The sequence below is a fragment of the Myxocyprinus asiaticus genome, chromosome 30 (genome assembly GCF_019703515.2).
Source record: "Myxocyprinus asiaticus isolate MX2 ecotype Aquarium Trade chromosome 30, UBuf_Myxa_2, whole genome shotgun sequence".
Classification (NCBI taxonomy): Eukaryota; Metazoa; Chordata; class Actinopteri; order Cypriniformes; family Catostomidae; genus Myxocyprinus; species Myxocyprinus asiaticus.
Window position 1 is genome coordinate 34,225,099 of NC_059373.1, and position 144,179 is coordinate 34,369,277.

General features: G+C 38.4%; 2 protein-coding genes across 2 annotated transcripts; both read left to right on the forward strand.

The window, feature by feature from the left end:
- The first annotated feature begins 53,913 nt into the window (after window positions 1–53,913).
- Window positions 53,914–114,133, forward strand: LOC127420947 (partitioning defective 6 homolog gamma-like). The gene is made up of 3 exons (XM_051663600.1): window positions 53,914–54,208; window positions 69,726–69,948; window positions 111,070–114,133. The coding sequence occupies exons 1-3, from the start codon at window positions 54,134–54,136 to the stop codon at window positions 112,077–112,079; spliced, it is 1,308 nt and encodes a 435-aa protein (XP_051519560.1). The 5' UTR covers window positions 53,914–54,133; the 3' UTR covers window positions 112,080–114,133.
- A 10,780-nt stretch (window positions 114,134–124,913) lies between these two features.
- On the forward strand, window positions 124,914–133,843 carry LOC127420949 (biogenesis of lysosome-related organelles complex 1 subunit 4-like). The gene is made up of 5 exons (XM_051663602.1): window positions 124,914–125,280; window positions 125,539–125,610; window positions 132,593–132,694; window positions 132,776–132,910; window positions 133,019–133,843. The coding sequence occupies exons 1-5, from the start codon at window positions 124,975–124,977 to the stop codon at window positions 133,112–133,114; spliced, it is 711 nt and encodes a 236-aa protein (XP_051519562.1). The 5' UTR covers window positions 124,914–124,974; the 3' UTR covers window positions 133,115–133,843.
- Window positions 133,844–144,179: the final 10,336 nt, after the last annotated feature.

The following is a 144,179-nucleotide window of genomic DNA, read 5'->3' on the forward strand; positions in this document are numbered from 1 at the left end:
CTCTGCGATCTTCGTAAAGATGCAAGGAGACAGGGACAGGCTGAAAGGGAGGACTTTGTACTGATACGCCTGACCCTCGAACGCGAAACGCAGGAAGGGTCTGTGTCGAGGAAGGATTGAGGTGTGGAAGTATGCATCCTTCAGGTCTACCGCCGCGAACCAATCTTGATGCCGGACGCTCGCCAGAATGCGTCTTTGCGTCAGCATCTTGAACGGGAGTCTGTGTAAAGCCCGGTTCAGTACTCGCAGGTCCAAGATTGGCCAAAATCCACCGCCTTTTTCGGTACGATGAAGTAGGGGCTGTAAAACCCTTTCTTCATCTTGGCTGGAGGGACAGGTTCTATCACGTCCTTCCGTAGGAGGGTAGCGATCTCCACACGCAGGGTGGCGGCGTTTTCACCCTTGACCAAGGTGAAGTGAATACCGCTGAACCTGGGCGGGTACCTGGCAAACTGAATCGTGTAGCCGAGTCGGACGGACCGCGACGGATTGGAAAGCGCGAGCCATGCGTCCAAATTCCACGCGTGGGGGACCAAGGGGTCCAAGGGGACAACATCATCGGACGTACTGGCAGGTGGGGCCTCGCGGTGGGGTGGAGCGTGAGGTGCCACAGCACGTCGTGGCTGTGCTGAGTCTAGGGACATCGAAGCACTTACCTGGCTCCTTGTGACCACCCACGGAACAGCCTGGGATGGGGGAGGAAGAGGCCTGTCCTCGTAACCCGTGGAAGCTGCCACATCGGGGGCGGCTGTGTGGAAAGGGCACCGCTGGAGTGCCAATCCTGCAAGAAAAAGCCCGGGGACGGTAGTCGTGGTGACGACCGTATGCACCGGGTATGTGACCCAGGGAGGAAGGAAGCTGCTCTTTTGCTGAACTGTTGGGTACCGCAGCCACTTGGGTATGTGGCGAAATCAAACAAAAGGCAACAAAAGATTTTCCACCCGGCCCTCCACCGGGGGATGGAGTAGCCTTCCTACCAGCTCCACGTGAGTGGGTTCCCTCGTCCCTGGGTTTCCCGTCTCAGGGGCGCTTCGAGGACCTCTGTGGGTTCTTCGGCGCCGGCTGTGAGATGGGTGGCGTCGGCTTTCTGCGGTGGGCTCCATGCCGGGGCTGGGCCGAAGGGGCGGGCTGCGGCGGAGCCGGTGCAGTCACCCCAGGGGGACGCCCTTGGTGACGAGCAGACGGGGTGCAGGATCTTGAGCCGTGCCGGGGCAGGATGTGCCGGATTGCCTCCGTCTGCTGCTTCACCATCGAGAACTGCTGGGCAAAGTCCTCAACGGTGTCACCGAATAGGCCCGCCTGGGAAATGGGGGCAGCAAGGAATCGTGTCTTGTCGGCCTCGCCCATCTCAACCAGGTTGAGCCAAAGGTGCCGCTCCTGGACCACTAGTGTGGCCATCGTCCGCCCGAGAGACCGCGCCATGACCTTCGTCGCCCGGAGGGCGAGGTCGGTCGCTGAGCGCAGTTTCTGCATCAAATCTGGAGCGGAACTACCCTCGTGCAGTTCTTTCAGTGCCTTGGCTTGGTGGACCTGCAGGAGAGCCATGGCGTGCAGGGCAGAGGCGGCCTGTCCAGCAGCACTGTAGGCTTTAGCCATCAGGGACGACGTGAGCCTACAGGGCTTGGACGGGAGCTTAGGGTGTCCACGCCAGGTGGTGGCGCTCTGCGGGCATAGGTGCACCACGAGCGCCTTATCCACCAGGAGAATCGCCGTATAGCCCTTGGCCATTGAGGGTAGTGAGAGCGGGGGAACTGCGGAGTCGGGGCCGGGCAGTGAAAGGTGCCTCCCACGACTTCGTCAGCTCCTCATGCACTTCCGGGAAGAATGGCACTGGAGCGGGGCGTGGCTGCTTTGACCGCTCGCACCGCGAGCCCAGAAACCAATCATCAAGCTGCGAGGGTTCAGGGGAGAGCGGAGGGTTCCACTCTAACCCGACGCTCGCGGCCGCCCGGGAAAGCATGTCCGTCATTTCGGCATCGGCCTGTGACTGGGCGATCTTCCCCGAAGGGGGAAGCCCAGCTGAGGCTTCTGCGTCCGACTGGACAAGCCCGCTCTCCGATGCTGCACTCGAGAGCTCATCATCTTCACGAGCTTCCGGTGAACACATCCGGAAGCCCAATTGGGGCAGACGAGTGTGCTGGGGAATGGGAGGTCCACGGGGGGATACCCGGTGGAGACGATCCCATTGAGGTCCCCAAATCGCCCCACAGTGCTAGCCGCACTGGCCTCATACACGTAGGTAGAAGGACCGAGGCGGGGAACCACTGGGGTGGCTTGCTTTCGTAAGACCGCAACATTGCCATGGTCATGTTCTCTCAGCGAGAACATGAACCATTCACAAACGCTGCTTCCATGTGGGTCGTGCCCAGACATGAAAGACAGCGATCATGACCATCCGTAGTTGAGAGATAACGACCGCAACCAGGAATAACACACAATCGGAAGTCATCTTTGAAAAGACGCGTCTTTAAAAAGACGTTCTGTGTGTGCACTCTTTTAGAGAAATATATACTCCTTTAGAGGGGAAAAATGCTCTTTCAGAAAATATACTCTCTAGTTTTTCTGCCGAAGCACCCAGGGGCGTTCTCTGCAGTGCACCAGTGCAGAGGAGGGAGAAGCCGCTGAAATGCGCTGTCAGATCCAGCAGAGGTGAATGAACAGTGATATTCAGCTCAATGAGCATGACCGTTCGGCTCCGAAGAGAAAATCTGAATGAGTGGTTGCATACCAGCTCCTTTTCAAATCAAATCAAATCAAATCACTTTATTGTCACACAGCCATATACACAAGTGCAATGGTGTGTGAAATTCTTGGGTGCAGTTCCGATCAACATAGCAGTCGTGACAGTGATGAGACATATACCAATTTACAATAACATCAAATTAACACAACACAATTTAAACATCTGTTATACACATAATTACACTCAACAATATACAAATAATAACATACACTGTACAGTATACAATACGCTGTTTTGTTTTTGCTTTTTTACTATATAGATACACATTATTCAATAAAAATAAAAAATTAAAATATATAAAAACATATTAAAATAAAAAATAAAAAAGTATATATATATATATATATATATATATATATATAGAATGTACAGTATTGTACTGTATTGACATTCAGGCTGTCGGTTGATAGTCAGTTGTTAAGATAGAACATAATATAATAATAATAATATAATTTATAATAGTCTGGTGTGAGATATAAGAGTAAGGGTAATAAAGTGCAGTGCTGATGTATTTTGATCGTGGGAGATCAAGAGTTCAGAAGTCTGATTGCTTGGGCGAAGAAGCTATCATGGAGTCGGCTGGTGCGGGTCCTGATGCTGCGATACCGCCTACCTGATGGTAGCAGTGAGAACAGCCCATGGCTCGGGTGGCTGGAGTCTCTGATGATCCTCCGAGCTTTTTTCACACACCGCCTTGTATATATTTCCTGGAGGGAGGGAAGCTCACCTCCGATGATGTGTCTGGCAGTTCGCACCACGCTTTGCAGTGCTTTGCGGTTGTGGGCAGTGCCATTGCCGTACCAGGCGGAGATACAGCCAGTCAGGATGCTCTCCACAGTGCAGGTGTAGAACCGTGTGAGGATGTGGCGGTTCATTCCAAACTTCCTCAGCTGTCTCAGGAAGAAGAGGCGCTGATGAGCCTTCTTCACAACGACTTCAGTGTGGACGGACCATGTGAGTTCCTCAGTGATGTGGACACCCAGGAACTTGAAGCTGCTGACTCTCTCCACTGGTGCTCCATTGATGGTGATGGGACTGTGTTCTCCGTCTTTTCTTCTGAAGTCCACCACAAGCTCCTTTGTCTTACTGACGTTGAGGGAGAGGTTGTGCTCCTGACACCAGTGTGTCAGAGTGTGCACCTCCTCTCTGTAGGCTGTTTCATCATTGTCAGTGATCAGACCTACAAACTTCATGATGGCATCAGCAAACTTAATGATGGCATTGGAGCTATGTGTTGCCACACAGTCATGTGTGTACAAGGAATACAGTAGTGGGCTGAGAATACAGTAGTGGGCTTTTATACCCGTATGTCCGGGGGAGTGGCATGCAAATACCACTCGGCAATTTTCATTGGCCTTTTATCAAAGACCAGAGGTGTCTCGGGCTCCCAAGAGTGACCCCTAGTGTCACTACATCGACACAACGTCGAGTGAGCGACAGATAGGGAACCAGTAACCCTAACTATAAATGTGAACAAAACAAAACATAAACATGAATGACTTAACAAAACTTATCTTGACATGACATGACTTGACTATAGACTAGACATAAACATAACATGACTTGACATGGCATGGCATGGCATGAACTATCCAACAATGTTACAATCACAATACCTGACAAACAACAATGGAAAACATGAGGGCTTAAATACATGGACATGGGAGAACATAAACCAATGAACAAACAGAACTCTAAACAAGACAATCAAACTATGAACCAATGAAAACAAGACACATGAACATGGAGGGAAAACAGGACATCACATGACCAGGAACACATGACATGAAACAGGAACTAAACCTTTCAAAATAAAAGACATGAAATACATGAACACACACATTAAACATTACATATCCCCCCCACTAGGGGCAGCTCCCGACGCCCCAAAACATGAACAAACATATAAAACATTCCAAAGTTCTGTAGGGAGCTGGGGGGGTGGGGGGTCCTTGAGGTGTGGGGCGTGGCCTGGCGAGACAGGGCGTGGGGCATGGGACCAGGGCAGAGTCAATGGAAGGTGGGGCCCTGACAGGCTACCTCTGGGGTAACCTCCTCGTTGTCACTATAATGTGGTTCTCGCTCTCAGTGGGGCGCATGGTGAGTTGTGCGTGGATGCCATGGAGAATAGCGTGAAGCCTCCACACACGCTATGTCTCTGTGGTAACGCGCTCAACAAGCCACCTGATAAGATGCGCAGATTGACGGTGCTCTGCCACCCGTATAGAGGCGAGTCACTATGCCACCACAAGGACTTAGAGTGCATTGGGAATTGGGAATTCCAAATTGGGGAGAAAAGGGGAGAAAGAAAAAAAAAACATGAAGAATAATAATTTTGAGTCATAAATTTAACAGAATTGTCCTCAAAAGTGTCAGAGATGTTGGCTAAAAAAAGACGTGCATAAGTTACCCGGTGGTTTGCAAAAAAAATAAAATAAAATAAACGTTTAAAATAAAAACATCATAACCAACTAATTTCATCTCGTAACATGAAGTTTAGCTTCATACGCAAACTCTGTTATCGAATAATACATTTATTTTATAGTGTATAATTAAATTATAAACAAAACATTTTACTCCCAAAAATATCCTAATATTTTATTGTGCATGGTTGAATGTTGTGAATGGTGGACAAATTCTGTAGAAGAGTGTATTTTAAGCAGCTCGTCAATGCTTTGAAAATAGACAATTAATAATAAATAGGTGCTATTTATCTGTTGCTGTCTGCTTTAGCAATAATGCTTTTTTCCCCCGACTATTTAAAAAGTTATACAGTTAATTTAAGCTATTATGGACCAGCTCAAGCTGACAACACTGTGTGGACCACAAGAGACTACAGAAGCTGACATGTGTAGATACATTATGCCTAAAAAGACTTAATATCCAATATTAATACTATTTTTATGTATTTTTATTTCAATATGCTGTTTTTAGTCAATTGTGAGAGACATGATGTGGGTGACTTGACTCAGTGAAGTTCTTGATTTTATGTTTTTAACCATGATGAATCCGCAATGCGAGCACCATCTTGGCTGCACAAACGGCACACGCAATTTTACCAGTTGTCAGGTCCCGTGTCATGTGAAACTGCCTTGTTTTGTTTCTGTTACATTGGATACATACCTGTCTTTATGTTTTCTTCGTGCCAGCCACCTCGGTAGTCGATGTTATACAGTAGTCTCTGTAATAACATTCAAGCGTATTGGTTGACTGATGAGTGTGCCTGTGCACGTGCTTATGTGTGTGTGCGTGTGTTTGATTTAACAGTGAAACTACTCTGGCTACGTCTACAACTTCAGGGGCTAATACAGCTGCATGCAGACAGAGATGTTTTCATTAATTTCTTCTTTGTTATTTATTTATTTCATTGCATCACAAATGTCATGGACTCGGCTGAACACTGAAAAAAATCCCGAGTCCCAAAGGCTTGAATCCGAGTCAAGTCAGAGTAAAAATGCATCCGAGTCCGTGACAAGTCCATTAAAATTGGACTCGAGAACACCAACTCTAAAATCCACACTAAAACCAAGTAACTTTGAAGCAGTTTTTCACAGCGTTGGTGTAGCTATTGAATTTTGCTGTTGTATCCCTTTTATTTTGTTTTTCTTTACTGTATGTGTAATGCCACTGAATCTCACTAAATTAAATAAACAAGCTTGAAAGGTGTGAACTTATTGTGCAGACACCAAAAATCAATTTCCTGTATCAAATGTGTACTCTTTCATGTGAGCTCAAGTAACTGGTCTCACTGCTCTCGGACTGATTCATGCTGCCTCATAGCGGGGGTTTGGATGGACAGATGGCCTCTGTGGGAGAGAGAGGAACGAGTCTTACGAGTGGAGGAGGATCTGACTAGCTGTCCACCTCTCTCCCTCTCCCTGCCAACACTGTCAATCATGACACAAACCTCTTTGCATTCAAACACAGCCTACATTTTAAACCCTTCACAATGTCTGACACAAACATGCTGCTGCTTCTACTCCCACTGAGTGCACATGAAAGGATTAAGTTGCATTTTTATGTTCATTCTCAAGACAATTGAAAATGATAATTGAACTCATGGTGAACTTGTAGAAAATGCCCCGTTCCTTGGTTTATGAGACTCTGAGTAATACTGGCCTTGGTGTCTCATCTGAAATGGATGGAGACCATTAAATAATCATAAAACTGGCACATGGTGCCCTCTATCAGGCCACAGAAAGAGAAAACACACAATGACCCTTTATTAAGCACTCATATGTGTTTGAGTTAAAAGCAGTTTAACAGCTATGTTATCAGAGTAGGGGCTTCTCTGAAGAAAACAAACAAAAATAGAGAGCTTGCATAGTCCTGACAAGAACTGTTTATGCATTAAAAGTCCCACAGGTTTGGAACAACATTTGGATGACTAAATAAAGACAGAATTTTCATTTTTGGATTACTTTAATACCTTTTAGAATATGACTGTTTGTGGCTGTAAACTCTACTTGTGACGCGAGCTACACCTAAGCCGTTCTATATGAACAAATGATGAAGTTGAAGTAAGTATGTTTTATACCTGTGGGCAAACTGCCAGAGTTAATCTCTTTCTGCATCCCTCAACATAAGGGTACAGGGTGCATTGTGGAAATCTGTTTAAGTTGCCCTATCCGGTGAATCGGCTGTGGAGTGATCTGCGGATAACTTAATTGAATAATTCTATTGAAAACATGCCATCAGGGAGAATAGGATTTCCCTTTAAATCAGTGAACTGTAATCGGGTAAGTGGAGGCACTTCCTGTTTGGCCTGTGAGCAGTGCAGAGGCAGCGATGGCCTCTTCCTCCCTCAGGGCCAGACCCGCCTCACATTTCTAACACAGGAACACACTCCAATACAAAAACCACAAACTAATACCTCAACATCTTGCTGAAATCCAGCATTTGACGTGGATTAGGATACAAGTTGTCAACTGTATGACCATGTGTTGTTACAGTAACAACAAGTTAACAATGTCACGGTTACAGTAAGGCATTAAAGGGATAGTTTACACAAAAATTAACATTCTCTCATTATTTACTCACCCTCTTGATATCCCAGGTGTGTATGACTTTCTTTCTTCACCAGAACACATTTGAAGAAGATTATAGAAAAACATCTCAGCTCAGTAGGTCCTTAAAATGCAAGTGAATGGAGATTTCTCTTTTGAAGCTCTAAAAATCACAGACAGTCAACATAAACGTCATCGATACGATTCCAGCGGTTAAATTAATGTCTTCTGAAGTGACACAATCGCTTTTGGTGCGAAAAAGATAAATATTTAAGTACTTTTTTTTAAACTCTAAATCATGCTTCCGGTCAGAAGCGGTATGTGTGAGTGACGTAATTGCATTGGCATTTGAAACACATGAGAACTGAGCCGGAACAGCAGCGGAACAGCAGCGCTGCTTACAAGTGAGAAGGAGGAACGCTGTACAGTAGCTTAGTTGGTTTTGGTTTAGATCTGTATTTATCTGTTTCTTTACTCACAATGGTGCATTTGTGTGCTTATCCTGGATGTCTCAACAGAGTGGAGAGCTTGAGATTACGTGTGTATCATGGCAACGCGAATACATCACACAAGAACCCGCGTGATCTCCACCCTCTCGCGAACCCTACCCTCACATTGGATTATAGTTTGAAAAAAATATTTTTCTTTTTCGCACCAAAAGTGATCGTATCACTTTAGAAGACAGTAATTTAACTGGTGTCGTATGGATGACATTTATGCTGACTGTCAGTGATTGTTGGAGCATCGAAAGAGAAATCTCCATCCACTTGCATTTTAAGGACCTACTGAGCTGAGACATTGTTCTAGTTTTCTTCAAATATGTTCTGGTGAAGAAAGAAAGTCATACACACCTGGGATATACTGAGGGTGAGGTAATGATGAGAGAATTTTTATTTTGGGTGAACTATCCCTTTAACAATGGAAGTGGATGGGGCCAGTCTATAAACATTGAAATACACTGTTTCAAAAGCATAAGCTACCAGATGTAAACATAAGTGGAAATTACTACGAACAAATTGCACCCAGTAAATGTGTTGATTATTTGCACGCGCTGTCTGTGCTGATTTAGTGCCTGGTTCACTAAAGCAATTACGCAGATCAGGCAAGGGCACAAACGCACCCACATTATGGCTTCTAAAAGCAATTTGTATGTGCAATCCCGATCTTGCTGGCCAATTCCTAACACCATACCTGCCAACACTCCCGATTTTACCTGGTTTCTCCCGATTTTCCACCTCTCCTCCCGCTGTCCTCCCGATAAACTCACGATTTTGTTCATCCACACTTTGCTCATACGGGATCATCCCTTATTTAAATATGAAATGATGCATTCCGTATCGAATCAATATGGGACGTGATTTGTCCCATAAGATGGTCAGATGGCGTCACGGCGAAATTGTTCCAGATTGTTAATTTAACAATGATATAGGTTTGAAATTTTTTTATATGGTGGGTAAGGGGTCGTCTGAAAAGTCCACACATTGTGCTGAAATGTGCTAATACTGTGGAGGGTGTAAAAGAGACCATCTGAAAAGTCCACACATTGTGTTAAAAATTTTGATTTTTTTAATTGAAAAACAGAATTTCAATATAAATATTCAATAAGATGTACAAAAGTACTCAGATCCAACAATGAAAAAAATAAAAAATACATATAAACCAGCACAAATGTATACATAAATAAGATAAAGTTACATAATCGAAGAAAATATTTTTATAAATCATGGGTCAGAAAAGTTCCCAGCATTTAAGAAATGATATACACATTTTTATTATTAATAACTCAAAAAGCATTTATTGCTAAAACTGAAGGATGTTGTAAGGGACCATCTGAATGCAGGCTTGGTATTATTCATCTTCAATGTAGGATTACTAACCGGTACTGTCGCTCTCTATACGTATATTACGCAGTCTGTGTGGTTCACCTATTCCCTACAGGGGCACCATCTTACCCTGGGGGGCACCAAAAACTCCACTGGCTGCCATTCCTCGCACCACGACAATGGTAACACTATGTAACGCAATTTTTGTGGCTGGGTAGTAAGTGTTATTTCCTAATTGCTTATGCCTCAAAAGTATAGAAAATGGCTATTATTCCCCACAAACTTTGCTTTTGTGACCAGGACAGTGATATTTTGAAATTTACCTATTTCCAATAAGAAAACAGGCGAATTTGTGTCTTTCACATAAAGTCAGAAGAAAACAACATATGAATCCAAATTAACATGTATTTATACTAAACTAATACAAAAATGATTACAAAAGATTTAGAAGTGAGTAGTTTTTCGAGATTTACGATTATATTGTAAATCACTTTCACGAATCAGCCCCCAAATGTAGTCTCCCATCATGTTCGCATTATACTGTCCTTGGTAGCGGCGTTCAAAGTCCAGTATATCCTGATGGAAGTGCTCGCCTTGCTCCTCCGAGTATGCTCCCATGTTCTCCTTGAATTTATCAAGATGAGCATCAAGGATATGGACTCTGAGGGACATCCTACAGCCCATTGTGCCGTAGTTCTTCACCAGAGTCTCAACCAGCTCCACATAGTTTTCGGCCTTGTGATTGCCCAGGAAGCCCCGAACCACTGCAACAAAGCTGTTCCAAGCCACTTTCTCCTTACTATTGAGCTTCTTGGGGAATTCATTGCACTCCAGGATCTTCTTTATCTGTGGTCCGACGAAGACACCGGCTTTGACCTTTACCTCAGACAACTTAGGGAGAAAGTCTTGAAGGTACTTGAAGGCTGCTGACTCCTTATCTAGAGCTCTGACAAATTGTTTCATAAGGCCCAATTTGATGTGCAGTGGTGGCATCAGCACCTTCCGAGGGTCCACCAGTGGCTCCCACTTGACGTTGTTCCTCCCCACAGAGAACTCGGTCCGCTGTGGCCAGTCCCACCTGTGGTAGTGCGCCTTGGTGTCCCTGCTCTCCCAAAGGCAAAGATAGCAGGGAAACTTGGTAAAACCGCCTTGGAGACCCATCAGGAATGCCACCATTGTGAAGTCTCCTATGACCTCCCAGCCATACTCATCATACTTCAAGGCATCCAGCAAGGTCTTGATATGTATCCATTTAGGCAGCTGGAACTAAACTGAACCGGTGGGCTTAAGGCCCCTGTATTTATACTACTATTTATAATGCTGGAAAGTTCTAGAAAGTTCTAGAAGTTACTCCAAGTTAACTCAACACTGAATCTATCTGGAATGTTCTGGAAAATAGGTACATTTCAAAATATCACTGTCCTGGTCACAAAAGCAAAGTTTGTGGGGAATAATAGCCATTTTCTATACTTTTGAGGCATAAGCAATTAGGAAATAACACTTACTACCCAGGAACCAAAAATTTGTAACATGGTGTAATCAGTAGGCTATTTAGATTCAGAATTTAATTTTAACATGGTTGGCAGTGATTGGATGATGTTGGCCATTACATTGAATCAGAATTATTAATGGTTATTTCATTACTGGCTATCACTTGTTTGTTTGACAGTGCAAAGAGAGAGCAAATTGAGATTTTGTTGCCCAAGTAGAAAAAACATTTTATCATGAAATCAAGTCAAATCTAGTCAAATCATTTTTATTTGTATAGTTGTGTGTGTGTGTGTGTGCGCACTTTTAGCAGCTTTACAAAAAAATCAGCTGTAATGTCTCTAATGTCTCAAAATTGTGAATAACCAGAACTCCTGGAAGCATAAACAATTTGACTGAAAAAAACCTGACATTCTACTGCTTGGTATTATTTAAAATTTCACAATTTAGTGCCACTGTCCACATATGTGGACATACATTTTTAGGAAAACTATTTGCTCTAGATTTTATTTTATTTTTTTCATGTTTATTAGGGGCTAATAGTTGGAAAAATGGACAATGCACACAGCAGTCATGCTCAGGAGGTTAATGTTTAAGTCTTTTGGCTATACTTTAAAATCAGTGTTTATTTGAAAGTATATGGGCTGGCCTCATTCACTTTCACTGAAAGTACATTAATGTCACTGTGGTTTTTGCTTTTTTTATATATACAAAAAAGGGATAAGTTGAAAGACATTTTTGTGATGATCAACACAATGCCATGCCTTTTTTTTAATTGAACCTTCATTGAAGGATTTTATTATTTTATTTTTTTACTGAGCTTCTCGAAATGCCTTCTATGATTGCCCTCTTTGCAAAGAATACATGTGATGCTGCCTTAGAATTTAGCCAAAAAAAAGTGTATTAGAAGGCATCATAATCAGACTGATCTCAAGAAAAAATCAGTGACACAAGGTTGATTGTTTTGCCTGATAAAATCGGTCTATGCTTTCCGAATGTCCAAACTGCCACCAGTGGCCAATGCTAGAACTACAGTGTTACACATTTACACCTTCACAATTGCGTTCTTTTGCTTCTTTGAATGGATGTGATGTGAAAGGTACAGTGCATTTGATTTTTCGTAAACATTTAAGTAGTAATTATATTAATATACACTTAATCCTAAACCAAAACCTGACCCTAACCCCAACCTTAACAGTACTGAGACCACAATATCTGTGCCAACGCAGTATCTTGCTAGCCGGAAATCAAAAGGGACGTGACGTCCAAGTCACAGTGTGGCCGATTTTCGGTGCTGAACATTCGCCACATGGTGGTACTTGAACGGAATTCAGCAAATCGGATCCCTATTTGGGTGGGAAAATGTTTTGGAGCTAATATGCCGATTTCCTGTGATCATGTTGACAATATATGCTGAAAAACACGTGAGATGCCTCAGATGCCTTAAAATGCTGCCTATGTAGAAAACTTTGAACAAATCCAAAATGTGATCGCATGCCACGTTTAGTGATGGGTGTAAAAACACTGGTGTTCTTAAAACATGTGTCTCCTTATTGGAATGTATTGATTATTCTTGTTAACTTAATGTAAAATGAATGTAGAAGATCACTAACTTCAGTTGCAATACACTTTCTCCCAAGTGTAATGTATTTTCTGCAGGAGGAAAGCAATGACACCATGCCAATGATAAGTTAAATAAAAGTCAGAGCTTCAAAATCACCTGCTAGACTCTTTCTGCTCTACCAGCAACAGAGGTATGCAAGTAATCCATCTGATGCCACCCAGAGAGAAAATGAGGGCACATTTCAGTGCTGCTGCAAATTATTCCCTTAAAGCTGAAATGCTTAAGTTTTTCAATGTTATTTTTTTTTTTTTTTTTTTTGCTCCTATCCCAGTTGAACATTTAAACTCAATATACTGCATAAATACATTGATTTGCCCCCAAAAAAGTATAGTGGTGCAGAAATTACAGAATTCCTTCAGTCATTTGGAATAATGTTTTTGTGATATATTTGTCAGTGACATAATTGTGTTTGTCCTTGATGCACAAAAGAATGTGGATATTTAATATGTTATCTTTTTGTTGTACACAGGATGCGCTAAACACGTGCAGCACAGTGTAATTTCTAACAGTAGCACTTGTGAATAAAACAAGAGACAGAGTGCTTACAGTAATTGTGTTCTTGTGAAGATTGAGAGATTATGAGACATTAAAATGTGCTGTATTTAAGTACCCTGTGTGTATGTATGCATGAAGAGTTGATGGATCTCTCTGCCAGCTAACAGGAGCAAGCGCCCAGCAGCAGGAAATGGTGATCAGTCGCAGGCAGCCGCTCAGAGTGCATTTATTAACATCTCCCTTCAAACCAAATTAATCCAGCAGTAATGTGAATTAATGGGCCTGTGCACAAAGCCAGAGACAGATTGGGTCTCCAGTGAGTGCAGTCACTGCAGCGCCTGCGCGCATTAACTGCACACACGGCTTCCTTTGTTTCCTGTTTCTGTCGCAGTGTTTGGATCCAATTACTGTGTTTGTGTGGGGGTGAAAAGAGACAGGTGTCCTAGGAAGACAAAAGCAGAAATACTTTAGACATCTCACTTTGGAGTGGATTCATTTTGGATTACAATGTTGTGGTTTATTAGTGGTGCTTGCTAAGGGATTTAAACAAACCCTTGACCATAGTGACGCATAACTTGTCCTGCATCGTTTGTGCTACGGACATGAATGATATCTAAAATTGAGAAGCTTGTTGAGAAAGGGGTGTTATATATTTTTTAAGCCTTTGAATGATTTTTGAAATGGCAGATGATAAAAAATAGCAAAAAATAGCAAAGACGTACATTGATTGAGGGACCCTAGCCGTATCACGAGGAAAGACTTTGACAGAGACATTGCGGGTGAACACTTTTGAGAAATTTTGCACAAATTATAGTGTTTACTGCATTCATCAACCTCAACCATGTAACCCTGTAAAGTTTTTATGAGAAAACATTATATATTTGTTTCCCTTTAAAATTATGGGAAGTATGTTTATCAATAACTGATGAACTTAATGATACTAAACTGGCTGCTTCTATCAAGTAACAGATTAATTTAGTAATAATTTCCAACCCTGTTACTTGCAACCCTGATACCCTTTCTGGTATAATTTTTGTTGTTGTTTGAAAAAAGTCTATTTAATTTTTATGTTTATTTAATGTTTATTGCTAGAAAATAACAGAATTACACATACCAGTATTTTAAACCAAGCCAGTCTCTTGAGAAGTCATAATAATAGTATGAGATGGCAAAATCAATCATATGTATTGCATAAAAAGATATGGAAAGAGTAACCAAATTTGTTCACAAATGTTTCCTTTCTTACATTTACTCACCCTCATGCCATCCCAGATGTGTATAACTTTCTTTCATCTGCTGAACACAAACAAAGATTTTTAGAAGAATATTTCAGGTCCATACAATGTAAGTGAATGGGTGCAAAAATGTTGAAGCTCCTAAATCCACACAAGGGCAGCATAAAAGTAATCCAAACGACTTCAGTGGTTAAATATATATTTTCAGAAGTGATATGATATGTGTGAGTGAGAAACAGATCAATATTTAAGTCCTTTTTTACCTCCCTGCTCAGTCATTCTTCTTCTTGTGTTTTTGGTGATTCACATTCTTTGTGCATATCACCACCTACTGGGCAGGGAGAAGAATTTATGATAAATCATGACTTAAAAATGTATCTGTTTCTCACCCACACCTATCATATCATGTCTGAAGATATGGATTAAAACACTGGAGTCGTATGGATTACATTTATGTTGTCTTTATGTGGATTTTGGTGCTTCAAAAATTTGGCACTCATTCACTTGCATTGTATGGATCTACAGTGCTGAAATATTCTTCTAAAAATCTTAATTTCTGTTCTGCAGAAGAAAGAAAGTCATGCACATCTGGGATGCCAGGAGTGTGAGTAAATGATGAGAGAATTTTCATTTTTGGGTAAATTATACCTTTAAAATAAAGTGTTGGATAGGAGTCTAGCTAAAATGTCATGGCTGAATTGTATTTGTTGATTGATTGGTCTCTATGGGAATAAAAATTGTTCCTTTTTGTGCGAGATGGTGAAATCGTAAGTACGAATTATTATGCATTATAAGACAATGTTGTTTTAAACTATTAACATGTCTCATGGTAACAGGGTTGTAAAAATGGTAAACCTTAAATAAAATAAATAGAAAATAAAACAGCTATATAATATTTAGTTTAACAAGTGCAAGTTAAGCACCTCCTTTCGCTGACTATTTGTTGAAAAATAAATTACTTAATCTTTAAAGAGTTTCAGCATCTATTTTGCACACTATTCGTGGAAAGTGGCAAAAAATGTAGTTGTTTTAGAGCACTAGCTGTGTTGTCAGTTCCTAAAGGAATATAAATATATGCTACATTGCCATGGTGCCAGGGGTTTGACATCTATTTTCAAAATCTTTCTCAAGATGTGTGGCCTGCGTTCCACTCAGAGATTATGGTGCTTACTTTTTTGGATCTCTTAACAAATATTCTTCCCCACTATAGCTTTGCACATCAGTCAAGAGAGACTTTTGTGTTACACAAATATCCCGAAATGCAATGCATTTGAAGATGGTACTGTGCGGCATTGGAGTGAGAGAGTTTCTGAAGACCTACAGCAACCCTAGTAGACAGACGCATGGGTTTCTATGGGACTCGCTCATTAAATGCTCATTAATGCTGCTAAATTGTGTCTGCCAAATCCAATGAAGCTAGCACCAGGGCTGACTTGCAGGGAAATTTTATTAATCTATTAGGGATAGCTGATATAATCCCTGCTCACTTCCAAAACTGTTATCTGGCATTTTATAAAATGGGGTGAAATAATGGGACATGGATTAAAGGCTAATTGGGGTGTAATATAGAGGATGTATACCATATGCAAAAAAAAAAAAGCATTAAGTCATACATCATTAAGCTAATTAATATATGGGTTATGACCTAATAAAAAATGCGAGACCATCAATCTGTGTGCGTGTGCCCATAGGAAATTTCTATTGCGCCAAGGTTGCCCTTTCATAGCTCAGAAGACTCATTGGAGTTCTAATGGAGGGATGTTACATTTAAAAGTGTCAACTTCATCTCAGATATTTCTCCTAAAATTCCTGAGAAGAGATAAAATCATACATAAAAAGACAATTATTTACATAAAGCAATAGAAGAACTGAACTATAAAATGAATCTAATAATTTGCTCTTGTAAGTATTTGATGAGAAATATTTAAGTTGTCATTGAAATCGCTGATATTTTATTGCGGACTTTGGTATCTCAGCAAATATGAGCACAGTTTGAGATATCGTTGAGATCTCTTCTGAAACTCAAGTGAAGACACATTTGAGATTACTGGGGTCTTTTTCTCAGGACAATGAGAAGCAGGAGATTTAAGCAAAGCCTCCATTTGCTCTCAGTTTAATCGTATTGCTGTCTAGAAGAAACAACTAAGCAACGCACTCTCATTACAAAAGATCCCTATAGTGACTTTTTGCCTGCGCCACCAAATGGTCACCCTTTGTCTGTATTTTAAATATTACTCTGATGCTTATTCAACTAATTTAGGAGGAATTCAATACTTTATGTGAGGCCACATTTTAAAATGAAATTAATTGAAAATTCTGTCATCATTTACTTATTGTTTTATTTGTTTACTTATTTGCTCATTGCTTTATTTGCTCGTGTCTGAGCTGTAGCTGAATTTTTTTTTTTTTTTATATGAAAGCACAATAAAAATGATCATAAAATAATCTATGCTGTTTGTGTGCTGTCTTCCAGATCTTTCGAGGCCATGTCTGTGATGGCTTTTGTGAAGAACAGATCCAAATTTAAGTCTTTATGCAACAGTTCATCGTAACAGTCAGATCCCAAACCGACGCTCATTTAAATACATGATTTCAGAAGATTTTAAATGCAGTCATTTGGAATACTTTTATTGTGCCTTTTTGTCATTATTTGGAATAAATTATAGTGAACATACTTATATCTGCTTGTTATGTCTTTATATTGTTGGTTGGTTATGTTGTTGTTAGTATTGGTTAGGTTTAGGCATAGAGTTAGGGTTAGGTGGTCAGAAATGTCTATAATGTATTGTAAATAAGATTAATGTGACTACATTTACATGCCTGTTACATGATTAATATTGTTGATAAGTGGTTAGGTTTAGAAATGGGTTTGGGTAAGGGAATCTAAAATATTGTTATGATAGTGTAATGTAACTTAACTAATATATATATATATATATATATATATATATATATATATATATATATATATATATATATATATATATATATATATATATATATTGTATAATGAAACATATTGCGGTTAAAAATATGCAAAAAGCTCAAAGATTGCAGAGACTGCGATAGAATCCTCCGAACTGAGGTGAGAATCGAAAGACAAGGAAGTTTTAATGATGCAGGCAAAAAGTTGCTATGGTCAGTTGCTATGAAGTCTTTAAGACTGCCCAAAACTGAGATATTAAGAATCTTTGAGATATAAGATCTCATTTATGTCATTCTTTCCTTTGTGTGTGTGTAGTGCAAGAACTGTTTGTGCCCATGTTATATTTAAGCTCTTTTAAGTCTCTGCTCAGCTTCACAGTCTGAGTCTCTAATTAAAGTGATTTGTGACTCATCTGCAGTAGTGCAGGTTACAGATGGAAGACTGCCTAGATCTGCCAAAGCTTCTGTCCAGCACAGAGCTAACTACTGAATGAGGACACAGAGAGAAAGAACTAGATTTGTACAATTTCTGAAAAAAAAAAAAAAAAAAAAAAAAAAACACTTCTCTGTGCACTCTAGCACAAACAGGTCTGAATGAGTTACAGTATGAGTAGTGTTAATGGTTACTAGTGATGCTGGCTTTTGCAACAAAAAGACTAAGAAATAGAAATCTTACACTACAAAAATGGAGAAGAATTCAAAAAGTTTTTTAAAAACAGCATGTGTTTAGCCAGTTACTGCTTTCCAAATTGTTTTCTTTCCGTAACAAACCCCAATGGGTTGGCCTCTCCACACACGAGTGCACACAGCTACTCTAACCTATTACCTACACCACATACATGCACAGTCGCACTGAGGTGAAAAGAGCAGACGCGAGAGAATGGAGCTTCACGGGCAGCCACATCCTGAGGAAGAGAAGGCAACTTGCTCAACGCAGGTCATGAGAATGTCAGCCACTGGAAACTACTGGGCTCACACAAATACACGCAAACAAGAGCGACAGAGAGAGATGAGAGCAGAGCAAAGAGGTGAGGTGCAGAAGAAAGGGAGTGATAAAAATGAAAAGGTAACAAACAGAGAGGCATGCTTCAAAGACCAGAGCGGAAGGGTGCAGATCGCTGCAGGGCAGACACGTTATAGCCACCATGACCAACCCCTCTCTCTCTCTCTGTGAATGATCTTGACGTAAAATAACATACAATTACAATGAGACTTTATACTGCATTAATATACTTTCAAACCATGTTTACATTTGTTCAAGGAATCAATTAGTCTGCTTGCTCTCATTAGAACTAAAAGCATTTGTCTGATAAGCAGGCAGAAACTCAAGCAAATAATGTTCCTTTCTCAATTGGGCTATATAGCACCACTGAAAACCTTTATGTCATGAGATACAGCTAAACATTGAGCCTTATCTTTGACTGCTGTGGGAATTAGGGCTATTATTGTGTACTAAAACTAAGATGGAAAATATTGATTTAAGAACATTTTTGAAAACTGAAATAAAATAATGAATGTTAAAGTATATATATATATAACCTTCTATTCTTCTAGAAAGTTGTGCCATCTAAAATTCAAAGGTCTTGCTTATTATATATAATATATGGTAATAGTTCTGGAAACTTGACTGTTGGTTCCTAAACCATAACGCTATAACTGAAAATACAAAATAGAAATGTGTCCATGAAATAAAAACTAAACTGAAACTAACAACCAATTCCTGAAACATAAGACACACTGAAATTTAAAATACATTTAAAATTGTCCACAGCTTCTTGGATTAACGTCCACACCATAAGAATCAAGGTTATTACCATATACTAAAACAAAACTAAGTTGGACACTATTGATTTAAAACCTTTTTTTTATTATTATTGAAGTAAAATAATTAACGTAAAATATTCAAAAAACATTAAAATCTATGTCGTTCTTTTACTTTATTTTTAAGCATTTCAAAGTTTATCTAATCTTAAATTCCAAGGACTTATTTATAAATAATTCTGGAAACTCAACTATTGGTTTCCTTACTTTAATTATTAAAACTGAACCTAAAATATAAAAAAAACAAAGTAGAATTGTGCCTATTATAAAAAAATTAAACTGAAAACAATGGTACATTCCTGAAACTTGGAAAATTTACACTGAAAATCATTTGTGATTTATTCAGATGTATTTTAGTTATAATATCCATTTTGTATACATATGAAATACATTTTTTTCTCAGCCGTAGTACTCTCAGAGAATTGTTCAGGGAACTTTCTAACTTGATACATCATGAAAATATTTATTTAAAAAGTTAAAAACAACAGAGCCCAACATGCAGTTCAATTGCTATTTATTGAACTGATATTATAATCAACAAGACCAAAACTCAAGTGAACTTGAACATAAAAGTAAAAGATTGATCTTGGGATTTTAAGAATATATTGGGGTCTTTCAAATGAAGATCAAATCAATATTTTTACCCAGCTCTAATAGTTAGGGCTTTCTGTGAGTGAACCTCAGACACTGCTCTCCTGACCGACTTCTCTAGTGGACGCCTAACAGCGCAACTAATGGAAACCAGACCCTTCTCGTCCATCTTACACCACTGACACCTTGTAACACTCAAAGACTCTCTAGAGTTTTGTGTGTGTGTGTGTGTCTTTGTTTGTGTGTAGCTGCAGGGGAACTGTGGTCAGGAGGGTCGACCCATTTTCTGACTTTCTGCAGAGTCTGCATGCTGCCGCTCTTTGGAGGAAGGGTAGACAGGGCCCTCGGCCATATGGGCAGCCGATCTATTACCCACTGGACTGCCCCATAGAGTGACAGTGAGCTATGGAGGCACTCACTGTATTCCATCTGCATAGTGAATCAGGGCTTACCCTGCATCTGAATGTTGCACTTTAACACATATGTTACTCACATTTACATTTTGAATCATTAGTGGTGCTTGCTAAGTCAAGACTCTTATTATTGCTCATACAATTTGTTCTTTTGGAAATTTGTTCTAAACCCCAAAACCTATGCATTTAAACTTTAGTGCATAACTCCCCCTGCACATCCTACACAGACATGACTTGATGATCAACTTGTGTGGCTTGTTGAGGAGAGATGTGCTATTATCTATTAGAAGATTATTATTATATTATTATTATTGTCTCTTTAAGTGGTCGGACTTATGATTTTTGCCTGACAGACAATAAAACAGGCCAGAAAAATTAACCCAGGGCTCAGGCCAAAAATGCCCCCAAAATTTCAAATCTGGGGCAAATAAATGCCCCCGTAATTAATTTCACTTTATGTTTTATTTGTAACATCTGATATTTTTTTTAATTATTCTATTTTAGCCCTAGGTATGCATATTATTACAAAATACGATTTTATTATTTAAAATGAGAATTAATGTTAGTAAATTGTTTACGTTTTACTATTTTACACAAAAAGTATCGTTTTATGTATTTGTTATGTATTGTTTAGACACCTAGAAATGCTCATAAATGTAGAAAATGCCCCTGAAAATCAAATTAATTTGGGAAATATAGCCCCTTAATTTCTGACACTGATAGAGATATGGGGGTGGGCTCTTTTGACTTGGCCAGTAAGCAACAACCTAGCAACTACTCAGAACACCTTAGCAAGTGCTTAGCTAAGCCCTAACAACCACCCACAACACCCTAGTTTTATTTGGAAAATGTAAAAATGCAGTTTAAACTTGTTTTTAAGTACTTTTTAAGGAGCCACTTTAATGTGAGAACTAAGAAAGATGTGTGTGAAAACCAGAGTAAGAGAGATTGTGAGAGGAGAAGACATGTTTCTGGGGGCAGACATAAGGGCTGTGTTTACCTCTGTTCTCTCTGGGCCTCTGCTATGTGTGCTCTCTGTGGGAGCCGCAAGGATTTCGGAGAGTGGAAGAGGAAGGCGGGTGGGGGAAAATAGAATGAACAATGTTCACTCGTCCACTGCACTCTTTCAGCTGTGCTACCCCTGGCCTGTTTTGTTCGAAGGAGGCCGCTGTGAAACCCATTAAGAAACGGCAAGTCAGGCCCCAGTGAGACAACAACACAAACCCCTTACCCCCACACCAGCTCCGCGGCACCCTGAAACCCCTGGCAACAAAGACGAGGGCAGGAGGGGAGCGGAGCAAGGGAGAAAAGAGGAGGAGCGCTATAGAAGTGGAGTGCACGCTTCAGTGGCTCCAGCATTGAGGCTTCGTGGCCTCGCGCTGCATGAATGCGACCGGGTGTTTTCAGTTCCTCTGCACACTTTCACCTCAACGTGTCAGAGTGAACCATACAAATGAGCGTAGGAGAGTGACAGGGTGTGAAAGACCGGCTGAAAGAGGGAGAAAGAAAACGATGACAGAAAGAGGACGAAGTGGGAATGAACATTTGACCATGTACACACCCAGAGGAATATTGTTTGCTAAGAGGTTTCTCAGGAGACTTAAGGGTGACATCACTGAGAAATACATTAAGTATCAACTTTTTCTCAGATGTTTCTCCAAAACAAATAAAAATAAATAAATAAATAAAACAAACTAGATAGGTCAAATTTGTCATGGCAAACTTTGATGTTGGCTTGAAAAAGCCTCGTCTGAAAGTTTAAAATAGTTTCAGAAGTTTAAAGTTAAAGATAGATGGACGGACAGACAGAAGATAGACAGACAGACAGACAGACAGATGGATGGACTGATGGATGGATGGATGAATAGATAGATACCACCAAAGACATTGAAGTTTGAGACATTGCTGGTATTTTTTCTAAACTCTAAAGGCTAATTTATACTTACTGGGCGAACAGACTTCTTAGTTCGCCTAGAAAGATGACGAAATGCAGTGACATTTTTGTTCTGCCAAGTTGTTCATTTGGTGATGTTTCTCCTGTTCGTGCACATCTCTGACATTTTTGACCTAATTTTTGACCTAGGAGAACTCAGCTGCTTGAAGAGCACTGATGATTGGTTAAAACTAATCATGGGTGTGGTTTGGACATGACGCTTTTTTATTTACAATCGCGCATGCCAGCTGAGGAGTAGTTTCCTAGGTTACTGTTGTTGAAAAAGGATAATTTTGAAGCCTGTCTCTCGGAGATTGTGCAGAAGTACACCTTTTTATTTGATTCACAACACAAACTCCACAAAGGCAGCGTAGCCATGGTAATGCGTGGAGAAAGATTATGTTTTTTATGACGCCAGAAAAGATAACTTGTCGCCAAAAGTGGAAGGGGCTCCGTGACAAGTTTAATAAGGCAAAGAAGTGATGCAGCGCTGAAAACGGTGATCCACGGAAGTGAAAGATCTGCAATGCCAATAAATTCTGTCTTGAACAGTGCGTTAAAGTAATTTAAAAAATGATGCCATGTTTAGTAGAAAGGCCCCAGCACACCAAAGACCCCTGCATACTTCCAACGAAATCGAAGAACAAACGAGTGTGATGTAATTTAGAACAAAATCTGACCAAAAAGGTGTTTTTGAGTTTGTTTCGGTATTTGGAAACAGCTCGCAGGCGTGAATTTTTAGGAAAACTTCTAACCGGCTGCTAAACAACTTCTTACTGCCATTGGTCCACGTCATTGGTAGGTCTGACCTGGAGCTCCACCTACTTTGTCGACAGCTAATTCACATTCAGTCAGGAATCAAATCTACGCAAATAATCTTAAGTGCCCATTCACTCTGTTTAATATGGTACTTCACTCATGTGTCGTCTGCAGCCGAAAGCCATTCCATCTGCCCAAAGTAAAATATGCCTATAATTATTAATTTTTTGTCTGTATTCTACCCATTAACACTCTTTTATACACCCATTTTTACAGTAGTATCAGTGGCAGACAGGGTGGGATCGAATTTAAGAGTATTTGAGTCGAATTTATTCCTTGTGTAGACTAATTAATCAAAAACTCACATGGCATGTTCTTGGAAAATGTCTCTACACCATCGATCATACAGATGTAGGTAAATTTACACCAGCTCGCTAATAACTCTGCACGGATCTTAACTGACTGAACGGGAATTAACAATCTGCCTCAAAGTAGGTGGAGCTCCTGGTCACACCTACCAATGATGACCAATGGCAGTAAGGTGTTTAGCAGCTGGTAAGAAGTTTTCCTAAAAGTTCACCCATTCGAGCCGTTACGAGCCACTGAAATGAACTCAAAAACACCTTTTTGGACAGATTTTGTTCTACATGAAGTCACACCTGTTTGTTCTTCGATTTTGTAGGAGGTATGCAGGGGCCTTAAATACCTTCTTCATTCACCTAGGGTGCTTTAGTTCGTCTAGGAGAAATAAGTTCTGCTTCTTCCATAGTATAAATTAGGCTTAAAGGAGATGAATCTTTTTCTTAGGAGAAAAATCTGAGAAGCAGGATACTTAAGCCAACCCGGTTTCATGACAAGTTGTCTTAACAGTAATAGGTGATGAATTTTGGAGTTGGCTTGTACAAAGATCCTAAGATTAACCCTAAACCTAAACCTAACCATAAAGTGTGACCCCTTACTCAAACCCTAAACCTAAACATGATTTTAATAGGAAAATCACTGTTGTGTACCACGGAAGAAAGAAAACATCATGTTTGGAACGAGTGAAGTGTATTACAGGTGATTGACATACATCAAACATCTGTATTGCGTAAATATGAAATTAGTTACCAAATTCTTATATAAAGTGTTGGATAGGAGGCTGGCTAAAATGTGATTCCTTATACTGATTTGAACCTCTGTTGGTTGATTGGTTGGTCTAAAATTCATACCTTTTCATATGAGTCAAGTCAAACGATATCCTATGATTTCGCCAACTCCTACAAATTATTACGAGTTTTCATTAGACTTCGTTGCTTAGGTAGAAATCTTCATTTGCTCTCCATTTAATCTAATTGCTATCTAGGAGAAACAATTTAGATATTAAGGAGATATTTTTATTTTCTATTAGTAAGCATATGATCCCACGCATTTGCGAAAATTGAGATGAACAATAGGAGAGAATGTGAACAGACATGACATGAATGGACACATTATGACCAAATTCTTGGGAACAGATGGGAAAGGATGCATAAAAATGACTGCTTGTGAATGACCAAATGGAAATGACCACATGTGTGTCCAGGCTTAATGAAGAACACATGCGAAGAGCTACCTTAAAGAATTTCAAACAAGGGCCGTTTAGAGACAGCATGGAAATGATCAGAGCTACACACAATGTTTAGCGGTGGCCTGAGTGTGATACAGTGGCTGTATCAAAGGGTGTATAAAATTACTATAATTCTTGAGGTGGAGAGAATCAGGAGTTAAAGACTCTCCGGGAGTCTCTCTATCTCTCTCCTTCTCAAAATAGCAGGGCACTTATTTAAAGACCTGAGCTCCTGGAGACTGATGTTGTTTTGTTCTAATCAGTCTGGTGGCAGACACGCTGGGACACACACAAACACACACACACACACACACACACACACACATATGTTGGTGTGGCTATCCTTTTGAGGACTCTCCATAAACATAATGGTTTTTATACTGTATGAACTATAGAATCTATCCCCTAAACCTAACCCTCACAAAAAACGTTCTGCATTTTTACATTTTCAATAAAACATCGTTTAGTATGTTTTTTAAGCGCTTTGAATTATGGGGACACTAGAAATGTCCTCATAAACCACATTTATAACATAATACCCTTGTAATTACCAGTTTGTAACCTAAAAAAAGTCTTCGTAATCCACCCAAACCCACCCACCCACCCACACACACACACACACACACACACACACACACACACACACTACAAATACTGTTAAGATAAACACATTTCATTGGAAAGGACTCCTTCACACATAATGAAAATTACAAAAATGTAAGCAATTTTTGACTGTGCTGAGTCAAACTTTATATGTTATATATATATAGAGAGAGAGAGAGAGAGAGAGAGAGAGAGAGAGAGAGAGAGAGAGAGAGAGTGAGAGCGCTCTGGAAAAAATTTAGAGACCACAGTAAAATTATCCGTTTTTCTGGATTTACTATTTAAAGGTTTGTGTTTGAGTAAAATTAACATTTTTGTTTTATTCTATAAAGTACTGACAAGATTTTTCCCAAATTCCCAATAAAAATATTGCCATTTAGAGCATTTATTTGCAGAAAATGACAACTGGTCAAAAAAACTAAAAAGATGCAGTGTTTTCAGACCTCGAATAATGAAAAGAAAACAAGTTCATATTCATTTTTATACAACACAATACTAATGTTTTAACTTAGGAAGAGTTCAGAAATCAATATTTGGTGTAATAACCCTGATTTTCAATCACAGCTTTCATGCGTCTTGGCATGCTCTCTACCAGTCTTTCACACTGCTGTTGGGTGACTTTATACCATGTTCGTTGGGAGATGAATCTGCCAGATTCCAGCCTTGCTGAAGCACCCCCAGATCATCACCGATCCTCCACCTGGTGATCTAATGGTTAGACGGACACCTGGAGAGGCCTTTAAGCCACAGTGTCTCGTACCCACAGTGAAATTTGGCGGAGGATCGGTGATGATCTGGGGGTGCTGATTCGTCTTTGTGAAGGATGCATGAATCAAGCCACATACAAGGTTATCCTGGAAGAAAACTTGCTTCCTTCTGCTCTGACAATGTTCCCCAACTCTGAGGATTGGTTTTGCCAGCAGGACAATGCTCCATACCACACAGCCATATCAATCAAGGTGTGGATGGAGGACCACTGGATCAAGACCCTGTCATGGCCAGCCCAATCTCCAGACCTGAACCCCACTGAAAACTTCTGGAATGTGATCAAGGGAAAGATGGATGACCACAAGCCATCAAACAAAGACGAGCTGTTTGAAGTTTTGTGCCAGGAATGGCACCATTCTTTTGACATCAACATGACAAGGAAAGTGACAACACAAGTGAGTCAAGACATTACAGTAATTATATAAATACAAAGTGGCCTGTATCAAAATGACATAATCCCTCCTTTTAATCTCACTATAATAGTCTGTTTTTGCTGCATTGTGGCATAAATCATTAATTAGAATATTTTTTTTAAATAATTTAATTATGAATAAGTGTATTTATTAAGCATTTATAACAAATAAATGATATATAAAATGCCCACTATTTGGCAAGTATTGGATGAAAGTTGCCCTTTTAATGTATGCTGCTGTAACTGCATGTAAATTATTTAAAATTCATTTTTTAAATTACTTATTAGGCATTGATAAACCCCTTAATTAACTCTTAACAAAGAGAACATTCGTTTAAAATGTTGCATTTTTCTCTATCCAAATAAAAGGCACTCTATATTATCCTTTAATATCAAATGCTTCAAATTAACTATTTCATTACAATAAATAATTTTAAGAAATAAAAATCCAATGTTCAAATAATACAACAAAGGAATTATTTACGGGCATTTTTTGGGGTCATTTTTGCCCTGAGCCCTTGTTAATTTCCCTTAATTTCCAACCCTACTGCACAAACCCCAAGTGGGACTCTATGTGTGCACCATCCCTCCAAATAAATGGGTGGTAGACAGGTCACTTCCTGTCCTTTGATTGACTTTGACGATCAGCCCTGCTGGATCTGTGAGCCTCCTGTACACCATTGAGTAATTATGCTTGTGCCAGCCGCGCCCTTGTGCTGCCATGCGGGCGAGTGACTGAGTCTCTCCTGCTTACCTGCCTGACAGCAGCTCTGTCCCACTGAGAGCTCCCTCCTTCACATCTTTATTAGTCCTATAAATCTGCCCGTAGAATCTGGCCTGCTCTAGGGCCATGATTACTGGAGGTGTGTGCATGCATGTGTGTGTGTGTGTGTGCGTGTATGAGGGTTAGAATATTAGATGTAAAAAGTACATTTCTCAGTTGTTTCCAAGTCTTCACTGAATTATTGTTACATGTAATGCATTGATGCAAATTTGATGCTGCTGGGATTTTTTCTGAGAAGCAGATCTGACATTAAAATTAAATATATAATATATATATATAATTTTTATGTTTATCTAGGCCCTACTTTGTGATAATGTTTGATTTTTTTTATTTATTTTTATTACAGCTAAAGAGTCAAGAGCAAAGAGTGTGTGCTCCCCTCTGTTTTACATTAATGTTGGCTATTAAATCAGTTTAAAGTTGATTCAGGACTTTATTAGCTCCAGATAAACATGGTCTGTGCATGCACTCTCTGTGGGTACACAAAAGTTAAAATAATAATGATAATAATAATAATAATAATAATAATAATAATTCAGCCTGCATAAGGTGACATTAAGTCCAAACATGTCCACGCAGTGTGCGATTTAGGCTATTAATTGATTTTAGATGGCCAGATTTGAGATATATTTGGGGATATAGTTCATATTAACAATACATTTATTGAAAATACGTTATTTTATATAAGCTGATCAACCCCCTACAGGATAAAAAAAAATGAATCTCTTATTTTCACTTTTTGAGTAAGGCCAGAACATGTTGTATCTCTTGCCAGATCTGGCAACACAGCAACTTTCCAATAAGTAAAAGGATATAATTTGGGGTAAAAAGCCCCCCTATTGCAGGGGCTAAAGACTCATATTAAACATTAAAACATTACATTGTTTTTCTTAAGTGGGGGGAATAGATTTGATATGAAAAATATTCAAAGTGGACTTACATTGACTTATCCAATCAGAATGGAGATTAATTTGTTTATAGAATAATTAAGATGCTAATCTAGCCTGTTTCCGCTCAAAACGAACCAAATAAATTTTTTGTCCCTGATTTTAAGAAACATTTAACTGTTCATCATAGGTATTGTTCAACATTCAAGAAACACATCACTTCCACTTAACCAGTCCACAATAATGGCACTTACTATTCAATTATTTAATAATAATAATAAAAAAAAAAAAATATATATATACTTTCTTTGTCTGCCTCTTTCTTTTGTGCTAGCTCAATACTACTCTTGGAACTTAGCAGTGTGATACTGCAGATATTGATGACTTATGTATGACAAATCGTTGGTTATGTTCCTCATTTGTAAGTCGCTTTGGATAAAAGCATCTGCTAAATGACAAATGTAAATGCAAATATTTCCACAAAGTTACTGTTTAGAGAACCAGCAAAATATCATTTTTTTCATCATTTTTCTTCCAGTACTTTCATTGTGTTTATATAAAATGTGAAATCATAATACTGTAACGAAGAGGTGAGGGGTCAAACTACTTGAATTTCCTCCACATTGGGGCCAAATACTGTGACAGTTGCAAGGACAACTTTCACTCCAGCCCAGAGAGACAAAACCTATTATGACCGGCATAAATAAACATAAATAAAACAGAAGAGTTACACACTTCAGTTAACACCAGCTTTATTTTACTGAATGGCTGATGTCACCTCCAATGTGTGACGCTATTTCACATGATAGATCTTCAATTTTAAGGTCATAAGTCATAACAGGGTGGAGTTAAAGCCGCATTTAATTCAAACGCCTGTGCATGCGGTAAAATGCTCATTTCACCCTCATGAACATTGATTAGCCTGATTAGGAGCCGGGCGTACGTCATCACTGCCCAGCCCCGCCCTCCTCCTTGCCACACTACTCCCTCCTTTCCTTCAGACCAAGGAGCCCCTGGCATGACGTACATGATGGGGGGGGGTCCCGCCTTCTCGGACCTGGGAGGGAGACAAGGGGAGGGAAAAACAACCAAAAAAAAAGAGAGGGAAAGGCCAACACGGAGCGAGAGGAGAAAGAGAAAAAAAGAAACTTATTCGCCGGTTCTCTGATACGCCGTAGCCTGGTCCTCGGTCACTCCTCCACCCTCTAGTGGATGACAGCCGCTCCTCCCTGGGTGGATTAGAGGCAGTCCTCCAGCCCCTGGCGGACGGAACGTCCCGCTGCATTTTGGTGGATGGTAGGGGTCTCATCCACCCCTGGCAGTGTTTCTCTCGCTCCAGGCAGTCAGTAGTGAGCCCCTCCCTGCTTGCGGACAGCAGTCTTCCCTTTGACCCCGGTGCTTTCAAATGGCCAGGCTCCTCCATCCCCCAGTGGATGGCCGCGGCTGCTCCTTTGGGGTGGATTGTAGTGGCGAGGACTCTACTACGGCGCATCCCTCCTCCTTCCTGGGCTTCGGCACCAATGTAACAAGGTTAAGGATGGGAAAGAAGGAGGCGGGAACCGGCTGAATAGTCAAAATTATATTTAATTAAACAAAAAGACACAAACATAAACACACACGGCAGCTGCCTGTAGCTCTCTCTCTCCAGAACTGCCACCTCTGGTGGCCTTTATCTCTCTCGACGGCTTGATTAGCCTGATTAGGGGCCGGGTGTGCGTCATCATGGCCCGGCCCCGCCCTCCTCCTTGCCACATCTACACAGTAAAAAAGTAATACAAGGGAAAACTCTCCGACCTGCTCTAGGTGAAACCATAGCAAGCTCAAACCTGACAGCAAAGTCTTGCCATGAAGCTTGCCATTGTGTCCTGCTATCTACTAGGAAACCAGTAGAATACAGTCACCAAAGAGAAAATGCACACTGAGTCTGCGGAAGGAAAAATAAAATAAATATAAGAAATTTTACATTTATAAATGTATGATTTATTTTTGCAATTTTTTGCAAATAATGTGACATAAAATGTTGCTGTTCTTGTTTATTTCATTATGTAATAAATTGACTTATACTTACCAATAAACCCAACAGTTACCACAAAGTTTCAGAGAATATGACACAGTGCAAGTGGTTTTATATGCATAAACTTAACATACACAACGCAGGATTCAGGGCACATCAGACTGAACAACCCCATATATTATCACACAGCAGTCCAACATGTGAATAAGTTCAATACTCTAATAATATAATACGTATTTCTTATTTTTCAATTGTGTGTAAATACAGTATATAAAGTAACTCATGCTTTGGCAATGTAGCTTCAAAAAAGCTTCTTACTCTCATCACCAAGTCATCTAATAGTCCAGTAGAGAGTACTTGTCCTCTCAGCACCTGATCTCCAACTGATCGTATTTTACCAGTTCCTGCTATTTATAGGTATTCCTGTTGATGCAATAAGTGGCACAATTACGTCATACAAGCAGATTCAGAAAGCCAATGGAACTTGCCGCATGGAAGCCTGTTCTAATACACTTTACACATTCATAAATAAATCTTCACATAGCTTTTAAGGAAACTTACATACCGATATTTCAATCAGTTTTGTGTCTTTTCATTGTCTGTGTAATAATAAAAGTCTTAAAAATCTTTTGTTCAATCTTAAGCTAATTCTATGCCGATAGGTTTAGGGAGTACGGGAGTCAAAGCCGCATTTAATTCAAACGCCTGTGCATGCGGTAAACTGCTCATTTCACCCTCCTGAACACTGTCATTTCATTAAAGCCCATTGATTCTTGTCCACACTAATCCAGGCCATTCTCTCATTTATGGTGTCAGTTGCACTGCTGTCACACCTAATACAATTTTTCTAATGTGTGTTAATGCTGTAGTTCAGCATCCTGTCCTGTCACAGAGTAACTGCTTCCGAAAGCTAGAAAATGCTGCCTTTGGAGTCTGTATACAGAGGTAGGATGAAAATAAGGTGCCTTTCAAACTGTTCTGAGACTAACTTCATTATAAAACGCTGTTGGTAAATAACTGTTTAGGCAGCAAGGCACCAACAAGTCAGCTGCCGTACTGTCTCTTTCTTAGGGCTGCCTGTCATCTGTCTGTCTGTCTGTCTGTCTGTCGCCATCTACTGGCATGAACATGCAAGGTTTATTTTGAGTGTTTCATACTGCAGATAAGGATTTTTAAACATAATTTTATAGAGTTTGTACTCACAAAGAGCCATTTCTTGTCGAGTTAATTAGAAAAATTTACATGCACTATTAATTTTTCTAGACTTTATTATTTTCCACAAATTTCCCAGGCCTAGTAAATTACAATGTTAAAATGTACAGATATTTTCATATTTTCAGGTTTTCCATGAAAATGAGAACCATGCTTAAATTTCTGCTGATAAAAAATATAGCCTATATATATTACAGAATTTTTTCACCATAATAAAAATAACCATTAAAAAACTAAACTCAAAGTGTAATCCCTTATGGTGATGAGAGTTTTGAGGGAAATGTGCTTAACTGTCATTAAAATAATGTCAGTTCCGGTGCCTTGTCCCCAGTACAAGTTATGGTATTTACAGTATATTATGGTTATGGTTTATCTTCAACCGATTACAATTTAATAAAGCTTGTTAAAAAGTATAAATACTACTTAAAATGTTATTGTGCGGACCTAAATGTCAAATTGTAAAAAAAAAAAAATAATAATTACATTTGAAATAATTGTAATAAAAAAACTTTTATCCATACAATTAAACAACGTGCATATTCACACAGCTTGGGGTGGTGGTAAAGCATTCAACTCACATTTGTAAGGCACTGTATCCACTGAAGTTTCACTAGCTACTACATTCTTCATTATTTACAAATGTTTTGCCAGACCAGCAGCACAGCCAGGTAACTACGCCCCTTCCGCAATCTACGGCAAGCCACGTGCGCTGAGTGCATGAAGTGTCCAACACTCCAAACTCCATTTTGACGGTTGAAAAGGTGCATCATCCGGGTACTTAAAGTACACTTCTTTTTGCTGTGTTTTCAGTGTAAACATACTACTCACACTACTTACACTACAAAATGGCATAGAATAGTGCAGAAGTGTGCAGTTTGGGATGCACCTGTACATTTTTAACAAAAAATTCTAAACACGTACAATAATCAGAGTAACAAGGCCACAACGTTGTGCATGCATATTGCAAGGACAAGAATGCGACTTGCATATTGCATGTTTCAAAAACAAAACAATAGGCCTTGGTAATCCTTAAATTGAGACAATAGGAAGAGGAAGTGTAATAGGTAATATATGTAACAGTATAATAGAATAATAGTTTGGTAAGCAACATTTTCTTTCGAAAACAAAGGATAAGGAAAGCACAGGGCCCAGATGGCATTTCGCCTGCATGTCTTAGATCCTGTGCTAACCAGCTGGCTCCCATCTTCACACAGATCTTCAATAGATCACTGGAGCAGTGTGAAGTCCCATGTTGCTTCAAACGTTCCACTACCATCCCCATCCCAAAGTAACCAAAAATCACAGGACTTAATGACTACAGACCTGTCGCCCTGATGTCTGTGGTCATGAAGTCATTTGAGAGACTGGTGTTGGCCCACCTGAAGAACATCACTGGACCCTTTCTAGATCCCCTTCAATTTGCTTATCGAGCAAACAGGTCTGTGGATGATGCAGTCAACATGGGATTGTATCATATCCTGCAACATCTGGACAGACCAGGGACATATGCAAGAATCCTTTTTTGGACTTCAGTTCGGCTTTCAACACCATCATCCCAGCTATTCTCCGGACTAAATTACAAACTCTCACATCTTGTTCACATGTTCCCACATCTATCTGTCAGTGGATTACCAGCTTTCTGACAGACAGGCAGCAGCTTGTGTGACAGGGGAAATTCACTTTCAGCACCTGTACAATCAGCACTGGTGCCCCCCAGGGATGTGTGCTCTCCCCATTACTCTTCTCCCTCAACACCAACGACTGCATCACCAAGGACCCCTCTGTCAAGCTCCTGAAGTTTGCAGACGACACCACTGTCATCGGCCTCATCCGAGATGACGATGAGTCTGCATACAGGAGGGAGGTTGAACAGATGGCTGTCTGGTGCAGTCAAAACAACCTTGAGCTGAACACGCTAAAAACGGTGGAGATGATTGTGGACTTTAGGAGGAACCCCCCAACACTGTCCCCCCTCACCATTCTAAACAGTACTGTGGCAGCAGTGGAGTCATTCAGGTTCCTTGGCACTACCATCTCACAGGACCTGAAGTGGGAGACCCACATTGACTCCATTGCGTAAAAGGCCCAGCAGAGGTTGTACTTCCTTCGCCAGTTGAGGAAGTTCAACCTGCCACAGGCGCTGCTGATACAGTTCTACTCAGCAGTCATCGAGTCTGTCCTCTGCACTTCTATAACTGTCTGGTTTGGTTCAGCTACGAAATCGGATATCAGAAGACTACAAAGCACAGTTCGGACTGCTGAGAGGATTATTGGTTGCCCCCTGCCCTCCCTTCAAGAACTATACACTTCCAGAGTAAGGAAAAAGGCTGGAAAAATCACTCTGGACCCGACTCACCCTGCCCACTACCTTTTTGAACTGTTGCCTTCTGGCCAATGCTTCAGAGCTCTGAGCACTAGAACCATCAGGCACAGGAACAGTTTTTCCCCCAGGCTATCCATCTCATGAACAGTTAAAACTGCCTCTTTGAGCAATAATTCATATGCAATACACAGCCTTGTTTTTTTTATATTATCCAACACATCCTACCTCTTCTGCCATTACATTCCCTTGCACTGTATATAACCGATTTGTATTTAGATTTGCACTATGTATGTGTGTGTGTGTGTGTGTGTGTGTGTGTGTGAGTATGTATGTATGTATATATATACATATATATGTATATGTGCATATATGTATATATATATATATATATATATATATATATATGTATGTATGTATGTGTGTATGTATGTGTGTGTATACAGTTGTGCTCAAAAGTTTGCATACCCTGGCAGAAATTTTGGCATTGATTTTGAAATTATGAATGATCATGCTGAAAACTGTCTTTTTTATTTAAGGATAGTGATCATATGAAGCCATTTATTATCACATAGTTGTTTGGCTCCTTTTTAAATCATAATGATAACAGAAATCATCCAATTGGCCCTGATCAAAAGTTTACATACCCTTGAATGTTTGGCCTTGTTACAGACACAAGGTGACACACACAGGTTTAAATGGCAATTAAAGGCTAATTTCCCACACCTGTGGCTTTTTAAATTGCAATTAGTGTCTGAGTATAAATAGTCAATGAGTTTGTTAGCTCTCATGTGGATGCACTGAGCAGGCTAGATACTAAGCCATGGGGAGCAGAAAAGAACTGTCAAAAGACCTGCGTAACAAGGTAATGGAACTTTATAAAGATGGAAAAGGATATAAAAAGATATCCAAAGCCTTGAAAATGCCAGTCAGTACTGTTCACTCACTTATTAAGAAGTGGAAAATTCAGGGATCTCTTGATACCAAGCCAAGGTCAGGTAGACCAAGAAAGATTTCAGCCACAACTGCCAGAAGAATTGTTTGGGATACAAAGAAAAACCCACAGGTAACCTCAGGAGAAATACAAGCTGCTCTGGAAAAAGACGGTGTGGTTGTTTCAAGGAGCACAATATGACGATACTTGAACAAAAATGAGCTGCATGGTCGAGTTGCCAGAAAGAAGGCTTTACTGCGCCAATGCCACAAAAAAGCCCAGTTACAATATGCCTGACAACACCTTGACACGCCTCACAGCTTCTGGCACACTGTAATTTGGAGTGACAAGACCAAAATAGAGCTTTTTGGTCACAACCATAAGCGCTATGTTTTGAGAGGAGTCAACAAGGCCTATAGTGAAAAGAATACCATCCCCACTGTGAAGCATGGTGGTGGCTCACTGTGTGAGCTCTAAAGGCACGGGGAATCTTGTGAAAATGATGGCAAGATGAATGCAGCATGTTATCACAAAATACTGGCAGACAATATGCATTCTTCTGTACGAAAGCTGCACATGGGACACTCTTGGACGTTCCAGCATGACAATGACCCTAGGCACAAGGCCATGCTGACCCTCCAGTGGTTACAGCAGAAAAAGGTGAAGGTTCTGGAGTGGCCATCACAGTCTCCTGACCTTAATATCATCGAGCCACTCTGGGGAGATCTCAAACTTGCGGTTCGTGCAAGATGACCAAAGACTTTGCATGACTTGGAGGCATTATGCCAAGACAAATGGGCAGCTATACCACCTGCAAGAATTTGGGGCCTCGTAGACAACTATTACAAAAGACTGCACGCTGTCATTGATGCTAAAGGGGGCAATACACGGTATTAAGAACCAAGAGTATGCAGACTTTTGAACAGGGGTCATTTCATTTTTTCTTTGTTGCCATGTTTTGTTTTATGATTGTGCCATTCTGTTATAACCTACAGTTGAATATGAATCCCATAAGAAATAAAAGAAATGTGTTTTCCCTGCTCACTCATGTTTTCTTTAAAAATGGTACAAATATTACCAATTCTCCAAGGGTATTCAAAATTTTGAGCACAACTGTATGTATGTATATATATGTATGTGTGTGTGTATATATATATATATATATATATATACAGGTGCATCTCAATAAATTAGAATGTCGTGGAAAAGTTCATTTATTTCAGTAATTCAACTCAATTTGTGAAACTCGTGTATTAAATAAATTCAATGCACACAGACTGAACTAGTTTAAGTCTTTGGTTCTTTTAATTGTGATGATTTTGGCTCACATTTAACAAAAACCCACCAATTCACTCTCTCAAAAAATTAGAATACATCATAAGACCAATAAAAAAAACATTTTTAGTGAATTGTTGGCTTTCTGGAAAGTATGTTAATTTACTGTATATGTACTCAATACTTGGTAGGGGCTCCTTTTGCTTTAATTACTGCCTCAATTCGGCGTGGCATGGAGGTGATCAGTTTGTGGCACTGCTGAGGTGGTATGGAAGCCCAGGTTTCTTAGACAGTGGCCTTCAGCTTATCTGCATTTTTTGGTCTCTTGTTTCTCATTGTCCTCTTGACAATACCCCATAGATTCTCTATGGGGTTCAGGTCTGGTGAGTTTGCTGGCCAGTCAAGCACACCAACACCATTGGTCATTTAACCAACTTTTGGTGCTTTTGGCAGTGTGGGCAGGTGCCAAATCCTGCTGGAAAATGAAATCAGCATCTTTAAAAAGCTGGTCAGCAGAAGGAAGCATGAAGTGCTCCAAACTTTCTTGATAAACGAGTGCAGTGACTTTGGTTTTCAAAGAACACAATGGACCAACACCAGCAGATGACATTGCACCCCAAATCATCACAGATTGTGGAAACTTAACACTGGACTTCAAGCAACTTGGGCTATGAGCTTCTCCACCCTTCCTCCAGACTCTAGGACCTTGGTTTCCAAATGAAATACAAAACTTGCTCTCATCTGAAAAGAGGACTTTGGAACACTGGGCAACAGTCCAGTTCTTCTTCTCCTTAGCCCAGGTAAGACACCTCTGACGTTGTCTGTGGTTCAGGAGTGGCTTAACAAGAGGAATACGACAACTGTAGCCAAATTCCTTGACACGTCTATGTGTGGTGGCTCTTGATGCCTTGACCCCAGCCTCAGTCCATTCCTTGTGAAGTTCACCCAAATTCTTGAATCGATTTTGCTTGACAATCATAAGGCTGCGGTTCTCTCGGTTGGTTGTGCATCTTTTTCTTCCACACTTTTTCCTTCCACTCAACTTTCTGTTAACATGCTTGGATACAGCACTCTGTGAACAGCCAGCTTCTTTGGCAATGAATGTTTGTGGCTTACCCTCCTTGTGAAGGGTGTCAATGATTGTCTTCTGGACAACTGTCAGATCAGCAGTCTTCCCCATGATTGTGTAGCCTAGTGTACCAAACTGAGAGACCATTTTGAAGGTTCAGGAAACCTTTGCAGGTGTTTTGAGTAGATTAGCTGACTGGCATGTCACCATATTCTAATTTTTTGAGATAGTGAATTGGTGGGTTTTTGTTAAATGTGAGCCAAAATCATCACAATTAAAAGAACCAAAGACTTAAACTACTTCAGTCTGTGTGCATTGAATTTATTTAATACATGAGTTTCACAATTTGAGTTGAATTACTGAAATAAATGAACTTTTCCACGACATTCTAATTTATTGAGATGCACCTGTATATATATATATATATACATATATATATATATATATATATATATATATATATATATATATATATATATATATATATTGTCTATTGTGTATTCTATATATCTCTTCAATATTTATCTATATTTTATTCAATTTTAATTATTTTTTAAAAGTCTTGTTGCTGTTTTTGTACTGTTGTTTACTGGAGACCAACAATACTGCGAGAGCAACAATGCAACAATTTACTTCAAGTGTCCTCCAAAGAAGGGGGGAAGTGGTGGGAAATGTCACCAAAAAAACACAGTGTTAAAGTTTTGTTTGTATATTGCCAAAGTAAAAATGTGACGATGGCCTTCAAGTACGTAAAAAAAAGTCCATGTCCTCCAAAGAAGGGGGGAAGAGGCAGGAAATGTATAAAAAAACAAAAAAACAACAAAAAAAAACAATATTCAACAATCCTATATGTGAGACGGATAAACAACATGATAAAGTTTTGCTTGCACATTGCGAGAGCAACAACTCGACAGTTGAGGCGATTATCCTGCACTTGAAAATGCCCGCTCAGTGGGAAAATAACTTAAGCATCTCCAGCGACCACAGACAACCCCACCATCTCTACTCAACCCCACTAAGTCAGTCCCTTCCCCAGTGGCCGACGATGAGCCTGTTCTTATTCTGGCCACTTTGACCACACACTCGTCTGGGTCTCCCACTTCCTCGTCCTCGCCCTGGTCTCCCAGTTCACCCTGGTCTCATAGTCCTCTTCCAGCTCTGCCCTGGTCTCCCGGTCTTCCCTGGATCCTGGGTCCTCTGCCAGCTCCGCCTTGGTCCCCTGGCCATCCACCACATCCCCCTTGGTATCCTGGTCATCTGCTGGATCGGCATTGGTCTCGTGGTTGTCTGCCATCTCCGCTTTGGTCTCCTAGTCATCTGCCGGCATTACCCTGCTGTCCTGCTTCACTGGTGCCATCCCCCTGGTTTCCCCCGCCCTTCCCCCCTTGGTCGGCACCACCTGCCAATCTTTGGATCATTTCCTATCTTCCTGTCCCTCCCTGGTCTGTCCTGCCTGCGCCCCTTGGTCTGTCCTGCCTGCTCCCCCCAGTCTGTCCCGCAAGCGCATCCTTGGAGGATCTTGCCTAGTTTGAATGCCAGGAGGTGTCCGTCGAGGGGTTGGGGGCGGGGGGGGTTACTGTCGTGATCTTGCCTGGACTGCCCTTCCTTTTCTGTCTGTGTTTGTCAGTAGTGTGTTTGGGCACATGGCTTTGTCTTTGTTTTTCTCTGCCATGTGCTTTCTCTCCATCTGATTGTTTCTCCTTACCACACCCACTCAGGGGCAGGAAATATAAATAAAAAACAACAATATTCAACAAACCTATAGGTGAGACAGATAAACAACGTTATACAGTTTTGCTTGCACATTACGAGACCAACAACACTTCAAGTAAGTCAATAAAGTCAATATCCTCCAAAGAGGGGGAGAAGTGGTGGGAAATGTCACCAAAAAAATAAAAAATAAAATAAAATAACCAATAAGCCTGTATATGAAATAGGACAACATATTCACAAAGTTTTGCTTGCATATAGCAAGAGCAACAATGTGCCAATTGCCATTAAGTAAGTTAGTAAAGTCAATGTCCTCCAAAGAGTGGGGGTAATGGCAGGAAATGTCACCAAAAAACAACAACAATATTCAATAATCCTATATGTGAGATAGGTCAACAATTTGGCAAAGTTTTGCTTGCATATATCGAGAGCAACAATGCGACAGTTGAGTTAAAGTCAATAAAGTCAAAGTCCTCCAAAGGAGGGGGTAAGTGGCAGGAAATGTAAAAAAAAACAACAGCAATATTCAATAATCCTATATGTGAGACATAGCTAGTATGTGCCTGATAACAATGATGATGATTCAATTGCGCTTGCTCTCTGGTCCAGTTCTTAATGGCAAAACTGGTGTGAACAAGTAATCAATAAAGGAAGATGAATGATTTAAAGCTGCTATAGCAAGCAGCCCCCTCTGTTGATCGAAATAAACAGTCCACATAGTCTTCAATAGGGGCTTTCTTGGGCTTTCTTGCCATGTATTTTCACTTTGCAGACTGTTTTGTACATGCAGTAAAAATGGAGATGTTTCTGGGGACAGCTCCAGTCAGGGACAGACCGTCAAAAACCGGGACTTTCCCCGGAAAACGGGGACATCTGGTCACCCTAATCTTAATGTGCTGCTCTGCTCTGAATGCGGCAGGTTTGTTCATTTTAGGTGCTCAAATAATACAATAATATATTTTTTAATCTTTTTCTACAAATCTTGTAAAAAAATTTCTTTAAAAATCACCTTTTGAAATTGCAAAGGCACCAATTTTGTGGAATGACCCAGACAGCTTCATTGATTTTAATGGGATCTATTTACTTTCGATGCGACACAATGCTCACATCGGGTGTTGACAGGGTGTTAGTGTAAAGTGATAGAAAAGCCCATTTATTACAGTTGACAAATTTCTACTGGTTTAATGTTTCAACTGGTATATCATCCACACACTTCTGAAAATTATTGATGATTGTTGATGCTTTCCTGCGATACTAAAAAAAAAAACACCAGTTGAAGTTTTACAGTAACCAACTTACAGTGGTGTGAAAAAGTGTTTGCCCCCTTCCTGATTTCTTATTTTTTTGCATGTTTGTCACACTTAAATGTTTCAGATCATCAAACAAGTTTAAATATTAGTTAAAGATAACACAAGTAAACACAAAATGCAGTTTTTAAATGAAGGTTGTTATTATTAAGGGAAAACAAAATCCAAACCTACATGGCCCTGTGTGAAAAAGTGTTTGCCCCACCTGTTAAAACATAACTTAACTGTGGTTTATCACACCTGAGTTCAATTTCTCTAGCCACACCCAGGCCTCATTACTGCCACACCTGTTCTCAATCAAGAAATCACTTAAATAGGACCTGCCTGACAAAGTGAAGTAGACCAAAAGATCTTCAAAAGCTAGACATCATGCTGAGATCCAAAGAAATTCAGGAACAAATGAGAAAGAAAGTAATTGAGATCTATCAGTCTGGAAAAGGTTATAAAGCCATTTCTAAAGATTTGGGACTCCAGAGAACCACAGTGAGAGCCATTATCCACAAATGGCGAAAACATGGAACAGTGGTGAACCTTCCCAGGAGTGGCCGGCCGACCAAAATTACCCCAAGAGTGCAGCGACGACTCATCCAACAGGTCACAAAAGACCCCACAACAACATCCAAAGAACTGCAGGCCTCACTTGCCTCAGTTAAGGTCAGTGTTCATGACTCCACCATAAGAAAGAGACTGGGCAAAAATGGCCTGCATGGCAGAGTTCCAAGACGAAAACCAAAGCTGAGCAAAAAGAACATTAAGGCTCGTCTCATTTTTGCCAGAAAACATCTTGATGATCCCCAAGACCTTTGGGAAAATACTCTGTGGACTGACGAGACAAAAGTTGAACTTTTTGGAAGGTGTGTGTCCCATTACATCTGGCGTTAAAGTAACACCGCATTTCAGAAAAAGAACATCATACCAACAGTAAAATATGGTGGTGGTAGTGTGATGGTCTGGGGCTGCTTCAGGACTTGGAAGACTTGCTGTGATAAATGGAACCATGAATTCTGCTGTCTACCAAAAAATCCTGAAGGAGAATGTCCGGCCATCTGTTCGTGACCTCAAGCTGAAGCGAACTTGGGTTCTGCAGCAGGACAATGATCCAAAACACACCAGCAAGTCCACCTCTGAATGGCTGAAGAAAAACAAAATGAAGACTTTGGAGTGGCCTAGTCAAAGTCCTGACCTGAATCCTATTGAGATGCTGTGGCATGACCTTAAAAAGGCAGTTCATGCTCGAAAACCCTCCAATGTGGCTGAATTACAACAATTCTGCAAAGATGAGTGGGCCAAAATTCCTCCACAGCGCTGTAAAAGACTCATTGCAAGTTATCGCAAACGCTTGATTGCAGTTGTTGCTGCTAAGGGTGGCCCAACCAGTTATTAGGTTTAGGGGGCAATCACTTTTTCACACAGGGCCATGTAGGTTTGGATTTTGTTTTCCCTTAATAATAACAACCTTCATTTAAAAACTGCATTTTGTGTTTACTTGTGTTATCTTTGACTAATATTTAAACTTGTTTGATGATCTGAAACATTTAAGTGTGACAAACATGCAAAAAAATAAGAAATCAGGAAGGGGGCAAACACTTTTTCACACCACTGTAAATATGATATGTTTTGTAGAAACATTCAAGAAAAAGGAAAACACAGCAGAGCCTATTATTACCTCATCATTACATATAACCAGTCTTAACTTGTTGCTGCTGCTTTAAAAGGACTTCCATGCTTAGTGTGGTGCTTGTTTGCATCATTCACCTTGAGATGTTTGTTGCCTCTCATCTGCCGTATTGACCCGGACTAGCTCGTGGCACAGCACACATTTCCTTTGAGAACTTTGATGCTCTGTCTGAACAGTAAGATGCACTCACAAACATCGCCGACCCGGCCTTCACGAAGGCATCTGGAGACTGAAGAGGTTGCTGAGATGATAATGAAAGTGGGCCGCACTGAGCAGAAGATAATCTAGATGAGTGAGACGAAGCTCCTCTGAGAAAAAGAGAGTGGGGGTGAGAATGAGAGAGGGAGATAAGTTAAAATGAGGTAGAGAGAGTGAAAGAGTAAAAGAGAGGAACAAAATCTCGCCAGTCTGTTTGTAATTTATAGGAGTGCAATGAGAGAGCCAGATAACCCTGATTCCTGAGCATGTAACAGGCCCCCAGAGTGCAAAACAAGAGGAAATGGTCCTCTTCAGCGAATTAGACTATACTGAGTTAAGAAAGGAGGACATTTGCAGAAAGACTCCTTTACTTTTTAGAGTCATGTTGTATAGCTTTGAATGGACTAAAAAATAAAGGCTGTGTGTTTTGGTTTTGATTTTACTTTTGGTTGATTACACGGTTTCATGTTGTTTTGGTAGAAATGTAAATCATGTAAATCATTGAGGTTTTATGGTTCATCTCACTATTCGACTCATAATCTCACATAGACAGACCTGCACATTACAGCTTATTCTGGCCAAGAACTTCCTACTTAGACAGGAAGACTGCATGGAAGTAAAGCGATCAATCAGGTTTTTTTTTTTGGTTTGTTTTACATGCCAATTAGAGGCGGGTTTTTCTGAAATAGACTATATCAGTAATAGATCAGAATGGAGAAAAACTGTTTAGGCTGAAACATACTTTAAGCAAGTCTGAGAACGCAGATGCTTCTATCAAGGCAAGCTCGGTTCCATGCAGGGTTTGAAATTAACTTTTTGGCTCACTGGCCACTGTTGCTAGTAGTTTTCCAAGGTCACTAGCCACTCAGCATTTTCACTAGCCAAAATCGCCCAACTCGCAAAAAGTGATAAAGGTAACTGAAAACTGTAACTGCATGCATTTGTTTGGTCATTTCATTTAAACAAGAATTATATGAGTTCAGCAGGACACAGGCCTAATGGTTTAAGTAACCTATAAAATATCCAAAGGCAAACACTAGTTAGAACAGAAGTAGGATAGAACAGGAGAAAAAATTGTTAATAACTTTTCCATAATTCATGGAAGTTACAACCCCTTCAAATTGTAAATGCCTATGAAAGTTTACCATTGCTCTACCATTGTTTAACAGAGGCATTTCTAATGACAAGGCCATTAGGTAAGACCAAGTGTGGCTTCCCATTACTATGGTTAGGTTTAAAGAGCAATATGTAACATTGATATCAAGCGTTTAAAATGGGTACTGCAGTCCAAATTCAAAATATTGGAGAGAGTTGTCTCTCCCGCCCCCTCCTCCCCAGACTCAAAGCTCACGTGGTTTGCCAGGTTGAGGACACACAACAGGAACGAGTAAACTGACAATGGCAAACGACGAGCCTTACACTGTAAGTTGATCAGCTAATGTATACGTTTGCAATGTTTTTATTGTTTGCCAATTATAAACCATCTCATGTGGATTTTTTATAACTAAGTCAGTGTTGGCTAGATGTATTGCTGGCTTCCATGGCTGCAGCGCACTGTGTTTGGCCGCTAACTTGTTTCAAATCTGGTAACCCGGGGTGTTGAAATACTATTGGGAAATGGGCAGGCCAAAACTCAAACAGAAATTCCGGCCCGGAATGGACATCTCAAAGTAGAATATACTGGCTGTAGCATTGTTTTCGGAGAAGCTAGTTTTTTAACAGCATGTTTCCTAAATTTCTGATAACATATTATGATAATTTTATGCTTTAGTACAGTAAATATTTTACATATTGCACCTTTACTGTTGATTATCTTTTCTAAAAAATAAACTGTAGTGTTTGTTTTGAAAAAGCTAATAGCCTAAACACATTTAGAAACCTTTAACTACAACTTTCACAGTTTTACTTTAATTTCACAGTAAAATTAAAGTCTAATAGATTCCCCTTAATAGATTTAATATTAGTCTATGCAAGTTACCAGTTAGCGTTACTGCATATACAGTATATATATATATATATATATTAGGTAAGGATGATTGTGTATTTTGATGATGTATTTGTCTCCTCTTTACCTCATCAGTGCTGTTTATAATGTATGTGCTGTCTAGCAGTGTGAGAGGTTTGACTTCCTCCATATAATGCTTTATACTAGAATGTTCTCTGTAGAATTCAAATAGGCCACACAAGTTTTGTGTTTTCCACTGGCCGTCGCAATATCGAGTGAAGCCCAACTGAATCACACGAGTTTTGCTCTGCGCTGTTCTAGAGTTCATGATCTTATCTCTTGAGCACGCTGGTGTGCGCTGCGGCAGTTCACGTTCACCTCACACAAATGTGCGTGTAAGTTATGAGAGGCATATTTAGTGCTTATAAAGCACTCAATGCGAGATTAATACAATTACATTTCCTTTGGCAGCAGCTCTGAGTCACCCGACATTCCCAGAGTTTTCAGTGCAAGAAAAACCCTGAAAAACGTCACCCATTGGCTAGTAAGTGTAAAAGAGTTACCTGCCATGGCCGATTTTTACCCACATTTGGTGGGTTGGCGGGAGTTAATTTCAAACCCTGATTGCATGCATAGTTGCATTCCAAAAGGTGTCAGACAGAAATTCATAACACAAGTACATTAGTATATCCGCTATAGTCCACTTCTACGGCGAGTTTTCTCTTTCAAGTCAACTACTGTCATGGCAGAGCAACAGCTTAAAAGAATATTGCTGAACAAGTAAGGTAAAGTCAATATATTTATAGCAACTTACCTAAATAATAACACATTCATTTTAAAGGCACAGAATTTTGCAGGTAATTCTATTGCCTCTTTGAGTACAGAGGTTTGTTACCGCCACACTAATGCAAGAACGTACATTATTTATGTTCAGTTAGGACAACTCTGAGTAGTTTATTAAAGATTTTATTCATGTAAATGATGTTGGAGTATGTCTGGGTTTGGCAGACTAGATCTGCTTTACACACGCTGCTGCTGCTGCTTGACATAAGTCAATAATATGTGCTTTTATAGGATATTTTATAGGCGGCATGGTGGCTCAGTGGGTAGCACTGTCCTAGCTCAACTGGGCCTTTCTCTGTGGAGACAGCTGGGATAGGCTCCAGCACTACCCGTGACCCTACAAAAGGACAAGCGGCTTTAGAAGATGGATGGATGGATGTTAGAAAAGAGAGATTCTACTGCTTCTGCTGCTGCTGCTTGACATAAGTCCATATGCTGCTGCTGTTGGAATTTTACTGCATCTGAGATGAGAGATATGCAGCTGAACAAAATAACTGTGTTTTGACAGAAGGGTATATTTGCCTGATTGGTTTACGTAGAGGTGTGTCAGGAACTGAACCTATGTAGAGTTTCCTACTTAATAGGACATTTAAGCCAAAAGACGCATTGCCCAAGCCCTCGCATCTGCGTACGTGTATTTGTGTAAAGTATGTTTCTGGCCTTAATTCAAATAATGAACCAGAAGTCTTTGCCGATGGTTGTACAGAAAACATTGAAAATTATTTTTTGCAGAAATTGTGTATACACTCACACTGGACAAAAAATAAGAACAGAATATTTCACAGACGTAACCATGAAAATAAAGCGGAATATATAGTTCTGCTTATTGATATTTAGTTTACTTGCTTCAATATGTCTTAAAAAAAAGAAAAAAAATCACTAACCTGGCTAGGTTTGTCAAATCCAGTGTTCAGTTCTTCCTCAAAAATGCTAATTCTATCTCAGTACCTTGTAAACTTTTTCAAGGCAGGCTTAAAATAAAAACACACACACACAAAAAAAAAAAAAAAACGTGCCCTAACTCCTTAAAGTTGTACAAAGTCAAGCACTTTTGACCTTACCAGATTGAGAAAATGCATAAAGGAATAGTTTAACCAAACATTCTCTCATTATTCACTTACCCTGATGCCATCCCAGATGTGTATGACTGTCTTTCTTTAACAGAACACAAATGAAGATTTTTAGAAGAAGATAGAGCTCTGTCAGGTCCTGCAAGTAAACGGGTGCCATCACTTTGACGGTCCAAAAGTCACATTTAGGCAGCATAAAAGTAATCCATGCACCTCCATTCGATCAATGAATGTCTTCTGAAGCAAATCGATATGTTTGTGTCAAAAATAAATTGATAATTAAAACGTTATTAACTTTTAAAAAGTTCTTCCTGCCAGCAGTTGACGCATCACGTAGCTGTCTCGTGACATAAGCACGTTGGCGAGTTTGTGTGAGAATTCAGAAGCAGCGCTTATTTACAACAGAAAAACAAATATCACATGAGATTTCAGCCATTTCAAACAGAATCAGAGCACTGGACAGAAGAAAGACAGTCATACACATCAGGGATGGCATCAGGGTAAGTGAAAAATGAGAGAATTTTCATTTTTGGGTGAACTATTCCTTTAAGACTCGCTCAAGGTATCGATGCCTTGACGCTGGAGGCCTAGCAGATAGTGCATATGATCCATATACATTGGTTTTGATGCTGTGGTGCTCGTGCGGGAGATACAGGTTGGAATTCAGCCTGCATTGTACTGTGATCCCATTCCGCCCCTAGCTCTCTGTTCAATAATTTCCTGTCTCTGTCTTACTGTCTGTATCATATCTCTGAATGTAGCAAAAAGCATAAAAACAATAAATAACTTAAAAGTGTAAGAAAGAAGTTGTGGGCAAGGAGGCAGGGAGGCTGAGAATAATGAAAAAATAAGATCTATTCCAAAACCTACTGAGCTGACTTGCTGTCTGCTGCCTTCATACATAAATAGGCAGTGTGCCTTCAAGGGCAGCATGCTAACCTAAATTTAATGTCATAAGTGACTGAATTGTAACACTTACAATTCATTCAAATAGATCTGTTTAGTTTGTACTAGTGCTAAAATCTGGAAGAGAATTAGTAAACCATGGGTTTCCTCAGGAATTTTATTTATTTTTTTTTTTTTCAGAAAAGCAGTTCTCGATTTATGAGTTAAGTAAGGTCTGAGGTTAACATATTTTTCACATTTTGTTCTACAGCATTACGCAGTCATACCTCAAATGTGAATTTTGAAATTGCTGTGTGCAATAAATACGTACTTTTTAACAAGTTGCGACATAAGGACTACAAAAGTTGTCTGCACTGATTCGACAAGCATGTAGAACTCACATCCTTTTGGTAATTATTACATCCTTATAACAACTTGTTAGCAATGATTTCCAAATTAATGTTTGACTAAGTGTAATTTACATTGTAGAACAAAACAGGAAAGTTACTTTAAACAAAAAAACAAATAAAACAAAAAAAAAAAACATTTTAAATTCCAGAGGGAACCCATGGTAAACTAGCAGTTAGCCTACAAACTGACGCTGTGACTGAAAAGATATTAGCATGTTGCTAAGCTAGAGGATGTTGCAATATTCTAATAAGCATAACAAGATAGGTAAAGGGCCCTATTTTAAGAGTGCTAATGCTTAGTGTAGCACTATGCTTTAAATCATACGCGCAAAGTCAATGGGCATGGCAGCGAAGTTTTGGTATTTTCTTGCAAGCATGTGCTAAGTCTAGACACAAGTGGGTTTGGCGAAATTCAGGATTTTTTATGTAGGCTCCATTAAAAATAATAAAGAATGCAAGTATTATTAATCATATTAATCAAGTGACACACAAATTATGGGTAGTATTAACAGTGTTTGTATCGGCCTTCCAGGTTAGGCTATTTAAAATAGTGCATGCAAATTAAAAATTAAATTCATTTGTTGAAGCACGGAAAACTTAAACCAAAAATATTTCTAAATTCATATTACACAACGAAATGAAAATATATTGTATATCGTATGTAACAATCTCCCCAAATCCAAACATTGTACCCTCTCCAGCTTCTTTCACTGGCCCCTTTTGCAGTGATTTAAAAATCACTGTACCCACGGCCACTTGCGCTATGCGCTGGCACTTTGATGTTTGTCTTGAAGAGAAAAAAGGTCCTTACACACATTTGTGTGAGATTTGACAGTTCGGTTTGAAATCACGAACATTCCATGACAGAGTCTTGGCCCATCTGAACATTCTGTCAATAGAAATCAATGGGTTTTGGGGGTTTTCGCTTTGTGTTACATGAAAACCGCAAGTCTGATCAGTTAGACAAGACATAATCTCGAATCAGAACAGTCTGAAGGTCTGTGCCGAGTTTGGTGGATGTAGATTAAAATCTCTAGGCGGAGTTACAATTTATATTTTTTTGTCTTTGTTTAGGGATTTTGGAAAAAACCTAAATCAAGTCTGTAGAATAACAGTATATTAGCTTTGTTAAGCCAACATAAAAATACATATTACATACAAACATTGGGTAAATTGGGTTTAACTTTTCAGAATAATCTAAACATAATTAACTAAACAATTATATTTATAATTAACAATTCTCTCGACTTGGATGCCATCTTGGAATAATTTAATGAATACATGATTGCAGATGCTCCCTTAGAATTTGGCCAAAATGGGGATGTTAGGCAACAGACTCGCTGCCTTGCTTTTAATACAGCACTTTGTACCTTTGATCCCTCAACATTCTGTCTAGGTAGGCAGCACACTAGGCATTGGATATATGGAGAAAGACATGAAAGAGTACAGATAAGAATGTGAAAGAGAGAGGGAGACAGAGAGAGAGAGAGAGAGAGAGAGAGAGAGAGAGAGAGAGAGAGAGAGAGAGAGGAATGAAGGCAGATTTGCAGTTTTGTGAGAATGTAGTGTTGTTAATGTTTAATGCTCACTGCATAAGCACTCAAGCCCACTGCTGTGGCTTCCACACATCCTCCAGCTACAAGCATACTCATTACCATGCCTGAAATTACCCTTTGACCTCTGCTCCAGATGGCTTGTGCTTTCATTTTTTGGCAAAAAGAAGAGAGTTTTTTAACTTTATTCGTACATATCACCCCCTACTGGTTGAGTTGATCAAAGGTGGACATTTATAGTAAAAAAATAAAGGACTTAAATATTGAGTTGTTTCTCACCCACACCTATCATATTGCTTCTGAAGACATAGTTTTAACAACTGGAGCCGTATGGATTACTTTTATGCTGCCTTTATGTGTTTTTTGGAGCTTCAGAATTTTGGTCACCATTCACTTGCCATTTAAAATCTTCATTTGTGTTCTGCTAAAGAAAGACAGTCATACATATCTGGGCTGGCATGAGGGTGAGAAAATTTCCATTTTCATTTTGGGGTGAACTATCCCTTTAATGTAAAATTACAAATTAACTAAGCAATTTGTAGGTTGATTCCCCAAAAAGTGTAACAATGTGCCACTATCAGAACATAAATCTGTATACCAACCTGCAACCTTGGCTATCTGTTTTTGACCAATGGAAGATAGGGGGAATATTTAAGGAATCTATTTGAAAATCTTTATTTTTGCAGTTCTGTTTGATGACACCATCGGCGCAGAAATTACACACTTAACCTTTAATTCCAACTGGGAAAAGGAATGGGGAGTAGGAGGTGTATTTACTTTTGAAAAAGGAAAAGAGCAGTTTATGTTCTCCAGGGACCTTCTGACAATAATTTCTCACTGATGATGATCTCTCTGAATTCCAGCTCATTTTTCTCCTTTGGATATGCATTCATGTGTGGCAGCTCAGGGCAGCTGGTCACCAGTTCCTTTAAAGCGGAGAGTGTAATCTATCAATTCGTAAAGCTGGATGAATAGAGAAACAGTGTGTGAGCACATAAACACATAAAATACACCCTTCCCTTACAGCGACACATCAGCATATTGGAACTGAATACACTGACATGGACGGTTATCAAAATATGAATTATGACATCCTAATTGTTGTCTGCATTCCATAATATGGGCTTTTTCTTTTTTTTTTTCTTCTTTTTTTTTTGCATGTGTGGAGAAACTGAATATCGTAGTGGAATTTAATTGTTATGGAGTAATGTGAATTCTAAACATAGCTCATGGCGCATTGTCCATACCCTGGCATTTGAGGACTATTTTTGTCTGTTTTAATGCCAGAAACACCCAAAGGAAAATTGTATTGCACAGAGGTTGCTCTTACGATCTACTGCAGAGACCCAGCATTCAAGACGACCTTCTAACCGCAGATATCAGTAATAATGAGCTTCCTATCGTAACTCACTGAGTCCAACAAATGCCTGTTAGTGGCTGCATACAGGCATGACTGCAGGACTTGAAGCCCTTTAATTCTCTTTAATTGCCCTTTGAGGCCAATCAAAGCACAGAGGATAAACCTTCAATGCTGCAGATCCCAGATCAGCCTTGCTCTTTTAATCTGGATGTTATGTCATTAGTCACTGACAAGCATAACGGATCCTGGGACAGTTTAAAGTGACTCCATATCAGTAATGGCAATCAGAGCATTCCTCTCTGATCCCTCAGGTTATATCTCAGGTTACACTTAAAAGTACATGTAGGACTCTAGCCTGGCCTGGATTTTTAAAACACACATCTGGGGTTATAAGGGACCCTGAAAAAGAAGAGAATATAGTTCTTTCTTTTCTTAACTTTTCCTCTGTGCATCATCTGGCCCTCAATGCCATGATTTCTCTCATGTCTGAAGTACATGACAATCAGAGGTCGCATTGAAACGCATACAAAAATGTTTACGGCTTCACAGACTTTGATGGTCCCTGGTAATTTTGTGTTTAAATTTAGCGGGCTGAAACGATAGTAGTCTTAGACTTCATACTGACACCCGTCGGTGTGGATGCAGCATCACACAAAAACAAAAGTTTTCAGTTGCCAAGTTTCGTTTGTATGAATACCATATTCACATGTATATTTGTCACCCATGAGGAGTTTATTCCACAGGCAAATGTGTCCAATAATAGGGTTGTAGTGATGAGTGTTCAGCTGGACATGCGATCTCAACATGGTGGACAAGATGGTGCAACCTGCCCCATTTGGCATTAAAAAAAAAAAAAAAGATGTCTTACCTTTTGTGGTAAAACATCTTCCTTTAGGAGTAAAACTTCTTTACAATGGAAACTTAGTGCACTTTTAAAGAGAGCAATGAGACTTGTTTGAGGGGCCCAGTGACACTTGATAAGCCTTGGACTAAAAAAAACAACACCACATTACAGCCTGAACAAAACTATGTTTGGTATATTTGGCACATTGTAAGTGTTTAAGCTGAATAAAAGCAAAGTAACCATTTAGAAAAGTAGGAGAACGTTTGCAAATCACGAGTCTGTGTAGCAATCAAAATCAATGAACTTCAACAACCATTGGACATCGGAGCTTTGTTTTGTTGTGTAATGACGACATCTAGTGGTCAACGTGAGAACAACCACAACTCGAACAATAGCGGTCGACATTCGATCGGTCTCGGAATCAGAAGACACTATGGAATAAAGTCAGTTCCCGTTACAGTGCTAAAATGTCAGCAACACGCTTTCTGAATTGCCCATTTGAGATTATTCTGTCATATAATTAAAGTTGTAAATCAAAATATGTACTAAACGTGTTTATCTTGACATGATACACGTTTTATAAAGATTATGAGAGACTGTCTTGAGCAGCAGTTAACCCCCAGCAAGGATTCTAGGAAGCTGCGAGATCACATTCACATAACATTGTCCTTTTACTGGGAACTGACATGTTTGCCAAAGAAGATACTATATATTAAAAAAAAAAATAAAATAAAAAAAAAAAACATTCCTGGACGCTTTTTCCTCCACCCTTATTCTGGCAGGTCCCGCCTCCTGCGTTCGGATTGGCTACTAAGAGCTACTTACAAGCGGTCTGCGATTGGCCAGTTGAGAAGTCGTTCATATCGCCTAAAAAACAATAGTAAACAGAGGGACATCATATCGTACAAGTTGCAGAAAAATAAACAGCCACTAAGTTGGAAGTTCAGTGCGAATATTAAATGGTTAACATTAGACAAGACAAAATTATCACATGCATTTAAATAAGCCGTTTAAAGATAATGGGGACGATGTAACATCGCAGCTTCCGGTGTATGAAAGTGTGTGTTTATACTCTCTTCTGTCCTATACAACTGATAGACCTATTTACTATACAGTATATTCCATACAGCTCAATATACGATATGTAACATCATTTGTCACTTCTTTTCTATAACTTCTTATCATTAATTAATTCTGCAATTAGTTTTAATAATTTAGAACGTTTAACTATTGAGTGCTTAAACTTAAATTAATTGATCAAGATATGTAGCAAATTATCAAGACGTGTGTTTGTGTAGCAAACTTAATATCAAGACATTAAAAGTCATGTAAATTACATGTTTATTAAAAAGAATATTATTTCAAATTAACAATTAGAACAAAGGGATAGTTCACCCAAAAATGAAAATTCTCTCATTAATTACTCACCCTCATGACATCCCAGATGTGTATGAAGATTTTTAGAAGAATATTTCAGCTCTGTAGGTCTGTACAATGCAAGTGAATGGTGACTAAAACTCAGAAGGTCCAAATAGCACATAAGGGCAGCATAAAAGTAATCCATAAGACTCCAGTGGTTAAATCTATGTCTTCTGAAATGATATGATAGGTGTGGGTGAGAAAAAGATCAATATTTATGTCCTTTTTTGCTCTTTTATTCTTTTACTAAAAATAAAGTGAATGTGTAGATTTACGGTAGAAAAAGGACTAAAATATTTATTAATATTTAATTTTATATTTCTTGGCTTACATAAAAGTGAGAAATACACTGTCAACTGTGAATTAAAAATGTTGTTTTCCAACCTTGCTGTCTTATAATTATAATAATGCATCTGTCTCCATATATTATTTAATCAATTCAAGTTCTGCTTTAAATTGAATACAATTACCTTGAAATATTTTCAGTTCCAAGGGTGGCTATGTGCTTACCATCAATTCACTGTACCTACCAATATTGCAGTCAGCACTTTGACAAAAAAAAAAAAAAAAAAAAAAAAGAAAAGAAAAGAAAAGAAAAGTACATTACTGCTGCCTGGCTTCAAATTTAAGCTTCCTCCCCTATGGAATTGAACAACTGTTTAATTTCACTTTTACAAATACTTTTTTTTTTTTTTTAAAATAAAAAATAAAAATTTCCATACGGTCTTCTTTATATCTAAAACTGAATTTCTTCACATCCCATCTCTACCCAATAATGTATTTCTTTTTCACAGCATTCTCAGAAAAGTCTGAAATAGTTAATTACAAAAAATACATATTCTCTCATGGGAAATGATGGTTACCTTGATATTTTATATTCTTATTTTTGGCATACAATGAAACCATAGATGTGGGAGCCAGGCAAATGTCGCAATACACATTGAAACTAAACAGTCCACACTTTAGCACATTTTTTGGGAGGGAATTTGCGAATCCTACTATGGCCAAGGCAAAGCTCATAAGTATTAATTAGGTCATGCTACCGTTGCTAGGAAACCTTCCTGGAGCGTCCAATCACGTGACAGACATGATCATTAATTTTCATGAGCCAAGTCATATTAACAAGAGGAGCCTTCAAGGTTAGCTATAGCAACGAAATGCATAACAGAGCGGTCTCATAGTCATTCTATGGCGGTACTCTGGCGAAGAAACCAGATGCTGTTTTTTTAACTGGATGTCTATGGTGGAGATGCTTCGGCGTGCTGACTAAACTGCTTTTGTGAGGAAACAGCTCATCACATAATGAACTGACCATCTGGTCCGCTAATTTTTACATCTTCTGCTCTAAACAATCCTTCAGAATGAACTATGTGTGGGGTTTATCAAGATGAAATAGCTGTTTCACAAGTGAAGGCACTGATAATTTTGCGACAGGTAGGTGTCAGTTTTCGGCTCTCCCTATTCATTTTTTTATGGTACCCGCAAACAGTGACTTACTGTCGTAACACGCTAGTTGACCGTTACGCTCTCTCCTATGGTAAAAATAAATAAATAAATAATAAAAAAAGGTGTATAAAAGTAATAAAAGATCTCTGGCCAAGTTTTCCGCAGATTCAATTCAATGGGAAGGACAGCCCACCCGCGAGGGGAAACAATTCCCGGTTACCATAGTTACCCTTTCTTTTCAAGTGTGGGTGCAGAGGAATTTCTAACGGATTTAGCCGTTTTGAGTTAGGAAAACATTACATTTGTTGTAGTGTGTGGTTTCTCCCACGTCAGATTAAGTAAGATTCGTTAATTCGCCAGCTGATAACCGCCCACTTATAACGTCTGCTTTTCAGCCACTTAGTTACGCCCACTGGCCGCACGTCATGTTACGTAATTAATATGCATAAGCTAAGCCTTCAACATAGTGGGATTCGTAAACTTGGCTTTAGGTAAAGCAGGAGCGATGATGTCGTATGTGAAAACTCACCCCACTCCACTCCCCCAAAGTGAGACGCGCTGATTTGTCTTTCACAATTTTTTCTGCACAAGTTTAGCGAAGTGCCCGAGAGACACCGCGACCCTGAGTCGCAGGATTAACTTTTCCCGCTTCTTGAAAGTGAATATCGGACGTTTAATAACTGGACGGGTTTATAAACGGAGCCCCTCATCCTGGACGGGCTGAAAACTTTCAACCGAGCAAAATGAACCGGAGCTTTAATAGTAAATCGCAATCTTTGCGTAGCTTAAACATGAACGCGGTGGAAGTAAAAAGCAAGGTGAGTGCTTTATGAAAGCCATGCAAGAGAAGTATGCTTTCATAGTCGATGTGTGTTATATGTTTAGTTGGGGAAATGATGGATGGCTAACTCTGGTTAGCCCACGTCAAGCCAGTATTATGCCATATGAAATACCCTAGAGTACGCCTAGTTCACTTAGTTATCGTGAAATGTGTTTTTTGCTTCTCCTTTAATCTATGTTCTCCGCATTAGGTTTCATTGGCTTTTTCCTGATCATTTTTAGCTGACTCCAGTAGATTTGGTCATTGCATATAACCGTTTTGGCGCTTGAACTGTCACGTTACTGGATAATTTTTAGGTTTCTTTCCTAAGCATACATAGTTAGACTGAAGATGTCATATAAATGTTTCAGCAATGTTTAGATGCAGCACGTGGCTTTCATATGTAGATGTCTTTTCGTGCCCGTGCGCTGCGTACTAGTTTCTGTGCGTGTTTTTAATATTCACAACAGTTCAGGTAAACATTCATTACAAGCTCTGAAAAAAGTATCCAAACAGCACAACTTAGACATTATTTACACAATTCACAAGAGCAAACATGAGAGCTGATTCATTGGGCTGGGCTCTTTGATTTGTGACAGTTGGATAAATTGATACTTTTGTACTTCCTACATATAGTTCTGTCTGTCTCATTGAATCGTTCTATCCACTCTTGTATAGTTCTGTATATCATAGTAGTTCCCATGAAGAACAGAATAGGTTTCATGCAAATGGTGACGATAGATTTATTATCACTCAAAGCGGGGCAATACCGAGCTTTCAAATAATTGTTCCGTTTGCCTAAGGAAATGCCTGAATGACCAAGCTTCAACTAACCATTCACGAACAGAAATCGCTCCATATCTGTCACCGCTTGTGTTGATGGTGATGTAGACTCTGATAGATGATAATAGCTGCTGCAGCCAAGCTGAGGAAGAAGGTATCTCTGAAGCTGTCAATGTGCTGTCATTAAGATCCATTGGATCTGGTTGATTTACTACACATCTCTGCTTTTCCGTTTAGTTGGGTAAAACTTCTGTGGCATATTTATTATTATTATTATTATTATTATTATTATTATTAAAGAAAGCATTAACCAGTTCACATTTAAACTAAGGATGGAATTTATTTTTATTTATTTTTTGTCGAGTACTCTAACAAATAAAAATAATCATTTAAAAAATGATTAATCGATTACTTGATATTTAGCATTTGAGTTCAACCGTTCAGCCCTGTTTTTATCTTATTTAAAAATGTGCACTTTGCATAATCAACATCTAGATTAAAAAATGACAAAAACATTTGCACTCATACATAGAAACAAACATTCCAAGTCTTCTGAAGCGACACAATCACTTTAACATTTGTTATGCATCCTCAGCGCCAACCACTTGTAAGCGCCAACCATCTTTGCAATAACTTGCAAAGGGAAGATTTAGGTGAGAGAAGCAGTTTCATTGATGGCCGCGTCAGGCAAAGGTACAAAGGAAAATCAAATTGCAATATTCGAGTAGGATTTTTAATAGTCAAATATTTAAAGCGTAACGAGTACTTGATTAATCGATTACTTGTGCGCATCACTAATTTAAAGCCTAAATTCACCAAAGTCACCACTAAAGTCGCCAAAGATACTTTGCTGTCTATTGTGAGATTTTGGACTAGACTTGGGCCAGACAGATTCTATAATGTGGTAATGGATGTGATGGCCCTAACTGCTGGAATGTGGGCAAAGTGCCCGGATCTGGACTCTATTGCCATTGTCTGATTGTTCGCCTCTATTATTCAGCCGTGTTCTAATTCATAACAGGGGCTGAAAAGCCCCGCTTCTCTTGTCAATGAAAGCAGCCACTGTTTTTGGTCTCTAAAGACAAGAGAGCCCCGTTAAGTTTCCCCCTCTCTTGGAAGAGCCTGAAACTTCCATTTGTATGTTGGAGTGGTGCAGATCAACCTGCTTTCCCAATAGAACCTGAAAGAACCAGTAATTGTCCAAAATGGAAAACCTCCCAAGGAATGCGTCAATTGATTTGTGAAATTCAAACCTGCAAGGCAAGAATGCTAGTCTGAATGCTTACGGGTAGGTCTGAAATCAAAGTTGCACTTGTTATCTAAGATCTCCCCACTGTGATTGTTGGTACATTGTGTTTTAACCACATCTGTATCAACAACGCAAAGGATGAATTGCTCATGGGTCATGCACTGACTGACGTCACTGATCTTTCAGTACTGCACATTGTGTTGTTTTATCATGTCAAAATGGATGTCATCACCTAATTCCTATATCCCTCAATCAAGGAAGGGTTGTTCTTAGAGGAACTCTGTTGGTGATAAGAGTGAGTCAGGGGTTTCTGAAATTAACCATGTTGCCATGTTCTTTTTAGAGGAGCTGGTTTTGTCTAACACTTTATATCTAAAGAAAGCCCACTGATGTGTCTAGGGCTTTGTATGTCTTCCAGAAACCCTCCCCCGACTGCTCTTTCACTGCCAGATTCTCCACTGATGTAGCTGGATTTTAATTTGAAATATATTCAGTTGGCAAGAAAAACAATACTGACACTTGATAAGATGACGTTTTGGGTACTGTTTAATGTCAGACAAGTACGTAGTACAAAGAGCTGTTGCTCTGTATTGGCTCTAGCAGCATCTTGTTTTGACTTGCCTAAACCTGTTAAGGTCTGTGGACTTGGGAAAACTTTTCACTGTTCTCACAAGGATTTGGTGTTGGAAATTGGGCCACATTCAGCTCTGTTGAGGCCTGTGTTCTCAGTGACCCGAGGTAATGTCATTGTTTTTTGGGCATCGGTGATCACAGGTTTTGCAATACACACAGGTTGAGTTAGCACGTGGCTTACAGAAACCTTAGGCATAGATTCAGGTACAACTGAAGCTAAGTCGTATAACAATTTATACTTCAATATTTAAAGGAGTCACTGCACATTATGGTTCGACTCAACTCTGCTTGCTTTACTTTTCTGAGCTTGATTTTCCACTGCAGTTTAGTGCCGCCTCAACATGGGTGGGATTATAGGCTGATCGTCATAGTTGCGCCGCCTCTACTGCCGTGACCTCATCTTAAACGCGACACAAACATTACTGACCATAAACAGTAACTCGACCGCTAGCTGTTAGCTACTAGCTCATTGTGCTGCATAAAGCAGTTGTTGCATGGTGATTTTGCCTGGTTGTTTTAGGAGCAAGCTTTCCAGTAGCTGGTCAACTAAATAAAGTGAAGTTTTCAAGCAGAATATAGAGTTAACTTAACAAATGTACCATCCTCCATCGTGGACTCCAACAACACCAAGTCCAGGGCACTCTCCCTCCCATTGCTCGCCGGTCTATTGCCATAGATAGCGTCCATTTGATCGAACCACTTCCACTTTCTTCTGTTTGAACCACTCTTACTGTTGTGGTCCTTGATGGTTCTGTAGTCACTTTTAAGTGTTTTTTTAACTTTCCCTACACTGCTGGTAAGTCCGGTGGTAGCCGTGTGCAGCCAACAGCTGAGTCACTTCCTGAAAGACTTTTTTGTTTCACGTTGTTTTGTTCGTCGCTAACGAGAGGAACGTCTGCACCTCGTTTATTGACCACGGCGTGGTTTTGCGCACAGCCATTTCTTTTTACAATTCGAAAGTCGCGTGAACAAATGATACTGCTATCGCTGTTGTTAACTTTAAAACTAGCGGGTTGATGTTCCGTGTCACAAATCCAGTGACGCTGGTAGTGACGATTCTCTCTGAACAATCAGTGATCTGCAGGGTTTTGACGTCACATTTAGTATCGGCTCGGCTTGCTTGGAACCTCGACCGAGGTGGTACTTAAAGTATCAGGTACCAGGTACTATCCACAGTGGAAACCCCCAAAAGCGAGTAGAGTCGAGTCGACTTGAGCTGTACCGTGCAGTGGAAAAGCCCCATAAGTTTCTGAGCTGAAAAATTCCTCTCAATCCAAAATATGGCCTTCACAACTAAGCTTGAAATGTGTCCTTCTGAACTCACAACTTTCTGACGTCAGATAGAAGAATACATTAATAAATGACCACCCACATTTAAACATCAGTGATGCCTTGATGTTAAGCAATTTGTAAATTTATGTTGATGTTTCCGGATGACCCACTAGAGCAGTAGATAATAAAAATAACCGTCTTAAGACAAATGCTTTTGTGAAGCACCTAATGTGCCTAAGAAGTTTGCACAGTACTGTACCTTTTTGCTAAATTAGTTTAAGTGGCTCGTTGTACATATCGCGACACTTTCCTGGTGAATTAAACACTACAGATGCTAAAACAATGACTTTTATGCCATTATTAAAATGGCAGATTTTAAGTTTATAAATAGGGATTTTCCTGGGTCAAAAATTTTCTTCTTTGGTGGCTAAGTATACGGTCATCCAGATGCTCTAAGTTGGTTCATTACATAACTAAGTAATTAAAAGAAATAGTTCACCCAAAAATGAAAATTTGCTGATAATTTACTCACCCTCAGGCCATCCAAGATATATCTGAGTTTCTTTCTTTCATCAAAACAGAATTTAAGACTTTTAGGATTTCATTTCAGACCTCCTTCTCTAAACAATGCAAGTGAATGTCCTCCATTTTTTGATGGTCCAAAATGCATATTTAGGGTGCATCAAAATAATCCACACGACTCCAGTCGATAAATAAAGTTCTTCTGAACCCAAACGATTGATTATTTTTAGAAACAAAACAATACTTATATATTTTTTAACTACAAACGTTCGCTTCGGTACATCTCTGTGATGTGCGCTCATGAGAGGGATGATATAAGCTTGTTGGTAAGGTCACGCGTCACGTTGAGGAGTCGTCGGGAAGCGCGTCATTGTTTACAAGAGAAATATGTGCCGTTCACAAACCAAAACGGTCCAAACAATTTCAAAACAATATGAAATAAAATTAAAATAAATAATTTCTAAATAATAATAATAAAAAAATAAAAAAACAAGTGTAAACAATGACGTGCTTCCTGACGGAGTCGTGTGGGTTATTTTGATGCACCCTAAATATGCATTTTTGGACCATCAAAAAATGGAGGACATTCACTTGCATTGTTTAGAGGAGGAGGCCTGAAATGAAATCCTAAAAGTCTTAAATTCTGTTTTGATGAAGAAAGAAACTCAGATACATCTTGGATGGCCTGAGGGTGAGTAAATTATCAGCAAATTTTCATTTTTGGGTGAACTATTCCTTGAATACACAACATAACTACTTGATTGCATTCGTTGGATACAAGCTATTTTTCATCTTTTAAGCATTTGGAACCTTCTGAATTCAACACAGAATTTGTTTTTACTTTAAGGTGCTATGTGAAATCAAACTAAACCAAATTTAATTAACAACTTATTCCTATAAGACTAGTTATAACAAACCTCAGACTGAAAAAAGACTCATCAAATGGGCATTAAAATATGTAAACATGTGGGAGGGGAAAGGAGTGGTAAGTGGGAGGATGGGATGGGGTCCAGAGCTACTTCCAAAACACACTCGCAACAGAGATGGCTGAACATCAAATTATGAGTGGAGATGAAAACAAAAGCGTTTTGCAACACTTTGTTGTATATCAGTCATGGGACAAATGTGTGAAGTGAAGACAATTGGACAGATGGCAAATCTGCAAAAAACTTTTGCAAATGAAGTGAGAACGGCATTCAGAGCAGACATTACCATCAAAACCAGCACTGCTTTGAGACTACATTAATTCATATATATTTATTCTTACAAGGAGTGTTTCGGGTTTACTACAAGTTAAACTCTTAGACAGCATTTGTGGCATGTTGATCACAGAAAATAATTGCATCTATCTTTTTGTAAAGAAAGAGAAAAAAACGCATGCATGAGGCACATGAAATAAAAGTAAACGGGAAGGTAAAATTAGCGATTAGTTTTTCACACAAATGTATCGATTCACTTCAGAAGACATTACTTGATCAGCTAGAGTCGTGTGGATTACTTTGATGCTGACAAAGTGTGTTTTATGGACCGTCAAAAATTTAGAGAGAGCTTGTGTAAAAATAACTTTGTTGGATAAACCCTGATAAACACATACGTTTTTACCCTGTTCCTCACACAATGCTATCTTATGACAAAAAAACACATACTATAGCACATGACTTGTAAGGCAATACATTTTAATGTTTGCATTACATAACCAACTACATTTACAATTTGTTCAGACATGACCAAATTGCACTGTAGCTCAAATACAATGCCCAGGACTGGGGTACGAGACCTGAAGAGCATGTGAGTTGACATGCGAGCGTACTGTGTCACAGAAGAACCACAAAATTATCTGGTTGTTTCAGCAATTGTTTTTTATATCAAATTTGCTTTTTATGACACTCTGTTAGGTTTAGGTTTAAGGTTCAGGATAGGGACGTATGTTTTGTTGATTTTAAAAATAGGGCTGTGCCGATACAATCAAATATCGATATATATATATATATATATATATCATGACACTTTAACTCCCGATATAGTATTCATATTTTAGATCCCTATATTGATATTTGTGGACCAACAGTTCAATAATGAAGTAGGTTGAATACAAACTCAATAAACACAAACTCTGAGGCCAGTGATTCTCAGTGTGGTCAGAGACATTCTATGAGGCATGAAAGTGATTTAAACTGTCCAGTAGATTCACTCTTTCTTTGACAGACATGCTGCGTCTCTCACGCATTTGGCTCAATTTCAATTGCAATCAAATTATGATCTCAGTATATTTAGAATTGTGACATAGGTGGTGGTGATATGATATGTCATGACTGGAATTTAGCAAACTGAGAAAATGTAGCTCATAGCTCAAACAAAATATATTAATATAACAGAAATATTCTTCTCAGCTGGCTCAACTTTTTTGTTCTGTGTACTCTGCCATGTGGATTGGTCTTTTGTCAGTGAAATAGCAACTCTGATTGCTTGCTGGTTTTGATGATGAATAGGAATTCTTATACTGATCAGATGTATTTTTGCAAGTTCTTCACGTTTTCACATGTAGTAGTCGACTTGATCACACACCTGCCCTTCAGAGACCCTCAAAGTATATTTCTGCTGCTCGCTTTCATATTTCATGTGCTAATGATAGGTTGCCGTTGAGTAATGTAGGATTCTTATTCTAGGGGCATAATTATAGCATAAGAGCAATACAGTCCACAAATGAGTGCTGGGATGCTGTAGCCCCAACCACTATTGCGAAAGACAAAGCAAGGCCTGTGTTTTCCAGACTATATGGGGCGACCCACGCATTCAGTCAAGACTCCGATCTGCATGGCAGTCACTTGATCGGGGACATAACCTCAGCTTGACCTCTTGTGGTGCATTAGGTTCCTGTGAGATGCTTCCAATCCAGTTGGACATTCATGTCATAAAGTTTAACAATAATTTGGGGGCAGAATTTTATGTGAGTTTCTTAATGAGTTTGTTTTGTTGGGAGGAAGAAACACTTGGTTTCCATTTAAGGTGTAGCCTAGTAGGGCTGGGCGATAGAACAAGGTTATCGGGTATTGACGATATCTTACAAAGATCCCAATGGCGTTTGCGACACTCAATTGACAGACGATGATTGCAATATCAGGGAATGTCAAAACCATGGATCTGTGAAGTCAGCAAATATATTAAACAGTAGCCCAGGGTGTGAAATTAGCACCCGCCAAATGCAACAAGGCTGAATCCAGTTCACAAGCTCCTCGTCCGAATGTATTTCATGCACAAGTAATTTTGCTCATCTACCCGTTAGGGTTGCTCCAATACTAAAATGTTGGCTTTGGTACGATACCAGCCCTGGTACCTCAGTATCAATACTAAATCAATACTATTATCAACAAATAAAAAGCCTCAGATTTTTTATGAAAATACAGAAAATGACTTGATTAAAAGAACTGCATAAAGTCTGCGTTTTCCATTTAAATCTTTCTGGATTCCATGTTAACTGTTTTAACTAAATGTCATGATCAAATGGTGTTTAATCAAATTGATACATACAGCTTTAATCAAATAAAAATATAATATATATTATTTGTATAAAAAAAAAATTCTATTTTATTTTGGGTAAAATAAAATACTGCACAACAGAGCTTCACAGTATTTATGAAAACATTAATGAAAAAAAATCTGATTACTTGTGGCACAAGGCTTTTATGGCTGAATCACAACATGCTGATAAAACACTTGCATTTGTGACATTGCGTACAGATAATAATAATAAAACAACCATTTAATATTATATGATTGTTATTATAAGTATTATTGCTACTTTTTGAATATTACGTTTTTATACAGTAGTAAAATTTTTCTGTCTTCAATTTCACGCATCCATTTGAATAGAGCTTTTGTGTTAGCAGGACTTTTATTTTGACAAACCTTTGAGTTCTTCCTGTTTTTTGAGTTAGTTATATCAAGCTTCCCATTAGTGCTGGGATAGTCCTATCGCCACTCTTGAGCTGAAATCTCTTGAGTTCATTTAAGTGTTAACAGCCGTTTATACTATAAACACACTGCATGAAAATTAAGAACCAGTAGCATGTGTTGAGTTTGTGTGAGTGTGTGCACATGCGTGCGCCCGAGAGTGTGTGTGTGTGTGTGTGTGTGTGTGTGTGTGTGAAGCAGATGAACAGAGCGGCACCTCTTGTTCATTCTGTAGCGTGCAGCGCATGTGACTGTATATTATTTAATTAAATAACATCCTTCTGCTATTTAATGATCGCATTTGGCCATATCTAGAGTTTTTTTTATTTTATTTTCAATTTGTCATTGATTTCATCTCAAAACTGTTGCATCTCATATCGTTTTCCTAATGACAGCATACTATAATATGGTACCGAAATTAGCAACAAGATGATCTCGTACCATTTTAATTTTTTTGGTGTCGCAATACTGCGTTAGTACCGGTAAACCGCGCAACCCTACTACCCGCAACAGGTGGGCGAACTATAAGATGTCTCGGAGTGACACATGACAAGAAGTGCTGTTAGTCACAAATACACATGCTTGAAGAAACACACTTTATTATATTTTTAAGAACAGACATGTTTCATTCGTCTGAAAACTGTTTGTAAGAATAATGTTGTCTATGCTGCAAATGATCTCCAATCATCTTGGATGGTTCTGTGAGTTTAGTTTGCTTTATTTCCACAGAGCAGTTCGAAGTTAACATGCATTGTGAACGCAACTCTGCAGATTCAGTAATAAATATCTTTCTGTTAAAGAAACAAAGACGAAAGTGATTAAATCATAAAATAATACAAGACACGTTCACCTTGAACCTAAAATTGAGTTCTATTTTCTTTTCTTTAGGCAGCATTAACTGTATTACCAAAACGCAATACAAAACAAATTCGATAAGAACACACATTTGGCAGCATTATTTTGGGAACACAAGGGAACATTTATGTTTATAGTTGTCTTTAGTTTTTAATCTGTAGGCTATTAGTAATTTTCCACCTTTTGTCATTGGCGGATGCTTACGTGATGGCAAATGGAGACGGTAAATGTTTGGACTCGGGGAGGTGGTTATATAAGATTTTTTGATCACTTTGTTATTTTATTGCTTTTTCCGTTGGTTTAATGTGCAATTTGAATTTAGAAATGTCTTTTGTTTATGTTTTTTGTGTTTCATTAAATTAATTAAATTTTTAAAGCAAAATCAATAAAGCAAAAATATTTCCCGACCCTGGGCAGGGGGGTTGATGATATAATCATGTATCGCGATATTCTGAAGGCGATTATCGATACAATATTTTTTACATATCGCCCATCCCTATAGCCTGGTAGTTAAACATCTAGTCTGGTAACCAAAAAGGTTGTAGGTTCAAATCCTGCAATGGGTGAACTAGAGCTATCACCATTGCACCACTGAGCAAGGCACTTGAACTCGGGTAACATTTTGGAAGCAAATTCCTATAACCAAGATGATTATTAGGCTAAGCAATATCACACTCGCAATCATGCTGTTGTACTGAATTTCAGCAGGAATGCCGCTTGTCCAGTTAATTTACAGGACCGGAACTAACTGTTGTGTTTTGAGGATCTTAGTTTTTTTAAGTATTTTTCCCATTAATTTCTTAAGTTTAGTTTCCCATTTAGTTTCATACAAATCATTCCTAAAAGAGTTTTAAGCCATGAACCAAACCAACCAGCTCCGAGGTGAATCACAACATTACAAACTTTGATTTGATGCAAAATATTGGCATGGCCAATAAATCAGCCGATATTCAGAATTTTTTAATTATCGGCATCGGACGATAAATTTTCTCGTTTGGCCAATTTGTTTCTTGAGTGCTCTGAGAATCGCCTGCTTGCATGTGAAGCGACTAAGACATGTAAACGACCAGTCATGGTTTTTGTTATGTGCCATCGTTTTACTACAATTATATGTCCGCATATCAGAGCCGTGGCAGACGCGTTTGAGCTCATAATGTTAAAGTGCTCACCTGTTTCATTTTCCCTCTCTCTCCTCAATAGTTCCCTGTAACTTGTGTCTTATCTAATGAGAAAAAGGCAAATATCAATGAAACTACATATATACCGTCTGCAAATATGTGCATATCTCGTTTAAACAGGATGCTGGATCTGCTAAAGTTGTGTGAGGTTGGATTATTACATCTGTCGAATGCTCATAAATCTTCCTCTGGAGCATGTATTCTAACAGTCTCTCCTCAGTAGTTCCCTGTAACTTTTCTAATGATAAAAGGCAAATATCCATAAAACTTCTATTATATACGTCTGCAAATATGTAGATAGCTCATTTAAAAAGCTGTAATTCACGAACCTCACGAAAATCCTGCGTTTTCTTCCATTAGATCTCTCATCTAATATCTTCCTCTGAAGCACATATTCTGTCAGCCAGAATCAAAACTTCAGGATCAAAAGTTTCTTTTCACAAATCATGATGGTCTGTCCGTGAAAATCCAAGCAGGTGATCCAGGAGATTGCTGCTTGCGCTGGATCCGCACGAGCGTGTGAGAGCAACTTCAAATAAAAGCGCTTCACGTGTGCTATGAGTAAATGTCTTATTCACTATGCTCTGTATGTACAATTGGTTTGATTCGGTATTTTTTGAGAAAATGCGATTGTTAATGCGCACATGCCATCCATGGTTGCATCCATTGTGATCCTAATATATTAACAATTTCTTCATGAGCAAATAAATTATTAAAATTTGATGACTAAACAGAAATCAGAAGATCACTGCTATTTACCATTTTAAATACAATATTATTTTATATTATTCTAAGGTAAAGTTTAGTGTGAAATTGAGTAAATATAGTGCTAAATAAAAGTTTATTCATTTTCTTTTTTTTTTCAGCAATTTTATGTTTGTTATTTACTTTATTAAATTGTGTGATATATTGGCTTTGTATCGGCTCATCAGCCACGCTGCTTTCTGGATATCAGCATCGACCATTAAAAACCCAATATCGGTCGATCACTAAAAATAATTATTTGAAAATCAGACAAAACTTAATGTTAATACTTTAAACTTAATACTTAATGTCTTTCATGAGGTAATGAACTACAATGCCATAAAGCATGGCAAATGATGTAACTGAATTAAAAACTGTAGAACAATATAGTATAAAACTGTTGAGTTAATGTTATTAAGTATAGAAACAACACATTTAAAGATTATTGGAAAATATTTAGATACACTGTAAAAAGAAATGTCTGTAACTTTAATGGTAAAAGACTGTAAAAATGCTACAGTAAAAAATTTAAATTGGTTAAAGAGTAGTTACTGTAAAATATACGTTAAAATTTTGTAATATTTAAAAAGACAGTTTACAGTAAAATGTTGTACAAATTACATTTTTAGATGTAAAAAGTATGATTTTCCTGTATAATTAACAGTTAAAATGTATATTATGTTTAACAAGAGAGTACATGTACTTTTTACGAAAACTTATTGTTAAAATTATGGTAAAAAACAGTAATTGGTCCCAGAATTCCCTGCATGACCTATTACATATTATTTATATTTTATGGGAATAGTTGTTTCTTCCTATTTTTAATATCAGTTATGTACTTTGGGTTGTTCTGTGTTATATCTGATGTAGTTTAGTTCATGTATATTACATTATTTTAATTTCACATGTGTTACCCTGATGGTGTTTAGTGTTTGTGTGAGTGACACTGAGCACTGTCTCTACATGTTTATTTGTCATTGCTCCTGGAAGAGCCACTACTGATATGTCATCATGTGCCCTTCTGTAATTACTACAGTGATTAACAATACATTAAAAAGTGAAAAGAAGATTTTTATAGTCTCAGAAGGTTAATATATTGTTTGTCATTTAATAATATAAAAGACGGTACTGCACTGTAAAATATACCGTAAAACAAGAGTTTTAAACTGAAAAATTTACAGGTTCTGTAAATTGTTTTTACAGTGTATGTACAAATATACTGTACAATATAAGTAGTTTGAGAGTGTAAGGAGACCGATTTGATTGCGTCATTCATAGTGCCTCATGGGAGTGAGCAGTCACTGCAGCGCTTGTTTGGTGCACTTTGTTTGCTGAGATTTTCTGATTGGTGGATCTTTCTCGGCTGGATGATAGGTAGTGTAGCTCCTAACTAAATTCTGCTATTAAAATTATTTTTAAAAAAAATAGAAGTTGAAATAAATGTACATTGATGCTTCAGCAGAAGCATATCATCGATTAACAACCTCAAAGCTTATGGTAGATTGTCTTTAAACGTTTAAAGTTAGCGTTAATAATTCCCTATGGAGAAAATGAAAAAGATTTTACTTCCAGAACCAGAATGTTGCGCTCTCTAAGAGAAAGTTTGTAGGTTTGAATTCAATAACTACTGTCAGCATTGTGTCCTTGAGGAAGGCACTCAATCCCAAGTGAGTTTAATTAGCGTAGTTCCATAGATATGTCACAAGAAAGTTGCAGAAACCAGTCCCACCTGCTTTGGAGATGTGTTTTGTGAGTGAGGATATTTTGTCCTGTCCACCTGCACTGCTCAGCTGCAGAAAATGTTCTGAGTGTGACTGGGTAACATCCGTTAGTTTGTGTTGTTGTCGAGATTTATTCTGCTCGCTCATCAGCCTGCATTGTGCTTCATTCTATTGTTTCACAGGTCCCTGTTTGCCTCCGTTTCCTCATTTCAAAAAGCAGAACTGGCAAGTTCATGACAGCTTAGCAGGGTGAACGGTTCCTTTCCATCCGCATGGGGAAACCTGTTAGAGCCTGGCGAAAACACTATTTATCTCTCAATAGCTGGGTTTCCATCCACATATTTTTATGAGCATTTTGGGATATTGCATAAAAAAACCTGGATGGAAACATCAAGATGCGAATAAGATCTCCAAAATGTGCATCAAAAAAATTACACTCGCTTGAGGCGAATAAATGTTTTATTCGAAAAGTAGAAATGTGCATAAACTATGATTTAAGTTCCTATTGAATTTATTAGGAATACAAGATGTGCATCAAAAAAATAATTTTGACTGAATGACTCATTCATAACTGGACCAACCAGCGGACCAATCATCGCATCTGAAATGTTGCTCTGGTCATCCTGAAATCAACTGTATAGAAAATCCAAAGCCTTTATAAGAGTTTGCAGAGAAAAATAAATTTGAATACAAACTTGAACTGTGCGGCAGAGCTCGTTAATTGACACTTTTGAAAAATATCTCCACATGGCAAAAACGTAAGCAAGGTGGAACACGCACACACAGTGCTCCATGAACTGTGTGATGCCCTGTCGCTCCCAGACATGAGAAAAAGTTATTTACAGTGTTTTGTCTGTGTGTTCTAAACTGTAAGTATTTTATTAATAAAAGAGTCACAGTGGCTACAGTTTCACTGGATGTGATGATTTTGTTCTTTTGAACACATGGGATGGAAATGCAGCTTTATCCGCACATTTAAAAAAATAATAATATTTTTGCAGTATTTAGTTTTTTTCCCGCATAAATTCAATTCGCAACTGGGATGGAAACATGGCTAATGTCAGTGTTTTGTGATTCCTGACATGTTTAAAAACTACATGCATTTACCAGAGACTTAAGGCCCAGGTATTCTTCACTTTGCATGTTCCGTTCTGTCTCGCACACAGTTGTGTGCGTACAGCTTTTGAAGTATACCTCACGTGGATGAGCACGAATTGACACGTTCGACACATGCACAGTACAATAGCTTTGTTATATGCTACTAGACGTTAGAAGGCAGCACCTAGTCGTGTCATTTACAGGACATCTGCTCTGAAGAATAAAGAAGAAAAACGTAGGATCCGCCATTAGAGGAAGCAAGAACAACAACAACAACAAAACAATGGAGAAGGATATGTTCTTTAACTACTGCTTGACAGTACAGCCCAACTGTGCATATTGCCACCTAGTGGACTCTTCAATCTCAACAGTTAACCTTGCGCATGCACGTTTGTCCATGCACAGTCCACACGGACAGAAAAATCTGGCTGCATGCGGACACTGTATGTGGATGTCCGCGGACACACCTGATGATGAAAATTACGTCATGTGGACTGTGCGCGGACCGTCGCGTAAACAAGAGATAAGGTGGTGTCACAGCCTGACAAAACGAAGACATATTATGTCTGCCTTTAGTTTCAGGTTAAGATTGTGCAGATGATGTTGGTGTGATTTAACCTTGAGTTTTCTAGTTTTGCATACAAGCTGCTCTAGGCACTAAATACATTGTTCTCACGGAAAACCTGGAAATATCAGAATGTCCACAATTTTTTTAATTGTGTTTTGGCCTGAAAATTAGGATTAATTCATGGAAATGTATAAAGTAAATATAGATTTTTCTAGTTATGCTCTGCTGTAAAATATTTAATAGCCATAGTGACGTCCGATTTGTGTGCAAATTATTGTTTTGATTTAGTTCTTTTTTTTAATTTTTATTTTTTTTTTCAATTTAGAATTCCCAATGCGCTCAAAGTCCTCGTGGTGGCGTAGTGACTCGCCTCAATCCGGGTGGCGGAGGGCAAATCTCAGTTGCCTCCGCGTCTGAGACCGTCAATTCGCGCATCTTATCACGTGGCTTGTTGAGCGCATTACCACGGATACGTAGCGCGTGTGGAGGCTTCACGCTATTCTCCGTGGCATCCACGCACATCTCCCCACGTGCCCCACCGAGAGCAAGAACCACACATTATAGTGACCATGAGGAGGTTACCTCATGTGACTCTACCCTCCCTAGCAACCGGGCCAATTTTGTTGCTTAGGAGACCTGGCTGGAGTCACTCAGCACACCCTGGATTTGAACTTGCGACTCCAGGTGTGATAGTCAGCGTCTTTACTCGCTGAGCTACCCAGGCCCTGAGTTACTTCTTTTTAATGGATTGGTCAAACTGTTTTACAAACTGCTGTGAAATATTCAATAGCAAAACTTATCCAGTTTTCACAAATTACTTGTCACAAAGGTTATGGAAAAGTCATAGTAATGTATTGCCATGAATGTTGAGTCAAACTAGTAGTGACTTTTCATTGCAATTATTTGGTAGCAGCATACTGACTTCTGGTTTTCTTTTGTAGTATGGGGCAGAGTTCCGAAGGTTTTCCATGGATCGACAAAAACCCGGCAAATTTGATGAGTTTTACAATCTCATCATGACCATCCACCGAATCGCAAACATGGAGTTAATGATCGGATATGCTGACGTCCATGGAGATCTCCTTCCCATTAATAACAACGAGAACTTCTGCAAGGCCGTGTCCACTGCACACCCCCTGCTGCGAATCTTCATACAGAGACAAGGTATAATCTCTCACTCCTCTCATATCCTTTTCTCCATCATCCCTTTGTTTGTGTCCTAGTTTTGCCTGGCATCGTTTCTTAAATGTGGATGACACTGCTTTATTTGAAGCAGTCTCTTTTTTTCTCTGTAGTTGTTTTTGGTGTAAGGTTACAGCCAAGATACATGAGTCAAACAGTCGGTCAAAAATTAAGATGCCTTAAGAATCATTTTGAAATTGTATCGTGACTCCCTAAAATGAATTGAATCTTGATGTACCTCAAGATTTCCATGTAATGGAATGTAGCATATGAATTCAGTGCATATTTACTGAGTAATCCAAGGAGACTCAGCTCACAATTCCTTTGCCTCATCCTGTCGTCATGCAAAAATACAGGGTAAACACAGTCATGTAATCTGTGATTGTATGCTGTTTTCTTTAAGCACATAGTGTATACACACACACACAGAAAAAATACAGTCTTCAATGTGGCCCCCATGTGCAGCTATTATGTTGTCACATTTTCCCTCGCGTGGGCCAGCACACACTGATCTGTGTGTGTTTTTATAGGCGCTGTGGTCTGGAGATAACTTTCTACAGGAAAGGCTGCTGGTTTTGATGCTAGGGAAGAGAGTGACAGTTCTTTCCTGTGGAGAGACTCCAACTCTTCCTGCAAATCTCAATGCAGCCTTAAACAGAAATCAGCATCCTGTATCCAAACTGATACAATGTCTGTGTGTTCTGTTAGATACTTGGGCCAGTCCTGTGTTTGTTCAGATTTCAGCTAATGACTTGCTTTTAGTTGCAAAATCTGCTTTCAAAAACTTGCTTACTAGTAGTGTTTGGATGATGTATCGGTCAGGCTAATAAATTGGCCAATTGTCTGTCATTTTGAGATTATTGGCATTAACCGATAATTGTGTTTGGTCAATTCAAGAAATGTTCCTGGTTCTACTTTAAATGTTTAAAGACAGACCTACCGTAAGCTCTGAGGTTAATCGATGGTACATGCTTCTTTTGAAGCAATCAGTCCGCATTATTTCAACTTCCTTTTTTAAAGGAAGGGTGAAGAACCTGGTGAAGAACTACACTACCAATGATCCTAAAAAGGAAAGCTCCACCAATCAGAGAATTGTGCAGGGATGCAAACTACTCACCTTTTGGCTAATGTCACCTTTTTTTTTTTTTTTAAGCTAATTTGCCCAATTGCGTAGTACAATTTTCCACATTTTACTCATAAAATCACTTGAAATGGGTACTTTAAGTTTAAACACTTTCATTCTTTAAATAGAACAAACAAATCAACTGAAAATATACCCCTGGAACTAGAGGTTGGCTGATAGTGGATTTTGCAGATACCGATAACTAAGATGGTTGGAAAGGCCGATAACCGATTAATCGGCCGATAGTTATTCAAATTGATTTATAGAATGCCAAAAAATGTCTTATTATTTCCTTACTATGACGTGCACAGACAAAGAGTCCTAAATAAATACAATCCCAGATGCAGTTTCTTGTTCAACCAAAATCTCCAAAATAACTAGAAAAAGATTTGGTGCATAATGTGGGAATTTTAAGTATAAACAAGCCTGAAACACAACGGGGACTCTAATTTGAAATTATGAAAATACTATAGGCAATTATCAGTAACTATCAGCATAGGTTTTTGCTGATAACAATAGTTCCAAAAAGCAACTATTGGCACCGTTTAACTGGTAAAACCAATATATCAGTCTACCTCTACCTGGAACATCTGCTATGACTTTCTCACCTTTTTCACAGCTCATGAGAAATTGTGTTTACAGTAATGCACTTAAGAGTGGATGTCTATAAAGCCACAATATTTAAACATGACATACATGGTAACGTAAGACTAGTGTGGTAGAATTGCTTCCTAACCTTGTCTGTACAAAGTATCCAATCTTTCAACTCCTGTCATGACCATGTAAAGACAGTAAACCTGGTAACCTTCGCATGATATGTGCAAGGATTGCTGAAAAGGGACTTCATGTAGAAGAAAAAACACCCAGAATAATTACATTGGTGACACATAATCTAGAAGTTCATCCACATTGAATGCAAGTCCCACTGCTAAAAGGACATCTTTACGACTCGAACACAAATTTTTTTTGGTATTTAAGAATGAATAGTTATTCAATTAAAGGCCACGCCCACAAGCATTTATTAGAATTTTTTCCGAAAGTGCTCTGATTTTGATACGTTTTCACCTTTCAGATGGAGACTTTCGAAAACGCTCTCCATAATGGCATAATTTGGAAAACGATGATGTTAGGAAACTGAAAACAAACTAAAACAGATTAGTATGGACTTGATCTGAAAGTGCTCCAACAAAAAAAAAAACATTTATGCTTTTTTTTTTTATTCTGTGGAATGCCTTGCCTTATAGACTTCCATTTTTCCAAGTGCATTGCTGTGTAAACCAAGTTTTTGCTTGTTGAAATTATTATTTGTGTTATAATTTCAGCTCTGTCAGTGGATAAAGCACATTTACCATTTTCTTAGTGGACTTTGAGTAAATATAAAATAAGTGTTTAGTTTCACAAATTTGGTGTCATTTTAATTTGCGAACATTAAATTGTTTTATATATCGGCATTATGTTGGACCTTATTGGTTGACCACTAGTTGTTAGATAATTGGTGTGTGGATGATATTGATAGAGATTTTGTATAAATTGTGCTTTGCTGTTCATTTGTGGGATCAGCTCTCTCTGTTCTCAGAAGGACTGCGGCCTATAGAAGCAGGTCACAGAGGACAATCTCTCTGTCTGTTGTCATGGCAGGAACTTCACGCAAACAAAAGAGCATGTGAAAAGAGCAACCCGATCTCATGAAAATTCGTACATAATTTACAAGTTGGCTATTTCGTATGGTCTCGCACGATTTTGTTAGCATAAACTCGTACGACTTCATCACGTGCAAATTCCCAGATGTCTAATGCGGATGTAAGCGCGAGTTCCGTGCACGAGGTGTTAAGGACGTGCTTATTAATATTATGCACAAAACCCCTTATCTAAACCTAACCGATCAGTAGAGTGTGCAAACCTGTTAAGAAGCTGTTGTGTGTGACAGAAGCAAGTAACTGTCGCGTTTTAGATGGAAACAGTGTCCAGCGACGTCATTGGAATTGGGTAGTGCAAGTCATAGGAATTCAAACGAGTGCAGTTGCACGATAACATACGAATTTGCCAAATTGAGAAAAGTCGTACAAATCCTCACGATTTCACTGAGAGTGTGTTGGAAAAGAGACAAACAGAAAGTGGCACCTCAGCAGACTAGGCTGTGCTCATCTCTCCACAACCATGCATATATCTCTTCACGCTAACCATACTTTTGAGGTATGAATGCTGCTCTGTAGCATTTGCATACTTCACATCTCTGCAGTTGCACAACTACAGTCCATTAATGCCTTGAGGAAGATGCAATGCATAGTTAAACCAAAGAACAGGCTTCAAGCTGTTGACAAAAAAACAAACAAAAGCATTATTATTATTATTAACAGCTAATGCTGGTGACACTTTTCACACTTTATACACAGTTGTGTGTAGACGGACCTCCTAAAGAAAGATACAATAACTAGATTATTAAATTTTCATTCAAATGTAATATAACCTTAGCAAGGAGCACTTATTAGATGGTTTTTGTGACAGAAACATACAGTATTTTGGATATTACAGCTTTTATGCTGTTTTGGGTAAAATGAGCGGAATGTGGTCAAACCATTCATGCACATAAAGTTCTTTTCCACATGACTGTTTGGTTTCCAGTTCTGGATTACGTAAGTTGTGTTTTCTTGCGACAGCACAAGCTTTTAAGTGGTCAGCAGGATTTGTACTATTATGCTAATTAGTTTCTTTGCTTATAGCTGTGAGTGCCATTCAGCACTCATAGTGACCATTGTGAATGTGGGACAATGAGGTACTTTCTCACGGTTTAGCTAACTCTTAACCTGAGCGTGAGTAAGCCTGTAACAAGCAGCACTCGCTGGGTGGTACCGGAGAGCCCCAGCATTCCCATCAATCATGAGTTACTGACATAGACACACTCACACAGACAGACAAATTTTGCTCTTATGAAAAGAAAATGGTACTTTTATTCACCAAAGTGGCATTCAACTGATCACAATGTATAGTCAGGACATTAATAACATGAAAAATTACTATTATAATTTGAAAAAAATGTGCAGAACTTCTTAAACCACTTCAAAGAGTTCTCATCAAAAAATCCTCAACGTGCAGCAATGACAGCTTTGCAGATCCTTGGCATTCTAGCTGTCAGTTTGTCCAGATACTCGGGTGACATTTCACCCCACACTTCCTGTAGCACTTGCAATAGATGTGGCTGTCTTGTCGGGCATTTCTCACACACATTGCAGTCTAGCTGATCCCACAAAAGCTCAGTGGGGTTAAGATCCATAACACTTTTTTCCAATTATCTGTTGCAGTTTCAAGCATTGTAAAGCCTTCATTCCTCAAAACAATGATTGACTGATGAGTTTCTAGAGAAAGCTGTTTCTTTATTGCCATTTTTGACCTAATATTGACCTTAAGACATGCCAGTCTGTTGCATACTGTGGCAACTCAAAAACAATCGCAAAGACAATGTTAAGCTTCATTTAACGAATCAAATAGCTTTCAACAGTTTTTAAATGGCAAGTAATTTTCTAGTACCAAATGATCAATTTAGCATGATTACTCAAGGATAAGGTGTTGAAATGGGTCTAGATTTGATCAAAAATGACTTTTTTCAAATAGTGATGGTGCTGTTTTTACATCAGTACTTCCTGACTGTACTTTGTGATCAGTTGAATGCAACTTTGGTGAATTAAAGTACCAATTTCCTTCCAAAACAGCAAAATCTGTACATTATTCCAAACTTTTGGCCGTCAGTGTTTATATACACACATATTTGATTGGGACTGGGTTAAAGTAATGATTTTCTGATTAAATACTATCTTTATTTGAACAATCCCAATATCGATTCTTAAAATCCCAAGATTTATCTTTTACTTTAAGTATAACTTTAAGTTTAGGTTGTGATTATTATATCTGGTGCAAAAATAGCAATTAAACTGCATAGTTAATATGCATAATATGCTGTTTAATTTACAACATCAGATAAGAGAGAATTTCTTACATGTGCAAGCAAAATGGACATTCAAACTGAAACACACCCAAAAGAATCAGAATCAAAACTGATTTAATCGAAATCAGAATTTAATCGAGGATTTGGGAAATCACATTTCATAATCGTGATAGCCCTAAGCATGTTCAACCGGACTGTGTGTTGATAATGCATTGGCCAAGCATATGATTCTGCTTACCTTTAATTGTGAAAAGTATGTTTCATATACATTCACAACTAGGCGTGTTGTGGGCCACAAATTAATGGCTGTTGGGCCAGATGTGACTCACAGGCCGCTTGTGCAGTGCATTGGTTCTAAAGCAATGGCCTTATCTTAAAGATAAAACAATTCCTTTACATGCCCATGACTCCAGGGAGTCAGCAAATCTCTGGGAACTCTCAAAACTTTTATATTATTTTTGAAATTATTTTACCACTCTTTTTTCTTCCACTTGAGTCGGTCAGATAGGTCACCTCTAAAGACTTCCTAAAGAACAGAAAAAAAATTAAAAAACAGCCCAGACAGTCTGGGTTAATTTCCTTTCTTTGGTTCAGTCAGACATGGGCTTGATCTCATTTAGCAGACTCTGACTCAGGGCTTTCTAATGCTCAGGATAGCTCAGTTAAGACCCAAATGTAGACTCTGCCCCTGCGGAGACAGATATGGGGGACTTCCACACCAGAGCATTGTGGGAAAGACCCACCTGTGCACCTGCCCTGACCTGTGGTTGGCAAGAGGTACGATAACTCCCTTTAGATCTCTGGGTAATGACTAATCTAGGGTCACAGGAAATGAATGTAGTGGATCTTTGTACAGACTCAGTGTTGGACAGTAACTACTGTAACTAAAAGTAGTGATGTTACTAACTGAACTACATTTTTCATTTGCATGACAGTGCTTGTCTCTCACTCAAGTGGTGCTAGGAAGTCTGATTCATTATAGCGAATAGTTCGTTTAGACTATTTGCTGATTCATTTGAATCCCCAAGTCCTTTCAAACGTGGCCTTTTTTTGCTAAATATTTAGTTAAGTGCTGCTGTTTGCCACAGCAGCATGTTTTGTAAAAATAACTCTCTCCTCGAATGCAATAATGATTCCAGATGGACACTGAATATAATGTATTGAGTCAGCGAATATGACACAAGTTTTGTTTTCCTTATGTAATTCAGCCCATCATGTTCCTGTTTTTGACATAATAACAAACTGGAGGAAAACACTACCGCCCTGTCGTTATGCCCTTGACTTAAGCTTTCACACGGTTCATCTTTGTCATGCAACATCTCTTGCTTAAAGGAACATTTGAATCAGGGTTGTTGTTATTTTATTTTACAGAGAGCGAAAATGTGGACCATATATGAAAACGGCTTCTTCTGTTATTTGCCTGTCAAGTGGCTTTATGCTTGCGTAGTGATGCTAGTGATATAAATCAGTTGATATTTGGCCCTTCCGACAGGGGAAGGTTATTGACATAATCGTGCCTGCATGCTGATTAACAGAAGTGTTAATGAGGTAACAGTGTAGTCAGTGGGTAATGTGCGATTCTTGATTTTAGATATTTTTGGTAGAATATTGTTAAAACATTTCAACGAATAGGTTTGCCAGTATCGCAATTACTGCAATTTTAATTGTATTAGGCTTTATTACACATCTCTGTGGAATACTTAATTCTCATTGGTTAATCGTGCCAACCAGTGGTGTGGTATTTCTGAAGATCCACACATCAGGTCATCAGGGTATTGCAAGTCATCTTCCTACTCCTCGTTTGACTCCGCGATCTCTACAAGTAAGATAATTTAAAAAATTCAACTCAAATCAATATTTAATTTCCATGTATTTACTTATTTGTCATATAGTCTTGTAATAACTAAGGTAATGAGGAGTCAGACTAATAAACACCAATAAAACTTCGGTGTGAACCAGAAATTGAATTCAGCTGTTTCTGGAGACTCCACAGTCTCATTTTTCTCATGTAATGATATAATTTCAGCTTAAATTATAAATTCATGTCCATTTACCATAGGCCTAATTATTAATTTAACTAGCCGATTCTAGGTCTGGGTCCTGAACACCCAGTTTGGGTTTATTTTGCAATGACTGGCTGACTGCAAATTATCCCTTATCACATTGGCATTATATGCGCTCTATTTGTTGTATCGGCAATTGAAATATTAATATTGGTCAATCACTAATCCATGATTTATAGGGCTGGGGATTGCCACAGACCTCCTGATTCGATATTACAATGATATTTCCTAGCCGATTCAGTATGTATTGCAATATTGCGGTTCTGTAAGTATTGCGATTTGATGTTTTGATATAAAAACTTTTAAAAAGAAAAATAAACTTTGGTAACTACTTTTTCTCAGAAAGAAATGTCTATTGAAGAACACTTGTGTCTGAAATGACAATTGTTTCACTCTGTAATATATAACTTGCAGGTAAAAGGTAGAGATGTGCAAAACTACCAATTTAAAACTACCAATTGACCAGTCAGTGCATTGTCTGGACTAGTTAGTGCAAAGGAACCCATGTATAAGGCTGCATTATGTCCATTTGTATTCAACAAATAAATGTATACATACAGTATATCATTTTAACTTATCAAACTAATTTTGTTATTTTAGGACATAAAATATAACGTATATTACCATAGGCTATTACTATTATCATAATGATCATTTTGCAACATACAAATGGAGGCTAAAATGTAAATTGTTCAAGAACCATTTCTGGGGCTGTACTGAATTATGACACGCATGACAATTCCCTTGTAGTCCCAATGACGTTGCATGTTATTTGCATATGCATTCTGAGAAAGTCTGAGATCCGATGCAGCATTCTCATAGGCAACTCTGTTCTTATAAACTGCTCCCAGATGACTGACAGAGAAAAAAAATGAGAACTCACCATATGCGCGTGTTCCATGAGACACGACTGAGCAGCGCATGTTGACGCCAAAGTGCAAATGAACTTTTGAACAAAAAAGCAAATCAAACAAATGCATCGCCGGCAATTCTTTCGTCTGTTCTGCAAAATTACCCACCACTGCGTATGAATACCCAGGCTGTTAGATTATAAATATTGTGGGGGCGCGACATGTAGTTACGCTATCCAACTATTTGATAAGCCTTTTTACAGCTAAACTATTTATTAAAGAAGTGTCAGACAGAATCTGCAGAGTGACTTCTGACAAATACTCTTAACAACACCTCTCAAATAAACTTTTGGATTATGCATAACAGGAACATTGATCACAGCAGAGGATTTTGATGTCTGACAGTGAACAAACAATGCTTTGATGGCTGTAGCAGTGGTGCATTAAAGGACTAAACATAAAGAATTAAAGGGACAAAACTTCTCATACAGAAAACCTGTTAGTGTGGAACTCTGCACAAATATAGCTTCCTATATTAATCTATTAATCATTGCAGCATTAAGATAAATGTTTATATATATATATATATATATATATATATATATATATATATATATATATATATATATATATATATTATATTATATTTCATCAGGGAGATCCCAGCCCTAATCAGAATCAGCTTTATTGCCAAGTATGCTTACACATACAAGGAATTTGTCTTGGTGACAGGAGCTTCCAGTGTACAACAATACAAAAACAGCAGCAAGACATAGATAATAATAAAAAATAAAACTAATTATACACATATGTACAGACACACACACATACATACATACATACACACATACACATGGGTAGTGCAAATGATTTATATCATAAACTCTTAAAGGGATGGATCACCCAAAAATGAAAATTATCTCATTATTTACTCACCCTCATATCCCAGGTGTGTATGACTTTCTTTCTTCACCAGAACACATTTGAAGAAAAACAGGAAAATATCTCAGCTCAGTAGGTCCTTAAAATGCAAGTGGATGGTGATCAGACCTTTTGAAGCTCCAAAAAGAACAGACAGTCAGCATAAATGTCATCCATATGACTCCAGCGGTTAAATTATTGTCTTCTAATGTGACACGATTGCTTTTGGTGAAAAAAAGATCAGTACTTAAGTACTTTTTTTTTTTAACTCAACATCATCGCTTCTGGTCAACAGCAGTATGCGCATGTGACGTAATCGCGTTGGCACGTGAGACACGCGAGAACTGACGCACATGCGACACACCTGGAAGAGCAGTGCTGTTTATATGTGAGTATTAGGAATGCTGAACAGAAGCTTCATTAGTTTTGAGTTAGATCTGTTAATATCTGTTTCTTTATTCACAATGGTGCGTTTGTGTGCTTATCCTGGATGTCTCAACCAAGAGGAGAACGTGAGATTACGTCTGTAACATGGCAACGTGAATGCATCACATGAGAGATCACGTGAACTCGACCCTCTCATGAAGCGATGATTTAGAGTAAAAAAGTACTTGAATATTTACTGCTCAGGGTTCCCACGGTCATGGAAAAACTGGAAATATCAGGGAATTTTAAAATTGTGATTGCCAGGCCTGGAAAAGTCATGGAATTTTTTTATTATACTCTGCCCTAAAATATTTAATCGGGGTGTTACATAGCACTGGATTAAAAACACACGGTGAAGAGTTTAAAATGTATCATGTTATTTAGAATACCTGACCAAGGGCTTGAAAGTAAGGACTGCCTGATGGCCCACACATTCCACAGTTCACAATCACAGTGCACGAAATTCCCAATTTTTTTCGTTTTAACATGTTGTTGAAAATTAGTAATCCACACATTGGAACACATGAAATCAACAGTTCATTTCTATGAGACTGTAAATCCATCTCTGTCCGTGCATTTCTCTCTCATCTATCCATGCAGCGTAGACACTGTTTAACGTGCATGCGCACTCAAACGGGAGAGAGTATTGTTCCCACAGTAAAAAAACAAAACAAAAAGCAGTTTCTCTCATTATTTTGTGTTTAGCGATGAAGCACTGAATAAAACCTAATAAACTTTGTTAAACCCCGGTTATACATGTGGCTGGAAATCTGAACTGAACAGTATCCAAAATGCAAGTAGGCCTATACATTTAGGTAATGTTTTTCAAAATGTAAACATTAATTCGACATGCTGATGCCGTTAGATACGAATAGAAGCAAAATCACTATGGTTATTATTTATTTTCAGAGCTGTTCAGCTGCAGGGTGAAGATGACTATTTAAAACAGTCTATTTAATATCTTTCTCATAACACCAGTTACATTTCTCGTTTCTGGATTGTACAGATACTTTCTTTCTGTGCTTTGTGTATCAGTCAGTGTCGGTCTAGTTTGGGTTGTCTAATTTCAAGTTTATATCCACACGCTTAATTTATAGATTAAGCCTAATATCTACCTACTGTATATACTGTACACATCACAGCCGATTTAGTAGCATGGTCTCCTCTTTCAGGGATTCATATGTTTATAACATTCAGCCAATAATCAAATCTTTAACTTGGTGACTAAATCTTTGATCCTGCTTGTGAAAACTACACGGAGTTTAAAAGTTGACAGCAAGACTAAACAGGTGACTGAAAACCCATCATTTGCTCCACAGAACTATTCACTTAAAATCATACATAAATGGCTGGACGGCTGAGGTTAATATGATGAATTTATGAATTTATATCTGTAAAGCGCTGATATGGGGTTACATAAGACATAAATCATATCTTGCAAATTATAAATGTGATACAGTTTTGGGGGAAATTGTCTTCAGACACATTTTTTAAAGCCATGGTAGTAAAAATAGATATTTTCCATTTTTGTGTTAGGAACAGTCCTTTGCGTTGAGCCCTGCCTGACCAATTAGAGAAAACGATGTGTCACTAATCCCCACCCATTTTAGGATTCACCCAATATGTTCAGATGGATTACATTTAAAATTAAATGTTTTCAGTTGAACTTTTGTCAAACATGTTGTGGTTTTGTTTTTTTACAAATTTGCGATTGTGATTCGGGTGCCATTTTTAGAATGAAAGGCTAAATATTTGGGCATGGAAATTAGCTTTCAAGTCATGGTAAAGTCATGGAAAAATCATGGAAATTCATTGTTTGAAAAGAGTGGGAACCCTGACCGCTGGAGTCATATGGATGACGTTTATGCTGACTGTCTGTGATTTTTGGAGCTTCAAAAGTTGGATCTCCATCCACTTGCATTTTAAGGAACTACTGAGCTAAGATATTTTTCTGTTGTGTTCTGGTGAAGAAAGAAAGTCATACACACCTGGGATATCATGAGGGTGAGTAAATGATTACAGGATTTTTATTTTTGGGTAAACTATCCCTTCAAACTCAGAAATAATAATGCATACTTGCTATATTCTATATGTCCTGACCAATGCGCTTGTTTCTAATGCTGATCATAACATAGCTCAAATTGGATCAGTCTTAACATCACTCTTACATGCAATGTATTAAACCCTCCTAATCTAATACTATGTTCTGCTGTCATCTATGTGTGCCAGTCAGTTTGCTAACGGTTTATTTAAATTGTGGCACTATATCAAATTGTCCATTCAAATTCATATGAAAATTATTCTAAAGGAAATTGATAAGACCATAATTGCAGAATTAAAAAGTGCAGCATCTCCAAGCTAGCTAGTGATCCAGCATATTTTTATGCCATAACAGCTGTAACAGTGCTGGGAGTCTGTATGAATTGGGTTATTCTAGTTCACGGTGACCTAGAGCAGATGCGTCAGAGCCCAGTCAAAATACAGGACACATAGAACATCAACAAACATGAATGTTTCCTATCTGTGGCTTGTTGCTGTTGGCTAAACTGAAAAGAGAAAAGCCAAAGTTTAGGTAGGCTAAATGTAGATAGTGGTGTACCCAAGGTCTTTTAGGAGGCTTTCACATTGGGCACGTTTGCTGCTGTCCGATTCCGAGTGCGATTGTTCCCGGTGCCCCCCCGCAGCTTTGGTCTTGTTTCACGCTCGCTTGATTCTATCGAACTCCGGTCCATTTGCGTTCATCTTGCGTCATCACAAACACGCATGGAGAACACAACGCGACTCATGCTTTTTGTTTTTTTTGTTATTTTGGTGCCATTATGCACAGCAGAGTGAACGACAACTGCGTATATGTGCGCTTCATGGCATAACTCATCAGATGTCCAGGGGAATGCGACTTGCTGCTGCTCGCAAAAGTCGTTTTTTTAGGAGACAGCTGATTGCAAGGAATTCATTTGCATCTTTGTTTACACTGCACACATACTCATGCTCGTGTCCAAGGTGAAGTTATCGCCACTGTCATCTCCTCCTCAGACCACCTCCTACAGGTAGTCTCAGGTTCGGTACCGCGGTGCGCTCCTCCGGTCCGCATGACAGCTTTCACATTACCAATTTTTCATGCGAACCTTGCTCTGTTTTGAAATAAACTGCCAGTATGAAAGCACCCTTAAACAGGGTTTTGTGTCCTGCATGTGTTTACACAGTGTTTTACTAATGCCAAAGCAATCTCACCTGAGAGAACTGGGTCAAGAGAAACCACTTAAAATGATGGGCTGGTTTAGATTCTAAATTTTGCCTTATTTCTTTGTCTAAATATATCCTTTAAAAAATACAATTTGGCACACAAGCTCAAGTGTTTTTCTCCTTAAAACCTAACGCATACTACACAACTCAAGCTTGTCTCCTTTGATTTGAGTCTGCGACTAGAAGTCTCAGATCGCACAACCAGCGGTTGTGTATTGTGTGCACTACTACGACTCAGTATGGTGAATTTTAAACCTGCTTGAAATCTGGCCGACGAGTCATCAGATGTGCAAACTGTCCCGACAAGTGAGAGACCGGCATTGTCCAACAGGCAATTAAATATAGAGAGTGAGCAAGGCATTGAGAAGCAGGAGCAAAAAATAACCAAAAATTAAATAAATAAAAACAACACCCACGTTTTTTTTTTCGAACTGCTGTCTTATAACTTTTTAGCCATTTTTTCCCATTCTGTGCAAATCAGTGCAATAACAGGCATGAGCCTGCCTTTCAATGTAGTTTGTTGACATGATATTAAAAATATACTCTCCCATTGCTAAATACATGAGTTTGTGAATGAATTTCAGGATCGTAGTTTCAGCCGGGTACAAATGAATGTGGACTTCATACACCCAGTCTGCGATCAGTCATGCAGTGTGCGCACCAACTCGCAGAAAACGGAAAGACTGTCCATCACGGGGCGACGACTGCAAGTTTTAGTGATTGACTGTATGAAAACAATCCTAAATCTGTTATTTATAACACAGGCTTTATTTTGACCTGGCATTTCAGTTAACACCTAAAGTAGATTTCTGACTTGCTGCCGACATAGAAACACACAAAAATAAGCATATTTTGGAATTCTTTCAAGCTCAAAAAATGAATGGTATTTTGTTAGCATGGCAGTGCATTCAACTTTGCGTGTTAGAGCTGAAGAAAAATTTTTATTCTCGTGCACTTGTAAATGTGCCTTTTAATCTATACTGGAATGAGCTTCAAAGACTGCCTGCTAAAACTGCAGGAAGTAGTTTTCCAGGGCATTCTCTGGCATTGCTGGTTCTGTGCACTTTCACTGGCTAATTTTAGAAGAGTTGCACTCAAAGTTTTTTCCACAGGGGAGAAGAGAGGGGAAAAAGCTGCAAAACAATCCATGAGGGTGGGAGAGAAGACATGGACAATGAATAGTAGGGAGGTGTCAGTGAAGGGTGGAAGAGTGTTCCACCATTCCCCTGGATGGATCTTTTACCGAAATAGTGGGCACTCAAACACAATATATGCAGAATTTCCCACTGTTATGACTGGCAGCACTGCACTCACTGATATATGGTGGTCTGCAGGAGTAATTCACCCAAAAATGAAAATGTTCATTTCTTGCTCGTACTCGTATCCAAAAGTCTTGCCCTCTCATATCATATTAGTGAAAATGCATATTCAAACAGTTACGAGACAAGAACATGCATATTCAAACAAGCGAGAACCAATTTGGCTTGATCTCATTGATGTCAGACTTAAACTTCGGCCTATTCCTCACACAAATCTATTGTGTGGCTTCAGAAGATTACTTTTTTTTATGGTGCTTTTCATGTCCTTTTTGGGACTTGACAACCCATGGGCAGTTAATGCTTTTGTTGTATTAAAAAAAGATCAGCTTGGGGATACATCAGAATTCCTTATTTTGTGCTCCACTGAAAAAAGAAAATCATATGGGTTTGGAATGGCATAAGAGTATTACCTCTCTCAGTCTGACCATGGGTCCCCCAGGCTGTTTTGGGGGAACAAGACACTGTACCTGTACTTGCTGTTACGTAAGCAATAGGTGCCGGTACTGTGACGTAAATTGTATATTATTGCCGCTATGGCTTACTGTTGTGTACCAACTCACTTTGAGCCCTAGAATGAATAATGATAAAATAAATTTTTATTTTGGGGATTTGATTTCACACATGCTCAAACAAAAGGAAAGATCTCAAAAGTTGTTTAGAATTTCACTTTAGTGTTGGTATATCCTCCATGACTTTTTTTTTTTTTTTCCCAAGGCCCAAACTTTTTCTTCCCTATTGTTAGTGTGAATGTTGTTTTTGGAGGACAATTAACAGGCAATCAACCATAAACTAAATTTAGCATTTAAGTTTATTTTTTAGGTCTTTATGACACTTTTACTTTTTAATTAGTTAGGCTTCATGATGTTTCATAAGTGAATAACTTAAATAGCTATGCTTTCTAGAGCACATGGGCCATTCAATTCTTCTAGAAGGTTCTGCTGTTTTTTTTGTCTGTTTTTCTGTCTGTCTGCTGCGCCAGCCAACCACAGGGAACCGTTTGCACATCTGGCTGGTCGAGGCCATGAAGCCCAGAGGCTTCTGGGAGCTCTGTAATAAGAGTGCCTGGCTTTTTACATACACATACCCACAGCTGGTTGCTCTCACCGTGTGCCGCCACCACCACAAGCAGGCCTGAAAAATAATCTTCGGATCTTCGGATCTCGGGAGCTAATCCTCCCACGCTGTGAGATAAGATTGCACCTGATTATTTTGATATCGAGTTTATTTGTGCAAAAAAAAAAAAGAAAAAAAAAATCCTTGTTCCTCTCTGTGCTATGTCTCTTATGTAAGGACATCAGTGGATTATGCAATTCACGTGATGTTGGCGAGCAGTGTTGTGTTCGGTTGAGTCCTGGGAAAGAGTGGCTGGTCCTGCTGAGATTGTTTTTGGCACTCGTGGAGCACTAGCAGAGCCGTGTGTTGCCTCTTTCATATGGGGGATAATTGACTAAAAAACGAGACTAGAGGGTTGTGTCCTTTTTATTCTGGATGAGTTTAAAGTGCTAGTCACAGTAGCGTGGCTTCACTCCCTTTTGTTAGCGGTTACTCTTGATAACACACTCCTTTTTTCTGCACAGTGGAGAGGAGCCTGAGGCAGTGCCATTAACAGCAACGATTCTCGGAAACATCATACAATAAATGTATTCATAGATTGCTTTTATTTTATTTTTTTTAAAGGGCAGACATAAAAGCAGCTGTCAGACTGCTCTTTGATACTGCAGCATTTCTGTTCTTCCGTTCTGTTCATCTTCTGTTCTTCCGAGTTCCCTGCTTTTGGGAATTTCTGCATTCATCCCTCCTATTTTTTTTGGGGGGGGAGGGATAATAAGTGGTTTTCAAAAACCCTCTCCCTAATTTTCAGTCCCCTATGGTTCAGATCATTCCTGCACCCTTGCCAAGGCAACACCAAAGAAGGCTTCTGCCATCACCTAGCTGCCAAGTTCTGTGCTAAACCATTGTTGTTTTGCCTTTTTTTTAATTCTTCTGGATTAGGAATGCTTCCTGAAAACTTCAGAAAGACACTGATTGGCATAATCATCCATTTACTTTCTTCATAGTCACTGACACGAATCAAGGCCTATTCACACAAGCACAAAGAGTCAAAACAAAGCAAAGGACTTTGCAACCAAAACAACCCCAAAGCAAATTTTCATCAGGTTTTGCAAAAAAAAAAAAATCCACTGCTAAATAGCACTGAGGAAAAAAATATCTACAGGACATCAGGTTGACTGTGTAAAGAAGTCCATAGGAATCAGTTGTTTTTATTTAAATAGAGTAATATCTGCACCATTGTCAGTTTGAATTGCTAAAATATTGACTGTTTTTAAAACAGGTTTGATACTCCCCACAAACTCACCATTGGTTGAGCATGTTTAATCTGAACCCCCAGAATGTATCATCTGCCTTTCCAGTCAGATTTAATATGCCTGATGAGACATGAAGAGGTCTCGACTCCAAGCCAACATATGAACACAAATCTTTGGACTGTAATGGCCAGAACCTGGCTGACTCTGACCCTATATTGTCCGGGTTGCCACTGAGATCTGCTCTGTTCTTTTGCCAAGCTTAGCCACTGGATGACTGCTGTAAAGTGTTTGTTGTGTGGTCCACTGTGTGTGGTATGGTTATAGGATGCAGTAAAATACATGTAGAGGGTGGAGGGTGGGGCAGAAGCCGTGCAAGTTCAAGTGGATTTTATCGGAAACTCTGAGACAAATTTTCCTAGTGGAATTTCTGAACAAGCAAGAGCAAGGCTGAGATTTGAGATTCAGTTGTCTTTCGGTTCCTGTTTTAAGAGGTAGTTTTTCCCTCATGAATTTTGTTATAAAGGTTCTTTATTTTAGGAGGTGTCTTCAACTGAAACTTTCTTCTGTATAACTGTAAAATATCCATCATCAAATTGATATTAAAATGGGCTTTATTCCTGGATTCTTTGATCTTGCAGTCTATGATGTCTTTCTCCACCACCATACCCTTCTTTTACAGGCCAAAGGAACCTTTGCCAGCCTTAAAAGGTTGTTGTGCTTGACCAACTCTTGATGTCTTCTTGGTCAAGAAATTCATTTAATTTAGGAAGTAGTCTTTTTGAAGAGTATGGTCAAAAATGTTGCCTGTTATTGTACACAATAAGAAGCCATTTTTGATTAAGTTCAGCCCACTCAGAACTTGAGCTAGCCTGTTGGAGACTCTCAGAGCCATACAGTACCCCTGGTGGCCGCTCCCCCAAAAAGAAAGTGACCCAGGAAGAATTAATTCCATGTCCAGTCTCTTGGTTCTCTGCCTGTTTTTTATTTTTATTTTTTTTATGGAGAGGGAGGAAGTGGTCTTCACCAAGATTCTGGAGGCTATAGTTGTTTATAGCCTGGAGCAGAACATTGTGGCCTCTGGAGTCAGCCCAGTGCTTTGTGGTTGGACTGAGATTTGAGGCTGCAGCCCCATTCAGGGTGTGTGCACCCGGAGAGGTGCATTATGGGTGATGGTGGTTTAGTTACTCTACTAAATTTTATCTTGAGGTGCCTGGCTGAGCAAGAGTAACTGGTTTTTGTAAAGCTTGTTCCAGTTCCTTGCTAATTAGAGCTGTTCTCTTGGACTAGACCAGACATGTACAGCACAGAAGCTGTTTATCCTAACACAGTGCTGCTCTTCAAGGGATCTACTCACTTTGATTCAGAGTTTTAAAGTCATGTGTAAGCTTGTTTATCTGGAATTACGGCTACGTCATTTGAGAAGTGACTGGGTCAGTTTTGAATCGGGTGAATGGAAAAATATACCTGACGTTTCTCTTCACCGTAATCAGATTGGTCTGCCTTTGAGGCTTTAGACAGACGTATGACCAAAATATATTTGTTTACAGTCACATAGACGCCTTTGTGTCATTATGTGATTCTTATCAACTGAACAATATGTCTAAAAATGCATGTATCATTAAAGCGTTTTGCCTCTGCATTCACAAACTTCTCAAACTTGATGTGAATTCTCATTTGTAGATGGGCCGTCTGGGTCATTTCAGTCTATTTCCAGTAACAATAAATAGCCTTCCTCCTCCTTTCTCCCTCTCTTCTGACACATTCTTCTCTACTAGTTTTCTCTGCAAGTGTTTTCACAGAGCCATTCCTCACCTCTCATTTGGGATTCAGAAGTCAGACATTTTTGAAGGCCACTCAGATCTTGGCACTAACCTAAGCTTATATAATGCTGTGTACTAAAGTTTGTTCATTGTATAGGCTGCTGTCTGGCATACATCCATCTCTCATACCCCTTTTACATCGGTGCTGGTACTGGAACCCATGGCAAGTCTGGCCCTGTTCCGCATGTTTTTACCAAAGAAAAGGCAGTTCTGAGCCTGAAAAATTGGCTCCACATCAGCCCTTTGACACTTCTGTTATTGAACCAGGAACCGCTAACAATAGAGTCCAAATTTGTGTCTTCACCACATGAAGTTTTCAAAACGATGTCCAGTAAAACGTGTATTCTCATCACTGGGATGAGTTGAATTCAAAGTTTATGGGTCCACCTTGATCTTTAGTTTCTTTTCAAATAAATGAGTACCCACAATCAGTTCCACACAGTGAGGAATAGATATTCTACATAAACTGATTAAGAAAACTGGTATTGGATTGGTATCTGCCGATACAGAGAGTTCAGTTATCGGAATCAGATCTGTAGAGAAAGTGGTATCGATGCACCCCTATTGCTATGCAGATATTTTGTTGAATGGTGCAGTTGTGACTTGTACTTTATGATTTACAACAATCTGGCCCATCTTGAGATGAAGCTGTTATACAAGGATGATATACTAGCCCTTTTTACATTATTAATGTTGGTGAATGAATCTTGAATTCACCAGCCGTCTTTGTCAGGTAGTTACCTTTGTTTTTCCATAATGTGTTCCAGTAGGTTCTGTTCTGACACTGCAGTTTTGGCCTTGACAAAGGTTCCCTAGTTTAAGTTTGTTTAGGATGACCCTCTGATTTTATTATGTATTCATAAAGCGGACACTAAATTACAGGAACAATTTTTTTTTTTACAGGGACAATCCCCCTGGGGCTACATGTGGTTAAAAACCCTGTTCAAGGGCACAGTGATGAGAGATCATGGATTGTCCCTTGTGGGGCTTGATCCAGCAACCTTTTGGTTACCAATTCAGATCTTTAACAACTGTGCTACACCACACTCAGATCTTTAACCACTGTGCTACACCACCCCCTAATTTCTGTTGCATCCATCATCATCTTCATTTCTCTCTAATAACTGAGCTGAATCTTGGAGCCAGTGGTACACTGAGAGGTTGTGAGAACTGCAGGAATGACTCTGCCTCCACCTCTGTCACTGAGCTCATTTAGAAAAATTTAATTACAAAGAAGACTCTTCACCCCCACAGTTACTCAGACACACCCAGCCATTTAGGGGGGTGTTTACTCATCATTCATGGACCATTCGGCTCACCCTGTGCTCTTGCTACATATGAGTTTTGTCAGGCTGAGAGACAGATTTTTATTAATTGCTGACTGCAATGTCTGTCTACGCATCCCACCCACAGCAGCTGCCTCAGATCCCCCCCTGTCCTTTCGTCACTCACTCCCTCCCTTCACAATTCCAGCATGCATAGGATGAGATGGCTATAATATTCCCCATCTTCCTGCTGTCTGTGTAAGAGCACACATGTGAGTCTGAGTGAGCTCAGGGAAGTTCACCTGCACTATACTATTATTCACAACTCACATATTCAAGACATATCTAAGATCGGGATCTCAGACGGAATGTATTTTTTTATGATTGTTTTAAAAAAAAATTTAAAGGGAATGGTAGTAAGGCTGCAATGGTACACAAAGTTCATGGTTTGTTACTTACCTTGGTTTTCGTGTCATGGTTCGGTACGGTTTTGGTACAGCAGGGAAAACAAAGAATCTTTCTTTAAATTATTTATTTTGAAAACAGTGGCTGATGGGCAGTCATTCTTATTGTGAAGGCTCATTTATACTTGACTGCACTTTCTTCAACAAAATTACAATACAAAACTTAAGAGCCTCTTATATGCATATTGTATAAAAAACATAATAAAAGTAAAAAGTGCATTTATAATAATTGTAACAAAATTAAGACATTAGCAGTGCAGATTTCAGTGTCTTTTACCTTTCGGCTCACCACTTGTACTTTATCACTCAATTTGCTTTTTTTTTTTTTTTTTTAGGAAAATCAGAATATCCAAATTTTTAGAGAAGACATTTCGTGGACAATTACAGCGTGTGCTTGTTTATATAGAGACATTACAGAATTGCTGAAATGCCTTCTTGTAGGAACTGTATAACAGGCCTCAAGCACATTAAGCAGATGCTTAAATCCTGTGTTCTCGACGACTGAGTATGGTCACATATCTGCAGCAATAAATACTCCAATGACATTCATTATCACTTTAGTGCTGTCTGAGCTTGCAGCGAGAGGGTGCTTGAATGCCGTGGCAAGACTAACTTGCACAGGCTGTTTGTTTTGCTACCGTAAGCTCGAGACACATGTGGATGGTGTCGCCACAAATGTGTCATCATATTAGATGTGCTTCCTGAGACATACCCGACTTCGGTGAAATGGAGCTGACACAGCCTTCGTCCTGTTCACTACTCGTTGCCCAATATGACTGTAGTTTACTGCGAAACCATAATGCTCCCAAACAACAGATTTTAGAGATAGCAGTGGGTCTTCAATCTCCTGGCTTATTTAAGTCTGACATATTTATATTTTGTTTAGTTCCATCACAGTTGGGAAAAATAGCGAGCTAGCTAGTATAAACTTCACATGCATTTAAGAGGTCGACCGATATATCGGTTTTGCCAAGTAATTGTACTGATAACAGATTTCTGGAAATAACGGTTATCGGCAAAAATCCACACCGATAGTTTTCCCCCGATGCGTCTGGAAGGGTCCGCTGTCGTTATACAGTATGAGAGCGGCACTTCACTGATGCCGTGTGGTGCTTGATTTGACACATGAGACTACACTCTGCATGGATCGGAACACTTCAGATGCGGATTTAAAACATCAACAACGAAAAGGTATGTATACAGTACATGTTGTCATATCATTATAAAGTAATTAATTTGCTGAATAGATGCTGCATTAGTAGAGAACAGCAGTATGTTTGCAGACTTGGCTGAGAGGACGCTAACATTAAAGCTAACCTCAAGCAGTTAGAACAATGTGACAAAAATACACGCAAGTCCTACACAAATGTTTTTAAAGTCACGATTATTACCATCTATTTGCATTTGTTTGTATCCAGCTGGTCATGTTTATGTATTCGTTAGCCAGCTAAGTTGCATATTTAAAGCTAGTGAAGTGAGAAAGCAAATTAATATCTTCATGCAGCTGAGAGAAACGTATAAACAAATCAGAAACGCATCTGATTTCAATAAAAAAAAAAAATATCCTCACTGTAATACGATGACTTCAGATTGATCACATTCTTGCGCTAAAAAAGGTGAGACACAGCTCAACAAATACAGTTTAACAAAAAGCAGTTGTCTTCATATGCTTTTTAAGTTATTTTTAATGAGAGACACCTAAACAACAGCGCTCCTGCACAAGATGCTGAATAAACATAAACAAAGTGAAACAAAGACGTTCGTCTAATGCGTGTTTACACTGAAAAACAAATGGATGGTTGCAAAAGCTTTTCGGTGTGAACAGCCTGTTACAGCAGGTGGTGGTCTTTGGCCGTTGCGTCTTGCTGTCTTATAAGCGTTTCTCAGATTAAGCAATAAGTTGTTTAAATGCTTTGTCAGGAAAGATGTTCAACTTGGAAATGTGTGTCTCGAGATCCTCGCGTTCGGTTTCAGTCTGTTGTGTTCCATCTGTTTGAACAGCCCCTGAACTGGGCTCATAGTCTGAGCCGCTTCACCACCGAGTTCAGCCGAATTCCACTGCTATCTGTGAATATTGCTACCCTACATACAACTGTAATGAATAAAAAACAATGTGCTATTTCGCTGTTATTATAGCTTAAGTTTGGGGTTGTATAATGTGGCATCAGTGCAAGTGTAACACCATGTGAACCTATTGAAGCGTTTCCCCCCTCCTCATTTTACTTTTGACTTAACATTTGAGAATATGGACCAACTAAAACTTTATTTATTTTATGCACATTAGTTGAAAATGAAATGCTCTTTTTTTTTTTTTTTTTTTTTTTAACAGCCAGGATAGGAATGTTCTATGCAATAATATAATGGTGCTGAATGGTTTATGTATTTATTGCGCTCTCTTGTGGACTAAGGAAACAACGTCAATTTAAAAATCAGCTGACTTTAAAATTCGAAAGTTCATATATATTAATATTTATATATTTATTTCATTTAAAAAGTGCAATACATTTTCATGGTTCAGTCAGTACTGTTTATTTGTGTAATAAAGTTCAGCACTATTTTACTTTTGAGTGTTATTTTTTCATTCAGGATCAATTTTAAACATTTTCGGTTGATTAATCGGTTATCAGCAGGTACTGCCCAACTTAGTTTTCAGTATCGGTAAAATCCACTATTGGTCTAGTGTACCATGTGGCACTCTGTTCTGTTAAGTTTTGGTTCTGTGCGGTCCTGTGTTGCTCCGGAATCTTTTTTCCTTTAATTTTAGTTCTATGTGGTTTGTGTTGTTATATGTTGTTTTAATATTGGTTTCACGTATGCTAATATTTGTAATCATTCATGTGACTGCATGTGCCATACCGAAGGCCCTGTATCTGTTTGGTTTGGCGCAGATACATGTACCGTTGCAGCCCTACTATGTAGACATACTTTGATGTTCAAAACTCAAAGCTTCCCAGACCATTAATGATACTAAGATGCAAAAAAATGGGAAATTTCACAGTTTGGGCTACAACTAACAACTAGGGCTGGGCGATATGATGATGTAATCGGATATCGACGATGTTTTGCAAAGATCCTGATGCCAATTGCGAACAGATGATTGACAGTATCGGGAAATGGCAAAACCATGGATCTGGGACGTCACCAAATATATTAAACAGTGGCCAGGGTGTGAAACTAGCACCCGCCACCCGCCAAATGCGACGGCTGAAACCAGTCCGCAAGCTCCTCATCCAAATGTATATATGCACGGGTAATTTTGCTCATCTACCTGCAACAGGCGGGTGACCTGTCTCGGAGTGACACATGACAAGAAATGCTGTTAGTCACAAAGATATGCACTTGAAGAAATGCACTTTATTATATTTTTAAGAACAGACAAAAGAAAAGCCATCAATGCTTGTGTCTGATTTGCTGTTTGTTCAGAGGTGTGCAGAACGAGCCTGTCTCGTGGAAGAAGCGCATGTAAAGAGTTTTCACTCTTTATACCCGTATACATGCGGCTCGGTCAATAAGCAGCTTTCTCCTCAGCAATGTAATTTTCCCGTGACATTTGTGTAAATAACAAACATGGGATCCGTAAGACTTCCATTTTATTCTCAGTTTCTTCTCTTTATTTCCAGATATTCCAGAATTGTTGCTTGCTGTTTGTTTCCTTCACTTTCTATCACAACCTGCAGCAGAATTGCTCTGCTTACGTCACACTCCGGGATTTCCCCAATGTACGAGCACATATACACGAATGTGAGGGACAGTCGATTTTTACATTGGTTTAAAGAGGTTTTCCCACTGTACTTCCTGAAATGTTTAATTCTTTCTGCTCTGTTTACTTGCCGTTGGGCTCCATCCTATGACGATTGTTGTCCAGTCTGTTCACGCACATGCGCACTCCTCAAAAAACGATTTGAATGCTGCTAATGCGTTTACATGACCACAATAAGCCGCCTTCTCCGAGAGAAACCTAGGTGTGTTAAACTGCTTTCTCTTAATAGCTTAAACAACGTAAAGAAATCAGCGTTTACATGACGTTTCAGAATGTCGCGTTCTGCAAAAACCCTGGAATAAACAGTTTTCTTAAGTGCATTTATACGTAGTCATTGACATTTTTTTTATTTTTTATCTGTTGCAGCCCTGTCTCAGTATGACATTGCCATTAAAAACCATAAGCACATTAACAAAGGTCTGCCTTCAATATTCAGGCCTTCTCCAGTGAACGACTCGGTGTGAACTATGGTAAATGCATTCACAGAAGTTAGCCAGTCATAACAGTGGTCATTTGCATCTACACTGCAAAAAGTAATTTTCTTAATTAGCATTTTTGTCTTATTTTCCAGTAAAAATTATCTAAATATTCTTAAAACAAGATTAATTTACTTGACAAGCAAAATAATATAAGAAATTAAGTCTTGTTTTCAGAGAAGTCTGACAAAATATAGTAAACTTAAAAAAAAAAAAAATATATATATATATATATATATATATATATATATATATATATATATATATATATATATATATATATATAATTTTTTATTTTTATTTTTTCTATTTAAATAAACTTGTTTCCCCTTTGAATCAAGTTTATTATTATTATTATTATTTATTTATTTTACCCCACTGGCAAACAGATTTTTTGAAGTTTTTAAGCATAAACCTCTCTAAATTAATTAGATTTCTCTGAAAATGACATAATGTTGCATGCAATTTTGCTTGTCAAGTAAACTTATTTGTTTTAAGAATATTTCAATATTTTTAATGGAAAACAAGACAAAACTATTAAGAATATGATTTTTTGCAGTGTAGAAGTCTTAAAGGTTCATTTGCAAAATTAGCCTGTTTAGAGGGTGTAAATCTCATGTAAAACTAAAACAAACCTTCACTAACATTATACTGTAACTGGACTGTTACAAAAGTATAATATGTGGCCTCTATGTTTTCACTTCAGATTTGCTCATTATGTTGTTGATGTTAAAAGTATTTAAAATTAGCATATTAAAAAGTAAATTTACTAGATCACTGATAGCCAAGCTTGATTGCAGCCTTCAGCTGTCACATAAAAGCTGTGAACTTTTGTGTCATGAAATGACTATCATCTCTCTGTCTATGGATCTACCACATATGTAAACATACACACACACATACGCCAGCGTAAAGAAAATGCTCTAAATTAGCCTTGTCTGCATGTGCCATGCACCAAAGACAGTAGCACCCATGTGAGCAAACATGGGAAATGATTCAGAACTCATTGTCTTGTGTTAGGTTTATTTTGTGAGTAGGGGGATGGGAAATGGCTTTTTGGAAATCCTCTTTTAATCCTTTAATCTGTAGTGGTCGGACAGACCAAATTCCTCATGCCTTTTCTGCCTCTTCCTTTGCAGTCTATTGTACCATCTGACCATCTTACAAGATGTAATTCTAAAATTATACAGGCCTTAATAGCGGTTTGCTGTTGGATTTCTGTAAGCCAATTTGGCTTAAGGCTGCTAAAAGTGGGTGCAGGGGTGGACGTATTGTGGACGTTCATTTAAAGAAACAGTTAGACTCTGAATGGCGGAACATCAATGGAAGCCACATATATATATATATATATATATATATATATATATATATAGGTCAGAGACCTTTAAAACAATAAGCTCCCCCTCACTGTGAGGGCACCTGACAAATAATGGCCCCAGAGCCAAGGTTTTATCTCATTGGTTGCTCTTAGGGTAATGTGATTGGTGCAGCCTGAGACTCACTCACAGCTACTGACAACCAAAAGTGACAGGAGTGAAATATACTGAGCCACGTCCCAATTTGCATACTTATACTATTTATGTTATATAGTAGCCTACATTATGCAATAGTATAGTATATTGGGGAACTACTGTATGTGCTTTACTTATGATGGTAAAGTACCTTCTACCTACTTTTAGTAAGATGAGTATTGAGACATACTTCCACAGTATAAAATTGGGTCTTAAAACAGACCCCCATTTCATCTACTGTTTGTAATTGCAAGTAAGCATTAGCACTTATGTAGTTAAAGGGTTAATTCACCCAAAAATGAAAATTCTCACCCTCATGCCATCCCAGATGTGTATGAATTTCTTTCATCAGCAGAACACAAGCAAAATTTTTAGAAAAATATTTTAGCTCTGTAGGTCCATACAATGCAAGTGAGTGGTGACCAGACCCAGTGTTGGTGAGAAACGGATAAAAATGTAAGTACTTTTTTAACTCTAAATCTCCACTTTCACTTTTACATCTGAAAGTCACATCTTGTGCTTGTTTAGTTTCACTTACAATTCATTATTACTTAACTTATAGCTTCATAATTTTAAAAACTGCTGTGATAGCTCCAGCTTAACATTCCTTGGCACTTTTGTACAGCTGAAGTTTGAAGAGAACCATTGCAAAACTCTCCCTTTTAGTTTACACAAGGGCTTGTTGGCAATAATGTGTGAAAAAGCATGACAGATGCTCACTTTGAAAATTTCTGGGAATAGTACACCATTTGGTATCCTGTTTTCAATGTACCATGAATTGGAACTCATTAATTCATGTGCACTGTTTAGGATGCATAATACACAAATTGGGACACAGAACTGGTTTCAAATCTTCTATCATTGGCCTTCACAAGGACTACTTTACATGCACTTTAAAAGTTAGTTTTCAGTGGGACTAAAACAATAAATCACACAAGGCACAGTGAGGGTTACAGTGAGGCACTTACAATGGAAGTGAATGGGGGCAGTTTTTTAATGTCAAAATACTCACCGTTTCAAAAGTATAGCCACAAGATGTAAACAGTATGTGGTGAACACAATTTTAGTGTGATAAAATCACTTGCTAACCTTTTCTGTGTAAAGTTATAGCCAGTTTCACAACTTAATTGCAATGATGATGTAATGTCAACAAACCCTAAAACAACTGTAGAAATGGCGATTTAAACAAATAATACACAAGTGTGTGTATAGAAAAGCTATATTTGTGCTGAGTTCCACACAAACTGGTTTTCTCTCCGAGAAGTTTTGTCTCTTTAATTCTTTACGTTGAGTCCTTTAATGCACCGCTGATACAGCCATTAAAGCGTCGATTGTTCACTGTCGGACGTCAAATCCTCTGCTGTGGGTTATGTTCCTGTTACTATGCATAAGCCACAAGTTTATTTGGGAGGTTTTGTGGAGAGCATTTTTCAGGAGTCATTCTGCAATAAAAAATGTTTTATCTTAATAAATAATTTAGCAGTAAAAAGGCTCATCAAACTGTTGGATGCCTTAAGCTACATGTTGCACCCCCCGCAATATTTGTAATCTAACAGCTAAATGCTTTTGAATATGGAACAAGGATCACCCTGTGACTCCAAGCCCCCTCCAGTTTCATTGAAGTGCATCATTGCGCTTCCGGGATGCGCATAAGCGTTTTAGTGCCGCTCTGTATTGGAGCTTTTCTTTTTTCTTATTTTGATAGTTTTGCATGATAAGACATTATAGTTATTTCACCTACAAACAGGATCCATAAAAGGAGGCCTTTTCTGTTTAGTCACTAAGATTCTGGAACACCACCCATTCAAATGTTAGTTGTTGCTTGCCAGTTAGCAGAGACTTTTGTCTAAAGTGATTTTACAGTTCACTGATTATAGGGGCAGGTTCACCAGAGTAATCTTAGGTTAAGTGATTTACGTAAAGGCACAATAGTGAACAAGCACAATTGTGGTGGTAGTAAATCTACAATTCCTTGGGACTGAATCTGTAGCCTTTAAGCCAATTGTCAAGATCCCTAACCATTGGGTTTCATCCACATAACTGTGGGCATATTCACAGTAGAGCTTTTGGTGTGCATTCAAATCCATTTCAAAAGGGTCATTACCTCGCTACTGTATTAAACATCTGCAACTAGAACTCAGGGGTATTACTTGTGTTGATAATGCAAACACGTTATGATTCTTAGCCAAATAATACAATGTGAAAAGAGACTTATGGGGTCAGGAGTAGGGCATGGAAAAGAACTCTAGTTAGGACATGAACCATCAAAACTTTATACTCTTTCTGGGACCTACAGTACCTATTGGTTTTGCTTTGGCTCTGTCTATAACAGATTTAGTTCACTAGACCAACTTTGAAATTGTTGCAGCCCAAATGGACATATGGCATAAATGTATCTCTTTTTACAAGTCTGTAGGCTGCCTGCAAATCTCTGCTGCAGTGTGGTTCAGGAGTTCAGCTCTGTAGAGCGGTTGAAATGTTTGATAGAACTTTGGCTGAACTTGCTGAACTGTGTTTGTTAATTTGATACACTGCTTAAATCATTTTCTTATTCAGTGTTTTTGCCTTGTTTTCCAGTAGGTACCTAACAACATTTTGTGAGGTTTATGCTGAAAACAAGAAAGAAATCTAATTTCTAATGATATAAGAAGAATCAAATTTAATTCAAGATATATTTTCTGAAAACAAGTCTTAATACCTTACCATATATCTTGTTTTAAGTGATGCACTGAAATGGAAATTCTTGGCTAAAAATTGAAACCGAAAATTATTATATAAAATTAGACTATGTTTGGAATAATTGAACAAATTCTAAATGTTATTATTTGGAATGCACTGAAGCCACTTTTCTGCAACACATTTCAGAATATAATAGAGTAGATAGAGAACAATTACATTTATAAAAAAAAAAAAAAAAAAACAATTGTAGACTATTAAGAAAACCTTTATCATTACCTACTCTACTGGCGTAATCTTCAGTGGACATGAAGCCAGTTCCATTGGCACTTTTTATTTAACATTGTGTGTGGACCTGGAATGTGGAATGGATTCTTTAGTGGATCTCTCTTGTGTTCAGTTTAGTTGTGATAGGATATCACATTACTCTGTCAATTTAAATATTATTGTAATTTGTAACATATTGGGCCCTATTTTAAGAGCGCTTGCGCAAATGAGCGCAAAGTCAAGGGCATGGCCATGAAGATTTGGTATTTTTGTGCAAGCATGCACTAAGTTTAGGCGCAAGAGGGTTTGGCAAAATTGCACGCGCAATGCGCTAATGGGCTGTATCAAGTGGAATTCAGCATCCTAGTAAATAGTCCATTCCCTCAAGCACCAGTGATTTAAACATAGACAGTACATTCATAAGAAGTTAGTAGTGTAAATTGACTGTACTATGCAATGAATTAGAAGAATAGAAATATGGACACACTCCTTTTATTTGCTTAGAAAATGTTATACTCATCAGGATTGTGATGTTGGCTCCGTTACATTATAGGGATTACAAGTATTATTAAAAATTTTAATCTACTGACACACAAATCATTATTAGTATTATATCAACATGCACTTCACTTCGAAAAATTTAACCAAAAATACTTCCAATTTCAAATTAAATTTGAAACTAAAAAATATAATCAAAATAATGAAATGGTCAGACAAATCATATCAAATCCAAACATTTTATCCTTTCCAACTTCTTTTACCAGCACCTTTTGCAATGACTTAAAAATCACTTTAAGACAACAGGTGGAAAAATACCAATACAAATTAGATCATAAATAGAATTGTAAATATAAACATAATAATAATAATTGAAAAATAAACCATGAACCATTGATAGTTTAATACATAATTAAGACATAATTTGATGTTCCACTATTTTCAGAGTTTGGACATGAACTTTATTACCACCTGCTGGTGGAATTTCCAAACTGCAAATGCAAGAACTGAGTTCAGACTTTACACTGAAAATAGACCTGCTTTTGAAACGTCTTTGCACAATGACCTATTTCTCAGGAAAATATCAATTTGTGCTTTTTGTCATTTCATTAAAATCGGTATCGGCTCCGATACTGAAGTTTTTAGACGGATCGGGTATCGGTCCGGCAAGCCTGATCCAAATCCGATACTGTGTGTTAGTCATGTTTGTTACTGTCAAGCTCCAAAAATGACATAAAAGAACCATAAAAATGCCATTAAAGTAGTTCATAAGACTTGTGCATTAAGTCAATTGAAGATGTGCGATAGCTCAGTGAATCACAAAAGGCTGCGTTTAATAAGTAAATATATAAAATGCATGCGCAGCTCCAGCACGTTAGTGAATGGTGCTGCTGTGTTGACACAAACTCACGCACAGGCTGGTGATGCACTCGTGGCTATTTTTAGCCTTCACGGCGGTGCACAATATTTGAGCACTACTCAAGAACAGCATCATAGATGTAGATGCTCAATAGTTCGGTTCACTTATAATATTCATTTAGAACGACATTGGAGGTGCATTTTTCCAGAATTTGAATAAGAAGCGGATTAAACTACCGTGAACTTGCCTACAAACAGACACATACAGGACTTATTAGAGAGTTCAGAATGTCATAATAAAAGCGTGAGTGTTTAAAAAGTGCATGATTTAAATATATTACTGTTGTATTTAAAATTAAAAGTCAATAATAATAATGTTAATAACAATTTATTATTATTATTGTCATCTTTAGTATTTGTTTACAATTTATAATAATATTTAAGTTGAATGGGTTCCAAAAAATAACTGTGTGAATGAAAAGTGAGCTGATATCTTACAACTGAATTGAACAAAAAAAAGAGATCTGAATCCTTTAAGTCCAGATACAAGTAAAAAAAAAAAAAAAAAAAAAAAAAGCTGCTTTTCTACTGAAGACGTGAAGACTGGAATTACTGTTAATTTTGCTGCTACATTATCTAGTATACTAGTTATATAATAAAATGTTTCTTAATAAACTATACAACAACATTGGTATCGGCCGATACTGAGATTTCCGATATCTGAATCGGATCGGAAGAGAAAAAGTGGTATCAGTGCATCCCTAATTAAAATACAATACACCACAGTGTGTGTGTGTGTCAACAACAGAGCGGCACTCATTCACTAAAGTGCGCTACGCATGCAAACTGTATATTTACTTAAACACATCCTTTGCAATTTACAAAACTATTGTATGGCTTCAAATGGACTGCTTTTAATGGTGCTTTTAAAGGTGCCTTTAATGCCATATTGGAAATGGCTATGAGACACAATAACAGAGGATATCGCAGCACTAGAAAGTGCTCTTATTAATGCGCTAATGACCAAGAAGAGCGATCACTTCACTTCTATAGATGTGGACTGTAATGTTCAACATAAACAATGCTTTTCTCCACGTGAGTGCTTCTGTTACCGAATTTTACCGTTACCGTTCAAACAGTTTCTGTGCAAATTTCGGCTAAGATTTTCTGCCTTTTGGGGGGCCTGGGTAGCTCAGCGAGTACTGACGCTGACTACCACCCCTGGAGTTGTGAGTTCGAATCCAGGGTGTGCTGAGTGACTCCAGCCAGGTCTCCTAAGCAACCAAATTGGCCCGGTTATTAGGGAGGGTAGAGTCACATGGAGTAACCTCCTAGTGGTCGTGATTAGTGGTTCTCACTCTCAATTAGGGCGCGTGGTGTGTTGTGCGTGGATCGCGGACAGTAGCATGAGCCTCCACATGTGGAGTATCCGCGGTGTCATGCACGACAAGCCACGTGATAAGATGCGCGGCTTGACAGTCTCAGAAGTGGAAGCAACTGAGACTTGTCCTCCACCACCTGGATTGAGGTGAGTAACCACGCCACCACAAGGACCTACTTAGTAGTGGGAATTGGGCATTCCAAATCGGCCAAAAACTGCCAGAATTCTGGTGTATCCCTAGTTTTAAGGCTGATTAGATTTTTTTTTTTTTTTTTTAACTGGAAAACAATACAAAAGCACAAACTTTTTTTGTTTAGAAGAATATATAAATATTTTTTTTTAATTACAAAATGTATATTTAATATCATTAGATAAAAACTATCACTTTGGTTTTCTGGAGTTCTGTGACTTTTCTGTGACTTTTTAATGGTTTGTGCTACCAGTCAAAGAGCTGTGTGACATCTGTTTGAGTGATTAATTGTCTCTCGACACATACGTGCTACACATGAGGGTCTTCATGGCAAACAGAGGCAGTGGAGCAAGACGCTATCGGAGATCTTGGCACACATTTTAGCAGCTCTCATTCAGGAAGTGGGTTGTGAAAGGGTGTGTGTTGAGTACAGGTGTGGAAGACCAGCCTGAACCTGCCCAGATCTTCAGTACACTTTCTCAATAACAACAGTGTGAAAGGGGCTCGTCCTGACAAGAGACAAGACATGACTGTCCCATGTGGCCAATGCTTCTGGCATCAGCTATAAGTCTACTTCACATATTACTATAAGTGTGTTAGTGTCCAAAAAAAAAAAAAAAAAAGCTGACTTGCCATGTGTCTTTTCAAATAACAGACTCCTGGTACTTTCACCTGCGAGTCTGTGTTTTCATGTGGAAATGTGACTCCAGACTCCCACCAAAAGTAAACAAAGAAACTGGTTAATCCAAAAGTGTTAAAGTTGCCATGAATGCTGTATTTTCTTGTTATTTATGTAAAGACTGCTGCTTCATTTTCTCACAGACCGCAGTATAACTCGAGGCTTAGACTCTCCAAAGGAGTAAATTGCAGTCAAGGCATTTCTTACTGTGGTTTGGAATCTTTTTCACCATGAGTTTCTCAACGTTGTTTTTTGCCATTGTGAACAGTTTACACTTTAAAGTAGGATGATACTATGTAGCTTTACTGTTTCCAATCCACAATATCCTCTACCCTCTTTGCTGACCATTGCTGCAGCAAATGATTTTCTTCTTTTTGCATGTTTTTAATTGAGGTCTTTAAAATGGGCAGCGATCAAAGCAACACAAAACATGGTAGAATATATATACATTTTTAATCCAACACATTTTACACTGACCCAGTAACAACTAATATGCATCTATTAATGTGCATGTTCTTAAATGAAAAAAAAAAAATTGTTTATAAAGTACTAATAAATTTTACTAGCATGGCTTTTACTAGCATTAAATGGCCTCAAAGTTAATAGACATGGACTAAAAGCCATAAAAATGGATTGATTTCATGGGGTCTTTTATAAATGTTGTAAATTGTATAAATATATTAATAACCAAAATACCGAAATTATTTGGTCCATTTATTTAATTTTTTTTTTTTTCTGAATCAAAAGTAGTCTGTATCTCCAACCCCCACCATTTTAACCAAAGGGCATATTCTGAGTTTTCTTTCCTCCACAAACTGCTTTAAGGGGACAGATTGTAGGTGTCATTAACACCTTAATCCTCCCTCATTCCTGCTCTCCCCCCTAAACCTGGTACTGTTTGGTGTAACCACTGACAGTAAGAGATTAGAGAGCATATCTGGAATGTCTCACTTAGCAGCTTGTTGGGGTATAATCTAAAAACACAGGATGAGGTCAGAGCCAGATGACCTCAAATCACTGATGAATGAAACACGGCACGTGACCTTTATGGGAACACTACAATAGTACAGTGTTGCAAATCGGTATATTAAACTGGGTGGTTTAGAATAGCAGGGACCTTTCCACTTGGACAGCAGTGCAGTTGTCTTCTATAAGAAAATATTGGCATTCAGAATTAGCAAAACAACGATCTCTTAAGTATCACCTTGCCATGGTAGAACATATTTTATAATATACAGTTGAAGTCAGAAGTTTACATACACTTAGGTTGAAGTCATTAAAACTAATTTTTTAACCACTCCACAGATTTCATATTAGCAAACTATCGTTTTGGTAAGTTGTTTAGGTCATCTACTTTGTGCATGACATGAGTAATTTTTCCAACAGTTGTTTACAGACAGATTGTTTCACTTTTAATTGACTATATCACAATTCCAATGGGTCATAAGTTTACATACACTAAGTTAACTGTGCCTTTAAGCAGCTTGGCAAATTCCAGAAAATGATGTCAAGCCTTTAGGCAAATGGCCAATTAGCTTCTGATAGGCTAATTGACTAATTGGAGTCAACTGGAGGTGTGCCTGTGGATGTATTTTAAGGCCTACCTTCAAACTCAGTGCCTCTTTTCTACACATCATTGGAAAATCAAAAGAAATCAGCCAAGACCTCAGAAAAAAAAAAAAACTGTGGACCTCCACAAGTCTGGTTCATACTTGGGAGCAATTTCCAAATGCCTGAAGGGACCATGCAGCCATCATACCACCCAGGAAAAGGAGATGCACTCCTAGAGATGAACATAGTTAGTGCAAATCAATTCCAGAACAACAGCAAAGGACCTTGTGAAGATGCTGGAGGAAACAGGTAGACAAGTATCTATATCCACAGTAAAACGAGTCCTATATCAACATAACCTGAAAGGCTGCTCAGCAAGGAAGAAGCCACTGCTCCAAAACTGCCATAAAAAGCCAGACTACAGTTTGCAAGTGCACATGGGAACAAAGATCTTACTTTTTGGTGAAATGTCCTCTGGTCTGATGAAACAAAAATTGAACTGTTTGGCCATAATGATCATCATTATGTTTGGAGGAAAAAGATGATGATTGCAAGCTGAAGTACACCATCCCAACTGTGAAGCTTGGGGGTGGCAGCATCATGTTGTGGGGGTGCTTTGCTGCAGGAGGGACTGGTGCACTTCACAAAATAGATGGCATCATGAGGAAGGAAAATGATGTGGATATATTGAAGCAACATTTCAAGACATCAGCCAGAAGTGAAAACTTGGTCACAAATCGGTCTTCCAAATGGACAATGACCCTAAGCATACCTCCAAAGCTGTGGCAAAATGGTTTAAGGACAACAAAGTCAAGGTATTGGAGTGGCCATCACAAAGCCCTGACATCAATCCAATAGAAAATTTATGGGCAGAAATGAAAAAGCGTGTGTGAGCAAGGAGGCCTACAAACCTGACTCAGTTACCAGTTCTGTCTGGAGGAATGGGCCAAAATTCCAACAACTTATTGTGAGAAGCTTGTGGAAGGCTACCCAAAACGTTTGACCCAAGTTAAACAATTTAAAGGCAGTGCTACTAAATACTAACAAAGTGTATGTAAACTTCTGACCCACTGGGAATGTGATGAAATAAATAAAAGCTGAAATAAATCATTCTCTCTACTATTATTCTGACATTTCACATTCTTAAAATAAAGTAGTGATCCTAACTGACCTAAGACAGGGAATGTTTTCTACAATAAAATGTCAGGAATTGTAAAAAACTGAGTTTAAATGTATTTGGCTAAGGTGTATGTAAACTTATGACTTCAACTGTAATATGCATTGTGGCTGCTTTGTATTTGCTTAATAGCCCAAGTCAAAAGAGCCAACCCTTAAGTCTCTGTGATATTCTTGTTCCTTGATATGACTCTGGTCCTTCTTTCAATTTAGGTCTAAGCTATTTTTTTATTTGTTATCAGGTTTTGTAAGTCTGATTTCTTAAAGTAATAATGCACTTTGCCTCAGCAAGCTGCATGATTTGAGGTATTTTACAGGTCTGTAGTACACAATGCGGGAGTTACGAGCTGATGTTTAATAGCCTTAGCAAACACCACTAATAATGTTTGAAATTGCACATTCATAATTACATTGACTCGCTCAGAAAATCACAAAAGTGTGAAAATCATTCAGACAATAGTCATTTAATCTTATTGAACTATTTCCAAATATTTATCAAGATATTTTGAACTTGATCAAATCAGAGATTTCTACTCATCATGAATGTTCCCTTGCTGTACTCTGGGTTGGAAAAGGCCTTTTCACTGTACAGATGGTGACAGGTGGCTACAAACATGAGGTTTACATCACCAAGCATAGCAATGCCAAAGTCTTTCTCCCTATCCCTTTCCCCCCTTTTCATCTGTTTGCATGCCTCTCTACATAACTGTGCTCGAACCCACTGCATTTAGGGTTACATCAGCAGAATATGGTCCTGCACAAGCTTTGATACTGTTATTAGGTCCAGAGACCACAACAAAAGCTAGAAATGGTCCTCATGAGGTCTTAATTAAGGCCTGTTTTTTGCCTTTTGCATCAGTTTTCTCTTTTGTAAATGGGATCATAAACACAGCACAACATGTAGAGGCCAACTAGTTCATCCTGAACCATGTCCTTTTTCCTGACATGAAAGTCATCCTCAGATCCCCAAACCTTTTCTTACCATTTTTTGTCAGCAAATATTTACTTTTCAGCCTTGGAGCTTATGTAATTGTATTTAATAGCTTTTGTTTACATCTCAGTGGAACTTACATACTGGCAAGCAAAGTGGTTATACCATGGAATGATGTGACATGCTTGGTTATGTGATGGGTTTAAAGGACTGTTGGCAATCATGTCCTAAACTTGGCCACACTTGCTGAACATATGGTGGGTGGAGAACAAGGTTAAACACTAAGCATATGTTTTCATGTAGAGATGGTTTGTGTAGAGCTGCATTTAGAAGCATGTTAATTAGAATCAGAAGTTGAATGGTGCAGTGCACATACTTCACCTGTATGTTTGAGATGTGGGCTGTGCTTAATAGAAATTTCCATACATAAATGTTCTGGACTAGAGCAGACATGATGGAATGTCTTTTATACTTTTGACAACTTTTGTAGTTTGCCAACCAGCGAAAAATGTTGAAAGCAGTCCTTATGGGACATTGTAGCAAAATACACAATATCAAATGAGGATATACAGAAGAGAAGGTAGGGGAACTTAACTTACCGACATAGTCTCCACCCTTTATCTTAGACCTCTAACGTCTTCCAGATGTGTACGATGGCGCGGCAAGGGTAAAACCGTAGGAGTGTGTAGATGCCTGAATAGAGAGCTCTGCTGAGTGTGCACTAGTGAAGGGGGGGCTTCCTCCTTAATCTCTCTCTCTGCTACAGTGCGTAGCCAAAAGCCATCTCTCCACACATCCAGGGAAATTGGAGTGCAATAGCTTAAAGCAAAAACAGACGCCCTCCCTCTACAGATTCTCTTAGGAGGTTCAGTCTGAGAGGACATAAAGGCCAAAGTATACTTGGCGCATCCGCGTTGCTGATCGCTCTGCGCACAGTATGCGTGATGTAAATTTCATCATAATCCAATCCGCACGGCCTGACCGTGCGCCGGCCAGTTTTTCAGATTTGCATGCGCCGGCCATTGACTCTAATAAAAGAGTATCACAAAGAGGTTGTAGTGGGAATGCTTTAAACACATTCGTATTCACTCGCAGTGAGGAGAGTATACTCACAAATGCAACGCAGTCGACCAGGTGAGAGCTGATCCGGACCACGCAAAAACAAAAGCTTGGGCCTTTACACTGATCCTGCACAGTGGTGAACCCTCGAGTACCCAATATATGCAGTTCACCATAGAGTTCCCTTTCTTTCACCTGCTTCCCCAGACATGTATATTGGTGATGTCATGTAAAAAAAAAAAATGTTTTGTTTGTCGGTGCTATATAGTCTTCCCATTGCAGGATGAATGAACTTTCAAGCGACAATGCAGGGATTTATCATGCAGAATTGTGTTAGCGCAGTCTGTCTCACTGCAAATACATCTTTCTTCATGCCTTACTGTTTATAGCATCAGTGGATGACTCTCACCAAAACACCAATTCTTTAGAAGCACCAAGTGACACCGAGCAGAAAAAAAAAAAAAACCCAGACAGGAATTTGGGCAGGGTGACATGGAAATAGGAAAATATATGTCAAATTGACAGTTTTTCCAGAACACACAGGAGGAAGTGCAGGAGAAAATGGGAAATTAAACTGTGTTGGGAGGCATAATGATTAGTCGTAAAAGTCTTTTGACTTCCACTTTTATGGGCGTTTGTAAAAAGCCAAGATAACTTGAAAAGGTACCTTTCAATGTTGAATTTAATGAGAGGTGGGGCAAAATGAACAAAGGCCCAAGCCTTCACTCATTGCTCTTTCCCACACCCACACTTGGGTGTCCGAGGGGGACCGCGCTGCTACGGTCAACTGATGGATTACACTTCAAACGCGTTGAGGGTTATCTTAGTTAAGATGCAAGGTAATTTAAGCATTCCTGCGTGGTGGAATGTAGGGTCTACTCCTGCCAGGCTCACACATCCCATCTCCAGTGACCCCTGACTCAGAGGCCTGATCCCTCCTCAAGGGTCCAGTCAGGTGACTGCAGTACCAGACACAGCACTGATGTAGCAACTATTCATTCAAGTTCATTATTCCTGATTGACAGCATTTGAGCATTTCTTCCACTGCTTTCTATTTGCAGAGTTAACTCTTTGCAGTCTTTGTTTACTTTGTTTCTGTCTGTGAGTTTTGTACTGTGGAGAATGTTACTCTGTTGATTATCGTGGGGGTATTGGTTAGTTTGTTTATTCCTTTGTCTGTTTTCACATACAATTTAGAGCAATTCATCAACTACATAATTTAATATACTTAAGGCTTTTTTTTCCTTGTACTCATGGTTTTATTTTGAAGATGTTATAGCTCTTGGGTAAGCTGCAGAATCTTTATAAAAACATCAAGCAACTTGACTGCTTAAGCTATGAGGCCATCAAGCCATCAGACATTTCCATAAAGTTTGAGTTCTGTGAGCTTCGCTGCTTTGGTCTCAAATGATTTTTTGCTTTGTAACCACAAGACAAGTTATGGTTTAAAAGTCAGTGTTTCCCAGAAAAAAAAAATTGACCAAGAAAAATCTGGTTTTGTCCACAAGTTACAATTGTGGACATATCCATGAACCCCTGAATTCAAGAAACAGCCATATACCTCATATTTAAATGCGTTTTTAAAGATTTGATTTGGTGAACAGAAACTCATTTGGGAACGGCTTGGTCTGGGATGAAACAAACCAATCCGTTCTTGCAAATATTTAGCTTATAATGCTTCAGTGATGCAATCCACAATTCCCTTCAAGTAGAAGACTCTGCCCTTTAATGAAAATTAATTAAGCAATATTGATACCTTTCTCCAACCTAGGGTCTTTGCTTTCTGTCTGGTAGGCACTGGCCCATTCACTTTCTTCTGGAAATGTCTGGAAACAGCCGGCTGCCCTTTGATCAGTGAGCTGAATTTGTTTTCCCATTATGCATCAGTGCAGTGTGGATTACTTTTGTCAGGAACAGTTTGGGTTGGAGACTGAGTAGCTTGCCTACTCTAACCTCCAATGGGACTGAGCAGGGCTGCCGATATAATGGGGGACAACTGGGCCTTTTGTATAGGGCCAAATAATTTCTAACTACAACCATAGGACTGAGAATGAGGGCTCAAAGGATCCACTAGAGCTGCAACAACAAATTTAGTTATCAGTTAGTTGGATATTTGCGGTAAGCACAGAGAAGCCCCGTCATTGACGTCACTTTACAGCCCAGTGAAAAATGTGTTGCATGATGAAACTCATTTGAAAGACAACAGAGACAGAGTTGAAGCAGAGCAAACACAACCCAAGTAGTCCAGTGCACGAGAGCACTTTATAAACACTTCACTTCAAGATCATAATAAGCATAAAGCTTTATGAGGACCGGTTGCTGCATCAGGTAGCCTACGTTGACAGAGGGCGTGTGCTCTGAGAGTTGTTTCTCTCCAGCGCATCATTTACATTTTACTGCTGATTTCAATGTTTTAATAATGTATACATGTTGTGAATTCAAAATCAAGCGCATATTTCAGCATATTTTGCAAAACAGTTTGTTTTTACCCCAAGTGAGGATCCATTAAACTTTGATGTGTGAGCGAGCTCACACATTCGTGTCAATCAAACCGATTGCAATGGAGAAAGGGAGTGCGATCATTTGGATTAAACCATGCAACATCATACCAGGATTTCATTTTCAATGTAATCAATTGTGCAGCTTTTCATGGATTAAAAGTGTTTTGGTTTCTCATCCTCATGTAATACATTGAGCATTCTGAGCAGGATGAGACTTTTAAGCACAAGAGTAAATCTCCATAGGGTTTAGATGATTGTACTATGTTAAACTGTATATAATGCTGAATATAATGTATAATAATGCTAACAGTACTGATATTTGTAAGTCCTCCTGATAATGCCAAATACACATATTTTTGAAAAGAAAAGTTTAGAAACATGTAATCAGTGACAATACTATTCTAAAACCTACTATATTAATTTAAAATACTTAATGTATGTAATCATGACAGTGTACAAGCATGTATTTAACATAATTATGGCTGGGCAGAATAATTAATATTTCTATTCTGGTGTCACTATTGCCCTCTGTTGGATTTTTAGTCATACTCCAGTACTTTTTGTTAAGTTTTACAAGTAAAGGAAAGGAACTGTATTGCATATGTCCTGAAAGTAGTAGTAATAATAATAATAATAATAATAATAATAATAATAATAATACATTCAAACTTAACTTTTCATGACTCAGGCTTTGTTCAAAGTTTTGTGAGAGTAAAGAATCGTGAATTCATTACTGTAAATCGAACCAAATCCTTAAGCCCTTTATCATTTTATTATTATTATTATTATTATTATTATTATTATATTTTAATAGAATAAAGGAAAAATAAAAATAAAAATGTATCAGATTAATCAAAGAAATAACCGAAGATTAATTATCAAAATAATTGTTAGTTGCAGCCCTAGAATTCACTTTGCAGACCTGTCTAGCTGTGCTGGGTCCATGCTTTGGAGAGAACCGTACCCTCCTAATCAAGGCCAGAAGCAGAAATACTTAAATGTTTTTTCTATCAAGAGACTTGCAGTTGTGGCTGAAATTCCAGGACATAATAAAATCCTGTCTGGACTCAATCAAAATAATCAGGCTGCCACAGAGCCAACATAAGAACAACTGCAGCAGGATGCTTTGACGGCAATTCAGAAGCTTTGTAAAAGCATTTTTAAATAGATTTGAGAGTAATTGAACAGAAGGTTAGTATTTTCTTGCCTGTTTCTGGAAAGTTGTGTGACTGCTCAGAGAGAAGCCTTATTAACCCAACTTGTGTTTCCTAAATTAAATCATTAGCAGACTCGCAAGGAATGTTGATAGGAGGCAAGCAAGGTACTACATTGAGGCCTTATCGAACATTATGACAGGCCTTGCACTTCATTTTGTGCCCGCTTTTTTTGAGAGGACTTGGAAATGAACTTATGGCTCTGCACTGCAAAACCTTGTTTGCACTTGATATACTAATCTACGGTCTTCCAGTAGCGTGGAGTTTCTGCAGAACTTATTAGCATATCAGAACACGCAACTACCCTAATCTTACCTAAATACCTTCAACAGAGACTTGTGCTGTGTTCCATCAGCAGTTGAGGTTGTTTTGTTTTTTATTTGCACTTGTCTTGTCAGAAACAATCCTAATCTGTTAAACATCTGAATGGTATAAAATGTCTCGTCTGATTAGGTTTGCATGCTTGTTCTTGTCCACAACTTTGTGAAGCATTACATTTTACAGTATTACAGCTGAAGTTTGTCCATATAAGTCATGCTATGTCATTAGATAATAAAACTTCAGTTGTAATGAATCATAATTTCTGCCTGTAATCCACCCCATCTTAAAACATTGTTTTTTATGACTCTTGCAGAAGAGGTTGACTACAGCAACTTTGGCACCAGCACACTGACCCGTAAAAAGAAGGCTGTTGTCACTCTCCGCAATGACCTGAACCGGAAGCAGCCACATATCTGCATTGGCATGCCTCAGGACTTCCGTCCAGTCTCATCCATTATTGATGTGGACATCCTTCCTGAGTCCCACCGGAGAGTCCGTCTCTACCGGCATGGCTCGGACAAGCCTCTGGGCTTCTACATCCGTGATGGCACCAGTGTCCGTGTTACACCCCATGGTTTGGAAAAGGTCCCGGGTATCTTCATCTCCCGCATGGTCCCCGGAGGCCTGGCCGAGAGCACAGGTCTGCTTGCTGTCAATGATGAGGTCCTGGAGGTCAATGGCATCGAGGTGACCGGGAAGACGTTAGACCAGGTAACAGACATGATGATTGCAAACAGCCACAACCTTATTGTGACCGTGAAGCCGGCGAACCAGCGCAACAACGTGATGCGCAGCAGTCGCACCTCCGGCAGCTCGGGTCAGTCATCTGACAGCAGTGGTTCTGTGGGCTACCCCGCCATCACTGCACCCACCGGTGCCACCGCCATCAGCCATGGTTATAGCCCAGAAGATCTGGAGAGTGATGAGGAGTCAGACATCGTAATTGAGAGCAACATCAAGCGGCCATCACGCCGCTCCAACGCCTCGGTGGCTTCGACAGCATCCCGGTCCCAGATGCAAACGACTGCAACTGCCCCACCCAGCCCCCCTACACGACCCCAAACTAGACCCCCATCCACCGTATCGACAGTGTCTTTCCATTCTCAACCAAGCTTTAATGGCACAGTGCACAACAATTTGAGTTACAAGCTTCACAAGGACCTTACCCTCCAGCACCACCCCTACCACAGCAGCAACCCCACCATGAGGGGAAGCAACAGCAGCCTACACAAAATCCTCAGCAGTCTGAGGACAGACCCCCGTCACAGCCTGGCTTTACCCAGAGGAGGGGTGGAGGAGGATGGCACAGTCATCACTTTATAATACACACATTTGCATATTTGCAGGCCACAAAATTCAGCCCCCACCCTCTTCCCCTTGAGACTCGGCCTTTAAGCCTTGGACGTCAGACTTGACTTTGAACCTCACAGACTTTAAGGGTTTTGTAAAACGAATAATTTAACAGAAACATTATCTGGAAATTTTACTCTTTTAAATGTTTGCTTTCAATGTGTTATGATGTCTTATCTGTCAAAAAAATTAATCCAAATTAGTGGTGTGTTTATTTTCCCAAGTGGAGACACTGATTTTATCACGTCTATCAACTTTTTGTTCTTGTTTAGAGGTTACTTTTAATCATGTAAATGTCTTCTGGGACCAGAAATTAGGTTTAGTCCTGTGTGATGTCATGTTTTATACTGTTTACAGTTCATACCTGAAAAAATTTGCCCCTGGTGTAATGGAAAAGGCTGACAAAAAATTAATTTACACTTAATCTGCCACAAACTTTTTGTTTGCCCTGCCTGAGCTATTTTCCCCCAAGTTAAAAAATTGGATTAATATTTATTATGAATTTCCAGAAATTAATATTTCTATTGAATGTTTTAATACCTTAATACAGTAAATAGCTGTTTTGCGAATACCTCAACAATTTTTGCTTGTAATATTTAACGTTACTTGTTTCAAAGTTACAGAAGAATATTGTAATTCCACAAATTATGAAAAATTACTTAATGAGATTCTATCATCTTAAGATGTCTTAAAACATATTCTCATCCCTTGTTTTAAGTAATTTATTTTTATTTGTTTGGTTTAATTAGATGGTTTCTTGTGGTTTAATTTGACTGCATTGGAGTGCAGTGCACCATCACATTTAGGTATTTGACACATTGATGTCTTCAAAAAGACCTCTTGACTTAAGGAGCCCAGTGGAATGAGTAGTGGTTGGTTCTCTTTTTTAGTCACACATATATTGTCACCTCACTGTTAATGAACCCTTACCTCTGACCCCCACTAAGATAACAACAGCTGAACACAAACCACAGAGTCGTAGTAGTCAGATCTTTAATGTTGGATTAACATTTTAATCCAGCCATTTAGCATACTTCAGTCCAGTCAGATTTAAGGCATTAAATAGGTTCATCTGAGTCTTATCATCTTTTACATTGGGAATAATTATGTTTTGAAGCACACTCCAGTAGTGTGATTAGGCTAAAGTAGTATGCTCCTCCTTGGGGGGTTTCACTTTTTACCTGTCTTTCAGAAATCTGTGGCATACTTTTCTGTGTCATTTACCACTGTGGATATACTTATATTCGTTTGCTTTGAGGTTGACTGCATTGTTGTTTATCATGTTAAAACAAGGACTTTGATATTCAGCATTTTTGTGGATATGTGCATTTGTGGAGTCCCTACTACAGGCACAATTTACCCAAACCATACAAACTTAGTATTTGGATCTGACCACTGGAAATTAAATATTATGATGTTTAACTTTGGAAAAAAAAGCATCGTGCATGGAGTAACACGTGCACATTTGTCGAAAAAGATGTATTGTAAGTCGACATCTGCTGGTCACTCTGGGAACTACCAGTACAGTACATGGATTGTCTCTCCTGCATTCTTTTTTTTTTTTTTTTCATTAAACCTTTATACTGATTTCTTGGTTAATTTTTATATTCATCTGGTTTAACATTGAATAAATCTACTGGAAAATTCAGAACAAAACTAGATTAAAACGATTATAAAAGAAATGGGAACAACGGATTCTCCCTCAGTCATGATTTCAGTGTCATATTTCTGTTTTATCCTCCCATGTTGTAAAAAATAATGCAGAATGTAGAATATTATTTGATGGTTTAACCTGATGATGTAGGGTAATATTATGTGTCTTAAAATGCTCCTGAAGGTTTAGTCGTAACAGCCAAGGGTAAACTACATTTAAAATGTTTGTTTTCAAGCCCTTTCAATACAAAAATACATGGAACATGAGAATATTGTCTTTTTTTTTTTTTTTTTTTTTTTTTTAAACTGATGTCATACTTTTTTTTAAAGGATATAATAAATTCTGAGATGGACAAATGCATTCTTATTTGTTTACATTCCTAGTTTTGAGTGCTATTAAAAATTAAGTTTGACATTTTATTGCACTGCAGTTTCCTTTTAATGTCTATTAAAGCATATTTAAAAAAAGTTCATTTTAAATGTAATTATAGTTTAATAGTTATTAATATTTCAGCTTATTTTAATTATGTAGTTATTAAATTAATAATTATCAAAATTAATACATTTTATTCATTAATAAATGCACGTTTATTAAATGTTAATTTCATACAATGTTATTTATCCATTCATAATATATCCATCCAATTTTCTGAGCTTAATTTTGTATTAATACATTTTATTATATATGCGTTTATAAAATTTCTATCTATCTATCTAGATAGATACACTGGCGGTTAAAAGTTTGGAATAATTTTGCTGTTTCGGAAGGAAATTGGTACTTTAATTCTTCCAAAGTGGCATTCAACTGATCACAGTATAGTCAGGACATTACTGATGTAAAAAACAGCACCATCACTATTTGAAAAAAGTCATTTTTGATCAAATCTAGACAGTCCCCATTTCCAGCAGCCATCACTCCACCTTATCCTTGAGTAATCATGCTAAATTGATCATTTGGTACTAGAAACTCACTTGCCGTTATATCAAACACAGATGAAAGCTATTTGGTTCATTAAATGAAGCTTAAAATTGTCTTTGTGTTTGAGTTGCCACAGTATGCAATAGACTGGCATGTCTTAAGGTCAATATTAGGTCAAAAATGGCAAAAAAAAAGAAACAGCTTTCTCTAGAAACTTATCAGTCAATCATTGTTTTGAGGAACGAAGGCTATACAATGCTTGAAACAGCCAAAAAGTACATCAGAGTCTCTAGTTTGAGAAATGGACGCCTCACATGTCCTCAGCTGACAGCTTCATTGAATTCTACCCGCTCAACACCAGTTTCATGTATAACAGTAAAGAGAAGACTCAGGGGTGCAGGCCTTATGGGAAGAATTGCAGGAAAGTGGGCAAAGAAACATAGATATTGGACAACAGATAATTGGAAAAAAGTGTTATGGATCTTAACCCCATTGAGCTTTTGTGGGATCAGCTAGACTGTAAGGTGCGTGAGAAGTGCCCGACAAGACAGCCACATCTATGTCAAGTGCTACAGGAAGTGTGGGGTGAAATGTCACCTGAGTATCTGGACAAACTGACAGCTAGAATGTCAAGGATCTGCAAAGCTGTAATTGCTGCACATGGAGGATTTTTTGATGAGAACTCTTTGAAGTGGTTTAAGAAGTTCTGATTATTTTTTTTTTTTTTAAATTGTAATAGTAATTTTTCACGTTATTTATGTCCTGATCACATTGTGATCAGTTGAATGGGGGGGTCCAGTCATTTCAACAGAACTTTCATTATGTTTTTCAGTTGTAGGGAAACAAGTAAAAAGTTAAAATCTGTGTGACATGTTACATTTACATCAGTGGATCCATTCATTGGCACATAGAACTTGTAATAAGTACTCTATCATGTAGTGATGATTTTGATTAATATCAGTGATAAATCTTTAATCTGTTTACCAAAAAGATTCGTTCCGATCAAGTTAATTGATTCATTCATTGTCCATTTTTGCATATTAAGCTTTTGCACCAGTAGGCGATGCCAAATGAACATCTTTTACGTTTTGAACGATGAAAAAGCAGAGTATTAAAATTTGCATCCCAACAATTCTACTATTTTCTAATTCTACTACTAAGAGACTTCATACGCAACATAAGTGTTTCCCCACAAATGACAACAAAGAATATCTATCATATTGTGAACTGCTGAGCATTAATTTGTATCAACTTATACAAAAAAGACAATACTAGCCTAAAATAATAATCATGAGTTTGAATAAAGTCCATATGTCATTGCAATAAGTTGTTTATCACTCCATTTAATTCATAATTCATCAGGTCCATTTTCTTGTTGAACGAGATTGCCGAATTGACCAAACGACTTTCCTCCTCCTCTCCTTGAGTTGTTCAGCAGATCCTGGCTAATGATGACTGATTCATTCATTTCTTTCGCAAACAAATATACCAGTACTTTCAGTTCCTTCATGAATGAGACGTCTTATCTTGTTCAGACTCAAACGACCGACACCTACTTCAGTGAAGGGACGTGTTCGTTCAGCAGATGAAATCAATGATATGCTCCTTCACAGTCCGCACTCGAATGCTACTGGCTCACGCTATGCACCTTATGCGCCACAGAATCTAGCGCGCAGCCATTTTGAAAATTTTGTCTCGGAACTTCAGTTCTAGCGGTTCTAGATACCTATTTATGGTGTTGATGTCAGTGTGTTATTAGCTATCGAGTGGATTTACAGGTTATAGAGTTGTCAAAAGTTATCATGAGTATTTTAAAGTGTTCAGGGGATGTAATAACAACTGGCAGCAGAGTGGGGAGGTTTTAAAACAAGTATTTCATTCAGAAATGCACAAGATCCTACCTTCACACTGTGGACATACTGATGTGCCTCATGAAACTCCAAGAGACAACACAAAGTCATTCAAAATATCTCATACAACACCTCTGACCATCTTCTCATTTCATTCACACATCGTGTTAAAGGTAAGCAGATTTTTCAATTATTATTAACAATTTTTATTGATTCCATTCAACAAATTAAATAAAATGCAGAATCAAATTATATAAAATGAAACCCTTCCCCCGAACATTACGTTTTACGAAACATGACGTTTTTTTAGAATCCTAGCCCACACTCCCTCCTCCAATACCAAGATTAAATCTTTCTCCTATAATCTCTTGAGAGAAGCTGAAGCTCTGTCCCCCAGACTCTGAATTAGCAGGGAGTAATACACTGATGCCTCATGACCTTTTCCAAAAGCAGTAATCACCACTTCTAGAGTATCTGCCGCTTTAGGGGGATAGTACAAAAATAGTACAGAGCAGGAGGTGCAGCTGTAAATACCTAAAGAATTGAGACCTGGGAATCCTAAAATGTTGAACCAGATTTTCAAAGGATCTCAACACTCTCATATAGGTTACCAAGCAAATTAATCTCCCTCACAATCCACTCTGTCCAGCAGAAAGGGGACTTATTAATACATAATTTTGGGTTCAGCCATATGCTCGAGGCAACATTTAAATAAATGTCAGAATTAAACACTCTGGACACTTTTGCCCATAATGAGTGCAAATGCGAGATAAGGGGGTGTAACTTAACTTCTCTGGTTAGTTTAATAGAAAGGTTTTGCAATGGCGAAATAAGGGTAAGAACTTCCTGTTCAATACAAAACCAGGGAGGGGCTCTCTCAGGTAAAAGCAACCAGTGAGCCAAATGTCTGAGACCAAATGCATAATAATAAAACAAAATCTTGTGTAGGCCTAGCCCAACTTTGTCTATCGGCCTATGTAACTTATTTAAATGTAATCTGGGACGTTTACCATTCCAAATGAAGGACTTCGCTATGCTATGAAATTGCTTGAAATAAGAGAGAGGGATATCTATATGGAGAGACTGTAGCAGGTAATTGAATTTTGGAATACAATTCATTTTAATAACATTAACCTTCCCAATCATAGATAAATGAAATGAAGCCCACCTGCCCACATCATGTGAAAAACTTTTTATTAAAGGGTCAAAATCACACAAATTTGCTGGGAATAAAATACCCAAATACTTAATGACCTGTTTGGGCCACTGAAAGGCGCCCGATTGGAAAGCCATTACTGGGCAGTATGCTGTCAGAGCCGAAGCTTCGGATTTAGACCAACTGACTCTGTAACCTGAGAATTTAGAAAAGGAATTAATAATTCTGTGGAGGCAAGGCATAGATCTAATAGGGTCAAAGACAAATAATAAAATATCATCTGTGTAAAGCAAAAGCTTATGCGCCACGCCACCACCCCTGGAAAATCCGCCTCCATACATACTTTCTAATGTATGGGTTCGGGAACACTTTTATTGGGTGGATTAAGTTACTTTATAGACACCCGGTAGTGGTGCTTCAAACTAATGGATTAATTTCAGATTATTTTAATCTGAATAGGGGCACCCGGCAGGTTTGCCCTCTTTCCCCCTTATTGTTCTGTCTTCCCTGGAACCATTAGCAGCCGCGGCTGGGGAAATAAGGGGGAAAGAGGGCAAACCTGCCGGGTGCCCCTATTCAGATTAAAATAATCTGAAATTAATCCATTAGTTTGAAGCACCACTACCGGGTGTCTATAAAGTACCCATACATTTCCAAAATCTTAAAAAGATAATCACATTCTGCTTTATAAAATGCCTTTTCAGTGTCAAGTGAGATGGCAGCGACCGGAGTCTGATCATTCGCCACTGACCACATGATATTGATGAAACGTCTAATGTTATCAGAAGAGTTACGGCCCCGAATAAACCCCACCTGATCTATATGTATAAGTGGTGGTGGTGTAGTGGACTAAAGCACTGACCTGGTAAGCAGAAGGTTGTTGGTTCAATCCCCACAGCCACCACCATTGTGTCCTTGAGCAAGGCACTTAACTCCAGATTGCTCCAGGGGGATTGTCCCTGTAATCAGGGCACTGTAAGTCGCTTTGGATAAAAGCATCAGCCAAATGTAAAAATGTATAAGAGATGTCATAATTTTATTGAATCGGTAATTTTTGACAATATTTTAACATCTAGCTGGATCAGGGAAATTGGACGGTAACTCTTACACTCGTTTGGATCTTTGTCCTTTTTAAGAATCAGACTGATCCGGGCTTGTGTCATGGTTGGCGGAAGCTTTCCATTCTTTAATGATTCCGTATAAACTTCTAGCAAAAGTGGAGTCAGTTCTGTAGCATAAGATCTAAAAAACTCAGTGGGAAAGCCATCTGGCCCCGGAGACTTGCCTGTAGGCAAGGCCTTAATTACCATGCCAGTTTCCTCCAAGGTTATTTCAGAATCAAGATAATTTTTTTGCTCAGTCATCAGTTTAGGAAGTTTCTAATATCCTCTTCAGTAGACAAAGATGTGGAACTGTAGAGATCAAGATAGAATTCTTTAAAAGCATTATTAATATCTGTGGCTGAGGTAAATATTTCACCACCAGCAGATTTCACTGAGGGAATGGTAGAAAAAGATTCTCTCTGTTTTATTTATCTAGCCAGAGGTTTTCCTGCTTTGTCCCCCGACTCAAAGTATGACTGTCTTGCCCTGTGTTGGGCCTCATGTATTCAGATAGAAGACAAAGGCAGGCCTAACAGTCGTAAAACCTAACTCAGCCCCCACACATTCCATGTCGTAAATTTTACTGATAAAAATCGCGCCAAAATCAAACAAAGGGAGTCCAAAACAGACTACAGATCCATGAAGCCTTGCTCACTAAAGGATCGAGCGCTCAACCCCTATTGGATGAGGCACACAACAGAACGTCCCTCAAACATGACATCATCAGGACTTCAAATAATTCTGAAATGCTTCCAGAGTTGCTTCCAGCGACTTCTTTCACCGAATAAAGACGTAGCTTTTGCTGCTCTCCGGTGCAACCTCATGGCACAAGGGAGTAATGTCCGACTTGAAACTGTGGCCATACAATCTCCATCTCGCTGGACGAGTTGAGATTACTCTGTGTTCAACCAAATACTCTAACAGATCCGAAGGAGACCGCTGAGCAATTGGCATCTTCATCCGTTGGCCTACAGAAGTGAAGAGATTAAAGATTTCTCTTCCATCTTCAATCAAGTCGACATTTCTGAGTTCTCCGCCAGCCCGCCGAGAATCAACAGCCGTACCGCCCGCCGACAGCGCGAGGAAACGGCCTCCCGTCATCACCCAAGCCTCAAGGAACCGGGTCGGAGTTAAAGGACGGAGGAAAACACATTCTACCTGTGTCCTCATGCGATTCAAGTAAGAGGCTACGTCTGGGCAGAGATAGAATATTATAGCGTGTTATTCTAGTGTTTCAAGGTTTTTGCTTGTACAGTTTACGGACCGCCATGTCCGCTCATTATTAATACTCAGGGTATTAATTATCACGAATTTGTTTGCTGTATTGTGGTCCAATCAAATTGGATTGTTGTGCATTTTCACCATCGCAGGTGAGACAGAAACTGAGTTCATCCATTAGAGTCAAATAACGCAGGACTTTCACGAGCTCCGCTCATAAAACCGCGTCTCTGAGTGATGAACACGGCTGCTTTCTCTCCAGCTATCGCGAAATCAGCTTTCGGGCTGTCACTTAATAATCTCTCTCTCTCTCTCTCACTAACCACACTGACACACACACACACACACACCTTATGTGTTATAGGATTATTTTGATTTCCATATCTAATCATATCACTGTTTAGTTTGTAGTTGTAAGTCAGAAGTTTATTGACTGCATTGTATTAATTATTAATTGATATTACTGCATAAATAAACTTTGTTTATATTACAAAGAGAAGTGTTTTGGTTTGTTTTGCATACACCTGTGTCATGCTGACGGGATGTCAGTGCTCGGATTCAAACCTTCATTCATTGTTTTTTTCCCAAAAATCGATATTCTTCGGATGTCGATTTTCCTAAGAAAACAATCTAATATTGAGACTGTTTTACTATTTGGTTATTAGTCCCTAATTCCAGGGTGGTGCCCCGTCAATGTTAATCCTTATTAATATTCTATTGATTTTTGATAATTGATAATTATCTTTGATTGAATTTGAATGATCAATAAGCTAGTGTTAATTTTAATTAATGTTTCATCGATGTTAACAATTAACGATTATCTTTGATAATTGTTGATTTAAAGGATTAAAAAAAGCTAACATTGATTCTCATCAATGTTCTATTGATTTTAATAATTAATAATTATCTTTGATAATTATTAATTATTGCTAATAACCAAACTTGCTCCTAAACGTAGCACACTACATTTACTGGAGTCTCATATGAGGTTTTAATGAATTAGATCCAATTAATTAATTTAAATATTGATTAATAACTACAGAAATAATTATTTCTGATAGTAACACTGATCTAAACAACCATAAAGCCCTACACCTGAATAGCCAAACCTCTACCTTCCGCGATAAAATAGTATTACATCTGTATTTCAATCAGGTAAATTCTCTGAGGCCATTAGACGACATTCGGTGCTTCAGCTCTGCCTCAGTACTTTTAATATTCCCTTCCAATTTCACGAGTTCTTGTGCTTTGGATTTTTTTGGTGAATGAGGCATAGTGTATGATCCGGCCCCTAAGAACCGCCTTAAGTGCCTCCCAAGCCATGCCCTCAGAGGTTACTGAGGACCAGTTGTTCTCCACATAGACATTGGTTTCAGTCTTTAGTATTTGTTGTAATTCAGGATTTTGCAAAAGGGATACATTAAAACGGCAACTATATGATTTTTTTTTTCCAATTGAGCAATCTACAACAGATGAAATGAGGGACTTAAATATATATATATATATATATATATATATATATATATATATATATATATATATATATATATATATATATATATATATATAAAAATCTATTCTAAAGTAAATCTTATGGACTGATGAAAAAAATGTATAGTCCCTACCAGATAGGTTCAAAAGTCTCCAAATATCTGTAAGACCAAGATTTTTACACATCCTGTGAAGCTTCAATGTTGCTCTAGGGGGCTTGCACACTTTTGCTTCACTATGATCAAGGACTGAGTCCATCAATAGATTAAAGTCTCCTCCCACTATTATATCATGGGGAGTGCCAGTGGCTTTCAACATCCCTTCAAGATCTATAAAAAAGCCCTGATCATCCACGTTAGGTGCATAAATATTAGCCAAAATCAGACTTTGTCCCTGAATTTCTGCTAAAACAATAATGACTCTTCCTAATTTATCTTTACTCTGTTTGAGACATTTGAATTGTTGATGTTGTCATTACACTGTAATGACTCCCCTGCTCTTACTCGAGCCAGCACTATAAAACAAACTGCCCACCCCATATCTTTCCAACTGTTTCCGCTTCCTGCGGAGAAAGGTGCGTTTCCTGAAGAAACACTATATCATATTTCTTTCGCTTAAGAAGAGAAATAACCTTCCTTCTTTTTATGGGGTGCCCCAACCCATTCACATTCCACGTGGAGAGAGAGATAATCCACTCATATTTTGACATATAAGAAAAATAGATCATGTGTCAAAAACAAGATTATAAAGACCACATTCCAATATTGGTACGACCATTAAAACCCAAACATCCCCGGAGCAAAACAAACAGAAAAAAGAAAAACGTGCGTGTTAACCCCACGCACGACAGCACCAACTGGTGTCCATCCCTCCAAACTCAAACAGTCCACGTATGCCTACGAGGACCCCTGCGACAACTTTGCTGTCGGATTGCTCAAGTCCAGTGGCTCTATACAAATTTTGTGAGACAGAATTACACAGCAAAAGATAATCTATAAAACAAACTCCAGCAAATAGGCAGAACAAACTCAAAGAGCATGTAGATTCATCCACAAAGCTGTCCCGAAGGTGTGCCAGTCTGCAAAATAAAAACCAGCCCCTAGGCGGAGCCAGCACAAAAAACGCTCAGTTTCCACAAACAGTCAAGTTAATGTTCAGTGAGCCGGTCCACTCGGCTGCAACGTGAGTGCCACAAAATAACATACTCCATTGACTTTATGAAGGACATCGCTTGCTGTGGGCATGTGAATGTTTTACGGCCCTCCTTAGCATCTATTCTCAATTTGGCCGGGAATATCAGTGCCAAAGCAAACTAATGTAAACGTTTCTTGCATTCCTTGAATCAATCACGTTTCTCTCTTGTCGAATTCACAAAGTCTGGGAACAGAAAAATGCGGGAGTATCAGCTTGAGCACGTAAGTGTCTTTTAAAGCTGATTCTGATTTAATGTCTCCAGAGCCTGAGGATTTTGAATTCTTTGACATATTGTCCTCCTAGAATGGTTATGAAACAGAGTTTATCAAATCTCACCGGTTTATATCATTAAAAGTGTTAAAACTAGCAAAGTGCGCAGAGCTCGCTGTTCACACATCCGAACCTCGCAGGGCGTCACGTGACTCTCAGGTAAGCAGATTTTTTGAGCATTAAACTGGGAAGGGGGAGGGGTGCAACTACATTTATACACACACATACACATGAGAAAGTGTATGTTTAATTTTATATTCCCTTTACAACTATTTTAATCACATTTAAGCCTCTAAAAAATGTAGGGTGACAAATTAATTTTAAAAAGTTCAAGTGTAATTTTCTTTAATGTTGAGCTTGCATGTGTAATAATATGAGCTGTCACTTTTTAAAACAAATTATTAACAAGTTGAAACCTAAAAATTAAGCAGAATTACATGTATAACAATGAAACGCTTGTATTACGAAAAAGTGCAGTGTGTCATAACTGTCTGAATGTGATCTGCCAGGTCCAGTTTACCTCCTCGGGAGTCAGAAAAAACGAGCATTTACAGTGACAAACAAAAAAAAAACACCTCACTAGAATTTTCACTCAGTAAAGGGGTGCTGTATACACACACCATCAACTCTTGGTGAAAAATACTTTCTGTGCTCCCACATGTAATCCATTTTGATCGACTCTTCTCAGTAGCTTCAATACAAACAGGAAGTTAGATGACAAAATTCAGAAGAGTGGAGCGTGGAAAATGGGCAGGGCGGAATAAAGTGAATAGTTAGTCTTGCAGGCATGAAAAGTCACCAAAGCATTCTTGCGCTTCCAGTGCAAACCGGTCAAAACATGTGACAGCCACGGTTCTGTGGGCCGGTCAAAATGCGGGCCATAGTTTGGGGACCCCTGTTATAGACTAAGAAATAAGATAACAGGAAATATGTATATAATAAACCCAATAAGAAACAATATATATAAATAAATAAAAGGGCAATTACATGATTTTTAAAAGTTTTAAAGCTTCACAGTCTTTTAGGGTTCTATGTTTCATTATAAATCTTAAGATCAGTATTACAAAATATACAGTACAGAAGGTTTTTTTCTGAGTTCTTGCTCTGTGAATATAAAACATTTTCTGAAATCAATTTTCTAATTGGATAGTTCACGCAAAAATGAAAATTCTCTCATCATCTACTCACCCTCAAGCCATCCCAGATGTATATGAATTTCTTTCATCTGCAGAACACAAATTATGATTTTTAGAAGAATATTTCAGCTCTGTAGGTCCATACAATGCAAGTAAATAGATGCTAAAATGTTGACACTCCAAAAAATGCATAAAGTCATCATAAAAGTCATCCATAAGACTCCAGTGTTTTAATCCATATCTTCAGAAGTGATATGATAGGTGTGGGTGAGAAACAGATCAATATTTAAGTCATTTTTTGTTAGAAATTGTTCTCCCTGCCCAGCAGGGGGCAATATGCATGAAGAATGTGAATCATCAAAAACACTAGAGGGAAAAAGTTAAAGTTAAAGTGGAGATTGACTGAGCATTGAGGAACATTTATAGTAAAAAAAAAAAAAAAAAGAAAGGAAAAAAAAAGAAGGATTTTAATATTGATCTGTTTCTCACCCACACCTATCCTATCACTTCTGAAGACATTGATTTAATCATGTATGTGATTTTTGGAGCCTCAAAATGTTGGCACCCATTCACTTGTATTGTATGGACCTACAGAGCTGAAATATGAAATATTCTTCTAAAAAATCATTGAGTTCAGCAGATGAAAGAAAGACATACACATCTGGGATGGCATAAGGTTGAGTAATTAATAAGTGAATTTTCATTTTTGGGTGAATTATCCCTTTAAGATCAGCTTGAGTTGGACCCTTAATGTCACATGATCAACACGTGTTCGGGTTCGAGCCCTTTTTTTAATCTGGTTTTATACCCGCGCATGCGCACATGCCGCTCTGCGTGCACTTCCACATAAACAAGTGCAGTGCAGTGGAGGGTGGATCATGGAGCATCGCTTTGACAGGGTAGCGGCGGTGCTGTCACCACTGGAGGAGTCCAGCGCCGAGGTAAGCAGAGACAGCGGCATCGTGTCGCAGAGCGCCAGCAGCTTGTCTATGGTTAGCGAGGCCCTGAGTAGCGGGACCGTGTCTCAGAGCCCGAGCTTCGGCGCTGCAGTGGCCCAGGACCCGAGCTCTGCTGCGGGAGAAACCCAGGAACAGAGCGAGCATGAGCAGACACAAGACGACGAGCTGCTGAGACACACTGCGATCGCTTACTCCTCTTATATCAGAGCCCATGCTGAAGAAGAGGTGAGGATTCATATACAGATTCATTCATTCTTTAATTCACGCCTCTGAATGCTCGTCCTGGAGTCAGTGTAGTGTAGTTAAGGAGCCTAAGTTATTAAGCGTGACATGAGCTACATAAAAGACTCACATGTTCTCTGCACTTCTGACTGAAATATGTTAAATTCCCAGAACCCATTTGATTTATGAATGCTTTATGGTCGGTAAGTGAGGCATATAACCTATCATACTCACAGAACATGTCACGTGTTTACATTACAGGTCCTGTGCTTGGAGAAAAGTCTGGAGGAAATGCTTACAAGACTAGATGAGTTTGTGGGTATGCTTGATATGGTAAGATCAATAAAGTTATCTTTGCATGCATAGAAAAGTGTTTTGAAAACCGCTTCAAAGGAATATTCAATACAAGTTCAGCACAATCAACAGCATTTGTGGCATAATGTTGATTACAAAAATGTATCGACATGTCCCTCCTTTTCTTTAATAAAAGCAAAAATCAACATTACAGTGAGGCACTTACAATGAAAGTGAATGGGGCCAATTTTTGGAGGGTTTAGGCAGAAATGTGAAGCTTATAATTTTATAAAAGTACTTACATTAATTCTTCTGTTAAAACTCGTGTATTAATTGAGCTGTGAAGTTTTTAAATCGTAATTTTTATACAGCGGACTACTAAATGACCAGGATTAGCCTACAGGGATAATGACGTTATGCCGTCATGGCAAGGAAGTTGTAAAATTGCATGTAACTTTACACAGAAAAGATTAATAAGCAATTTTATCACTCTAGATCATGTTAACATGCTTTTTTTTTTTTTTTTTTTGTGGTTGTACTTTGAAACAGTGAGAATTTTAACGTTTACGGATTGACCCCATTCACTTCCATTGTAAGTGCTAGTGAAGGGATGTTCGATTCATTTCCGCGAACCAGTTCTTTTGGACAGTTCATTTCTATGAACCGGTTCAAAAAACAGATTTAGCAGTTCTTTTACATCATCACGTAATGACGTCACTTGTACGTGATTATAACATCCCTGTTTCATGGTTTTCACACTCAAACATTTAAATAAAGCCATATGTTTTGCACTTAACACACACTAATGTACAAATGAGGATATTTTCTACATGTCTAAAGCATATAAAGAAAATAAACTAGTCTTAATCAACTCTACAGAAACCATGATTCAGCTTATAACAATTTAAAATATAATCTGCATGCACAATAAACAATAGTAAAATTAATTTACATGTCTCGGATGAAAAGTTTTTTGCATGTTTTAATAAAAAGTTTAATAAAACTAGTCATAAGCATATTTCCAGTATGTTTTGTTTGTCATTAAAGAAACATACATTTCGCCCCAGGCTCGTTCAATTCCTCGGTTCACACATGCTCATAGTTTCATCAGACTCCTCGTTCATCCTTGGCAAACTTAGACAGTTATTTGTACTGGCACCTTCGGTTCTTTTTGAGTCGGACACGACCGAAAACACTGAAGTCCAATTCAGCGTGTAGGTTTGATTTGTTCATTCGTTCAGGCTTCTAGTCATCTGTATTATGTTTCTTTTTAGTATGTTGTTGCTGTACATAAGTTAATGAAATTCTAATTTTTTGAATATATCATCACAGTTAGCTACAAAATTCATTAAGTCTAATAACAAATACAAACATAACTAGAAACTATTATATTATCAATAATTGGTATCAATATAACCAAGTGAAAATGATCTTCATCTACAAATATTTATTAAATAATTCAGAAATAACACAGAACAAATCTGTAGGTTTATAAATGTTTTATTTGGCTACTGCCGTTAATGTCTCAACATAGCAAGTCCTCGGTGATCCTCGGCAAACTTCGACTGGCTCTTTTTTGAGTCGGACAGTTCGACGAGTTGCGTAGCCAGAACAAGTACTTTAGCTGTGCGTCTTGCTTCATCAACCCGGAACTGAAGTTCGATTCAGTTCAATTTTGTGATCCGGCTCGACCGGTTACTTGTTGAGAATTGGACATTACTACTAAGTGCCTCACTGAGTAGGTTTACATAGCCAGTTATAATCAAACTTCTGCTGATTTTTACGTTGTCAAGCTACAGTCTTAATCTCTCTGTCCAATTGTAACAGGAGCCAGCTGGTACATGATAGCTGTGTGATATGTGTAAACCTCACTCCCCTGGCCTCAAGAGTCTCTAGAGTATATTGAGAATGGTGTGAAAAACAAAAAAACATCCAGGCGAAAACGGCTTATTAATGACAGAGGTCAGAGGAGAATGGCCAGACTGGTCCAAGCTGACTGGAAGGCCACAGTAACCCAAATAACCACTTGTTACAACAGTGCTATGCAGAAAAGCATTTCTGAACATACAACATGTTGAACATTGAGGCAGATGGGCTACAGCAGCAGAAGACCCCTCCGGGTACCACTACTGTCGGCTTGGAACCGGAAACTGAGGCTGCAGTGGGCACAGGCTCACCAAAACTGGACAGTATACGATTGGAAAAACATCACCTGGTCTGATAAATCTCAATTTCTGCTGTGACATGCAGATGGTAGGCCCACTGCAGCCTCAGTTTTCTGTTCTTGGCTGACAGAAGTGGAATCCGACATGGTCTTCTGCTGTTGTAGCCCATTCGCCTCAATGTTCGACGTGTTTTGCATTCTGAGATGCTATTCTGCTCACTACAATTGTACAGAGGGATTATCTGAGTTACCGTAGCCTTTCTGTCAGCTCGAACCAGTCTGGCCATTCTCTGTTGACCTCTCTCATCAGCAAGGCATTTCTGTCTGCAGAACTGCCGCTCACTTGATGTTTTTTGTTTTCACACCATTCTCTTTACACTCTAGAGACTGTTGTGCATGAAAATCCCAGGAGATCAGCAGTTACAGAAATCAGGCCATGGTCAAAATCACTGAGATAAAATTGTTTCCCCATTCTGATGGTTGAAGTGAACATTAACTGAAGCTCCAGACTTCCTGCCATGATTGGCTGATTAGATAATCGCATGAATAAGTAAATGTACAGGTGTACCTAGTAAAGTGGTCAGTGAGTGTGTGTGTGTGTGTGTGTGTTTGTATGTATATATATATATATATATAAGGATTTCTAATAGAGCGCAACAGTCTGGTTAAAGAAGTAAAAATTGACTGATTTTTCATGATAACTTAAAGTGCTGTGAATCCTGATTTCTTCCATTTTTATGTGTTTTTCATACCAAATTGTTTTATATCTTCAAATGCAAAAAAGTTATCCAACATGAATATCACCCATGTGAAAAACGAACTGCCCCTAACTGGTTTTGCCACCTTTAGCCTCAACAACTGCAACCAAACACTTCCAATAACTGGAGATCAGTCTTTCACAACGCTGTGGAGGAATTTTGGCCCACTCTTCTTTGCAGAACTGCTTTAGTTCAGCCACATTGAAGGGTTTTTGAGCATGAACTGACTGTTTAAAGTCCTCCCACAGCATCTCGATCGCATTGTCTTGCTGCGTAATCCAGTTGCGCTTGAGTTTTAACTCACGGACTGATGACCGGACGTTCTCCTTTAGGATTTTCTGGTAGAGAGCAGAAGTCAAGTTTCTCTCAATTATTACACCGCACTGGCCCTGAAGCAGAAAAGCATCCCCACACCATCACACTACCACCACCATGCTTGACCCTAGGCATGATGTTCTTTTTGTGGAATTCTGTGTTTGATTTATGCCAGATGTAACGGGACCCCTGTCTTACAGACAGTTCCACTTCCGACTCATCAGTCCACAGAACATTCTCCCAAAAGGTTTGAGGTTCATCAAGGTATGTTTTAGCAAAATTCAGATGAGCCTTAATGTTCTTCTGGGTTAGCAGTGGTTTTCACCTTGCCTCTTTTCTATAGATGGCATTTTTGGCCAGTGTCTTTCTGATAGTTGAGTCATGAACAGCAGTGGTGGCCCATGCATTTTAAGTCTTGGCCTTCAGTGTGATTCATGCCATTAAGAAAACACTGTTTCACAATTAATAAGACACCTTATGCCTATGGACATCATACATTACATCACAGCCAAATAATAATATCAATTGACATTTTTAAAACACGTCCACACACGAAAGCCAAAACCAAGAAGGTCTAATACCAGAAAAAAGCTATCTAATAGTATTTGCGATCTAAATGTTGCTTGCAATAATCTTTGTTTCGTAAGGGTACACGGTTACTTTTCAAAACTTAAACTGACACTGAATGCTCAAGCAGCCTAATTTACACTTAGAAAACTCCTGATGTTGCAATAACAATGCAAAAAGCACATCAATTTACTTGAAGTGAAAATCAGCCCTCCTTTCCTGTTTACATCTCAGGTTTTTAAATCCATAAGGATCTCTTTCTCAATGGTGATAGCAGCAGTGACAGCCGATTCATCAGCTAGATCTCGCGCTCTTCGCTTTCAAATTACATCACTTAAAGGCGAGCTAGAAGGCCTCGACTGGGATATATCCTAAAAACCACACCCACCAAGAACAAATAAATCAATCTGATTGGCTGATGAATCTGACAATCTGACTTTAGATGCCTATTCACTTGAACTGTTGAGGGATTCTGTAGAAATTCTGAAGGCTTATCGGGGTGGAGCTCAGACTCACACGCTGCTTCCGAAGCACGGCTTTGGGCATGTGATTTGTGAACCAGTCATAACGCTTCGCTTGTAAGAATCAAGGAATAAATTCTGATTGGATAAACTATTCATTGTTTGCTGTTCAGTTTTTAGATGAATTAGGAGTGGAAAGTGATTGAAAATAGGTAAAAAGGTGAATGAGAATGAAAGGATGAAAAAATATGTATTTTTTAGACATGTTAGGCCAGCAGAGAAGGCTTTGCTGGCCCTGAGAATTGATGATGAACGGTGACCTTTATTGATGCGAGAGAGGCTTGCAGCTTCTTGGATGTTGTCCTTGGCTTTTGTGTGACTTCCTGGATAAGTCATCGCTGTGCTCTTGGAGGAATATTGGAAGGTCAGCCACTTCTGGGAAGGTTCACTACTGTACCAAGTTTTCGCCATTTGGAGATAATGGCTCTCACTGTGGTTCTTTTGGAGTCCCAGAGCCTTTGAAATAGCTTTTTAACCCTTCCCAGACTGTTTTATTTCAATCACCTTTTTCTTCATTATTTCTGGAATTTCTTTCGACCTTGGCATAGTGTGCTACAGGGTGTGACCTTTTAGCCAACTTCATGCTGCTAAAAAAGTTCTATTTAGGCATTGATTTGATTGATCAGGGCTGGCAGTAATCAGGCCTGTGTGTGTTTAGTCCAGCTGAATCCTATTATGAATGCAGTTTCATAGATTTGGGGATTTTGTAACTAAGGGTCAAATACTTTTTCACACAGGCCCAGTTGCTATTGGATAATGTTTTTGCTTTAATAAAAAACATTATCATTTAAAAACTGTATTTTGTGTTTACTCAGATTGCCTTTGTTTTATGTTAGATATTGTTTGAATTTTTGAAACAATTTAGTATGAGATATACACAAAAGCAGAAGAAATCAGGATACAAATACTTTTTCACAGAACTGTATAAACCTTTAAAGACAGACCTACCATGAGCTCCGGGTTGTTCATCGATGGTATATGCTTCTGTTGAAGCCAACCATCTGCATTATTTCAACTTCATTGTTTAAAAAATCATGTTTGATACTACCAACCCTGGAGTTGCGAGTTCGAATCCAGGGTGTGCTGAGTGACTGCAGCCAGGTCTCCTAAGCAACCAAATTGGCCCGGTTGCTAGGGAGGGTAGAGTCACATGGGGTAACCTCCTCGTGGTCTCTATAATGTGGTTCTCACTCTCGGTGGGGCGTGTGGTGAGTTGTGCATGGATGCCGTAGAGAATCGCATGAAACCTCCACGCGTGCTACGTCTCCGTGGTAACGCACTCAAAAAGCCATGTGATAAGATGCGTGGATTGACTGTCTCAGATGCGGAGGCAACTACGCCACCACAAGGACTTAGAGCGCATTGGGATTTGGGCATTCCAAATTGGGGAGAAAAAAAAAAAAACATAATGTTTGATAGTGGAATTCATGGCAAATAACTACATTACCCATGGTCCAGCAGAGAAAGCTTCACCAATCAGAGAACCAAGCCAACCAAGCTCGCGAAAATTGCCTCAGAGCGACCACCCACTCCCATGACGTAATTGAGTCTGTGTCTCTTCACGTTTAAACTACTTATCTGTTTGAAGCCTACATATTGGAATATTTAGCAATACATGTAAAATATATTGTTTCTATGCTTATAATCAACAACCTAAAATCAATAGTGTTATATATTCCCATGTTTTTTTTTAATTTGTTTTTCCAATGACATCATTCGCAAAGTTTCGTTTTGTAGTCCATGCCCTCATTAAAGACTGTAAGTACACAGTCTTGTACCATTGTCTTTTTGTCTGATTTTCAAATACTTTTTTGCCTCAAAACAAAGTTTGTGATGTGATTTACTTCGGAGCTGGTTGGTTTGGTTCATGGCTTACAAATCATTTATGAAGGATTTTATGAAAATCTGTGGAAGAAACTAATGGGAAAAATACTCACGGAACCAAGACAGCGGTGGGCACTGTTGCGCTCTATTGGGATTTCTTCTTTTATGTTTGTATATTTATTGTTCCTCCTTTTGTAAAATTGTTAGGTCTTGTTCTCACAAATCAGTCAGTCGGTGAACAGTGCAATGCCTGTTTCGCATCAGTGGCAACATTGATAACTTTTTGAAGACTTTGATGGTGTCTTGTGCATTTAAACTTCATTGTTCATTAAGTTTATTCAACATAAATGTTGACAACAATGTTCAACAAAAAAACATTTAATTCTAATCATGAATCACACAGATGAGGTAAAACCATTCGAGACCTCTCTAGTTAACATGCGCTCATTTAAAGGTGCTGTTTACAGAAATGCCGGTTTTTGTTAGTGACCTAACGGTTTTAGCACGTGTTCAACAAATCAATGTAAATAATTGTAAATAGTACAAATTATGCGATTTAACAATAAATATGCAACAAAAATAATATATGAAATATAATATCTTATTGATTGAATACATTTATTTGTTTATTTGATGAAAAAGTAGTAAAATATCATTAGTAAAATTAATGTTTTTCTAATATACCTAGTTAAAAGGTCCCCTGTATAATTAACCGCATTAGCTGGGAGAGAATTTATTTTATATGTAAGCAAAAGGGACATTATAACAGAAATAAACCCATATGAATCGATATTGAATCGAATCAGAATCTAATTGATTTGGGAAATCTGTATCAATACCCAGCCATATTGATAACTTTTTTTTCCACACAGATTAGAAATGACACCTCTCAGGTGGTCAATGAGAACTTACCACAGATACAAAGGAAATCAGAAGAGATGAGAGAGATCTACAGAAAAATTGACAAATTGGAGGTACTTACTAAACATTGGCCGATTTAGAGTTGATTGAATCACTTTTCTTTTGTTATTCTAAGTGTAAGGTCTTTTTTCCAGGCCTTTGTTAAAATGGTTGGAGTCAGTGTTAGTGCCATGGAAGAACAAGTCACTCAAGTTGAAGGTGAAGTTGGAACTCTACCAGGCACCTTCAAAAAGATCTTTCGCACAATGAGCATGCCAGGATTTTTAAATGTGAGCACTTTTCATACTGTCATGCTATTTGGTTACTTTTTGAAATAACTTAAAAATGTAAATTGCAGAACTGGGAACAAATTGTATTTGCTTCCTCTTCTTTTTCAGAAACCTGCTAGCCCAAGAAGGCAAACACAACGACATCAAGAGCTTCCCAGTGTATTTAGAACAGAAGATTACTTTACATCTCAGTCCGAGCAGTAGAAGAAAGACTATTTTGTACCAAGGCCAGGGATCTTCAACATCAGCAGTGCTGCCTGGACGATGATAACAAGATGCACATCTCAGATACACTTACCTGGGATCGCAAAAACACCACTTTAGCTTCAAATTATTTGAACGAATTTTGATTAAAGCTGTGTTATTTTAGTAGGCCGTTTAATGGCAGCTAGTTTTATAACCAACAGAAGCTTTGGTTTTAAATTGTTTGTTTTCAAAGTGCCTCACCAGGAAGTTTGACACTGTTTCTTATAAATGAGATGGAATGCTTGTAAAATGTCAGAACATTGGTTGAAATGTTTCTATGATTTTTACTCTTGTACATAATTTTACAGCTTTGTAATTTTTTGCCCTTGGTCTTTTCTTCCAATGCTTGAGAACTTTGCACTACTTTCACTGTTGCTAAAACGAGCTATTTATCTTATTAAGGTTTAATATCAGTGTCTGACACGTTAACAATAGATATTCTTAATGTAGCCAGTGTAAATTACTCTGGTTCATTATGTAGCATTTAGTGCCACTTTTCTCAGCAGAACAATGTCACCACAACAAAATTTGTTTGTCATGGACCATTTCCTTTTTTACTTAAATGTCCATTGACAAATAATGTTATGCTAAGCGTGTTACATGATAATATTTGTAACTAATGATTGTCTATTTGTAATATGTTTCCAAATGTAGCCTTGAGCATAAAGTTACTAATTCTCACTGTCAGTATTGGTCTATGGTTATTATTAGTCAATTGGACAGCATGGCAAACAAAGTTTTGTTTGTTTGTTTGTTTGTTTTTTCCGCTCCTTTCAGTCTCTATTTAGTCCTGACCAGTGATCATATTTGAAGAGAACTGAGATTCTCCCTTTCTCATCTGTAATCTTCTTATGCATGTATTGGAATTTGAAAAGAAAAATGTTGTATTACTTTCCATAAGTACAGTTTTAAAGGAAAGTTCTAGGACAATTTTAAAGGAATAGTTCACTCAAAAATGAAAATTCTCTCATCATTTACTCACCTTTATGCCAGATGTGCGTGACTTGCTTTCAACTGCTGAACTCACATGAAGATTTTAAGAAGAATTTCTCAGCTGTTTTGGTCCATACAATAATGTGAGTGGGTGCCCAAATTTGGAAGCTTCAAAAATCACACAAGTCAGCATAAAGGTAATCCATACAACTCCAGTGGTTAAATCAATGTCTTCAGAAGCAATATGATAGGTGTGGGTGAGAAACAGATCAATATTTAAGTCCATTTTACTATAAATTCTCCTCCCTGCTCAGTCAATCTCCACTTTAACTTTCACATTCGTTTTGTGTTTTTGGTCATTCACATTCTTCATGCATATTGCCCCCTACTAGGCAGGGAGTAGAATTTCTAACAAAAAAGGACTTAACAGGAATGATTTTATAGGCTACGAATGCAACAGTGAGATTGAAACAATGTTGTAAACGATGTCTGGAACTAATAATATTATGATCTTTGAACTACCATAAATATTAATACAATACTGTTATGTTGTTAACAATGGTGTAGGAACAATAAAAAACAGGTATGCAAGCCATATAATCTAATCTATGTCGTATAGTCATAAATAGCTTTGAACAAGTTCAACCGTCCGAATAAAAGCGAATCGGACTTACCAAAATGAACAGTCACGTTCACCTGCTTTGACCAATCAACAGTGACTGCTGGTCCAGCGGGCTCCACCCCTTTTACACTGCACGCATCCTAATGAGATGAAATATTTCCCTGTAGAAATATCGCACATGAGTTTCATCAGCCGGACTCTGCTCAAGTAAAACGGGTGTAGCTCTTGCCCAAATCAAGCATCTTATATAGGTAGTACCGGTTAGACATTTGATTTATCATGAATTTATCTTGCTGTTACACCACTGGTGTTTTTTAAAATGTGATTATAACATGAACATGATATTCAGTTGTCATGCTGTGTTACATTTCTAAATGTTAAACCACAACAGACCTTACTGCCAAAAGACCTACAGCTCGCATGCATGTAGTTAGTGTCCGAAATGAATTGCTTGAACATTTCACTCTACATCATGCAGCAGTTTAATGAGGCTGTAAGGTTATTACTTCCTTTTGAGAAAACCCTGCTGTTGCAGACGGTTGAAGTCAGCCATGAGGGTGAACAAGTTTTTCCGGTCAGATATATTATTTACTGACTAAATGCATCTAATGATAATATCAAGCATGCAGATATATGCATTTGTCTAGTGCATTCAGGCTGTGTTTCAGAAGCCAATTTTTACTTCTCAGATAGGTTGTACAGTGCCAGATAACTAAGATGTGATGATCTGTGGTCAAATACAACTACATTTGTAGAATACATTTTTGCCTTTACTAAAGTGTTCTGAGATATAGGGCGAGGTTATGTCTACCACCTACTGTATCTCCAGTATATATGTAGAATGCTACAGTCTTGAATTGTACGATTTTGTCTTGAGATTTAGCTAAATTGCTATAATTATTTCAGGTTATTAATCTAAAAATGTATCACATTATGTCTTAAAGGGATATTTCACTCAAAAATGAAAATCCTCTCATCATTTACTCACCCTCGTGTCATCCCAGATGTGTATGACTTTCATTCTTCTGTTGAACACAAATGAAGATTTTTAGAAGAATATTAAAGCTCTGTAGGTCCATACAATGCAAGTGAATGGTAACCAAAACATTGAAGCTCCAGAAAACACAAAGTAAAGCATAAAAGTAATCCAAAAGACTCCAGTGGATTAATGAATGTCTTCAGAAGCGATATGATAGGTGTGGGTGAGAAACAGATCAAAATAAGTCCTTTTTTACTATAAATCTCCACTCTCCCTTCCACATTGTTCGTACTTTGTTTTTTGGCTATTTGCATTCTTTGTGCTAGTGATGGCAGAAACGAAGCTTTCCGAAACTTAGATTCAACTGAACCTATTGCTTCGGGAAATGATTCACTCTTTCGAAGCGCTGTAAACACTGCACGCTAGGGTTGCAACGGTAGGAGCTTATCACAGTACAATAACCATTTCAGAAAATATCACAGTATACGGTATTACACAATTATTATTATTTTTATCAGTTACAATTTAAATGAAAGGAATGAAACAGAAGTTTTTTTTTTAATGGAAGTATGTGTAAAAAAAAAAGTCTCCCTTTTGAAAATAAATAAAATAAGAAAGCTGTACATCTCCCGTTTGAACAAAAGAAATTAGGAGGGAAAAAGGAGCAGGACCTTTAAAAAGTAATCTCTCTTTAGAAATAAATAAATCAAACTGTACTTCCTTTTGAACAACATAAATAAGAGAGAAAAAAGTTTTAAAAAAGTAGCGCAGCCAGACTGCTCCTGTCTGTACCTTTAGCTCACACACTCACGACGTTTAAGCATTTGCACGTTTTTTTCGTTAGGGATTAAAGTTATAAACGGGACACATACCTTGATCTGCACGGAGGGATGGTGTTCTCGAAGATGGGCGAACATGTTTGATGTGTTTCCTCCTTTGGCAGTCATTTTGGGTCCACATTTTTTGCAAACTGGATATCCGTCCTCGAGGACAACCCCCTGTTCGTTTTTGGGACATCAAAAGTAATCCCACGCTGCTGATTTTAAGTTCTTTTTCGGCAGGGAACGGAGATTGGTGATTTCAGCCTCGCTTCTCTCTGACATTTTCTCTGTTGCATTTGTGTGTGTGGCGTATGTTGACGAGTGTGACAGGCAGTCGAGGAGTAAAGGAGATGTGCAACCGCAGATTCTCCGGCCGGTTGCATTTTTTTCTCTCAATACTGTAGATAAGCAAATGTACATGGTATGATAACCGTCAATTTTAATACCATGGTATACCGTGAAACCGGTATACCGCCGCAACCCTACCGCACGCTGAGGACATCTGCTGGTCACAGCTGTGTAAATGCAATGAGAAGAATTGAGTCAAAAGCAGATACAATGACACAATGCACTGGAAATTATTTACTACCCTGTTTTTGTCATATATTTTTCATAATTGTCTACAATATCCTGAAATAAACAGATCCAGATATTTGGAGAATACGTAGACCTTCATATACAGTTGTGCTCAAAAGTTTGCATACCCTTGGAGAATTGGTAATATATGTACCATTTTTAAAGAAAACATGAGTGAGCAGGCAAAACACATTTCTTTTATTTCTTATGGGATTCATATTCAACTGTAGGTTGTGACAGAATGGCACAATCATAAAACAAAACATGGAAACAAAGAAAAAAATAAAATGACCCCTTTTCAAAATCTGCATACCCTTAGTTCTTAATACTGTGTATTGCCCCCTTTAGCATCAATGACAGCGTGCAGTCTTTTGTAATAGTTGTCTATGAGGCCCCAAATTCTTGCAGGTGGTATAGCTGCCCATTTGTCTTGGCAAAATGCCTCCAGGTCATGCAAAGTCTTTGGTTGTCTTGCATGAACCGCACGTTTGAGATCTCCCCAGAGTGGCTCGATGATATTAAGGACAGGAGACTGTGATGGCCACTCCAGAACCTTCACCTTTTTCTGCTGTAACCACTGGAGGGTCAACTTGGCCTTGTGCTTAGGGTCACTGTCATGCTGGAAAGTCCAAGAGCGTCCCATGCGCAGCTTTCATGCAGAAGAATGCAAATTGTCTGCCAGTATTTTCTGATAACATGCTGCATTCATCTTGCCATCAATTTTCACAAGATTCCCCATGCCTTTAGAGCTCACACACCCCCAAAACACCAGTGAGCCACCACCATGCTTCACAGTGGGGATGGTATTCTTTTCACTATAGGCCTTGTTGACCCCTCTCCAAACATAGCGCTTATGGTTGTGACCATAAAGCTCTAGTTTGGTCTCGTCGCTCCAAATTACAATGTGCCAGAAGCTGTGAGGCGTGTCAAGGTGTTGTCGGGCATTTTTTAACCGGGCTCATTTTTGTTCAAGTATCATCATATTGTGCTCCTTGAAACAACCACACCGTCTTTTTCCAGAGCAGCCTGTATTTCTCCTGAGGTTACCTGTGGGGTTTTTCTTTGTATCCTGAACAATTCTTCTGGCAGTTGTGGCTGAAATCTTTCTTGGTCTACCTGACCTTGGTTTGGTATCAAGAGATCGAATTTTCCACTTCTTAATAAGTGATTGAACAGTACTGACTGGCATTTTCAAGGCTTTGGATATATTTTTTATATCTTTTTCCATCTTTATAAAGTTCCATTACCTTGTTACGCAGGTCTTTTGACAGTTCTTTTCTGCTCCCCATGGCTCAGTATCTAGCCTGCTCAGTGCATCCATGTGAGAGCTAACAAACTCATTGACTATTTATACATGGGCACTAATTGCAATTTAAAAAGCCACAGGTGTGGGAAATTAACCTTTAATTGCCATTTAAACCTGTGTGTGTCACCTTGTCTGTCTGTAACAAGGTCAAACATTCAAGGGTATGTAAACTTTTGATCAAGGCCATTTGAAATTTCTGTTATCATTATGATTTAAAAAGGATCCAAACAACTATGTGATGATAAATGGCTTCATATGATCACTATCCTTAAATAAAAGATGGATTTGCATGATCAGTCATATTTTCAAAATCAATGCCAAATTTTCACAATTTCTGCCAGGGTATGCAAACTTTTGAGCACAACTGTATAAGGTGGCCTTTTGTATAATTACCATTTTTTAATTAATTTAAATATCAAAAAATATATTTCTTTATTTTAAAACAACACTGTTTTGTATTAATATATATATATATATATATATATATATATATATATATATATATATATATATATATATATATATATATGCATTGACAGATTGTGCAATTAACATTTGAAAATGAAATGTTATGGTTATAAGTTACACTCAGCCAGTGTGGGAACTCGAACTCACACATCTTAAGCCCTGTTCACACCATGGGCGGCATGTGGCTAGACTTTGCGATCTGTGTCGCTGGTGGGCGTTCCTGCTGCTGCTGATCTATAACGTTATTGGTGGACTGCACAACTGGCCATAGTAGCGTTTTAAATGCTGTTTACAGATGATACTGCTGATAAAAATAAGATATCATACTAATTTCACAAGGAATCAGTTCTTTTGCCTCTAAAAATGCACATTCTGCAGGGGAGAGCATTTTATATAACCTGCAGCAGTGCTTAATGCATCATATCTTTAAACAAAATGAACGTTATATCAATATATGAATCAATCTCACTCAGAATGCTGAAACAGTTTTCCATGCACCATTTTATTAGGCCATAACTATGTATGTGGTTACAGACAAATGATATAGAACAATGAAATCGCTCACAGAAACTTTTAACTTCTCCTCCGTCTTGCCTGCACTCATGTCGACTCCAGTATCTCACACTCACCCTGTCTGGAGATGGGTGGTTATAGCTCCTCTGTCTTCACTCTCATTGGTAGTTGCTCGCGAATGTCGCTCCTCATTTGCATAAAGTTGACATTTACTCCATCTGTCTTGTCGCTCCCCATGGCGATCTCTGTCGCCAACGGTCACAACAGCTCGGGCGTTTCTCAATACCAAGTACGCCAAGTTCGGACTTGGCAAGTTCAACTCGGGAGTACAACTCCCGTGGACGGGAGGACGCAGTATGGTCATTCTGCAATTGGAACAGCAGCGTACTTGATGATGTCACCATCTCAGCTCGTCTTAGCAATACGTGCCTACTCCGGTTATCTTCACTGTAATGTATATTTACAATAAAACGAAATATGATATAAAACACAACCCTGCCTCTTTTCATTTTCATTTTAAAAAGATTCATATGTATATATTTTGAGTGTTCCTAGATCTGTAGCCTACATATAAAAAGCCAGTGGCGGGAAAAAGGTTGTAGAATGACAGGGAAATTAAAATGATTGAATTCAAAGATTCTATTCAAAAACGATTTTTGCAAATTAAAAATGATTCAGTTTGATTAGATTCGCAATGAAATTCATGAATGCATGAATGAAATTCAATTCTGCATTTTAAAAAAATGCATTAATAATTTTCTTTAAAGGTGCTGTAAGTGATTTCAGCCATTCTACTTCCACTGAGCTATTGAATTAGCCATGCCCCTTTTCCCAAAACCTGCACTCCAAAGATAACAAATGAACTTTATTGAGACCGACATCCTGCAGAAATGGTTGTTTAAAATAACAGCAGCAAAATAGTGCCCTCAACAGACAACTGTTATGAACAACATGGCTTAAAAATGGCAGTAAGCCTCAATAATTAGCTGCAACTACAATACTATGAGAACACGGAAAATGATTGACAGGTCAAAAGCGCCATTGACCGCGGACACATTTTTATTTGCTGTTTACAGAGTCTAGTGCTGTTACAGAGAGGTGAGATATCTTAAGACACTTATTTCATTAATATCTTTCAGGGAGTTGGAACATTTTTTGCATACTTTTCCATGAAAAAATCGCTTACCCCTAATGTGCCTTAAGCAGGAAAAAGAAAGGCAAACTATCTACAATTGTTTATTCCACCAAAAGTAACCTGAAAGAAAACACATTAAATAAATGTACATACAGGTTACTTAGAATACAATAATTGTACAAGAGTACAATGTACCAATAACATTTTTCAGAGATGAACATACATTTGAAGTCAGAAGTTTACATACACCTTAGCCAAATACATTTAAACTCAGTTTTTCACAATTCCTGACTAGGAATTCGACTATTAGTCGACATTATCAACAACGTCGACAATAAAAAAATTTGTCAACAAAAGTTTTCGTTGTCGAATAGTCGTTTGATCTCATTTAACGTAACATGAGATCACATTAAATTCTATTGATGACGCGCGAGAGCAGCACTGCAGTTCGCGCCTGACTGAGGAGAGAAAGAATTACACAGCTCACAGTCCAGATGCACTCTAAACTTTCCAAACAGCTTCAGGTGATGTAAATCGCAAAGTATCAGGGAATTATACAAAAATACAAAATAAGTAAATACAGAAGCACTCTCGTTGTGGAATAAGTGGAGCTGTCACTCCGCTGAAGTAAAACATGCATGTCGAGCATCTTTAAAGGAAACACCTCTTCTTACATCTTAAATGCAGTTATATTTAATGCATTATAGCTTTATTAAAGTTCAAATAATACAGAAGCAGATCATGTAAATAACTACAAACTCCGAAACTGGCATTTCTCTGTGCGGTCAGCACCTCTTCTATGAGTTGCACGAATGTCCTGATCTAAGGGCGAGAGATTGAAACTGCACCCGGCTGATGCACACTCTGTCGCTGGGACGCTCATCCCTCGAGTGAGCATGCTTAATGCAGCTAGATTATAACATGATGACTCATTGAATCATAATACGTCACTGTGCATTTCTTACTGTGAAGTAAATTGGCAATACGCAGCTTTATTAATAAGACAGAGTTTGTTTGTTTGTGAGTTAAAGATGGATTGAAGTGAACAGAAAGGTGAGAGAGGTAGTCTTCACCCCATTATTTACTGCAACAAAATACGTTTTTGATTTGTTTTTGTTTTGGCTTGTTTTCCAATATAAATATCTAAAACTCCTTTAAAACAACATGAATTTTCTTTAGCAGCTATACCGCGGAAGAAAAAATTGTTATCTGAGAATGTTGAATATAATATTAAAAATACAAATATTTTAAAATATCTAAAAATCCTTTAAATAAAGATGCATTCACCTGAGAAGCAGCATATAAGATATTTAGACTTGCTTTTAGAGAATAGATCTTGAATATAAGTATATTTTGTCTTTACTGCACTTGCAGAAGTATAACCAAGTGAAAAAATACACTTACACATATATTTAAGATACATTCTTTTAAAGCAAAAGAATGTATCTTTATATGTTGCTTCTCAAGTAAATGTTTCTAGTTTTAGACAATTTTAAATTGAAAATGACAAAAACACTTGATAACAATAGGATTTTTTTTTTGCAGTGAATTTCTTTACTGAATTAAACTTAATAAAAAGTTTTTTTGTTTTCCTTTAATTCAGTGAATGTCATTTAGAGGTATTTTTAAAAGATGATTTTGTCCTCTTTATTGTTAGTAAGCATGTTTAATACAAACTTTTAAGTCGGGGCACAAGATGAATAATCGGTTAAGAGCTAATGATTAATCATCGCAGTAATCGCCGAATATTTCAATAAACGTTGTAATAATCTTTAGATTAATCGGTTATCAAAATAATCGTTAGTTGCAGCCCTATTCCTGACATTTAATCGTAGAAAACATTCCCTGTCTTAGGTCAGTTAGGATCACTATTTTAAGAATGTGAAATGTCAGAATAATAGTAGAGAGAATTATTTATTTCAGCTTTTATTTATTTCATCACATTCCCAGTGGGTCAGAAGTTTACATACACTTTGTTAGTATTTAGTAGCACTGCCTTTAAATTGTTTAACTTGGGTCAATTGTTTTGGGTAGCCTTCCACAAGCTTGCTGGAATTTTGGCCCATTCCTCCAGACAGAACTGGTGTAACTGAGTCAGGTTTGTAGGCCTCCTTGCTCGCACACGCTTTTTCAGTTCTGCCCACAAATTTTCTATCTGATTGAGATCAGGGCTTTGTGATGGCCACTCCAATACCTTGACTTTGTTGTCCTTAAGCCATTTTGCCACAACTTTGGAGGTATGCTTGGGGTCATTGTCCATTTGGAAGACCCATTTGTGACCAAGTTTTAACTTCTGGCTGATGTCTTGAAATGTTGCTTCAATATATCCACATCATTTTCCTTCCTCATGATGCCATCTATTTTGTGAAGTGCACCAGTCCCTCCTGCAGCAAAGCACTCCCACAACATGATGCTGCTACCTCCATGCTTCATGGTTGGGATGGTGTTCTTCGGCTTGCAAGCCTCACCATCATGTTCATTATGGCCAAACAAGTCCAATCGAGTCGCAAGTTCATCCATCAGCTCATAATTAACTGACAGCAGATTTGAATGCTTTTTAACCTTGTGCAGAGTATGGATGGGCATTTTGATAATTTTGTCTACTCGAGTACTCGAGAGCCAATGACATGTACGTAACTGTATATATAATAACATGTCTGACAAACGTCTTTGGCTGCTGCATTGCATCTTGTTCCAGTGTATCGTCTACTCATTATTATAGGCTGCTATAAAATAATCTGTTACAAAATGTAAAAAAAAATTGCATAATCAAATTTAATGCATCATATTTTGTAATTATTTGAAGATTCTCCGGCCAACTCAATGAAAGAATGTGCACAACGCGCGTCTGTCTGTTATTCCTTCAGGTTACAGTAGTAATCTTAGTAAGCGCACCAGTTTTTTTAGTGACTGTCTGAACCGTCTATTTTCAGATCGCGTTTGACTTAACAGGAGACGCCATAACCATCGTGTTTTTTAACATGCATGTTAAGTTGAAGTTCAGTTTTGAAGACGCTGCATTCTGTTCCATTTAACTGCGCTCTGTCAAAGTGTTAGAAAAACTCATCTGCTGTATATGCACTGCTTCAGCACGTTGAGTCCACTGCCACACGCCTTGTGTGTGTGTGTGTGTGTGTCTGTCTGTCTGTGTGTGTCTGTGTGTGTCTTTGTGTGTGTGTGTGTGTGTGTGTGTGTGTGTGTCTGTCAGTGTGTGAGTGTCTGTCTGTGTGTCAGTGTGTGTGTGTGTGTGTCCAAGTGTTCGCTCCCGTGGTGAAAGCCGCGATGCTCTGTATTGTTGTTGTCATGATGATTCATGAAGTGTTCAATTCAAATCGGAGAGTCGGAATTTCCACCTTTCAACTGGAGAAAGTGCAATGGAATGAAACTTTATGTCAGATTTCTAACTTGGAAACTCGTGCTGAAATCTTCAACTCCCATTTCATCGAGATGCAGGTGTGTGTTACTTCACGCAAACATTTCATCACTCAGGGCAAGGAGGCTTACAGTCAGTGTCAAACATTTACTTTTATTAAATAATATCCAATAAGAAGTCAAAGTTCTTACATTTAAATTATAATAAAACGTGTTTAGCAAACGTTTTGCAGAGACAGGTGTTCAAAGCATGGTTAATTACACTCTCTTTTGATTATCGTAATGATAGCATTGGAGC

Bases quoted from the DNA above. Each gene is read 5' to 3' on its own strand.
- LOC127420949 (XM_051663602.1), top strand. From the start codon at position 124,975: ATGGAGCATCGCTTTGACAGGGTAGCGGCGGTGCTGTCACCACTGGAG. The intron at 132,695-132,775 runs GTACTTACTAAA...TCTTTTTTCCAG, and splicing joins GAAAAATTGACAAATTGGAG to GCCTTTGTTAAAATGGTTGG. The intron at 132,911-133,018 runs GTGAGCACTTTT...CTTCTTTTTCAG, and splicing joins GCATGCCAGGATTTTTAAAT to AAACCTGCTAGCCCAAGAAG.
- LOC127420947 (XM_051663600.1), top strand. From the start codon at position 54,134: ATGAACCGGAGCTTTAATAGTAAATCGCAATCTTTGCGTAGCTTAAAC. The intron at 54,209-69,725 runs GTGAGTGCTTTA...TTTCTTTTGTAG, and splicing joins CGGTGGAAGTAAAAAGCAAG to TATGGGGCAGAGTTCCGAAG. The intron at 69,949-111,069 runs GTATAATCTCTC...TGACTCTTGCAG, and splicing joins AATCTTCATACAGAGACAAG to AAGAGGTTGACTACAGCAAC.